The 143,376-nt window shown below is 48.6% G+C and overlaps 3 protein-coding genes across 3 annotated transcripts; 2 read left to right on the top strand and 1 right to left on the bottom strand.

Annotated features, from left to right (window-relative positions):
* Window positions 1-38,151: 38,151 nt before the first annotated feature.
* Window positions 38,152-43,612, top strand: PCBD1 (pterin-4 alpha-carbinolamine dehydratase 1). Its single transcript, XM_054728786.1, has 4 exons — window positions 38,152-38,228; window positions 41,120-41,251; window positions 41,698-41,778; window positions 43,065-43,612. The coding sequence occupies exons 1-4, from the start codon at window positions 38,226-38,228 to the stop codon at window positions 43,161-43,163; spliced, it is 315 nt and encodes a 104-aa protein (XP_054584761.1). The 5' UTR covers window positions 38,152-38,225; the 3' UTR covers window positions 43,164-43,612.
* Window positions 43,613-45,856: 2,244 nt separating this feature from the next.
* Window positions 45,857-104,473, bottom strand: SGPL1 (sphingosine-1-phosphate lyase 1). Its single transcript, XM_028151385.2, has 14 exons — window positions 104,409-104,473; window positions 80,799-80,964; window positions 71,385-71,452; window positions 69,137-69,284; window positions 66,639-66,715; window positions 65,089-65,217; window positions 58,018-58,106; window positions 55,532-55,637; window positions 53,833-53,931; window positions 52,659-52,808; window positions 51,216-51,454; window positions 49,957-50,103; window positions 48,863-48,983; window positions 45,857-48,327 (listed from the first exon to the last, which is right to left on the bottom strand). Exons 1-14 carry the CDS (start codon window positions 104,433-104,435, stop codon window positions 48,187-48,189), a joined length of 1,707 nt encoding a protein of 568 aa, XP_028007186.1. The 5' UTR covers window positions 104,436-104,473; the 3' UTR covers window positions 45,857-48,186.
* Window positions 104,474-128,891: 24,418 nt separating this feature from the next.
* Window positions 128,892-142,418, top strand: TBATA (thymus, brain and testes associated). The gene is made up of 10 exons (XM_054728954.1): window positions 128,892-129,044; window positions 130,791-130,847; window positions 132,122-132,354; window positions 134,247-134,402; window positions 135,246-135,325; window positions 136,577-136,747; window positions 138,930-139,011; window positions 139,846-139,990; window positions 141,535-141,587; window positions 142,225-142,418. The coding sequence occupies exons 2-10, from the start codon at window positions 130,801-130,803 to the stop codon at window positions 142,308-142,310; spliced, it is 1,053 nt and encodes a 350-aa protein (XP_054584929.1). The 5' UTR covers window positions 128,892-129,044; window positions 130,791-130,800; the 3' UTR covers window positions 142,311-142,418.
* Window positions 142,419-143,376: the final 958 nt, after the last annotated feature.

Raw genomic sequence — 143,376 nt, forward strand, 5'->3', positions numbered from 1 at the left:
CTCCTCTCTGGTCGCATGTGGCTCCTGGAGACAGCAGGAGGGGGCAAGCTGCTGGCAGTCAGCTGCTCCGTAAATCTATAGGAGATATTTTTTTATCACTTCCCGACATTCCTCTGTAAAAGCCACTCGGCTGCGTTTACAAATTATAGAATTCGCATGATGTCAGGGACCTGGCTGATGGCCTGGGTGAGCGTCTGGCTGTGCAGCCTCTGGCGGCCGAGTCACGGCGCTCCAGCCTCTGCCTCGTCTACAACCGGGGATGCGGGGGGCTGGGAGGCTATGCGGTCACAGATGGGCACGCCCAGCTCGAGGCCTGGCACCGGGGAGGCCCTCAGGAAAGGGTGGTGGCGTGACATGTACTGGAGCCTGTTGGAGGCCAAGGGTATTGAGAGTAAAGGGTGCACAGCCTAACCTGCACCTCTCTGCCAAGCTGGCACCTCGGAGCCTCAGGGCACCCTCTGGGCCAGAACGCTCTGGAAGCAAGGCCTGGGCACCTGGGGAGGTGATCACCTTCCTCCTCCTCCCTCTTCTCCCCCCTCCTCTCACCCTGCAAGCTTTAGATCCTCCCCCTCATAGAGTTCCTGAGCTCCCCGCACCAGGACAGTTCTGACCCTTAGAAGTTCAAGCCCTCCATGAACGGACCGGTTGAGGGCCCCTGCGTTCTGGGTTAAGAAGGATTCTGAGGCTGCGTCCAGGTGACTAGTGGAGTCTGCCATGGGCCTTGGAGAGAGTGGGGCAGCCCCAAGTACGCCCTCATGCTTTGCCATCCTTTCAAGTTCCGACCCCCTTATCCCATAGATGAGGAAACTGATGTTTAAGGAGGGGGAGGCTTGGGTAGAGGAGGTAAGGTAAGGAAGGGGGGCTGGTATGACTTAACCACCCACTGTGTGCCCCATCCCAGCTGTTTGACACAAGATCTGAGGTGGGAGCCGTCACCCGGCAAGCTGGCGGCACCATGGCTTCCAGGGGCGATGGCACCGGATGCCAGGGTCTCCGAGAGCACAGACCAGATAGATCCTCGGAGCAGAGGGAGCGGAGGCGCAGGGGCAGATGCAGGGGTGAGGCAGAGGCCGCAGGGCCTCTCAGAGGGGTGATCGTTAGGGCTGGACGCTTCCTCGGGCGGGAGTTTCTCCTTCGTCGCCTGGGAAGTAACACCAAGCCGATTACCAGCAGTCCTGGAAGTGCCAACCTTCCGGAACTTTTCCGAGAGCTTTCACATCCGTGGCGTTGTTCCGGCCCCTGGGAGGCCCCAGAAAGGTGGGGCGGGCGGCTGGGCCAGTCCCAATCACAAAGGAGGAAGGTGAGGCTGCGGAGGTGCCCTGGCAGGTCACACGCTCACTCCGTAACTCCTGGCCGACCCCACGGTGCGGATGCCGGTGCCGGAGGCGTCTGCCTCGGGGAGGGAGACGGGAGCACAGACCGTCAGGGGCATTTCCCGAGTTTCTTGGCTTGTTTTCTGGAGAAAGAGCCATCTTGCACTCCTCCTCATCGTCATCTTTACCCCGGCCTCCTCTGTGTGCGCCAGGGGTTTGCACACCCGTCTCACAAGAACCACAGAAGGCGGATCTCATTAGCCCATTATACAGAGGAGGAAGCTGAGGCTCAGAGCAGTTGAGGTTTCAACAAGACAGCATCTCCAAAAGCTTGCTCTCCCAGCGGCCAGCCTCTGCTGCCTCGGCTCTCCTGCCCCCGTGTCAGGCCAAGGAAGTTCCGGCAGAATGTGTGCAGAAACCCCCACCGGGAAGGCCGCGCTCAGTCCCCCTGGCTGAGATGGTTGGGAGAATCCTCTCCCCTAGTTCATCGGAGAAATGGGATCACGGATATGAAACAGACAGACACAGGTAAGCACGCCGATGGTTGGTCACCGCCATGCCGCTGCTGCCGCTGCTGTGGGACGTCACACCAGATGACAAACAGCGTCCTGAGAACCTCCACCGAGCTGTAGCCAAGGCAGGGACGGGGCACCTCGGGACTGGAGGGCTCCAGAGGGCTCCGGAGGCGGGGGATGAAGGGCTATAGAGGTTTTGCATTTTCAGCCAGGAGCCTGTGGGGGTGGAGCGAGAGGGTGGCTCTGGGCTGGGCCAGACCAGGGCTGGATTCCAAGCTTCTCAGGGCAGCGAAGTGGCCCTGCGTCCAAGCCTGGTCCAGCCTGGGAGGGTCCCTCCCCCACACGGCAGCTCCGTGGTCTGGGAACTCAGTCACCCCTTGGGCTTCTATCCAGGGGCCCACCTCTGAGCGGGAGGAGCGCACAGAGAGAGGAAAGCTGCCACAGAGCAGGTGGCCTGGGGTGGTCCCCCTGGGCTGCGTTTCCCCCCCCCCGCGCCCTCGCTTCCCCGCGCTGGCCCACCACACCGTGGGCGCGCCCTAAAAATGACTGCAAGACGGAGCCAATGACTGAATGAACGAAGCGCCCTGGCCTCTCTCTCCTCATCTGTGAAATGGGAGATTCGCCACAACCCCACACGATTGTTGCAAGACTCAGAAGCAACGTACACACAATGCTTCCCACGCAGGGACACCAAGCGCTCATAGCCAGCAGCTTAGTCTGAGGAAAGATCTCTGCCGCTCAGGGGTCACAAGCTAAGTGCCTCTCCATGGTTGGCCTTCGCCCTCCCTCCTGAACAAACCCCAGGTCAGCCCACAGCCCCTGAAACTCACTGTCTGATCGAGTCCAGGGACACGCTCGAGGGTGTGCACACGCGCCCGGACACACACACACACACACACACACACACTTGGCAACAGATGTTACAGAAAATCAGGACGACCTGGATTTGAAAAATTCTGCATATATTTCTGAGTTTTGTTTCAAAAAATGAAGTCACTGTGTGTGACACAAATCAATACTATATAAATGTCTGCCGGCCTGGCCAGCCTTCCGTGCAAAGGAGGTCACAGTGCTGTCAGCCCCCGGCCTGCACCAGCTCCGTCTCACCCACGTCACCACAGCCCCGCCCACCTCAGGGAGACCTGGAGGCCTGGGAACAGGACAGGGCTCTCCGCACTACCTGTGCCCGGTCATTCCTGTGGCCCCGTGAGAGCGGAGCGGAGGCGACAGCTCTGGTCCCTTCCCGAAGCCTCCCTGGCGGGTTCTCTGCATCCTGGAGACCCTGGTGGTGTGGCAGACACGGAGGGCGGGGGTGCCCTCTCCCAGGTCCGGGCCATGCTGGGGGACCAGGGTCTGAGCAGCCCCCTGGGAGCTCCACATGCCAAAGTCCCTTCCATGTGGCCCACCACCCTTCTCTGAACTCGACTTTCCTTTGGCAAACATTCGTCGAGTGTCTGGTCTGTGCCAGGCTGGGTGGGCAGGCACGGGCTGGGAGGGCAGGCACGGGCTGGGAGGGCAGGCACGGGGCTGGGAGGACATGATCGGAGACCTAGCCTCATGGGGTGGGGTGGGGTGGGGTAGGGTGGGGTGAGGTGGGGTGGGTAAGCGAGATGGATGGAGGACTCCAGGTGTCACAGTGGTGGAGGGAGGCAGGGAACAGCCTGTGCAGAGGGCTGGAGGTGGAAGAGAACTAGACACATTCAAGAAAAAGGAGGAAAGTCGTGTGTGGGGTGCAGAGTCAGCCGCAGGCCCCTGCTGGGGGCAGGGGACAAGTCTCACCCAGGTTCCCAGCTTCTGATTCTCCTCATCCCGTCTCTGTCCCCCACAACCACGTATGAAGTTTCTTCTTCACACACGCACCCCTCTTGCAGATCAACTCATGGAAATGGTGGCTGGGGCTGCTCCTGGCCTCACCGCTGGGCAGGGGCAGTGCAATCCTGGGGCCAGTTTAGACTCAGCTGGGACCTCCCCCTGACCCTCCCCGGCTACATCCCCTGCCTGCCCCCAGGTGCTCACAGCAGCCGCAATCAGAGGGCGCCTGCTGATGACTCAAAGCAAACTGCACAAACACAGTGGCCTCTCCAAAGCCATGGGCACTTGTGGTGCGACTAGCAACTGACTGAACTTGGCAGTGGGCACAGAGCTAGGGTGGAGAGTCTGCCGGTGGCTGAGTCACACACCTGTGTTTTACCCTTGAGAAGAGATGAGGCAGGCACTTGACACTCGGGGTTCAGAGCCTAGTAGCCAGAGCTTGCTCCAGACCCAAGCTCTCTGCAGCCTGACCTGCGTCCCCATGGCACCTGCCTCCAGGCAGGCCACTGTCCTCTCTCCGTGTCCCTGGTTGTCCTTGTCCCCATTAGAGCCCGAACTGGGGACTTCATTAATCCTCAACGGCCTGGGGACCTGGGCTGAGACCACCCCGTCCCCTCAGACTCTGGCCCAGGGGAGAGTCACAGTGAGCAGTCCAAAAGGAACTCAAAGGCCACTGCCTCCCGTAAGCAATCCGCCCGCCTCCCGTTGGAAAAAAAAGGCTTGCTTCTCTGATGTGAGAAACAGACAGAGAAAGACAGAAGAAGAGAGAGGCAGGAGAGAGAGAGAGAGAGAGAGAGAGAGAGAGAGAGAGAGAGAGAGAGAGAGAGAGAGAGAAATGTGGTGTCATTGCTCACTACGTGTCTGTATCCCTAAAGGCACCTCATCTGTGCTGCTTTGCCCGGCACCCAGAACAGAGGGTGATCAGAGCAGGGCCAATGAACATTTGTTAAATGAAGGAAGGAGAAAAACCGTGAAGCAAAGAAGGAGGGATAAGAGAAAAACCAAGCAGCAGGTCTAGAGAGGAGCTAAGTGAGTCAGTCAGTCTCTCTCTCTCTCTCTCTCTCTCTCTCTCTCTCTCTCTCCTTCCCTCCCCCCCTTTTTATTTTTTTATCTTTTTGATGGAAGTGGAGGGAGGCTAGGTGCCAGGACATCAGGCATCTCTTGTAAAAGGGGAAAGCGGACACTGAGATCCTTTCTCACCCATGCCCCACCCTCCCAGGCTGCCCCAGCACCCACAACTCTAGCGAAGCTCCGCCCAGCCAGGGAGCCACGCCTGGACTCTTGCTCCTCCTCCCGGCCCTGGCAGCAGAGGGCCGAGGGGCAAGTAGGCCAGGACAGCACCATGGCCCGGTCCTCCCGTGGCTCCGCACTGCTCTTGTGCAGAGAAAACAAAGCATCCACCTGGGCGTGTATGACTTATGGCTTTAATCTCCCTGATAGAAGGCCTTTAAAGATGATTTCAGGGCTGAAAAAAATAGTCCTGGGTAATGAATCACGGCCTTAAGAAGCTGATAAGCAGCAGGGAAGCTGGCAGGGCCCGAGTTCCTGATTTAATTAAAGTCTTACAGATAGTCCCGGAAACAAAAGCCATTGTGGCCATCAAGGTGATAAAAAGACTGCAGGTGCCTAAAGGAGCCCACTGCCTCGTGAATCTTCCCGGTGAAGAGGACAGAGGAGGCCGTGTCCTCAGGCGTCACTGCAGGTGGCCCGGCCTAGCACCTGCTGAGGACCCGGGGGGTCGGGAGGTGTCTCACGGAGACCAAGAGCTAGAGCACACCAGAGCCTGGAGGATGCAAGTGTGCTGGGACAGGGAGTGGAACTCCATCCTTCCATCAGTCACTGCCCCTCTCTGGGACTCCGTTTCCACGTCTGGCACCCAGGGAGCGAGAGATGAGGCCCCTGGATCTCCAGGAGGTGAGGAGCGATGGGTGTTGTCTCCGCCTGGAACGCCCTGTGCTCTGGACCCTGCCCACAGTGCTGGTCTCCCTCAGCCCTTGTTTCTCTGTCTTCCTCCTCCCTGCCCTTCCTGCTCCCACTCATGCACACGACTACCTGGTGAATGGGCAATTGCTGAAACTCTTGGGGATACGGAGTGACCTTGGCACTCTGGGCACCCCTGGTCCAGCAAGGGAACAAGTCAAGTGGATGTATCCGCCAGAATGCACCACGGAGAGCACAGCCTCCGCGCAGGCAGGAGCTGTGCATCCCACCGACTCCGCTGCCAGGTGTGCAAAGGCTCCAGAGAGAAGCCAGGGGGCCGGACCTGGAGGGACAGAGGTAGAGCCCACGGGACTGTGAGGACAGTGGCTGGTGGTCTCTACAACCGCAGAGCCTAGGCAATTCTCAGAGTGAATCAGACAGGCGAGTGGCTGGCTGGCTAGCTGGCTGGACGGACGGATGGATGGACGAACAAGTATCCAGGGGAAATGACTGAGCTGACGCTGGGTCCAGCCCTCAGCCCTGGCAGCCTAGGCCTGCACCTTGTGCTCAGAGCAGATGTGGGAGTGGCTGATCTTATCCCCCATGAGGGCCAGCACCGCAGAGTCGGGATTGCCAGATAAATATGAATTTCCGATTAATTAGGAATAACTTTAGCATAATATATTTTAAATATTGTATTTCTTGCTACGTCTGCACCCCTACACAGGGTGTTCCCTGTGCCCCAGGCCTGACACAGAGCCACCGTGGAGGTCCCCACAGAGGCAGTGTCTAAGGTGAGTCTCTCATTCATGGCCTCGCCTCTGGGCTCTGAGGCCCCTGAAGCCCCAGAAGCCTCTGGCTGGACTGGAGCTGGTGGGAAAGGAGAGAAGACTCCACCAGGAAACTGCAGGCTGCGATGGGGCAGCGCTGAGCCTGGTCCCCACAGGAAAGTCCTCCTGCTCCAGTCTAAGGCTGTGGGCAGGGCTGCTGGGGGCTGGCTGCCACCTAGTGGCCAATGTCAGAATGGCATGCCATGGCACCCAGAGAAGATGGAGCAGGTCAGTGACCCCGCAAAACAGCCTCCTTATGCAAGATTAAGATTGCTACCCACTGGACAGGAAGGGACACTGAAGCTCAAGGTCAAGGTGACCCAAAAACCTAAATGCATATCCAGACCTCAGCACGGGCTTCGCTTAGTCCCTGTTTCCAGGCCGCCCTCCTGTTCATAGCCACTAAGTGGGCCCCCAAGGCCCACGCTGTCATGTCTGTCTCCTGCTCACCAGCCTTTAATGGCTCCCTGTTGCCGGGGAATGAAGCAGTCTCGCTCTGTGCTGCTGCCCAGAGCCCTCTACAACACACCCCAAACTTCGTTTCCCAGACTTTCTCCTGGACCCTCTCTCAACCTACCTCTTCCCTGCCTCCAGGCCCCAAGCTACAAGGCTGCCCCCATCTCCTTGTGGCCCTAGATCCTAAAGCTGAACAGCGCTGCGGAGTAGGCCTTGAACATCTTCTCTGTCTACACTCATGCCCTTCATGAGCTCATTTCATTTCATACCTTTACCTCCCATTTATTCCCTGAATCCAGAGTGGATCCCTCTGGCCCAAGTCCCTGCCCCAAACTCTTAGACCCACAGTGTTTGCCGTCCACCAAAGCCTCACGGGTGACCCAAACCGAAAAGGGTCAGAACTGAGACCCCAGGCCTCCCTCCAAAACCTGTTTGTCCATCGATTTCCCATCTCAGTGGCACCTGCATCTCTCCAGTTGTTCCGGCTAAAATATTTCCCACACACCCCACACCCAATCGGCCAGCAAAACCTCTAGGTGCTGCCTTCAATATCAGCCTGAACTCCCCTCCACCGGTGCCCCCTGGCTCAAGGAGGACCAGCCAGCCATTCATGCCCGTGCCCGAATGCCAGCCATTCACGTTCACCAAGCAAGGGCAGCTGGCCCACTGTCACCCCACCTGGACCACTGACGGGCCTCCTGCTGGCCTCCCCCTTCCACTCTTGCCCTGCAGTCTCGTCTTACACAATCACTCATCCATTCACTCAAGGACAGGCGAGGCCCCCACGGTCATGGAGCTTCCATGGGGGGAGGCGGGTAGAGGAGACACAGTTTATGATTTCACTGGAATCACAACTGCTACTACACAGCAGAAGTGGAGGGAGACACAAAAGCACACAGCAGGTGGGACCAGCGTGGTCTGCGGCACAGAAAGGTCTCCCGTGAGAAAGGGCATTTAATCAGCGCTCTCAAAGACGCGCCTGTATTATCTGGATGAAGAGGGAGGGGTGGCCTGGAGGTGGGGGTGCGGTGGGAGCCAGGAGGAAGTGAGGCAGGGATAGACCCTTCTGGCCTCAAGGCCTCAGGAGGCGGTCAGGGTTTTATTCCAAGGGCCACAGGAGCCCCTGTTGTGGACAGTGGGTGGGGGAATACCAGGTCCTCACCCTTCAGGACCCTAGACCCCTCCATACTGGCTTGTACCCCCATTCCTAATTCTGGCCAAACAGGGGTGATGAGGGATGAGTGAGACACCAAACACAAACCGTAGGTCAGGCTGGTGACTTTAGTGTAAAAATCCTAAAGCCCACGCTTAAATCCGAGGCTCACCCGTCCTGTATCCTTAGTGGGTGTAGAGACCCCTGTGCCAACCCCTGCCAGCCCAGACAACACAAGAGAAGGCCCCTTGATGGCAGTGCTGGCCTTCCCAGAGGCAGTGGTGGATCGAAGGACCACCGTGAGGGAGAGGGCCCATTCTCACATAAACTGGAGTGTTCCGGGCCCGCCCATCCCACAAGGGCACCGAGGGAGTGAGGGAGCAGCCTTCCAGGGGCCTGGGGTTGTGCAGAGGGCGGCAGAGAATGAGGGGAGGCTCCCTGCGGGGGGTGCGGGGAGTGTCTTGCATGCGGAGGGGTGGCAGGAGGAACATTTGTCCGGGTTCCGGAACAGCAAGGTGCATAAGGACAGGGCTGCATCTGCCTGCACTGCCCAGCACCCACCTCAGCAGGGTCTCAGGAGCTAGGGAGGATGATGGTGTGAGTCAGGTTTCATAGTTGGGGGTGGAACACAGGGGGTAGGCCAGATGTGGCCAGATGGGGAAGGGGCTGGGAGTGTCCCTAACTGAGGCTGGAATGGCACTTTGAGGTCAGCACCCGCTGTCTCAGTGGGAACGGGGCAGTGATGACACGGTCGCTGCATCTGCCCGGCTCAGTGTGGCTGCTCCCCAGCAGGCCGAGCAGATCCCTAAGAAATCAGACCCTCGGTCTGGGGAGAGGGGAGGTCACCAGGGGTCAGAAGCAGTGCCCCCTGAGGAGGCAGTAGATGGTGGGCCAAGGGCAGGGGGAGGGCACCTGGCTGGGACTCAGGTGGCATGGAGTCTAGGAAGCACTGGCATCGGAGCTGGGGGCAGGGCTTCTGTCCGGCTCTTCACCTCTCAGTGCCTCGTTGCCTCATCTGCCAGCTGAGTAGATGACCCTCCATCTCCCAAACACGTGGGCGGGTGGGGGTGATGTTGGTAGGCACAGGCTGTGCATGAATGCCAGGCCTCCCTGAGGGGTGGCCTGCGGCTGGGGGTGGAGCCAAGCCTTACACAAGGCCCCTGCCTTTCTTCTGCAGAAAGAATCAGGAAGGACAGGGAGCCCTCCTACTGTCTGGCCTCCTCCCCGGAACTCACAATGACCCATTGTCCCTCACCCGCCCAAGCCAGCCCTGCCTGACCCAAGCAAGAGCTGGTTGGGTCCCTCCTCCCTCCTGAGCCCCTGAGGCTGGCTCTGGACCTCCTGGGACCGTCCAAGGCGCTTGCTCCTAAGGAGCTCCAAGCTCTCTGGTAGCTTCTGCTGTTCTCCTTCATCAGGAGGAACATGGAGGGCCCCTTTCCCACACTGAACAACCAAGAGGGCCCTGGGACCAGAGCTCTGCTCCGTGTCCTTTCTCCAGGGGAGCGACAGGGAGCGCCCCAGGTCCTGCCGATTATCTGGAACAGGTGCCTAGGGTGGCCCAGAACCTACAGGCTATCTCAGAACATTAGATTAATCAGCTCAGCCTAGCCTGGAAGTAGCTCCCAGGCTAGCCCGGAGTCACCCACTAATCCAGAACACACATGTTAGCCACAGACACAAGGCCTCCTGGAACACTTGGTAAGCTCAGAACACCTGTTAGCTCAGGTAACCCAGAATGCAAAGGTCAGTTCAGAACATACAAGTTAGACCAGGTTAATTCATAATCATCGATTTGGTACACCCAGGATAAATGGAAACAAATATATTGGTCCAAAACAATAATTTTTCAAAGATTTTTTAAATCCTCACCCAAGGATATTTTTTCCATTGATTTTCAGACAGAGTGGAAGGGAGGGAGAGAGAGAGAGAGAGAGAGAGAAAGAGAGAGAGAGAGAGAGACTGATTGGTTGCCTCCCCCAGAAGCCCCAACCAGGCCAGGGATCAAACCTGCGACCCTTCAGTCCACAGGCCAACGTTCTAACCTCTGAGCCACTGGCCAGGGCTCAAATTCTTTTAAAGCAGTAGAATCCTCTTCAAATATCATTGCATCCAATGAGCTAGTACTCTGATGTGTACTCTTATCAAGAACCCAACACGTACAACAGATAAGGTGGAGCTGCTGTGGTTGGAGGGGAGGGGGCCCAGGCAGCGTGTGCTGATAAAGGCCCAGCACTCAGCGTCCAGGGAAAGCTCCTCTTTGTGGCATTTGCTGATTTCCGGGTGCAAATACTCCGGGCTGATTTCAGGCTGCCCACCGCCAGTCACTGAACTCGGAGCTGGGAAGAGATGTGCCAGGTGAGCCAGCTCGGCACAGAGCTGCCCATTCGGCGTCTGGGCGCTCTGGGGAAGGCCCTGGGACTCTCAGGCTCTCCGTGCTGGGAGCCCAGGTCGAAGACACGGAGGTCGGCCCAAACCTGGGGCTGACGAGGCAGCTTCAGGCTTCTGAAGCCGGAGGGAGCCCAGGACAATGCTTCCTATCACCGTTGAGCGTGAGGCCAGGGGAGATCTGACCCCAGGACTTGGCCACGTGACTTGAGCAAGTCCTTTCCGCCCTCTGGGTCTCAGCGTCCTCGTCTGTATAATGAGAGACCTGAGGGCTGTGACCTCCAAGGAGCCCGCGCTGACCTCTGGACGTCAGCAAGCTCACGGCTGTCCTTTCCCACTTCCGTCTCCTCTTCAGGCCGGCACCTCTCCCCTGGCACAGCCCAGCGCTGAGTCACTCTTCCTCACCCCTGCACACCTGTCCTGGGCCATCTGGCCTTGAGGGCGTGTCGGAGCTGGTCCCACAGGCCGCCGGCACCTTGGTCAGAGCTGAGCGCTACCTGCAGCGCCGGGCGCCCTGCACAGGCCCCCGAGGGTCATGCCGGTGCCGGAGGAGTAACAGAAAGTGACTCCATTGCAACCAAAAGCCAGCCTGTACTTTTTTTTTTTTTTTTTTTAAATTTAAACAATTTAAATTATAAAAGACTTCGGACACTCAGAAAAGGACATTTGGCTCCCACCTGGACTTTGCAGATGTTCTCATTCAGCAGGTTTCCCCACTGGGACATACCACTCCCTCCTCTCCTCGGGCTCCATGCCCCCTCCCTGGGCCCCTCCTGTTCTCACCCTGGACCCAGTGGGCAGGTGTGACATCGCCCCTCCCCAGCAGAGGCTCCCGGGGGACAGGAGTGGCTTCTCTGCACATCTGCAGTGTGCTCCTGACGCACGCTCACCTGATATCTCACTTCCCCTAGAGCCACCTGGTAAGACACAGGTGAAGGAAGAATTATTCTCCCCATTTCACAGAAGGGGAAACTGAGGCCTAGAGGGTGCGAGCACAGCACACTGGAGACAGGTCAGCGCCAGGCCCAGGTCTGTCCCTGAAGTGAATGTGCTCTTCCCTGTGGTCTCGTGGCGCCCTCTCCCCCTCCCCTCCCCTCCGCTTGTTGGCGGGGTAGGGGGGGGGGGTATTAATCACCAGGCTGTGTCGATGGGTGTAACCTGGGACTCTCCAAGGCAATCGGGCCACGTCTCAACCCCACCTTTGAGAGCTGGTGGAGAACCAGCATCAGGTGAGGTTCAGGGCCACCGAGAGAAAGAGACGACACCGTCGTCCCCAGAGGCTCAGAAAGAAGCCGAATGGCTAAGATAAAAAGGAATAACCAATCCCAATGTGGATGAGAGTGTGGAGCGACCAGACGCCCACACGGCTGGTGGGAGTGTAAGTGGTCAGGCCCCGGGGGAAACTGTTTGGCAGTATTTGCTGAAATGAAACACGTGCCTGGGTTATGATGCAGAAATTCCACTCATGGGTCTTACTTACCCCAAGAGAAATAAAAGCAAATGCCCACTGAAGGTCATGTTCAAAAATGGTCATCGCAGCTTTACTCACAATAGCCAAACACTGAAAGCAACTCTCGTGCCCATCTACTACAGAGAGGGAAATAAATAAGTGACTCATCCAGCCGATGAAATACTACACAGCAACGGAAAAGAAGAAGTTACTCATCCGTGGACGGTGCGGGTGCAGCTCGCAGGCGTGACGCTGCGGGAGGAAAGGCAGCAGGAACGAGGAGATGCCGGGTGCCGCCATGTGCACGGAGCTCAGGGGCAGATGAAGTTAACTTTGGGGATTAACGTCTGACTAGCAGTCACCGCTGGCGAGACTATTGACCGGAAAGGGCACAGAGAGCCTCCTGGGCTGTGTGGTTTGCTCTGTGTCTGGGGTGATGAGGCACTTACACGGGTGGATACGCATGTAGAAATCCACTGAGCGACACGCCTAAGATCTCCGCACTTTATACTGAGAAATACCTCTAATAAAATGGCTTTTAATCCCTCCAGATGGAGAAGGAAGGGGCAGGACAACCTCTTGGAGGCCTTTGCAACATCTCAGGTGAGAGAGAATGAGTAAATGAGCAGAAGACAGGTGGCAGGCGTGGGCTCAGCCAGTCGCGCGGCAGGAGGCCAGAGGAAGATGTCAGCAGCGTGGGCCGGCAGGGGCGGCTCCCGGGAGAGAACGAGGGACGCGGCCGGAGCAGGCAGAGACTCTGAAGCATTCCAAGGTGTCATACCCCTGCTATCCCGTCCCAAAGCCCAAAGCAGCCTCAGAGGGTGAGCGCCTCACCCTGGCAGGTCCAACCAGAACAGTCAGCCCCGTTTGTGGGGCCCTCTGACGTCGGTGGGAGGGGCTTCACAGGAGCTCGCTCATCCAGAGCTATTCTGAAGGAAACCTATTCTTCCCATTTCACAGATGTGCAGACTAAGGCTCAAGGATGCCAATCTGTTACTCTGGCCCGTTAGCTGTCATGATCCACCAGAGGCGGGTGACCATTGGCAGGGACAGTGTGGCAGGGACAGAGCAGGGGTGGAGCGGACGGGGCAGAGTGTGCTGGGAGAAGGGGGCGTGGGAACCTGTTCCTCTCTGGGTTGCCCGGAGTCAGGCACATCCACATTTGGGAACGGGCGGGTTGGATGACAGTAGCAATAACTCCAAACCTGGGTGCAGAGCAGAGGGGCCTTGGAAGGTGCCCAGCCTTGTCCTCAGCCCTCACTCCCCCCACAGTGCCCTCTGAGGGGAGGACTGCTGCCCACTGCACACATGTGGAGACGGATGCTCACGGTGGTCAGCCAGGGAATGGCAAAGGCCCCAGAGTGCAGATCCCAAGCCCAGCCTGTCATACTCGACTCATACACCCCCCAGGGATCCTGGACACTGGAGGGTTGGCACTGCCAGTGGATGGGCAGAGATGACCAAATACGAGTGACTCAGAGAATGGGAGAAAGAAGAGAGGAGATACTAGCAGTCAGCAGCTGTGCATCACTGCAGATTGCCCAGGACCAAACCAGACAGAGTCGGACCTGCATTACCACCAGTTGTCCACCATCCAGAACTGAAATGTCAGTGCTGACATGTACACATAAGGAACTGTTGGACATTGAAATTGGGTCTCAAAAGAACTGTTGGCCCAGAAAGAAACTCACTACAGACCGATTCATTTGCCTGTCACCATAACTATTATTGCTTGTCTCATTTTCGGTTCCTATAAGTGTATTTCTAATAGCACATGATCTCACTCATCTAGGGGAAATGATGAACAACATAGACTGATGAACAAGAACAGACCCAGAAACAAGGAGGCATGGATCAGACTGTCGGGCCTCGAGGGGAGAGTAGGGAAGGGTGGGGATAAAGGGAGAGATCAACCAAAGGACTTGTGTGCAGACATATGAGCCCAACCAGCAGTTAAGGACAACAGGGGGGTGGGGGCATGTGTGGGGAGGGGGGTGGGATGGAAATGGGGGGACGAGGACAAATATGTGATACCTTAATCAATAAAGAAATTAAAAAAAAAAAAAGAGAGAGAGAGGAGAGGCAGGTGGTGCTGAAGTGGGAGACGGAGCAGATGTTCCTGGGCAGCTGTGAACTCACACGACAGACAACAGACGCTGCGGACAAGCTTGTGGGGCGGGGCCCCACTCCCCGCTGCCCCCCTGCATTCCTGTGGTGCCACCTGGGTCCAGGCAGCTAGGAGTGGAAGGGGGGAGTGCCAGCAGAAGGCCAGGCCAGACTCTTCCAGAGAGATTCCCACTCAAACTGTGTGACCTTGGGCCCCTGTTCTCATCTGGGCAATGGGCCTCAAGGATCCCACCAGCTCTGAGCCACCAAGGTATGTCCCCTGCACCCCGCCACTCTGCAGTGCCCCCACGCCCCTCCCCGAGCCTCCTGGCTCCCTGTGGGGAGTGTGGCCAACTCCAAGTGGGCACCTCCAGCTTGGAGACTTCGATTTCCTCTCCAAAGGACAGGGTCCAAGACCGCCTGTGACATCTTTGTCCTCCGGGTCCTCCCCAGGATCCTGGAGGCGAGCTTTGAGCTCTGGGGAAGAGGGAGGTGACTGTGACTGACAAGGGGCTGATTGGTGGTAGGGTGGTGGGGGCAGGGGGAAGCCAAGGAAATCCGTCAGCGTTACTGACGGCTGGGCTCCAGCCAAGCGTTGCCACTGAAGAGCTGTGTGGCCTGCGGCAGGTCACTCGACCTCTATGAGCTGCTCACCTCTGAGGTGGGGACGAGGCTGCGGTCTCTGCAGAGCTGGAGTAAGGACCCTACAGGTGTGGGAATCACACACACCCCGCCCCCAGCTCAGTGCCTAGACTCCGGGGCGTGAGAACAGCACCTCGGGCAGGAGAGGAGCCGATGACCAACTGTGGGGCTAGAAGGGACCTTGGGCAATGCCGAGTCCCGCCCTCACTCGCATCCGGAAAGACCAAGGCACAGAGGCAGCCACACAGCCCTCAGGCTAGGACGGCGTGCAGCCCAGGCCTCCGTGTGCCAGGGCCCGTGCTCCCGTTCAAGGAGGGGGCAGAAAGAGCAGAGGTCGCCTGAAGTCACTCCTCCGCCTCTCATGCAGGCACAGCAAATGCCCGGTCCACGATGGCATCTGGAGATGCCAAGCAAGAGTGGGCAAGCCACGAGCCCCCGGAACTCTGCTCCATCATTAAGGACAAACTAATAGCCTTTCCCTGAGCCCCGGGCGGGGCACCTGCAGGAGGAGGTGCGGCTGAGGTGGGATCCAGGCTGGTGGCGCCGGGGCTCCCTCTGCCCACTGTCCTCTGAGGTCCCCTCTCCCTGGCACAGGCTCCGGGCTTGATTAAGCTGACACTGCCACTTGCAATGTCACCTCTGATAGAGCCCAAGAGGGACGAGGGACGGAAGTCACGGGGACCACGCGTCCCTGAGGCCGGCTGCCCTGAGGTCAGGGCCTCCTGGGTCTTTAATGCTGGCCAGCTGCCCTTCGAGTGCCCGGCCCAGCCCTGCCGCCTCACGCGGAGGAGGGGGCACCGTTTACAGCCCCTGCTTAATTAAATCGATAAACCACCCATGCAAACCTGGCTGAGGGCCCGCTGTTTACGGCGCCCCATGCCGAGGGGACTGAATTAGCAGCTGCAGCAGGACAGGGGGAGGAGGGGGGACAGGGAAGCCAAGCTGGAAGGGCTCAGGAGCAGGGAGAGTGTCCGCCCCGACCCTCCTCTCAACCATCACGGCCCACACCTGCAGCGGCCGCTGCAGCCCTGTCTCACTTTCAGGCTCCCCTTCCCGTCTTCCTGCCACTGTGGCTTGAAACTGAACAAGACCGCATGGCGCCTGCTCCCACTTCGTTAAAGCTGCGCTTACTGCTCCGTCTCTGTCACTCACAGAGCCCCCGAAGCAAGGACAGGTGGCCTTCCAAGTGCCCCAGAGCATCAGGGGGCCTCGCTGGAAACTTCTGAGCCCCAGGCCGGTACCGGCCTTCATGCTGCACAGCCTCCCGCGCCTCGGTCTTGCTTTCCTTCCTCACAAAGTGTCCCACTGCGGGGAGAAGGGTGTGTGCAAGTGCCATGCTGGCCAGGGCCGGCTACCCGAGCAGGAGCCCTGCAGAGTCCCCTTCTTCAGGAGGGCAGGGTCCCCAGGGCGCAGACGAGCAGCCCGGCGCACCCTCTCTTCTGAACCCCCGGGGACCTGCGTCTGAGGAAGCCTGTCCATTAAGGGGGCTGTGTGGTCTGGGCCAGCCCCTGGCTCTTTCGGGGCCTCCTTCCCTCCGTCTGGATCACGAGGGGCTCAGAACCGACCATCTGTGAGTGACCTTCTAGCTCAGCCTCTGTCCCAGGGTCCGTCAGGGAGAACTGCCGCTTCGTCAAGCCTGGGCCTGAGCTGAGAACCCTGTGTTCAGAGCCAGAACCCCTCCAGCCACCACCAACTTGCTGGGTGAGCCCTGAGGTCCAGTTGGGAACCCCAAGTTCCTCCATTTCCCCATCTGTAAAATGGAGATAATGACAGGAGTGGATGCCACGTGTGGGAGGATGGTGCACTAATGAGTGCTCTCGGATCCTCAGATGAGAAACGGGGGAGTCGCTCTGGGATCAGGGGGTACAGGGAGGCAGCCTAGGGACTCCTGAGGCCAGACCAGATGCTGGCCGGCCCCGCGAGTCTAAGATGGGCCTCAGCAACACAGCCACCTCTAGGCCCCAGTGGAGACCTTCCCAGCACTCTCTCCCTCGGGACCTGAGGAAACGCTTCCCCACTTTGGGACCCCCAGCTCCCTCCTCGGTAAAGGACTCTGAAGCCCTGTGACCAGGTTCCCAGCTCCCGGGAAAGTGGCAGCATTTTACTCTCTGCCGCTCCATCTGACGAGGGCTTGTTGAGCCTTCACAGGTGCCTGGTGCTATGAGGGACCCAGAGGAAGCCCGGGCAGGAGGCTATGATGTCAAGAGGCTCTATCTCCCCTGGGTAGAGAAATTAGTAAAGTTTAGCGCACAGACGTTAAGATAAATGGCCACCTGGCCAGACGCCTCGGCAGGAAACACAAACATAAGCACTCCAGTCTCCCATCCCCTAACCCTGGCAGACATCACTAATCAATCATGCAGCTCCTTCCAGCTGCGCCGGATGCAGCTTCACTGATCTTTCTATCACGTGCTCTAGGCAGCCCTCTGGCTGATCTCTGCACTTAGCAAGCAAAATGGGGCTCCCCTGCCCCCAGAGTTCTCAGGGTCATAGCTGGCCCAGCCAAGGAGGCCTCCTGGAGGCAGAAGGCTTCACTCTGGCCTTGAAAGAAGAAAGTGGATGGTTCAAGGGAGAGGAGGAGGTGTCCAGGTGGCAGGAACAGTGTGAGTAGAGATCAGGAGAGGAACGTACATACAGTACATTCAAGGACAACTGGATCAGCTGCCAGAGGGGAGACATGTGCAGGGGAGGAGGAGAAGGCAGAGTGGGAGGTGGGAGGTGGGAGGAGGGAGATGGGGAGGTGGGAGGAGGGAGGTGGGAGGTAGGAGGTGGGAGGTGGGAGGTGGGAGGTGGGAGGTGGGAGGAGGGAGGTGGGAGGGGTGCCCAAAGTCAGAGGCCAGCCCACTCCCTCCTCAGTCCGGTTGATTGGGCCCGAAGCCCCCATGCCTTCTGCACTCACTCCGCAGCCTCGGGAGGCTATGGAAGGGCCGGGGTGAGTGAGGTGGTGCTGGCCATGCCCATCAACCTCCCAAGTGGCGAGGACATCTGCAACCTCATTAAAATGACATGTTGCTGCCCATTCTGAGTTGCAGGGTAGTGCCTGGGATGCACCAACCATCCCTATCAGCCTGGCTTCGTGGGTCCTTTTTAGCCATGTCCAGCCACTGGCCCAGGGGCAGCCCACGCCACAGAGGTGTCCTCCACTCTGCACACCAGGGACCACGTACAGAACAGTCAACTCAGACACCAGTCCTTGCCCAGGCTTCTAGAACCCCAGGATGCAGGGGCACACAGGCCACGGACAGATGCACAACCCAACTCCTTTCCCTTCCCCTGGGCTTCCTCCCTGGAAGGCATCGCTCTACTCATGTTTTCCTTCAGAGCCTGTTTTAGCTTTCACCTCTATCAGGGAGCCCGCCAGGATTTGCCCCCAAGACTAATCAGTTGTACAGAGTGACGGGAGACCTGTTTATAGCTCCGACCTAATGCTGACATGCTGATGGACTCAGGGAAGCCGTCCCTCTACCCGGCCCTGGTTTCTCCTTCTGTCACTAAGGGAGCTGGACAAAGTTCCTCCAGGCCGCCAGCAACAAGAGCTCTCCCATGATTTCCTGGTGACGGAGTCTGGCTGCCTGGCTGGCCCATGGCCACCGGCCATCTGGTGTCCATTCACCTTGTCCTGCTGCCCTCAGAGCCTAGCCCAGGTGCTGACCAGCAACCTGAGGAGGGTCAAAGGCCCAGAACCTCCGACCGCCACAGCTGGAGGAGCCTTCACAGACCACCTGGTCCAAACCTCGCCCGGCGGAGGCCCAAAGCGGGCAATGACTTGCCCAAAGCTGCACAGCGAGCCGCCCCCGGCCCGGCCTCATTCCTTAGTTGGGTCTTGCTTGGCTCAAGAGGACAAAGCTGTGCTTACTGCTCCATCTCCTCGCTCACAGAGAGGCCCTAGGCAAGGTGGGGAGGAGTGTCACTGAACCTGCCTGGGGCTAAGGCAGAAGAAACGGCCCCCATCTGCCCAGAGCCTCCAATTAAGACAAAGGGAAGAGAGTTTAGTGGGAATGAGAGAGCCACAGAGCATCCTCCCCTCCAAGTCTCTCCCCACCATCTCCCCCACCTGTCATTCCATCAGAGTGATTTGGGTTAAAATTGCTCTCTTTAGAGTAAATTCCAAATTAATTTCCTAGCATCTCCTTCTCTGGGAAAGTAGAAGCAGAAATCAAATCAGAGACTCAAAGAGAAACACCCTGACTTCCTTTCGGGGTGCAGAGAACACCTCTTAAAATTCTCTCCCCGCAGGCAGCCCTGTGGCCCCAGATGCTGAAAGCATCAGCCAGGCGAAGACCTTCTCGGCATCACAGCCGCTCTCTCAGGGGCGGAGCTGCCTGACCCTGGAGGCCTCCACGCCAAGGCGGTGAAATGAGGAAGTGGGGGGGGGGGGCATCCCAGAGAGACTCAGACACCTGGCCACTCACCCTCCTCCTCCTTTAGAGCCCAAGGCCTCTGGCCTGAGTGCAAATGCCCTGCCGCCAGGTCCCAGCATTCAGAGCTGTTCTCTGAGGCCAGAGGTCATAGGCGACAGCAGGGCTGGCTCCTCACAGGGGCTGACAGCCCTGCTTGTCAGGAAGCTCAAGGGTCCTCAGCCCCCACGGATCAGGCCACAGCCCACTCCTCAGCTGCTGGCCCTGGGCTGCAGTCACTCAATCAAGGGCCCAGGGGACCTGGCCTCTCTCCCACCCACATTTCCTAAACTTGCTCTCTACCTCCCCCAATTTCTCTCTTTCGTTGTCTCATTCTCGGCAATCTCTCCCTCAAGTCTCTTTCTGTGTCTCTCATCTCCTCTCCTTCAGTCTCTAGCCCTGTGTGTGTGTGTGTGTGTGTGTGTGTGTGTGTGTTCTTCCTCTCATCCCCGCCATGGCCTCCTGCTCCTCTCTCCCTTTCTGCACCCCCAGCCTCCCAGCCCTGCCGAGCTTCCCACCAGGAAGTGAATGCTGAATCCGTTTCTCTGAGCACAGGTGTGAGCTGATGAGAACTGTCACTGTCTCCCCAGCAGAGCCCTCGCCTTTGGCAGTCTTCTCCTGCTGTTTCCCCACATTCATCTCCTGGGTGCCCAGCCCCGAGCCAGACTCTAAGGCAGGGAGAGGCAGGGAGAGGCAGGGAGAGGAGCCCTGATAGTCTTGCGAGCCACTGAGCTCCGTGCTGTCCCAGGCACTTTCCGTGCGTTATCCTGAGTCATCCTCAAATAGGAGGGGTTTTCATTTCCTCATTTTACATTCCAGGAAACTGAGGCACAGAGAGACCACCCCAGCCAGGCTGAAGTTCAAACCAGGTCTGCCTGACTCCAAAACCCACGGGCTTTCTTATCGCCATTTTACTGGGCCCAGAAAGCTGGGCGACTTGGGCTAACGGTGCAGCCAGGACTGGAAGCTCCAGGCCCTGAGGCGCATGTGGACAAGTCCTGAGGCAGGAGGTGCTCACCAGACCACCGCCGCGGGCCACCCTATGCCGGCGCCAGACAGAGGTCGAAGGCGAGTGCTAAGGGAGGTCAGGAGGCCGGCTCGCTTCCGTGGGGTCAGGGAGGCCTTTGCGGAGATGGCTGCCCCCAGGCAGGGGGAGGGCCCCCCAGGCAGGGGGAAGGGAGTGAGTCAAGGTTTGAGGTGGGCCTGTGAGAACCAGGGAGGGTCGGCAGAGCTGGACTGGCCAATTAGGGCCAGGCTGGAAGGCCCCAACAGTGCCAGACAGAGGAGTCTGGGGCCGTGGGCTGGGGAGGAAGTGCGGGGTCCCACAGTGTTTGTTCCCCTGCAGAGCTCAGGGGCCTGGGAGCCACAGCCCTTTGATTTCGTTTCAGGCCCCTGGGAGTCTCCCAGCCGGTTAAGAAGAGCCCAGGACAGCCATCACAAAGCCATGGTCCTGCCTAGCCTGCTTCAGACCTGCTGTGTGACTACAGGCAAGGTGCTTAACCTCTCTGGGCCTCTCAGTAAAGTTAAGTGACAGAGCCTGCTAGTCTCCACAGGCCTCCTGTCCACAAAGGACCACGACGCTCTGAGAGGTGACGACCCCGGTAAATCGGGTGGTGCTCTGGCCAGCAGGAGTCCCAGGCAGGGACCCAGACAAGCACACATTTGCCATCGGAGAGGCTGAGCCAGGCCCAGGCTGAGGATGGACTCGGCTTTCCAAGCGCTTCCCCACGAACCTCCCAATGCTGGACCTGGAGGTGCTGCTGTGCAGTTCCACCCGCCTCTGGGCAGCACCTCCCACCACACACACCTGCCCTGCTCTCTGGAGGCGCCTGGGCCTTGGTCCTCTGAGAAACAGCTCTGAAGGATGAAGAGGAAAGGGAGCAGGAGCAGAGGGGAACACTGGTCTGATCCTGTGAAAGGATAGAAAGGATAAGGGGAGGGGAGGAGGAAGAGGAGGAGGAGGAGGAGGAGGAAAGAGAGGAGGAGGAGGAGGATCCCCAGACTCCTGGTGCAGCTCTGGGAACTTCTCAGCCAGGCTGAGGGGGGAGCCCAACAAAGGCTGCCCTGGGAAGAGTCCCACGTTGGGCAAACGAGGCCTGGCTCCCATATCCCCACTGTGCTCGGCCATTCTCCAGGGGCAGCCTGGGAAGAGGAAGGACTGGGAGCGAATGCCACAGCAGGCCCTGAGGTGCAGCTGCTGGAAGCTGTCATCCAACTGTGTCCTTGGGGCAGCTTCTCTTGAAGGGAGAGCTGAGGTGTGGCCACCATGGTGACCTCTTGGTGCCAGAGTCCTTCGGGGTATTGGTAGACCCACCCCCTACACACACACACACACACACACACACACACACACACACACACACACACGTGCACGCGAACGGGCCCTCCTGGCGCAGCCCCAGAATGCAGCACCCTCATCTCCCCAGGATGGGACGGTGATGCTGGCTCAGAGGCGGGTTTGCTGGCTGGGGCTGGAGCAGCCTTGCCTCAGAGCAGCACCCGGGCTTCCTGGGCCTGCCCTGCCTCAGGTGCCTGCTCCCACAGGTCCCAGCAGGGTCTCTGGTCACCCCCAATCACCTCCAGCTGTGGTGCATCTGCAGCTGGCTTCCTACCAGAGTGGAGATGGGGGTAGGGCAGAGTTGGAGACAGGAGATGAGAGTCTGGTGCCATCATCTCAGAAAGACGTGCAGGTGCCTGAGTTAGGGCAGGTGAGAGAAGTGGGCCAGTTTGAGATCAACTCTGGAGGCAGAGTCAACAGGATGTGGTGACTGCCTGACCAGGAAGAGTGGGAGCATGCAGGACAACTCCCAGGACTCTGGCCTGAGCAACAGGAATCCTGGCTCTCCACTTCCTCCCTGGACATTACTTAACCCCTCGTACCTCAGTTTCCTCATCTCTAAGACAGTGATAATAAGACTACCTGTGTCATAGATCTGTTCTGAGGATTCAACAAGCAAGTATGTGTACACTGATTAGAATGGTGCCTGACACCAAGTGACACAAACTATTATTATCATCATTGTTGTTATGAGGAGGAAATGGACGGTGGACAGATGGATATGTAGGTGGATGAGTGGGTAGGTGGCTGTTTGAATGGATAGGTGGATGAATGGATGGATGGACAAATGGATGAATGGATGGGTGGGTGATATGTGGGTGTGTGGATGGATTGATGGACTGGTGGATGGGTGGGTGAATGAGTGGGTGGGTGGATGGATGGATGGATGGATGGGTGGGTGAATGGATGGGTGGGTGGGTGAAGGATTGATGGACTGTTAAATGGATGGGTGGGTGAATGAGTGGGTGGGTAGGTGGATGGGTGGGTGACTGAGTGGGTGGGTGATATGTGGGTGTGTGAAGGGTTGATGGACTGTTGAGTGGATGGGTGGGTGGATGGATAAAATAGATCATCAGAAACAGTTGGGTCCATGTGCTCAGTTGAGAGCTTGGGAATCTCTCTTCTCCTTTCATCACATGGTCTGCTTTCCTCGCTGTGACCTCTTCCTCAGGCAGGCTCTCCCTGCAGAGGCTAAGACACCATGGCAGCTCCACGCTGATCCCACCAAGAGGAAAGACCTCCTCCCCTAATCCTGCACAAGCCCAGGATGGGCTTCCACTGGCCAGGCCTGGGCACACATCTCTGAAGCCAGTGGGCAGATCAGACTCACTTAAAAATCAGGACCGAGACGAGGTGGGAAGGTGGGGAGGTGGGGAGGTGGGCAGGTGGGGAGGGGGGAGGGGGGAGGGGGGAAGTGGGGAGGGGGGGAGAGGGGTTCAAGGAAAATGCACGTATTGTAGTCAAAGAAGGTAGAAGGGCACAGGCAGGCACGTGCTTCACAGGCTTACACTAGTAGCTGATGGGAGGCGTGGAGGGCACCCACAAGCCTTGTCTAGAAACGGGCAGGAGACCCAGCGGATAAGAAAAGTCACTGCCAGCTGCGGCCACAATGAGTTCACTAGATTAGCCACCAGCAGTCAAGAGACACTGCTCCTGAACTGCCACCGTGGAGGAGAAGCCATTCGGACAGGAGTGTGGGGTGGGGGGTCTAGGAGAGGGCAGCAGCTAGAGAGGGAGGGAGGGACAGGGAGAGAGGAGCCCGAGGCAGGGAAGGAGAGACGCCAGGACAGAGGGTTGTGAGGAGCTGCCACGTGAGCAGGACAGACCAGTGGGCCGGCAGAAAGAAATAAGATAAAGGAAAAGAAGAGGGGAAAAGACACCCACCCCCCCGCCTCCGGCTGGCCACTTGCCCTTCCTCACCTCCCCCAATGCCAAGGCTAAAAATAGGTTGTGGGTGCAGGAAGACAGAATGAGAACGGAGGGGGTAAGGGAGCTGGGGTCTGGGAGGAAAGTCCCCGATGAGGATGCAGTGACAGCCCACCCAGGCAGTAACCCTGGGGCTCAGGACCACCCTTCAACCCAGCCCAGGCCTCACAGGATAATAACCACCCGTGAGTGCTCAGCTGCTCACGGAGCCCAGGGGCTGGGCCCCCAGACCTGTCAGGGTGGGAATTACAACCCCAGTGCACAGATGAGAAAACTGAGGCCCAGAGTCCCCGACAGGCCTACTGAGCCCTGGGTACCACCAGGGGAACTTGAGCACAGGGAGGATGCGTGGTATTCCCAGGCGCACTATTAAAGACACAGGGCACACGGCGTGTCCTCCCTGTGCCAGCACCCAGCATCACGGAGGGCAGGAGGAAAGGGGGTGAGCCAATCAGAGGTGATCCGGCCAGCATCTCATGATGCCGCACTACCTTCCTGCAGGGGCAGCTCTGGTGGGGAAACTGAGGCCTGGAGAGAGCACGCTATCTGCCCACCTGTTCACGTCAGCAACGCAAGTACTAGTGGGTGCTGAGAACCCGGAGCGCTTTCCGTTCCCAGCCCAGCCTCGCCCTAAACCGGCTGGGTGGCCAAGTAGGCCCCCCTCTGGGAGCTTCAGCTCTCTCATCGCCCGGTGCCCTCCTGCCTCCCTCCTGGGCACACCCATGGAGGAACTAATTAGTGGTTGGTTTGCAGAGGCCAAGCCCCACATGAACACACACACAGGGTTATTAGCCCTCGGCGCCCGAGAGGAAGACCAGCGAGGAGCTGCGCCTGAGCTGACAGGGCTGCTTCCCGGCCCGACTTTAGGGTGTCATTACTTTTGCGAGCAGACAGCGTGATTATTGGATGTGGTTAATAACCTCTTACGTTTATAGATGGCCTTGCTTCCAAGGATCTTAACGCTCTTTTACGTTTCGCTTCCCCCTATTGCCGGGAGTTCAATACCACAGCATGGAGAAGCATTGATCGCCATGTTTTTATGAGGCACAGAGAGGTAAGGCCACTTGCCTGGGGCCACACAGCAAATCAGCAATAGAGCCGGAGTCAGTATTCACAGTCTTCTTTGCCCACACATGTTCTAGACACTCACTGGATCTCTCGGCCTCTCTCTGGCCAGCTCAGGGCAGTCCCGCCTCTTACACTCGCCTGGTGTTTGCTTTCTGTCTTGACCCCATTTGATCCAGACAGGGCCGGTTGGATTATTTCCATTGTGCCGGCGAGGACACGGAGGCTCAGAGAAATGAAGTGACTGAAGACCACACAGCAATGGGCAGGGAGAGGACTCGAAGCCAGGGCTCTGGACGCCCCATGCAGGGCTCTAACTCGGGCAGCCGCTGCCCCCATCCACCCCAAGCGGAGCTGCAGAGCACCTACGGGAGAAGGAAGACCCTGGCCTGTCAGTCCTTCCTGCAGGCGGTGGGCTGGGGGACTGAGCCAGGGAGGAGCGGCTGGGGTGGCTATCTCCCTCCCTCCCCTGGCCCATGAGTGGTTTTGAAGGACAGGGTGGCCAGACTGAGTGGAGAGGCCTGATTGGCAGGCCTGATTGATAGCTCCCCTCTCGAGTCTCTATTTCCACAATTGCCATATGAGGATGGGGTTGGGCTAAGTGAGCCTTAGGTCCCCTCTGATTCTGAGGTTGCTGAGGTGTCTAAGAGCCTGAGGTCTGCCAGCAGAGTGCAGCCCACCAGAGCCCCAATGGGATTTGGGGTGAGGGGTGGGAGGTGGGGGCTGCCCTGCCCCGCCCCTCCCATGTCTAGGTGGCCTAGTGCAAAGGGAAGAACCCAGTGGTAAGGCAGGAGACCAGGGCCCTGGCCCTCTGTGCCACAGCTGGCAGCGACCCTGGGTAAGTCCCTCCCCCTGTGATCATCTGTCTCCTCATTGATTGAATAAAGGACTATCCTGACGTCCTACCCTAATGTCCCTTCTGGCCCCAGAGCAGCCACAACCGGAGCTCCTGGGGAGCAGCCCTCACAGTCAGTACAAGCTGGTTTGGGGGGTGCAGGAGTCCCATTCAGATACTGACAGACACTGATCGCCCAGCCTCCCCACACCACTGGTGACAGAGAGACACCCAATAGGCCATCTGCATCTTCCCTCAAAGCCCCTGGGCTCAGAGCTCCAGCCCCGGGTGCCCCTGGGGAGGTTCGGATGGGGAGGGCTAGCTCCCCCCAGGCCTTAGCCCTAGACCATGCTGGCAGCCAAATCCCTGGTTAATGAAGATGGATGGGTTGGCCTGGGATGCAAGGGAGGCAGGGCAGGGCTGAGGGAACTGTTAAGTGGGCGGGGCTGGCGGGAAAGAGTGATTAATTATTGAGAAAGATGAGGAGAGGGAACTAGAACTAATGCGGGGAGGATGATCCAGGGGCTCCTCCGAGAGAGCTGCCCGGGGTACACAGGGCTGCAGCCCCGGAGGGCAGCTGTATAGGGTTTGGGGTGGACTTAGGGGGTGGGGAGCGGGAGTATGTGTGTGTGTGTGTAGGGTGGTGGGGGGTAGAAGGAACAGCAAATCTGATCTCAGCCGAAAAGTCCAGAGCAATGGGGGAATAAAGCCAGCCCATCACCAGCCCCAGCGCCTCAGAGTCTGCCGGGAGTGTGCCCGCCACGTCTCCCCGGAACCTCGCAGCCACTCCATGAGGCAGGTGCTGCCCCCTCATTTTACAGCTGGAGAAACCCCCGGGCCTGAGCCTGACTGTGGGCTCCCTGACTCCCAGGCCAGGAGCCCCCACTGCCTCCCCCAGCTCCCGATGTATAACTTGAGCCAACAGGAGATCTGTGTGCTCACTCCCGGCAACGGGACCCTCCCATGGCTGCTGTCGGGGAAAGGGATGCCCCATGGAGGCGTGGTGACCAAGAGAACTGGCCAGCCCTCTGTCCCCCTTCCTGATGACAGACAGGGGATTCTGGGCGGGGGAGAGGGGAGGGAAGGATGTGAGGAGCGTGACATTTTCCTAAGGGCATATGACAAGGTCAACCAAAAGTGATGTGTCAGCCCAGGCTTGACTAAGTCAGCCCAATCCAGGTTGGATTCTGAACCCAACCAGAGAGATACCCACAGCGAGGCGCTCTCTGCCTTGAAGGCAGGAACCTGCGCGTTGGGCACCCGCCTTGCTCGCTCCCACATTCATACAGAGAACAGGGTGGCCAGTCCACTTGAACCTGGAGGGGCCTGCTTGCACTGGGAGGGAGAGCTGGGCCTCGAATGGTGGGTCTGAGTTGGGGACCAGGAGAGGAAAAGCAGAGAAGGAGGAGACTTGATTGGAATCCTTGGTGTGCTGCTGGCACAGATTAGGAAAGGGGACCCTGCCTACCAACACTGCCTCCACTCCCCACTCGCAACCCATGGGGTCTACCAGGCAGCAAAGCAGGGGTTGGGAAAGCAGACAGCTCCCCAGCACCCCCCACATCTGAGAGGCTCCTGCAACACCCTTGCACCTGAGCCCTCCTCCCCATTCTGTGGCCCAGGCAGTGCTGGGTGGGAGGCAGTGCTGGCCGCGTGAGGTGCCAGGGCTTCGGGAAGGCGCAGGCCTGAGTTTGAATCCCAGCTCTGTGACTTTGTAGCTATATCTCTCCCAGCGATTCAACCTCTGAGCCATAGTCTCCTGTCTGTAAGCCAGAGATAAACAACGCCTCCTTCACAGGGCGTTTGTGAGGGCTAATTAAGACAAGGTGTGTCCTGTCTGGCACCTGGAAAGCTCTGCAGGGCTCCTGCCTCCACAGCTGTGCCTTAGCCAAGTTCAAGTGCTGGTTGCTTTTCTCCCAAATCCTCAGAGAAGTCTCCCAACTGATGCCCCTACTCCAGCCCCCAGCCCCTCCATTTCCTCCTCTACCCTCTGCCAGGGTGGCCTTCTTAAATGCCCACCTGATCCTGGGCATTCCTGGGCTTAAGAACCTGTCCGTCCCAGGGATCACATTAAAGAAGGATTGTTAACTTTGCTCAGGTGTGATCATGGAAATGCAATTGTGTGTTTTTTTAAAGAGTCTCTAACTTTTAGAGATACATCTTAAAATATTTATATATGAACTGATATGTGGTTCGCTTCCAAACAATCTGAGGGTGGGGGAGGGGTCAGGCTGGTGCTGACACAGGCTTGGCAAATTGTTCACGCTGAGCTGGGTGGTAGGTCTGTGAGGGTCATTATAGAGCTCCCTGTGTGTGTGTGTGTGTGTGTGTAATTTTCTATAATGTTTTAAATGTGGAGGGAGCCCGGCTGACATGGCTCAGTAGTTGGGCGTCAACCTATGACCCAGGAGCTCACGGTTAGATTCCTGGTCAGGGCACATGCCCGGGTTGTGGGCTCCATCTCCAGTGTGGGGTATGCAGGAGGCAGCCGGTCAATGATTCTCTCATCATTGATGTTTCTCTCTCTCTCTCCCCATCTCGCTTCCTCTCTGAAATCAATAAAAATATATTTTTTAAAACCTCTAAAAATAATAAAAAAATAAAATGTGGAGGGAGAATGGATGAAAAATTGAAAAATGGGATCATTGTTGGTGAGCACATAGGAATTCATTGTCCTACATACTTTGGTGTATATTTGAAATTTTTCTTAATAAAAAGATTTTTTTTATTTTCTTTTTAGAGAAATTCTGTGTGCTCCTCGAGGTTTGCCCGGAGGGAGCTCCTTAGCAGGACTCCGGGGCCCTGGGTGAGCTGTGCCCACAGCACCCCTGCCCCTCTCTGGGCCCCAGCACCTAAGGCCCTGGGACCCGGGACTGCCCGGCAATCAGACACTCTGTTATGTGTCACTCTCATGCACCAGGTCTGTCCCCTCGGAGTGGCACATCTCCCAGCCCTATTAGCCGAGAAGACAATTTCTCATCTCGCTTTAGCTCAGGAATCGCCTCCTCTGGGAAGCTGCTCTTACTCCTCCTCTGGCCTCCACCCTAACAGAACTGACCACGGCTCCTTGCAGTCCCCACAACCCATGTGGCCCAGGACACGGGCTGCAAGAGGTGTGATTCATTTTAGTGCACCGAGAGCCCAGCACGAAGCCGGAAGCCAGGAAATACCCACTGAGCATTACAAGGTCTCACCTATGCAGAACTTCACCCTGCAACCTAAGTCCCAAAAAATGGGTTTCATTTCCTGAGTTCACTCTGCCCCCTGTTGGTAGAAAGAAACATTGCAGGCTTGTTCGAAAGCAAAACTGGAACCCCTTCTCCACCTCAGTACCAGTCACCCCATCTTCTCCCTCCACCCCTGTCATGAAGCAGAGCTCTGAACGAGGCTCCATGAGGGAAGCTCGTCAAAGAAACATGCGGATCCTGTCACCATCCGCCTCTCCTGCCCCTCCAGGCCCAGCTCTGGCAAGGCTCCCGAGGCAGCCCACCAGGACTCACCTGAGAAACAGGCCACGCCCTCCCTCAGGCCACCTGACCTTGCTCTGGCCCCCTCTCTGCAGGAAGTGCGCATAGTCCCCTACACAGACACCCTGTCTCTGCCTGGCCAACGACCCCGAGGGAATCTTCAAAGCGCACTCCAACCATCCCCTCCACGTGGACCCACCGTCATCTGAAGATCACTCCGTGTCACCCTGCCACCGCCTGACCACGAGCCTCTATGACAGCACCTGTCACCCGCACTGTGGCATCATAATTACAATAATGACAGATGGAGCCACTTTTAAATGGAGCCGGAGCTGCCATGCCAGAGGGACTGCCTTGCACAGCTCAGACCTTTCTCATGCTAAAACAGGGCCACATGGGACTGGGCCTAAACCAACATTGTGTCCCAAACTGTTTGCAGGGACGACAAGAAAACAGGTATCATGGTAACCAGATGACTACCAAACGCAAAACAAAAAGCATCCTTTCCAATTAGCATCACTGCTAGCGGTTCTGCACCAATGGAAACGCCTTCCTGCTACCGGTGTCATCGCTCCCCTCTCCTTGCTCATAGAGGCCACTTGCCTTTAGCTCCTAATCAGACCACTGTTTGGGTTTCTGCCTGAATCAGTGATTCCCAAAGAGCTTTTAAAATAAAATCTCCACTAAAGGCTTGTTGCCGCTCACTGTGAAATGCCTTTCATTTTCGGGTTAACAGATGTGACCATCGCCTTCCCTAGATTAGAGGGTCCTTGAGAGAGGACACTGGTCTTGGGGTGGCAGAGTCCCAGAAAGAACTGGACTTGTGTGTTTGGTTTCTACCTCTGTTCCCAAAAGCTCCCTTCTGTGCCCCTCCAAGGAGGAAACTAGGACTTTCTATTTCCAACGTCTAGACCAGTGATGGCGAACCTCTGACACGCGTGTCAGTGCCATTTCTGATGACACACGCCGCTGAGGCGGCCGCATGCCGAGGATGAAACATTTGTTATTTAAACTATAAATATCGCAAAATAATGTTTTTTTCCTTAAAGTGACACACTACCCGAGTTATGCTCGGTTCTTTGGCGAAGTTTGACACACCAAGCTCAAAAGGTTGCCCATCACTGGTCTAGACCTTTGCTGTCCAATGTGGCAGCCACTCGTCACATGTGGCCCTCAGACAGTTGACCGTGTCTCACCTAGCCCTCACCCATCATCAAGAACTTCTGTGCAGTCCAGCCGGCGTGACTCAGTGATTAAGCGTCGACCTATGAACCAGGAGGTCATAGTTCAAGTCCCCGTCAGGGCACAGGCCTGGGTTTCAGGCTCGATCCCCAGTGTGCGAAGGAGGCAGCCAATCAGCGATTCTCTCTCATCACTGATGTTTCTATCTCTCTCTCCTTCTCTCTTCCTCTCTGAAAATCAATTAAAAATGTTTTTTTTTTTAAAGTACGTCTGTGCAGAAGGCTTGAGCCATCCCAGGATGGAGTGGACTCAAGGGAGTGAGCGCCCTGTGACTGGAGGCATTCAGCCTAGCCCAGGGGACACCTCATCCTGAAAACCAGTGGCCCCTCCGCATGTGCTCAGGACCCTAGGTGGCTCCTACACTGCCTTTCAGGCTTCATTTCATTCAACGACATTTAGTAAGTGGCTGTCTGAGCCAGGCGCCGAGCTGAGGCCCAGGGAGGTGATGGTGACAGACCAACTGTCTCCAGGGGGACAAAATCACTGCCACCATCACCCCCCACCCCAATTGAAAACCACTTCTCTCTATCTTCTAATAGGTGATCTGGATCTCTGTGGGTGGGATTTGTGCTGGGGGTGGAGGAGGGAGCAGCAGCCTCGGAGGGGGGTCTGTGGCCTTGGAAGTGGCTGGAGGTAGCCGGTTTCAGGGTTTCACCACGGGCTCTGCGGCTTCGAGCCCTTGGACAACAGCTGAGAGGGCCCCGGAGGAGCAGCCTCGGTTGCCAGGGGAAGGGGTTCTCCTGTGGGGCCCCTCAGAGAGGGCTGGTGGCTGGAGCATAAGCATCGGCTGCAGAACGCAGCCCAGGACCCAACAAGGTAACGTAAGGACAGCAGACTCCTGGCTCACCGAGAGGGGAAGCCTGTGGCAGCCCCTGGGGTTCACGAACTGCTAGGGAGGGGGTTGGTGCAGGAACCCCCAGAGAATATATCGCCCTTTCAGCCACCGGGGGGAGGGTCTCTACCACACTCTAATTTAGGTTGAGTCTATTTTAGGTGACACTAACTTGCATCCGAAAGGTGTGAAGCATTCATACCTGTAACTCTCATCTCACCATCTCCTTCCTGCCCTCCTGGCACTTGGCCTGTAGAAATCGAACAAGCACAGGTGACAGAGGAAAGGAGGGAAGGCGGGGAGGGAAGTTGCCCTTGATTATCACGCACGTGAGGAGACAGCGTGTGAGAACAGACACAGGACCCAGAACTAAGAACCTGCAGAGCTTTACAACTGGAGGAATCTAAGGACCTTCCGGTCAAAAGCTCTGCCCCACACAGCAGTCCCCGCGGCAGCCCTCCCAGGATCGGTGCATTCAATTCCTGCCACGCGGGTGCGTGGGGCTCCCTGCGCTTGAGGGGGCCCATCCCATGTGGGACAGGCATGGCTGGTTCAAAGTTCTGCTCATCCACGGAAACCATTAGACCAAACAGAAAGTTCATCAGCATGACTGGAGACAAGATAACACCAGCATTCACACCTCTCCCATACACCCTGAAATAGCCAATTAGAAATGTGATGGGGGAAATATTCCATGCACAATGGCCAAGCCGGACGATAAAATACCCAAGAATCAACTTAATGAGAAATGTCCAGACCTTACAGAGGAACACAATGAAACTTTACTGAAGGACATAAAGAAGGCCTGAGTAAATGGGGTGATATATCATGCTCGAGGCTGGGAAGGCTCCATAATATGAAGATGTCAATTCTCCCCAAATTAAATCTATAAATTCAATGCATTCCCAATCAGAATCCTAAGGAGATTTTTATAGAACTTGACAAGCTGATTTCGAAGCTCATCTGAAAGAGTAAACAAGCAAGAATGGCCAAGAACATTTTGAAAAAGAAGAAAAATGAGATGAGACTTGACCTACCAGATATCAAAACACACTGTAAAGCCAGAGTAATTAAAACAGGGTGGGGCTGACTGATCAAAGGGGCAGAACAAAGAGCCCAGAAACCAAGCCACAAGGATTATGGGAACTTGGCCTAATACAGAAGTAGCTCAGATCGGTGGGGGACAGGACTAGCCAAGGTAATAAAAAAAAAAAAATAGTATGAGATGACTGTCTAGCCACTTGGAAAACATATGTTTTAGCGCATATAGTGTCCAAAAGTAAATTCCAGAGAGATCACTAATCTGGACACTTTTTACCAACTGTCAACGTATTAGAAGGCAATCGAGACCAATATCTGTTCCTCTTGGGGTGAGGAAGTCCTTTCTAAGCAAGACATGAAATCCAGAAACCATAAAGGAAAAGGCAGGCAGATCTGACTGTCTAAAAATTTAAATATTTATCTATGTCACTCAGCTAAAAAGCAAATGAGCTTCGAAGAAAATATTCACAACATATATAATAAATGAAGGGCTATTGTCTTACAAATCAACAAGAAAAAGACCATCCTGAGTTAAGAAAAATAAGACAGCAGGCAGGTTAGGGGGGAGGAGGAAAGCCAAGAACGGGTGTTAGTAACGGGCTGTCGCTGAGGGCAAGCAGCTGACCCCCCGGGGACTCCCCAGACGCTGTAGGACACTCCGGAATCGCTCTGTAAGGGGCAAGGAAACAGACATTTACCTCCGAGCCCGGGCCTCCCTGGGTGAGAGTGAGCTACTAACTCCCTCTCACTCTCAGTGTGTCTGGAACAGAGCTGGCTCTCTGGGCAGAGACAGTCCTCAGGCCGAGGGGGGCACCTGTGGGACAAGAAACTGTGCAGGGACCTGCAGCGTGGGGTTGAGAGGACACGGGTGGCACTGCCCGACACTGGACATGGGGCATCTCATCTAGTCCTTACGAAAACCCTTCAAGGCAGCTACCATAGTCCCCATTTTACAGATGAGAACATTGAGGCTCAAAAAGAATAAGTAACGTGCTCAAGATTCCACAATTAGGCGAGTGGGGGAGCCAGACTGCAGAGCAGCTGCCACCACCCCCTTCCTATGGTTGCCTCTGTGTGGTGACTTTGGTGGGTGCAGGGTAAGGTATAGCAGGTGCTTTTTACCTTAACCGCCCAGTCATTTTATCCCTGCTCTTATTGTTGTTGTTGTTATTACCAGCATGTATTGTTTTGATAATTTTTTAAAGGTGGGGGGTTTGTTTATTTTGTTTTGTTTCTTATTTTTTAGATCCTTAACTTAGGATCTGGCAAAAAAAAAAAAAAAGTACTGCATAAATGTCAGAGTCTGAGTTGTCAGGGTCAGACAGAATGTGAATACAGTTTACATGTTGCTCAGAAGCCGGCTCGGCTTCCAAAAAACCAGCCACAAACATAGACTTAGGGAACCTTTGCTGAGGGGGATTACGTGCAGGGCAGAGGACCAGCCCGCCTGGGGGACTCAGAGGTGCCACTTTTCATCCTTCAGAATCAAGGGAAAGAGAGGAGAGAAGTGCTGAGGAAGAGACACACACAGGATGGTCAGGGCCCGGGTGGGGTCGGCCGGAAGGGCTCCCTGGCCAAGCAGTAGGGTAAGCCCCTGTCTTCACTCCATCTTCCCCTCTGTCACACCCTCATGTAGTAAATTGTTGGGCATGTTTGGGGATCAGACTACAGGAAATTGAGTTGGGATCCACTTAATCTGGATTTAGAGGGATACATGAACGGGATTCTCAGTCACGTCCATGTCTAGGTTAGTTATTACTAGCCATTCTGGGGATAGAAATGCATTCCAGAAACATTCCCGCCTCCGCTGTACCCACCCACCCAGCATGTGACATAAAGGCGCAGGCCAGAAGTTGTTAGTGGCATAACGGACGAGAAGCCTGTGGATAACGGACAAGAATCAGGCTCACCGTGTACAGAGCCAGCATCTGTCTGGACAGTTCTTCCGATCATCAGCTGGGTAATGTTTGTAAGCACACAATTTCATTTTTTAACATTTTTTTTGAGAAGCTTTTGAGTGTGGCTTCTGTCACGCAGCATCACGTGCCTGAGACTCGCCCACGCTGCTGCCTGGGTCAGCAGTCTGCTCCTTTGTGCTGCTGACTGGTGCTCCGGGGTCTGAATGGCCCACCTCTGTTCATTCATTCGGCTGCGGAGGGACATTTAGGTGGTTTGCAGATACAGCTGCCATGCACATTGGCATGGAGGTTTTAGCGTATTTCTCTGGAGTGGGATTGCTGAATTACACGGGAGGTGTCTGCGTAACTGCGTTAGAAATTGCCCGATTGTTTTCCGAAGGAGCTGAACCGTTTTGTTTTCCACCAGCGATTAGGGGGGTTCCAGTGACCCCGCATCCTCGTCAGCAAGGGCGTTGCCGGGTGGCACTTTTCCGGTCCTTCCCTGCGCTCCCCTCCCCCTTTGGTAGACAGGCTGCTGTTGTTGCAGCGGAGAGCTAAGTTCCAGCTGCTGCAGGGGTGGGCTCTCTGAGGTCCCCAGTGCTGGAGCTTTTACAGCGTTCCTGCCCATCCAGTGCCCATCCCCACCCACTTCGTAGCCAGACTGGCTGCCTGTGATCTGTCAGTGCGATCTGCCTGTGATGGGGAGCTTCCTGCTCCTCCCCGCGGTAGCGACCGCTAATGGTATTGATATAGGATCCCCATAGAATTGCTCTCTGCACCTCCCCCAGGCAGAGGGATTTTTCCCCTCCTACCGAAATGAAGCCACAATGAGCCTTTATCTAGCCCTGGAAGTGACAGGGTTTGCTGGCCCTCTCCTAGTGGCTCAAGGCTTCTGCTCCTCGTGGGCAGGGGTCTGGGGAGGAGGACGGGGTCTGGCACTGTTCCCACAGCAGCGGCTGACCCATCCCCTCCCGCCCCTACTGGGCTGAGGGCGTCTCACTCCCACCTCTCGCCCTTCCCCGCTCTCCCCCAGCACCCGGTGGAGGCCCATAAGCAAAAGCTGTCAGTGTGTGCACACTCTCCCAGCCACTCCACGCAGGCGGCACACACCTGCTCCCAAGGATTTGTTAACCTGTAGCCGACTTCTTACCCGCTCCTCAGGAGGCCGCGGGTCCCCCTCTCCCTCCCCGAGCCCTGGCACAGGGGAGCCAGTCCCCATCCTCTCTCCCCTGGAGGGGCCGCCTCCCTTCCAATTCAGGCTACTCGGTTGCCAAGTGACCTCCGTGCCTCGGCAAGCTGAAGAGAAGCGATGATTCTGTAGTACATGCCGGCTTTTCTCCTTGTTGGTGAGGGAGCCACACTCCGCGGCTGTCTGCCTCCTGCAACCCTCCCGCTGCGTTTTAGCATCGCCTCCTGCCTCATACCCCACCCCGGCCCAAGCCGACCCTGCGTTTTAGGTTGCTCTTAACACGCCACTTCCAGGTGCCCATTTTTGTTCAGGAATCTATGTGTCCTATCATCGATGCTGCACAACAAAACTGTGGTGTTGATAAAAATGAACCGCTGTTTCTCATAGTTCCATGCGTTGCCCGTCTCTGCCGGGCTATGTTGCCTGGGAAGCCCCAGTCCCTCCACAGGCAGACGCTTAGCGGAAGCCGTGAGGTGACGTCCCGTTTTACTGGAGCCAAACACTGCATACTAACGGGGACCTTTCACATTGGGTCCTAAATTTATCTAACTACAGGGTTAGAAGAAAAGCAAGAACGTTTTGTTGTAAAAGGGGTGGGAGGGGCCTTATCAAATAAGTCTTTAAAAGCACTAAGTTATAGAGGGAAAAGGAGAAATCTTACTACTCCAAAATATAAGATTTCTGCCCACAGGGGCCGGCATAGAAGAAATTAGCATACGAATGGCTGAATGGAAGGAGATAGTTGCAATATCTAAAACTGACAAGCAGTTAATGTCTAGCTATAAACTCCTGCAAATCAACTAAAAAAGGAGCACTATAAATTCTACAAATTTTGCAAAGGATATTAAAAAGCAATTTATAAACGTTAAGTCCCAAATGTTAAGAAGCAATATGAAGAGGTGCTCAGAATCGTTAGTAACTAGAAAAATGCATTTTATACTTATGAACTTGGCAAAGATTAAAAAGCTAGATAGCGCCAAGCGTGAGTATGTGTGTGTGAGGCATGCAGGGAAAAAGGAACCCTCACACTGCAGAGGGATGAGGACTGGCGCAGCCATCTGGATGGCACCTGGAACTACCTATGGGTACCTGCCCCTGGGGGAATTACTGGGTTTACAGGATATGCATGTATAGACGTTGTCTGAGAAACTCCCCACAGGCCTGAGAGCTGTCGAGTTGAGAGAGATGTTCCCTGCAGGATCCCTTTGTTGTTTGGCTGTGTGTGTGTGTGTGTGTGTGTGTGTGTGTGTGTGTGTACTTGGGGAGGTGGTGGTGGTGGCATAGTGGCAGGGAGCTGGAAGCACTCTGAGTGTCCATCACTGGTAGAACAATAAATCATGGTGGATTCTCACCACAGAATCCTAAGTAGCAGTTAGAAACTGCAGATTAACTATACATATAGCAACATAGATGAATATTAATTGTTCACTAACTATTCTGCTTTGAATTATCCTCTATTCTATTCTGTCCACTAACTATTCTGGAATGAGATATGGCATAACAGTACAATTTACAAAAATAAATAAAAAATACATAGAGGTGAAACAACAACATGCTTTTTTGGGGGAAGAACATGTACAGACAAAAATATGTATTACCACATTAGAAAGGTCACTATCGTGAGGACAGAAGTAAAAGTGGAGTATAGGGATAAAGGTTAATCTAAAAAATGTTTTTCCTATTAAAGGACGTATATTACCTGACTTCCAGCTTTACAACGCTACCGTCATCAAGACAGTGTGGTATTAGCATCAGGATGGACATACAGATCAATGGGACAGAATAGAAACTTCCCAAATAAACTCACACATACACGGCCCATTGATTTTCTAAAAACGAGTGTACAAAGGCAATTCAGTGGAGAAGGGAACAATTGAATATCCATATGCATAAAGTTAATTTGGATCCATAACTCAAAGCATATGAAAAATTAACTAAAAATGGATCACAGGCCTAAATGTAAAACAAAAAGAAAAAGAAACAACTATAAAACATAAGAGAAAACATAGGAAGAAAATATAAAAGAAAATCTTTTGTGACCTTGGGTCAGGTAAAGATTTCTTAGTTACAACACCGAAATATCAATCTATAAAAGAAACATTTGAAAAAAAAAAAAAGAAACATTTGATATATTGAATTTCATCAAAATTAAGAACATTTGCTCTTTGAAAGTCCCTATGAGAATGCAGAGAAAATATTTGCAAATCATGTATCTGATAAAGTGCTTGTATCCAAAATAAAGAAGTCTCAAAACCCAGTAAGAAAACAAGCACTAAATTTTTTAAATGGTCAGAAAATTTGAATAGGCAAATAAGCACATGAAAAGATGTTAAGCATCAGCAGTCATTAAGGAAACTCACATTGAAACTACAATGAGCTACCACTACACACCAGTGAGAACGGAATTAAAACGACTGACCATGCCAAGCACTGGTGCATCCGAGGGGCCAGGGATCGGGGACTCTCACCTACCCCTGGTGGGGGTGTGCGGTGGTGCCACCACTTTGCAGTTTCCTAAGAAGTTACACACACACATCTACCATGTGACCTAGCCATCCACTCCTAGGTACTGACCCAAGAAAAATGAAAGCGCCTGTCTGTGGAAAGACTTGTAATCTGAAGTTCACAGCAGCTCAAAAACTGGAAACAACCCGAATGTCCATGAAGGAGCAAATGGCTAACCAAATGGTGACATTTCCAAGACACTATAATACTACAAAATAAACTTCACTTACCCATCAGAGAAAGGAACTATGGACACAACCGCATGGGTGAACCTCAAAAAGGCATTGTACTGAGTGAAGGAAACCAGACACAGAAAGAGGAATACTGTATGATTTCCAAAGACACAGAATTCTAGAAAATGGAGTATAATCCACAGTGAGGGGAGGCAGATCAATGGCTGTCTGAAGAAGGAAGAGGAAGGGCACTTTTAGGGATGATGGATATGTTCATGATCTTGATCGTGATGATGGTTGCATGGAAGCGTACATATGTCAAAACGCCTCAAATTTTACACTTTAAATATGTGCAATTTATTGTAGATCAAAACCATTGTAAATAAGGTGTTTTTAAAAGGTAATCTCCCGCCCAGGGTAAGTGGCACAGCTGGTTAAGTGGCAGAGCAGGATTGGAACGCGTAAGGCTGCCTTTGGAGCCCGCTTACGTAACCCCTGAGCTCCGCATAACAAGTGCACCCAGGAAATTGCTGGAAGGGAGCAGAGACCGCCCGCGCCGGCTGCGGCTGGACAGAGTTAATGATTACGGGAGGCGGCCCCTCCCCGTCTGCACTCCCCGCCCCGGGGCGGCCCCAGCCCGGCCCCGCCCGCCCGACGGCCGCCTGTGCGCCCCGTGCCGCGCTCGCCCTCTCCGCCGCCACCTGCTGCTCGCCCGCGCCCACGCTGCGCCCCGACATGGTGAGGGGGGAATCGCGCGCAGCCGCGATTGGGGCAGCCCCGATAGGAACGGGGCGTGCGTTTAGGGTCCGAAAAGAGGAAGGGGGCCTTAGGGTCCACCCCCCCACCCCCGCCCTAGCCGACTGCGCTGGCAAGGCGGGAGAGGGTGGGTTAGAAAGGTGGGGGAGGGTTCCTCTGAGCCCCTCGCAGGTTAGCACGCTCCTGGTTCGGAGAGTGGGGGGGTCTCTGTCGCGTTCCCACCCTGGTGGTGCCCCTGGGGAAGCTGAGGCCAGGAGAGGGCGGTGGTAGGTCCAGGTAACAGGCAGGCTCGCCCGGGGCTCCCAGGCCTGTGCCCCTCGGCACCACAATACTTCGGGCGGGGCTTAGTGACCTCCCTGGGTACAGTGGGCGGTGGGACTAGGGCCTGGGTAGGGGGGGACAGCACCAGGAGCGCGCCCTTATGGTCCCCGTTGGTGGTATTGGAGGTGGGGATGGGGATGGGGATGTGTCTGTATGTGAGAGTGTGGAGAGTTCCTCTGCCCCCCAGTTTACTGCCCTTCTGGGCACGGGGGCTGGCGAAGCCCGCTGGGCACCCTGTGCTGTCCCTGGCCTCGGACCCAGCCGCTGGTGCCTAGTTTGAGGCCTGCCCAGCAGTGGAACACGATGGCTCAGGATCATCTGCCCTCCGGGCTGAGCTTACCCCCCAGGAGGGTCTCGGGTGTGCTTCAACACCGCCTCCCCCTCTCCCCACCTCAGCTGGAGAGGTGAAGGGAGTCCTGGGGGCGGCCGGGAGAGGAGCCTCTAGACCCGGGAAGCTTTATAAACAGCCCATTTCTGGCCCAAAAGCATTAGGAGCAGTCCAGACCCCAGTGACACCTGAGAGGGCACTTTGAAGGCTATGGCTTGGAGGGAGGGGAGCTGGTGATCGAGCCTGACTGTGAGACAGGGAATGGGTAATCAGTAACCCCTGGGCACACTCCCCCAGAGGCCTGGCCAGGCCTGATTTGGGATTTACTAAGTAAACACGGCCCCTTCCCGCTCTGATCCCAGATTAGAGGGGCTTGTCAGGCCAGCCTCGGGCTGGGAGTCCTGGGGGTTCCAGTGTACTCGAAAGAGACAGGGGGCTCTCCGGGGATTCGCTAGTACCCACCACTCCTTTCAGAGCCAAAGAACTAAACAGTGAGCTCTGATGCCCTGGGTGACATCTGGTCATCCGGTTGCCTGGAAACGTGGAACAGGCTTACCAGCCACGGAGAAAGGCCAGCTCTGGAACAGAGATCTGTGATGCAGATCTCTCCTGCCTTCCCTGGCCTCTGCGGCCTAGCGGGGAGACAGACCAGGTCAGATCAGCCAGAGAGAGCACGTGATTTCAGGAGGGAGAAAAAGACTCACTTTGTCAGAGCGCTTTTTCGATTCTACCCAAACCCAAGGCCCATCATAAGCCTACGTGTCCCAGGAAGTTTCCTTATAAAAATGCAGATGGCATTCCTTTAATAACAGTGGTGTTTACTAACGTGTCCCGTTGACTCTCGCTGATGTGGAGTGGACGAGCTTGTCCCCTTTCACCTGTGAAGCCCAGGGAGATGAGCGCCACGGGCCACCTGGCTGGAGAAAGAACGGCTGGACCAACCCTGCGCACTCCACCCTCGGCTGGCGGTCTGCGGGCCGCCTCGTAAACGCTGCTTTACCCTCCCGCACATGGTCTCCCCGGACCTTGATGCATTTTTAACTTAGCGCTGTATGGTTTCTTAGAGCTGTCCTTGGGGAATCTATTTCAGGAGCCCAATTCTGGGACCCCCTAAGCTCCTAGACCTGGATCCTCCCACAGGATAGAACTGACGTGCCTCCTTCAGTTCTCAGAAGGTTCCGCTCACGGCCTGAACTGTGCCCGTCTGGGCTGCCCAGAGGGCACTTTGCACAATATACAGATGGGGCACTAGGTTTGCCAATTGGCTTTGGCCAAGTTACTTCGACTTTTAACCAAGCTCTGTGGCTCAGGCTTCCCAGCCTGACAGAAAAGAAGGCTGCTGGGAACCAGAGGCGGCCTGGGAGCACCATGGAGGACGTGCACTGTGGCTCAGAGCCGCCTGGAACGTCTGCAGTGCTGGGCCCTTCGCCGGCCCCAGGGACAGAGGCACGGACCCACTGTGAGAACGATGCCTACACTCTCACCGACTCGGGAAGTGCCGTGGCCTTCCCCTTCTGGGCCTCATCTCCTCTTTGGTGCACCTGACAGTGGGTACCCGCAGGGGCATGGAGGCAGGTCCGTAATTGGAAAAGGAAGGTTGGATAGTTGGGTGCTCACTTTCTGTAAGGTTATGTTGTAATACACACACGTGTGGGCTACGTTTTGCTTTTACTCCCTCATTACTGTAAGAGACTTACTCTTTTGGGGGATGGGGAGCGTTTCTTAGTTCGATGTGATTGACATCATATTTTAGGATTTTCTGTCTTTATTTTTTTGGTAATCCTCATTTGAGGATATTTTTCCATTGATTTTTAGAGAGAGTGGAGGGGGGCGGAGCAAGAGAGCAACATTGATGTGAGAGAGACATATTGACTGAGTTGCACGCACCTCAACCAGGACCTGGGATCAAACCTGCAACCCAGGACGTGCCCTTGACCGGGAATTGAACCCACTACACTTTGGCTGGCCAGGGCAGGGTTTCCTGTCCTTTTGAGTGGAATGTAAAATCTAAGGACCTATCAGTGCATGCACCAGGGCCCCACCTCCAGGGCAGGGTGCCACCCTCCCCGCTCCGTGTCTACTGCTTTAGACCAGCTGCCCGTTGACTGCGTCACCTGGGTCCAGAGCTGCCAGTGGAAGCTGGCTCAGTTCCCCCGAAGGTCCGGGCCTCTCCTTTGCCCTAACAAAGACATGCCCTTGGGCCTCTGGTTTTTTCCTCTCCTAGGCTGGCAAAGCACACAGGCTAAGTGCTGAGGAGAGGGACCAGTTGCTGCCAAACCTGAGGGCCGTGGGGTGGAACGAGCTGGAAGGCCGAGATGCCATCTTCAAGCAGTTCCATTTCAAGGACTTCAACCGGGTATGGCACAGGGTGGGACAGAGCTTTCCGAGTCTGGGGCTGATGGGGTCACACTTGTTCTCTTCCTTAAAGTCCTAGACTCTCAGACACTAGCCTAATGCAGATTACTCACAGCATCACCCTGGGGGATGGGAGAGGGCAGACCTGGCTTTTGGACTCCACACCTTGATCTTACATCTGAAGATATTTTAGACAAAAGCTTGGCCGAGACTCACCACCTCTGTGGTGTTTCCACCTTGTTGGTGGTCCTTCTTCCTACTGCAGGGAGACCCCGTTGAGCTCCAGCCTCAGAACCAGTGGCAAGATGCTGGGGAATGATGAAAGCTCGAGGGGATCTCCTCCTAGGAAGCCTGTCCGCCCTCCTGCATCGAGGCCTTACACTGGCCACGGAAGGGTGCCCAGCAGCCTCTCTCGCAAAACCCTAACCTGGGTCTCTTCACTAACAGGCTTTTGGCTTCATGACCAGGGTGGCCCTGCAGGCTGAGAAGCTGGACCACCATCCTGAATGGTTCAACGTGTACAACAAGGTGAGTGATGTGTGCCTGTTGTGCTTGGCGAGGTCAAGTTCTGAGAACTCCACCTCCCTTGGACTTCCCTACGGGCCCTCCTCACCCAGACTGTCCGCTGCTCCTGCTCCATTCATCTCCTTCCCAGACTCGACATCAACACCCCTGGAAAATATCCTCACTACACATTTTAAAGATGCACGTTCAAACACTGTGAGATAACTTGTGGTTCAAGTAGACATCAAGAAGATAAAACCCAAGGAAGGAAAGGCTGTGGGAACCAGTCATATCCATTGCTAGTAGCTCTACATGGCCTAAATCTTTCTGAAGGAATGGAAGAATGAAGTAATAAAATTGAACTAAAAATAGCCATGCACAGCAAACAGATCAGATATTCCCCTGAATGAATTGAAACAGTCATTAAATGCCTGCCAAGTGCCAAGAGCTGTGCTGGATTCTGAAAACATTAAGGCTAAAAGACATGGATAGCGTTTAGTAGGAATTGGGAGTCCTTCCGTTTTTTGTTGTTTTGTCTTTAATCCTCACCCGAGGACATGATTACTGATTTTAGAGAAAGTGATGGGAGAGAGGGAGAGAGAAAAAACTATGTGGGAATAAACATCCATCAGTTGCCTTCCTATATGCACCTAACAGGGGACTGAACCCAAACTAGGTATGTGCCCTGACCAGGAATCGAACCCATAACCTTTTGGGTATGGGATGCTGCTCCAACCAATTGAGCCACACTGGGCAGGGCTCCTCTTTCGTTTTTAGGTAGCTCTCAATGTTTGCAGGTTTCATTTTTAATCTATAGCTGAAGTTGCCATTTTTTGGAGGTGGAATAGAAGACAGTCTTGCACTGTTGTTACAGAAACCAGTCCTGACCGGACAGCAGCCCCCAGGGGAAACAGGCAGACCTCAGAGATGCTGCGGGTTCCGGTCCAGACCACCACCACAAAGCGAGTCACACAGATTTCTTTGTTTCAGTGCATAAGAGTTGTGTTTACGCTCTATTGTCCTCTACTAAGTGTGCAATGGCATTATGTCTAAAAAAGCCAATGTTCATACCTTAATTTAAAAATACTTCATGGCTAAGAAGTGCTATCACCTGAGCCTTTAGCGAGTCGTGGCCTCTTTGCCGGAGGGACATACTCCCTCACCTGGTAAGAAACGCAGCACCAGGGAAGCCAGTGGAACGGTGTGCCTGTGTTCCGGAGCTCAGTGTGGCCGAGCCAACAGCGAGTGACGCCCCGTTCTTCAGTGATGTCCGTGGAATCAGCTGGTCCCAATCTCTGGCTCTGTTTCAGGTCCACATCACCCTGAGCACCCATGAGTGTGCAGGCCTGTCGGAACGGGACATAAACCTGGCCAGCTTCATCGAACAAGTAGCAGTGTCCATGACCTAGACCCTGCCTTGCCTCGCTGAATTCTTCAGGGAAAGGGGTGACTGAACTGGAAATCCAGAGAGAGAGAGAACAGGGGAGCCCCCCAAATGCTGCTGTAGTCAAAACTGCTGTGTCCACCTTGCTGCCTCCATTGAGGGGTGAGTCCTTGCTGTGGGAAGAGATGCCAGCGTCACCGCCAACACCAGGAACTTAGGAGACCTTTTCCCCCCACGCCATGCTCTTCATCTTGGCGCCCTATTAAAGGTGCCCTCATTTGAATTAGATCTTCCCATTCCTTACAGCTTCCCGGCAACAGTAATGACTTTCTTTCCAGGCCGTATCTTGCTCCCTTTCTCATTCATTTCCCTAGAAGCTGTGTCTGAGATAGACGGAATCTTAGAAACCAGAACCTTAATGCCAACCCCCTCCTATGTGATAGAAACACATGCTTTTATGCCTCAAATAAAACTTGTTTCACTTGGCCGCAGGCTCTAGAATCTTCTCTTCCACAGGTCAATCCCAAATTGGAGTCCACAGGCATTGAAAGCACTTCCTGAGTACCACCCTGCCTTCAGGGAGTTCATTCTCCTCCAGGGGAATCTAACAGGAACACAGGCAACTGCTACTAAGCAGGATGAATGAAGCCAACACTGGGTGCAAGGATAGGAACTGAGCTGTGAGAGCAGGACGTGATTAACACGGTGAATCTGGAGCTTTATTTGAGTTGTGCCTCAAAGACCTGAATCCGATTCCTGAGGCAGAGTGGCATCGTGAACGAAGATGAAGATGAGCAGGATGCCTGTAAACACGCATGCCGAGACCTACGCCTAAAAAGGCAGCCTGGGCCATGTTGTCTTCTTGGCCTACAACCTCAGGTGAGGAGATTTCTAATCCTGATGGCTTTCACTTTCCTAGAAACTCAGCCACAGTCTCAAGGCTTGCCTGCTTTTTACTCTGTAAGGGCGACAACAAAAGCCAAGACTTAGAAGATGACAAGCTATTTGCCACCTGGGAGTTAAGAAGCTGATTCTCGGATTGGTCCTCCAACCCAGTAAGCAACTCTAGGGCAAAACACTCTCACTGACGTGGTGGACTGAAGGGGGCGCTGAGCAGTGTCGTCCACTGGGTGTGCATGCCTCATGGCTGTCATTTCATGTTTGCCATTATGCAAGAGTTCTCACCTATGACACCTGACCTGAGGCTGCCTGGGTACTAAGCTGACTTATAGATACTAGGGTCACCTGGAGCAGGCACCTAGCAATGTCACAGTCCAGTCACCCTGGATGAGTTGGCCCTGCAACAAGGCCAGAAGAAGCCGAGGATGGTGGTCGAGAAATAGGCATATTTCATATTGTTGGTAAGAGGGACAAGTAGGCCCTCCTTCCCAGCCTATATGCTAGTAAGGATGATCATTGCCTACGTTAATAACAAGTTCTCAGCAAAGCCTAGTATCAAAACCAACAAGGTACAGACAGTGGTCCCCCATCTGCTCCACTTCTGACGTAAATTTTTCTAAGTGCACTTTGACCTGATGACTGTGGGTTAGGGGACAGAAGCCACATCACACTGTGTTACACCATCTTCTTGCCTCTGCTTACGGCGTGAGTCAAGGGTTGAAAACACCAAATCAGAGGATACTACAGTTGTATGAAGCACATTTATGTGGGACAAAGACACAAACAACACTTTTTTTTTAGAAATAAATGTTTATTCTAAAATTATTCAAACAATTTAAATTATAGGGAATGGGGTTAAAGAGAAGTGATAATAAAGAAAGCACAAGAAAAACTAAAGCAATTAAAACTCCAAATCAAGAAAAGGCCCTCGTACATCTGACCTTTGCTACCCAGGCTATCAAATTAGGTCTCCGCCATTACTTTTGTCACTACTGGGTTGAGCTAGAAGTGGCTCATTGCTACCAAGAACCCACACAGAAGGCAAAGAGGCCCACAGCTGTAAGGAGCAGGTGTAAGCATCCCGACACCATTTCTTAGATGAGCCACATCTCCTATCAAAGCATATGCTGGCCCCTCTTTCTCTAGGGTTTACCCCAAAGCAAGCAGGTGCTCAGGGAACTGAGTCATCTGGCATAAAACTACAGCAAAGGCCACATTGCTCGACTTGATTCTGGCAAAGTCTGAATGGGCTGAAAGCCAGATGAAAAGCTTGGTTACCTGAATGAGCGTCTTTGGAACCTGAATAACCTTCTGAAAAGACTTCTCGCTTCTTAGTCATAATGGAACAAGACACTCAGCAGTTGCGGGTGCAAAGATAATCTGAGGGGTTCCATCAGTTCCCAAACCAAATGCAAAGCTTGAAGTCAGGGTCCGTTGGTTAGATGGAGCTCACTGCCCAGCTGGCTGGACACTAGCCCAGATGGTTCAATCTATCGTTAAGGTATAAGCAGAAGTGGATGATAAAGATGACAGCATAAGGCAGGACCCTAGCCCTGGGGAACTAAAGACCTGAGTTCCAGACCTCTTAAAACAGGTGTGGCCATCACTCCTGGTGGAGTCATGAAAGTGCTGAGAATTGGGCAGGAGTGCTGCTCACCCACTCATGTCTATTTGTCCTACTATCAGTAGTCACAGACAACCATTGCACCACAAGGGGGCGATCTCTCACCAGCAGCAGGTTCAAGAGCTGCCAATATCCCATCTGGGATGATGTGCAGACACCTAAATAAACAAATTAATGCAACCATCCACAACAAATAAGATTTGGAACGTTTATTTAATTGCTTTTTAAGATATTATTGCTGCAATTAGGAAGAGAACATTGCGGGAAGGAGGAGGTTAAAGACAGAAAAGATTTAAAGGAGCAAGTACCATTTTCAAAGTATAAAACTGGTAATTAAGTGACACGGCAGTATAGTCACATGACTATTGACTTCTAATACAGAAACAAGACAGTACAGTTTTTGCAGAAGCCAGTGGACATCTGCTAACAACATGATATCGTTAAGACATTCTGCCCACCTCTGCCAGACGGGGTGCTACTACAAGCAGATACACACAGAATGGAAAGCCCACAAATGTTAACTCAAACTAAGGCTCGTAAACATAAAGTGGCTACAGTAGGTCCCTTTGAAAAACAGTCCCACAACCCTCACCCCAGCCCAACCCCTGCAGCAATGTTATCACAGCACAGGGGACGGTCCTGGGGGGACAGTGGAAGCAGAAAACACTCTGTAGGGTGCATGCTTCTCCATTTTAGCAGCCGACAAACCACAGTGGTGCCTGCTGGGTAGGGCTGGGTCCCTGGACTTCCTCCAACATAATGAATGCACTGGAGACACAAAAGACAATTCACCCACAGCTCCGACCACTCCTCCTCTCAGGAGATGCCCACCAGTTCAGCAACTGGAGGGAACATAACTTCCATGTCTGAAGGACCTCAGCCTCTCCCTGTCACACACACAGCAACCACTCTTGGAACCCACAATGGACAGGATGAAACACACACACACACACACACACACACACACACACACACACACACACACACCCTGCAGCGACATGGCCAGTCACAGTTTTGTGTAGAAAGTACAGTGCAGAAGAACATTTCAGACAAAAGTGGTGAGGAGCTTGGGGGAATGGTCATGTTGGCTCCCTGGCAGCATACCCAGTGAGAGGGGCGAGAGGATACCAGCCTGAAGTGGCTGAGTCTTCAGGAGTCCCTGAGAAGGGGAACGGACAGAGGAGTTTCTCCCAACCCAAACAAAACCTCAAAGACTGATCCCCACCCCCGGGCCTGGGTCAGGAATAGCCACCACTGCCCCCCGCTGAGGAAAAGGCACACACAGTATGTGTCATTAGGGTAGGACAGTGGCTCAGGCGAGATCCAGGCAGGCCCCATGCAGGGCAGAAAAGGTAGAAAGTGGGCACAGAGTTTGGCCCTGGCCCTGCACCATCCTGAGCAACTAGTCTTAAGAAGAAACCCCAGGCCCTAGGCTACAACCGACACTGTCCTGTTTCCCAAATGTCTCATCCTAGCCAGGGCTGAGAAGTGTCCAGTACCTGAGGCTGAACTGCCATAGTACCTTTGGGAGCTGAATAGAGAGGAAGGAGGCTGGAAGAACACACTACTGGAGCAAAAAATTTTTCCTGCCTTGGGGACTTGCTCATGCCCTCCTTGTACCAACTAGGGTTAATCAAGGCAACTTGTGAAGGTGCTATGAGCAAACATATTCTCATACATGATGGCTTAAAGCAGTGGGGGAGGGGAGGACTACAATGAACTTCAGTGACATATTTGAATTTGGGTGCTCATCCTACCCTGATACTCAGGCAGCAATAGGCCAGAAAGTCCTAGATTCTCTGGGAATTAGTCCCTTCCTAGTTCAAGAACAAACCAGTGGGGGCACAATTGCAAATACGAATCTGCAAAGATGGTGGAAACCAAATATCAAAGGGGACCACACACTAGAAGAGGCCCATGTACCACCCTACACGCCGCCTTGGTAGACTGACCACTCCAATCCTGCATATTAACAATGGCCTGGTCAACCATGTCTTGGGAAAATAAAACAAGTTGCAGTAAAAGTAACTCTAGAAGAGACAACTAACCCACTCAAAGGGCAGGGCTGAAAGAGCCTCCTGCTTAGAGTTACCAAACACCCACCCGGGAAAACTTCTGTTACATGAATGCTTCCTATTTGACTAAACCAATCTGCCTGAGACGACAAAGGAAACCTACTTCTATCTCAAACTGCACCCCAGCTTCCCTAAGGAATCAGGACAGGTCAGAGCTGCCACACCATGATTAAGTGAAGATAAAAGCTAGAAAGATTAGAGAAGGAAATGGTTAAAACAATTCCTAGTGTAATATTTAGAACAAGGGCAAAATAATTACGTAATGGAATCCTTCGGGGTCTTCATATGAAAAACCACAAAAGGATGATGAAAGGAGGAACTCGAATCCTGAGGATCAAGCTGTCTCGTGGTCTGTCTCGTTGTGCTCTATGGAGCAAGACCAGATGTTGAAACTCCGTGTGGCCTGTTCCACACCCCGAGAACCTTCTGAAGGCCAGAAGCCCTCGGGCTCAGCGGGGCTTTGGAGAGCCATTCATCTGGCTGCCCTGAGGTACAGTGTCTGTGCTGAAAAGGCTGTCCAGGAAGATCGAGGACAATTCCGTTACCTGGTTCCTGTCGACAGCGGTCTGGGCCATGCCATAGACCGCACCCTGCAAATCCAGTCACAGAACTGCTGTTAGTGATGAGGGACCAGGAACGGCTGTGCTCCTCCTCCCCCATCCTTGCCTTGCATGTGCCCTCCTCTCCCCAACTCCACCCCAAACCCAGGCTCCATTCTATCAGAAAGATAGCTGGCTCGGTAAATTTTCCCAGGTACTTGCCAGTCGTCTGCCTTTCTGCCCAAAGGAACTATCCTGTGGGATTTTATGTAGAAAATTCAAGAGAAAATTGGTTTATTGACTCTCCTGTGTCAAATTTTTCTTTGCAAATGAACACTACCACCACCTGCCTTTGCATACAGCACTTACAAATTTACAGGTTTCCTTATACACAGTAGGTCTCATTCAAAATTAAAAAACCCTGGGAATGGACAAGGCAGAAATCATCGGCTACAGTGAAATAAGGAAACAGTTTTATGAATAAGAGGCAGAGGCAGGAACAGACTCGAGGTCACCTGGTTCTTCGAACCTCCTCCCCTGAACACCTAAACTTCAACAGAGAAGGTAAAACCCCAAGTGCTCCTACCATTCCTGTGGTCTTTGCTTTAGGATTCTTCATGATTTGAGTGACAGATTCTCGGATGTCCTTTAGAAACTGGATGGCTACTCGCTTCCGGGTGTGTACTAACGTGACGCAGAAATGAATACTATGAGAGAAGAAAGAGACAGAGAGATGAACCTTAGGAAAAAAAAAAAAAACATTTGAAGTTCTAAAATAAAGCAGCCCCAAATACAGGAATTTATTGGTTGCTCCTTCACGTTATTTGTGACAAGTGTAGTCATCCACACTGCCCCCAGGGCTGGGAATCAGGGCTCCCAAGTCCATGGCTTGTCAAGCACGGGCTGGCAGTGGCAGGAGGGCTTCTCGGCCTCATCGAGAACCTTCCGGACAGATGGATACAGCGGTTGCGCTGTCCCACCCCTCCCCTCAAAAACTGTCCACCACTAGTTCTTCAGCCATGTGGCCTTTATCTGTATCTTAGATGATAAACCCTCCTGGGGACAGGGCCATAGGCTGGGTCTTAAAAGATGTCAGGGTAAAGAAGCAGCTCTAAGCCCCCTGGAGGGCGTCTATGGTACAGAGGGATTGTAAAGAGGAAAAAGCAGAGTCCAAATGGGGCTGGCAATGGTGCGAACGTGAAAGGATCAGGAGTACGAGGAGGACACTGAAGAGCCCTGTTCTGCTGGGGTGGAGTGTTGAGGAAAAGGCAGCGTGGAAGGTTAGGTTAGAACAGCGTGCTGAAGAAGCAGGAGCAGGCCTGAATGACTAGAAGCTCTCTGGGAGGTTGTGAGCTAAGTATTACTCAGGTACAAGTTGGTTTATAAGAGCAATATGAAGACCGTGTACAAGACGATCTGAGAGTACAGAAAGAGAGTGGGGGTTGGAGTCTTATGACAGACCCCTGATCTCAAGAGGCTGCCACCTAACTGCCTGAGTTTAAAGATAATGGTCTTGTTCTGATACTGAATTATTCCAGGTGACAGGACAGAAATGCTAGATACTACCGTTGCCACTAGTGCGGGGCCCTAGCCGCCCATCTCTATTTCAGATCACCTTGCTACCCAAGTTCTTCAAAAGCCACAGAGCAAAGGAAGGGAAAGGGGCTTCTTCAAGTTTACCTGGACGGGAACTGCAGATGGTTCAAGTTCCACCCCTTAGCAGTCATCAGATTAGACAGTCGGTAGATGTCAAAATCATGGGAGCCCAGAGCAATGACTGACAACTGAGGATCCCCAAAAACAAAGATGCCTTTGATGTTTTCCAGTCTTAAAGCAAACAAGAAAAGGAACAAAAAGAAAATTCAGCCACATATGGTCCTCTGGTCATCATCTCTTTAATCACCCAACGTTTCCCTTACAACCTAACCTTTTGGGCTTTGGTTTTCTCATCTTGTAAAATAAGGTATCTAGACTGAGATCAGTAATTCCTAAGCATTACAAATAGTCAAAGGCCCAAACCATATCTAGACCCAATGAATCAGAATCATTGGCTCCTAACCTGTCTGCCCAAGTCTCAAATTATGACATCACCCCCAGGGACATCTGAGGAATAAGAGAGACACTTTTTAAAAATACTGAAAAAAATAATCCCTTCATCCCTCAATTTTAAAAAGTCACATATATAGTCCCTAAAGAAAGAACTAGTACAGTTCTCAACAGACGGGGATATCAGAATCATATGTGGGCCTTTTTCAAATGAGACATCTCCACTGGCCACTTTTATTCACCCTCAAGATTCTGAAAAAACCTCCCCAACCCTGGTGACACAGAGACAGGCACTATGGGAACAGATATGCTCAAAAGAGCACACAGCTTAGTTCTAGCCTTAGCTTAACCCAAGATTTCACCGCCGCCCCTTCCCCATTCCTTCTCCAGTTCTTTTCTTATCCCAGTGATTCTCCAAGTGTGATTCCTAGACCAGCAGCATCAGCATCCACTGGGAACTTCCTAGAAATGCAAATGCTCAGGCCATTCCAGATCTAATGAGTTAGAATTCTAGGAGCAGGGCCCAGGAATCTGCATTTTAATAAGCCCTCCAGGTGATTAAGACGCATCCTCAAATTTCAGAACTACTGTCTTGTCTCAGTCATTAAACTGTCCCTCAGTACTTGGTAAGAACTGCCCGTGGTTAAGACATCCAGACATCCTTGGAAACAAGATGGCCTACATGAAGCCCTGATCTGACATTCCAAGTCACAGCAGAGCAAGGGAGCGTTATCCTCCAGGCCAGCACCACACTCCTAAGCTGCCGTCCTAAACCCTTGGTCTCTCAGGAGACAACGAATGGGCTGGGGCTACAGGTGTTTGGCCGGGCAGATGCCGTGAGCACACTAGCAGACAAAGCAAGAGACAAGGCAGAATCCCAATCTTCCACATACTCTGACTTGAGGAAGCGAGAAGTTTTGATGATCTGTTTGGTAGCTTCAACATAGCCGCTCTCACCAAAGTACATCAAGGCAGCCCAGCAGGCTGCACTAATGCCACCAGGCCGTGAGCCCGCGATGGTTGGGGAAGCGTAGATGCCACCCTGCCAGTCTGGATCAACGAAGAACTGATAGCTTCTGTACTTCTTGTCACTGTATAACACCACGGAAGAGCCTTTGGGGGCGTAGCCATACTGAGGGGGAGAAGCAGACAGGTGACTGTACAGTTCTATTCGGCAGACCTGCCCTGGCACGCTGATCATGGAAAATTTTCCCTCACGTTCTCTATGATGCTTCTCACTCACGTTAAAAATCCAAACGTACAATGTTAACGGGTAGAGAAAACTGAAGGGATGGAGTTGAAACTATTTTAGGGATGAGGAATCCGAGGCCCAGGAGGAGCAGTGTCTTGTCCTGCTAATCAGTTTACTTCCCCTTTCCCGCCCAGCACGTGGTTTTCCTTATTTAAAACATTATTCCAGGGCAGTATGTCAGGATGAAAGCAAATATAAAGTGCCACTGGAAGCCAGGAACTCAAGTCAACTGCAATCACGACCTGACTCCCTTCTCATCCTTGTTTACTTATTAGTACACTTCCTTTCTACTAAGAGCTTCATGGTGTTCAGAATCAAGAAGCTACTTCATCCAGTTTTATAATAAACTGATCTAGATTTTGTCTCAGCCCATGAGGTGGGGGCAGGAATAGACATTTCAAACATAACAAGCCAAACATTCCTGAGCACATTAAGTTCTTCCCTTTTTCCAAAGGACTCTTCCATCAGGTGCAGGAACCCAGCAGCATGGGAGCTGCAGCATTTACATACCTCCCTCAGGAAGCCCAATTCAACCTCCCTCCATCCTCCCCCCAGATTATCTCAAGGTTGTCTCAAGGCTCAGGGAACTCTTTTTTTTTTTCTTTTTTTTAAATATATTTTTATTGATTTCAGAGAGGAAGTGAGAGGAAGAGATAGAAACATCAATGGTGAGAGGGAATCATTGATTAGCTGCCTCCAGTACTTTGGACGGAGCCTGCAACCCAGGCATGTGCCCTTGATCAGAATCGAACCTGGGACCCTTCAGTTCACAAGCTGACATTCTATCCACTGAGCCAAACCAGCTAGGGTGGGAACTAACTCTTAAAAGGGCCACTACACTAACATGTCCCAGTTATAGAAATTCTCTCAGCCATAAGACACAAAGATAACGGGTTCCTTTCCACTACTGCTTGTCATCTCTACCACTATACCTTGTCACCTGAATCAACTGCCCTGGTGAAAGCAAAGAGCCAGATTTCATTTTACATTTTGGGAAAAGCTAATGCTTTAACCAATTTATTTTGTTGATTATAGTCAACCAACTGTCTCCTCTGACTAACATTTGGTTCCTTCCGTAGCTCACCTTATGGGTATCCGCTGAAATGCTGGTCACACCTTTCACCCGGAAATCAAATGGTTGCTCCAGTGGGTATCCTGCTTTCTCCATAAAGACGATGAGAAAGCCCCCCAGACAAGCATCTACATGAAGAGGTATTTTGTATTTGACAGCCAGCTAGTTCCAAAAAAACAAAGACCATAAGAGAATTTCATTTACAGCCCTGTAACAAAAACTTTGCAAGACATGGGTGGAAAAGTAGGCTGTAATCATAAGGACATTACATACTACTAGTGGCCCGGTGCACAAAATTCATGCACGCAGGGATCCCTCAACCTGTGCCCTCTTGTAGTCTGGGAGCCCTTGGGGGATATCTGACTGACGGCTTAGGCCTGCTCCCTGTGGAGAGGACCTAAGCCGTCAGTTGGACATCCTTAGCACTGCCACACCACTCACCAGCTGAGAACCTGGCTTCTGGCTGAGCAGCACTCCCCCTGTAGTGCACTGACCACCAGGGGGCAGCTCCTGCGTTGAGCATCTGCCTGGTGGTCAGTGCACATCATAGCGACCAGTTGTTCTGCTGTTTGCTCGATTTGCATATTAGCCTTTTATTATATAGGATATCTTCCATGTTTTAAAAAGCCAGCTACTTTTTGACATTCCCAATAAAAAAAGTTCATCTTTCAAATGTATTTAGCCTTCAAAATAATTCATCTGAAATGTGGTGTTTATTTTATATTTAAATATGCAGGGCCTCAAATTCACTGCAAAATCATGCAGAAAATGAGCAGCACTCCGATTCCGGCTGCCTCTGGAGTGGGTCAAAGGTCCTTCTTGTTAACTGCCCAGCAGGGAAGGAGGGAGGGTGTGTTATGGAGCAGCAGATTGAATACCACTCTCTGGTAGGCATGCTCCTAAATGCAGATCATTTCCTGATCTGAATTGAAATGTTAGTCCTACTTCCAAATATCCCATTTAAACAAAGGCTTCTTCCTTCTATTCTCCTCCCCCACAGCAGAAGCCAGTAACCTTCAGAGGCTCCAAACAGAGCTGCAGAGTTTACCACAGAGCTGATGAGAGCTATTCACCACCCATGTGCTAAAATCTAAACTCAAAATCACTTCTATTTGCCAAATACTGTACCATGAGATTCTATTTTAAAATCTGTTTCACTGCCTAATGGTCCCTTTTTCTCACATACCTTGGCCACTTCAGGAACAGGGTCTATCACACCGTGAGGGAACTGTGGGGTAGAACAGACAAGCATGGCAGTGTTCCTGGAGATGGCTCTTCTCATTGCCTAGGAGTTACACGTGGGAAGGAAAATGAGCATCCACATCTCAGTTACTCTCCTATTCCCCTAACAAGATTAATCTAGTCTACGCACTTCAGTTCCACTACTGCCCCCTCCATCACTTCTCCAACCTTGGCGAAGCCCGCCACCCACCATGGTAGCAGAATACAAACAAGGCCAGATGGGTCCATTGGGAGAAAAGAGAGCACAATACAAAAACAGCAAAATCACTGAGGGGAAAGAATTCTGGGCTAAGAGGTAAAAGAGCAGCCAACTAGCAGTGAAACCTGGTGTAAACTACTTCACTCCACCGAGTCTGTTTCCTCATCTGTGAACTGCAATAATACTAACAGCTTCTACGACCTCCCTGAGCTGTCCTAGGCTCCAATGCAATTCCAATAGCATTCTGAATACTGGAAAGTTCTATACAAATGCAAGGCATAAAATTAATCATGAAAGGAATATTATTCAGCCTTAAAAAGAAAGAAATCCTGCCATTTGTGACCACATGGATGAACCTGGAGGACACTACACTAACTTAAATAAGCCAGGGACAGAAAGACAATATTGCATGATCTCACTTAGAGCTAAAAACCTGAACGTGTAGAAGCAGAGAGTAGAAAGGGGTTGGAGTGGAGGAATGGGGAGATGCTGGTCAAGGGGTACCAAGCTTCAATTACACAAATACATTCTGAAGATAAAATGTATTGCCATGTGACTACTAAACAAGTTTTGTTAATACTGCATTGTATACTTGAAATTTAATTAGAGATCTACAGGGCAGTCTCAAGTATTTCAACCATGAAAAAAAAGAAAAAAAAAGAAAAATGTTAACTATGTGAGGTAATGAAAATGTTAAAAGCTTGATTCTGTTGACTACTTCACAATGTATACTTACATCAAAACATTAAGTTGTACTCCTTAAACATACATAATTTTTAGTTTGTCCATTAATTGTACACTAATGCCTCAATAAAGATGAGGGGGATAATGCTAATGCTAATAAATTGGAATAGTTTACTTATGGAAAAAAATCATTATGTTGGCAATGGTGCTCATTCAGGCCAATCAAAACCACAGTGACACCTGGCTGGTTCTGTACGTCCTGTATACCAAAAGGTTCAATCCCCAGTCAGGGCATATCTCTTCTCTCTCTTCTCTCTCTTTTCTCTCCTCTCCTCTCCTCTCCTCTTCTCTCTCTCTCCTCTCTCTCTCTCTCTCTCTCTCTCTCTCTCTCTCTCTCTCTCTCTCTCAATAAAAACATATCCTCCAGTGAGGATTTTTTTTTAATTATTAAAAAAACATACAAACCACAGTGCGAGTCTTAGAGCAAGTTAGGACATGCTTATTTCACAAACAGAAAAGAGAAAGAGGCAGTGCTGAAGCAAACCCTGGTCTTTAAAGTTAGGAACAAGCGGCTGAATCTGTGAAAAGACTGAAGCTGTGATCAATCAGCACAGCCAGTGGAAGATTTTGCAACTCCGGCCACTACAATCAAAGACATTTTGAGCCTATCTGCATGTGACACTGGAAAAAAACAGTCAGTTGGGTACACTTCCTGCTTCTCACAGCCCAAGGCAGACAATGGCCCTTCAGAGGAACTCACCCGAACATCCACCTCCATCATTTTGTTTAGTGGAACCCGTACAATCTTCATCCCAAAATAATGGGCTGCCTTGTCAAATGCAGCATGGGCACTCTGGGGGGCCACACTAAAAGACAGGGAAGAAGAGAATAATGAAATTCAGTTCAAAATGAGGTTCAAAAGAGCACAGTTAGCAGCTAATCTAAAGTATCAAGAGTAAACTTCTGATTACTTTTCCTCAAAAATTTTAAAGTGTTTATATTTACTTTTAAGCACAAAAAGATATTCTAAGGAACCTTCTCCCTACTATGTAGGAAATCATTTTGGCAACAGGAATAACTTGGAAGTAATCCCACATCGAAGGATCCAAAATATAAATTAGGGCTGACAGGTAAAAGAACAGGAAATTTGGATCAAATTAACATGAAGTAGTTGCCTATCCAAAGACAGGCACATCAGAGGAGAGCAAGCTTCCTGACACGGTACATGTTCAGGCAGAAAACGCAAGATTGCTTGGCAGGGCTGTTAAAGCAGCATCAGATCAAAGGTCCCCTCTGTCTTTGAAAGACCACGATCCTTTAAGAAGCTATAATCCCCATTTGCACTGCACACTTGGAAGTAGCATTTCAAATAGTATTAAAAAAGGAAACTGAGTCATAGTTAAGTATTTGCTTTCAGACTTCCCTCAATGGTTCCACTCTTAAAATTAACCTGCTCCCTTTAATGGAGAAAAATCTCTCCTATTAAGTACCAAGCACCAAAGATTTATGCTTGAAGAAAGATGGTAGCCTGATTTATTCTGTTAGGCTTAAGTAGGAATCACAGCATGAAATCATGCACAACCAAGGCCTTAATCACTGACACTTGTGGGAAAAACATTAACCCAAATAATGTATAAACACACTGTACAAGGAGAGGGTCTACAGGAAAAAATAATGCAACCAAATATCAAAACTATGGGGTGGGCCCGAGCCAGTCTGGCTCAGTGGATAGAGTGTCAGCCTGCGGACTGAAGGGCCCCAGGTTTGATTCTGGTCAAGGGCACGTGCTGGGTTGCAGGCTCGATCCATGGTAGGGGGTGTGCAGGAAGCAGCTAATCAATGCTTCTCTCTCATCGTTGATGTTTATGTTTCTATCTCTCTCTCCCTCTCCCTCCCTGTCTGAAATCAATACAAATATATTGCAAAACAAAACAAAACCAAAAACTATGGGGTGGCAATATGGGTAAACCTTAAAAAGATTTTAAAATTTTCTATCCCATAAAACTACCCTTAGCTTGAAATTTTTTCTTTAAATATATTTTTATTAATTTCAGAGAGGAAGGGAGAGGGAGAGATAGAAACCTCAATGATGAGAGAAAATCATTGATCGGCTGTCTCCTGCACAACCCCTACTGGGGATTGAGCCCGCAACCTAGGCATGTGTCCTGACCAAGAATCGAACAGATGACCTCCTGGTTCCTGGGTCGATGCTCAACCATTGAGCAACGCCGGCCAAGCTAGCTTGAAATTTTCTTAGGGGAACCCCAAAGCAGCCTGTAATATAACTTTCAGTGAACTAAGATAAACAGAGAGTGTTCCTTAGGCTCCAAATAATTTATAATAAACTAGCGTTCCCATTGCAGGAAAAATCCTGCAATAGGGTTTCCTGCTGCACTCTACCCGGCCCCGCCTCCGCTCCTCCCTTGTCCCCCGGCCCACCTTCTCCGCCAGCCCGCCCTGCTCTCCTTCCTTCTCCCCCAGCCCCGCCTCCGCTCCTCCCTTCTCCTCCCCCGGGCTTGCTTGCTTCTCCGCAGCTTTGCTCCCTTCAGCATCTCTTGGCTTCTTTCTAAGCTGTCTTGATATGCAAATTAGCCGCCATCTTTGTTAGGGGTAATTTGCATACCTGTCCTGATTGGCTGGTGGGCGTGGCTTGGCTGGTGGGCGTGGCTTGGGCATAGCAAAGGTGTGGTCAATTTGCATATTTGTCTATTATTAGGTAGGATATCACAGAATTCAAAGATATAGTCTGGTCACTTTGTCACTTAGAAAAAGGATCTCATTTTTGCTTGAAGTATATATACCAGGGGTCCTCAAACTTTTTAAACAGGGGGCCACAGTTCACTGTCCCTCAGATGGTTGGAGGGCCGGACTATAGTTTAAAAAAAACTATGAACAAATTCCTATGCACACTGCACATATCTTATTTTGAAGTAACAAAAAAACAAAACAGCAAAAACACCCGCATGTGGCCCGCAGGCCGTAGTTTGAGGACGCCTGATATATACCATGTATAAAGGAGAGGTGGGGGTCAGAGTGGAGGGGATGATTTTGAAAATTAACTGGCTGATCCACTTAGGATTTTGGTGAATGTGAAGAGATAGGAGTCAAGGACACAGGCTAGGAGGAAAGAGGACTAGAATTGCCAAAGGAAGAGAAGAAGCTGAAAACAGTCAGGGTGTTTCATACAGCAGCATTCCAGACAAATCTCAGCAGGGGTGGATAAATGACACTGCCACACATACATACATTTCTGGAGTTCTGATCCCGTTCTCTAAGGCCAGGTCCCGATAAGCTTTGCAGGCCATCAGTATGCTTTCTGTACCCCCAGAGGTCACCTGTGAAAAAGGAGAGATGTCATCTGTGGAGGGAAGTTAGGGATACTTATCAGCCTACCCTGATTTTGATGGTGGCTGGTACAGGGCAGACACTGCTATGTCTTCCAGAAGGGAAACTTGGCTTTGTTTACTAAGCCCACGCTGGGTTCAGGAGAAGAGTAAAAACACGAACTAAGATGAGCAGAAGCTCCATGCTGTCTGGACAACTTGCACATCTGCCCAGATCTGTGCACAATCCATTTCCTCATTAATTCCTCCAATTGCAGATAGGACAGGGCATTTTACACCATTCAAAAGCATCAGGATTGACTTTGATTTAAATTTTCAATGACCACTGAAACCTGAAATTGTGAGGTTACAGTTCTAGTAAACTATGCAATACATTAGAAGACCAAGAACAGATAATTAGGCACTCTAAAATGAAGTTCTGGTTTTTTACAAGTTTGAAAGAAAAAGAAGCCTCTACTTAGAGTTTGTTATCTGAAATCAAAACAAAAATCCTAATGTTTCTCAATGAAATAAAATTTTTTCCTGAATCGAGGTCTAGCAACTCTGATATAGGCAACAAAAAGACTCAGCAGTCATTTCATTCATCTTATAGACCCCAAGGGACTACAATCTCAAAGGGTGAGGACCAATCTGTTCAGGACAATATTCCTAGCACCAAGCCTCGTAGCAGACACCTAACAGACCCTCAATTAACATTTCTTAATTGTTTGACTCTCAGTAAGCCATGACTAACACAGGCATATCATACCCACCTGGCTATCTTTCGATAACATCTAAGAATTAATAACTTTAAAACAAGCCGAAAAAGAAAAGCCATAGCACTGAGCTAGGTGGATATTTTCTTAAATTTATCATTTCCAAAGACTCACATGATCTTATATAGCTTTTTCATTATATAGGTGAGAAAACTGAGCTGCTGAGAGACTAAAGTGATGTACCCAATGTCATCCATTAGCATCTGTTGATAAGAAGTAAAACTTCCTATGTTTTTGTATTTAGTGTAGCTAAATATGAGACAGAATGAGAGATGGTAATTACTGAAGCTTCCTAAAATAATATCCACATATAGGACAAAAGTAGCATTCGATACCAAATCCCAGTAGTCAGGAGTTATATGGGAGATTAGCTGAGAAAAGTTAAGTCATTTTTGATTCAGGAAGTCTTCATGAAACATGTGACAATCATCCACAAAGTAATGCACTGAACGTGGGCATAGCACACTTGTGTGTAGGTCTCTGCACTTCAATGCTGGAGAAGACGAAAGTGCTTACACTGAGGTCAGCTCTGCACATCAGCAGCATGTCCTGTGCTCCAGCTAAAACCTCAGAATGTCACATGAGAAGTCAAACCAGCTGTGAAGCAAGTCGGAAAAGGACCAGCAAAGTCAGTCTCCAGGGAGTCCATCTCTTACTAAGGTCAAGTAATGACATACGCAAAAATACTTCCAAACCCTAGTTACTCACTTCACATGTCCTATATTTAGTTCAACCGTTAAGCAAATCAACATCGATATTTGTTAAGGAAATATCAGTGTATTTTTTTACTATTAAAGCTGGGATACCTCAATTCTATTTCTAATTCTTATTTCTGATCCCAAAATTCTGTTTAAAGATTCTCCCATTTCCCTCCTCCCCCTGCACTCAAAGGGAAATGAAAATTTAGCTGTGAAGTAAGAAGGCAGAGGCTTCAATAACTACTTGTTATGTTAGTCAGCTTCTTTTAACATTTATAGTAACTCTCACTCTAACATATGAAATGTGTGTCAAAAACAAGAGTAGGACATGACCTGTTTGGAAATTTTTCTTTTAGGTGATGTTTGATCCTACTGACACTTGCAAAAGCCAGGACCAGTTTCCTTGGCAACCCAATTTCTTTTGGTTATATAGTCCCCTCTCATCCATTTTGAGGCAAATGAAGTTAATAAAAGGAAAAAAGGTGAAGGCTAAAAAACAAAGAACAAGAAGTGTAATACCTTAAATGGGAATAGTCTAAAGACAGCCCAACCCTTAAGGCTTTGTCTTCATGTTCCCCACCTTTGAACTTTCTTCACCGAAAGCAGCTCCTCAAGAGAGAGATAGAGCCAGAGACTGAGAACTCGAAGGATCCCAGAGATTTCTAAAGTCTAAGCTTTAGAAGAGACTAGGGATCTTAGACTTCATCCTTCTCCTGAACCCTGACACATCCACTAAAGAAAATCATAACGGGAGAGACATGGCTTAGTTGTACCTATGCAAAAGCAAAGTACAAATACCCTAGTGCTGGACTTCTGGAAGACTGAAACTATCTCACGGACTTCCTCCCAATACCTATAAGAATAAAGAAAAACAGTAGTGACAACGTGTAATAAGAACCAAAGGAGGAATGAGATATAATCTGATGCAATAAACTTCCAACACTAGCAATAAAAAGAAGAAACAAGTTTCCAATCCATAGCAGAGAGCAAAACACAGTTCATAATCCCTCTTCTAAGCCCTGGAAATTATCCAGGCAACTTAGCAAAATCCTGACCATTCTTATTAATACCCCTAATCTTCGGAGAAGCAAATGGAAGGGGTTCCTTATCTTCTCTCCTGCTCTTCAGAGTGGATCAGAGTGGTAAACACGGCAGCTAGGGAGAAAGAGCAAAATGGGGAGAGAACATCTGGACTGATTCTTTGAAGTGGAGACTACAGAAATACCAGATGGGTTAAAGAAGTAATCAAAGCCCAAAGGGTATTATTATTCCCTTCCAACTAGGCAGAGTGAACTCCGGTACAGTTAACTTTTAACAATCTCTCAGAAGGTAAGACCTAGATATATTGAAATACAGGTGTAACAAAGCTTTAGCTGAGTCCTGCCTCAACCAAATGCTCTCAGACAAGAAATCACCCACCATGCATCAGAACAAATAGAATGTCCAGAGACAGCCACCTAAGCATGAGCCAAGACAAAAGAAAATGGCATGGTAACGATGCAAACATATACAAAGAAAAAAGTAGCGTGCAAAATAAAAGCCCAGCTCCAAAGGCAACCACCTAAGGAACAGAAGGAAATTCCTCATGACTGTTTCTCATTATAGGACAATATCATAAGGTCATGATTCTAGAAAAGTGTTGAAAAGCTGGACACTGAAACAACAAAATGAGACTGCAAACTTTAAAAAAACAAAGTACCAAACAGCACCGATACAGAACTAGAAACAGAAAGGAACAGAATAAACACTGCTAAGAATAAAAAGACTGACTTAGAGGAAAGGTTTAAGGTAAATTTAGTGAACCCAGATAAATAAGACAGAGACTGAAAGATCAATGTCACTCCACACTTGGAGAATTGTGTCTATCTGGCTGTCGTAGATAACCAAAAAGCGTTCAGAGAAGAATGACAGGGATGGGTGGCAATCTGTTTGGAAATCGTATTCCCTAAGGAACAGCTGATTAACCTAGGAAAAACAGGGAAGAGATTCAGGGGTAAAGAGGCTTCCAAGTACACAAAGGTCTCTCACATGGGAAAAAACACACAGAACAATCATGGGACTTCTATTTCCAGCAATACAGATTATATACCTTGGACAACGCTCCTACCTGAAGCTAAAAAACCTGGTAAGCCCTAACCGGTTTGACTCAGTGGTTAGATTGTCGGCCCCTGGACTAAACGGTCATGGGTTCGATTCTGGTCAAGGTCACGTACCTCATTTGCAGACTCAATCCCCAGCCAACTCAGGGTGCATTCGGGAGGTAATCAATCAATGTGTCTCACATCAATGTTTCCCTCTTTGTCTCTCCCCTCCCTTCCACTCTCTCTAAAAACATCAATGGAAAAAATATCCCCAGGTGAGGATTAATTTTTTTAAAAAACCTGATAAAACATTACTTTTTTTTTTTATATCCCCCACTGAGCTAACGTAAAGGAATATCTGAAACTGCAAACAAAACAAAATCAAGAATCCTACAAAATAAGTGAGTGCCAAAGCTGGCTTTACCTCTGAGGGTGGCTGCCAATCCCAAGAGACCTTAAACTCCCGCGCCCATTCAAGAACATGAGATAAATTTAGGACCTGCCCAATGTAAGAAGGCTAATGGGAGATGGCTGGAAAAAAATGGAATTACACCCACAATCTGAGGGGTACAAGGAAAAAATCCCACTGGTACAGAAGAGGACATCAAGAAAAATTGCTTTTCTCAACCCTGTTGCTCAGGAAAGAAGAATAAGGATTTCTAAAGCATGTATAACAAGGCAGCTTTTATGTGAGTTTGTGGTCTGAACTCAACTACCTCTGTAGTGCAAAACTATAAGCTGTGAACTGGACTAAAATTGGTTCCAATGTGGTAGTACTTCCCAGCAACTGACAGAAGTAATTACAAACCTTTTTTGGAAGAATTTAACTTCAATCTAGGCCTTAAAGTTAAGTTCCCAGGAAAATGAATGGTTTATAGTAAAAAAATAAATAAATACAACTATAAGGATGCAAGACAACACAAGTGAAACCAGCAGAAACAGAAAGGCCATGAACAATGGAACTGTCAGAAGAGAATATAAAATAATTACGTGCAACATATTTAAATAAACTATAAGCCAAGGGGCAATAAAGAACCACCAAACAGATTTAAAAACAAAAGAAGAGCTCAGCCCACGTGGCTCAGCTGGTAAGCGCTGTCCTGTGCACCAAGGGTTCCTGGTTTGATTCCTGGTTAGGGCACCATTCCTGATCGAGGCATGTACTAAAGGCAACAGATCAAAATCAATCTCTCTCTCTCTCTCTCTCTCTCTCTCTCTCTCTCTCTCACCCCTTCCTCTCTCTAAGCATGTCCTCTGTTGAGGATTAAATGAATGAATGAACGAACGAATGAACCAAATAGAATTCTCAAGAATGAAAAATACAGTAAACAAAATTTAAAAACCCAATGGAAGACTAAAATGTAGATTAGACACAACTAGAAAGGGAATTAATAAAATCCCTGTACTGATCACACAACTCCAACAATTATCAGCTCATTGCCAGTCTTTTCATCTACCCCCAACTGCCCCAGGCATTGTTGTTATTGAGAAAATCAGTTGTTCTAATAGTTATACCTTTACAGGTAGTTTTGCTTTGTGTGTTTTTTTCCTGGCTGCTTTAAACCCTGTTTTAGCCTTTCTCACTCTAACCTTCATGTTTCTTAACTTCACTTTTGTACTTTCTATTTATTTGTCTCTCTGGATTCTTTTTCTAGTTGTTTTAAAATCTGTCTTGTTCCATAAATTTTACTTAGAAACCATGTAAATATTTTACAGAGTTATAAATGAACCAGGGTTCCTTGGACAAATGGCTGACCCCGGGTCTAGAGCAGAAATGTACAGGATGACCATGGAATAATAAAAATATTTTGTCAAAAAAAAAAAAGGGAAGAATGGAAGCTTTACTAGTAAAAGACTATGTGAGTCATGCAGAAGGACCCAGGAACCAAAATTAGAAAGCTCCCACAAGCCAAAAATGGAGCAATCTGGGCATCAATTTGAGGAACAACTATAATGGACTGAAGCATACATAATTTCCTTATCCACCCTACTGTTGATAGACATCTGATTTATTTCCAGTTTTTAGCTAACACGAACAATGCTGCTATGAATATATATCTATGCTAATACACAAATGCTTTTCTAGGATATATCCTGAGTTGGAGAATTTCAGGGTCATAAGACTTCTATCTTCAACTTTACTGGGTAAGGTCAAACTGTTTTGTGTTTGTTTAACCTTTGGTCTCTTAAAAGAAATTGTCTGATGGCACAGGAGAATACTACATACTATAAGTATATCGTCATCTCCCCTCTAAGTCACGCTGTTCATCAAATGCCATAAGAGAACCCATTATTGGTCCATTTTGTAACCATTTTAGAATTATTTTGGGGAAATGAATGCCATGAATACCAGTTCTGTTACCTACTGAATATTTGAACATGTTGATTACCATGGTGCCAACATAATAATAAAACAATACATCTTACTGGAAAAACACAAAAAGTATTGAAAGTTATTGTCTTTGGATGGGCCCTTCGATAATTAAATCTGCAGACTTTATAATGATTACAAAGTATCTGATAGGGTGAGCACCTCTACGTTACCACTGCAGCACACTGGGTTAAATCTAACGCTATCCTGCATAAACTGAGATTTCATTTTTTCTAGGAAGACAGTATCAGTTTGTAGTAACAAATCTAAACAGAAGTTTATCAATCACAGTTTAGGAAAACTAACAAATGTTATTGAAAAGAATAGTTGAAACATCTGTGTCTTCAATATAAATGATACCTCTTCCTTTATTCCTAAACCAACTAAATGAGATGCGATTTATAGCAAAATCAGCAAGTAAGCTGCCAGCTCAAGTAAAATGAAAAAGTATAAAAATAAGTCACCACGACATGGTTCAGCAAATTATATAAGAAAGTGGATAGGAAGGTGGGTGGATGAAAGAAAGGAAGAGAAAGAAGGAAGCAGAGAGCAGATAGGGCAAAATATATTTAGTGAATCCAGGGTGTTCTTTAAACTATTCTGGCAACTTTATGTAAATGTAAAGTTTTTCAAAGTACAAAATTGAAGAGAAAGATTATCTACAAGAATATATGCCAAAATGTTGATACTTTATGAATTACAGAACTACAAGCAGTATTTTTTTAATATATTTTTATTGACTTCAGAGAGGGAGGGAGAGGGAGAGAGATAGAAACATCAATGATGAGAGAGAATCATTGATTGGCTGCCTCCTGCACGCCCCCTACTGGGGATCAAGCCCGCAACCCAGGCACGTGCCCCTGACTGGAATGGGACCGGGGACCCTTCAGTCCTCAGGCCAATGCTCTATCCACTGAGCAAAACTGGCTAGTGCTACAAACAGTATTTTTAAATTACTGTTAATCTGGATCTTTCTACAATAATCACATATCATCTATGTAATAAAAAAAGTAAAATGTTCTAATTTTCCTATTTTAAGCTAAAAAAATACTGGATGCATATACTTACACATCCACAGGAATCCGGTCCCCCATTGAAAAGGGAACAAGCTATCCTCACAATCTCTGCTTCTATCTTCCGTAGTCCTGGGAAGATATCTGGATGCAGGGGATTACTCCATGCAAAATCTCCATAAGCCTGCAAAGGAATGCAAGCAGATATGAAGCAAGACAATTAAGCTGTACAGGACAAACAATCATACACTAAACCAAAATTTCTAGGTATTAGGCACAACATTAGACACTGGAAAACGGTAGACTATGTTCCCCAACCTAAAGAAGATCAAAATACAGTGGAGGAGACACACATGCAAATAAATTATTTTACAATGTGGTAGGAGAAGAAGTATAAATGTGGTTAAAAGCACAGACTACAATGCCAAGCAGACTCAGTTTGAAGATTAAGCTTCACCTGTCACTTCTAGCTGTGTAATCTCAGGAAAAATAACCTCTGAGGCTCAGTTTTCTCATATGCTAAAAGGGGTAATTAAGGTACTGATCTGATAGGGTTCTGGCGATAAGCAAATAACTAACATAACACATGCAAAGCACTTAGTAGAGTGTCTGGCACAAAGCAGCGATTGTTTTAAGTGCAATGCCAGATGTGTGTGTGTGAGGGTAAGGGGCCTTAAAGAGGGAATAATGAGCATCCTGAGTGGTCTGGAGGTGTCTGCTGAGTGGAACCTTGAGAGAAATAGGAATTCATCATTTACAACAGGTGGAGTGAAGGAGAGAAAGGCAAACAACATAAGAGCAAGGTGTACTCTGTAAAAAGAAAAGGCACCAGCTAGTGTTTACATGGGAAAGTAATAGGAGGGTTTGCCAAAAGTAGGTGGGAGCTGGCTCATGAGGGACTTGGTATTTTCTGCCTCATAAGCAGCTTGTATTGTATCCTGTAGACGATAGGAAGCCACGGAAGGATTTTTAAACACAGAAATAAGATTGGAGCATTATGTCAAGATACAGCTGAGCAAAACCTATATTTAGTATGGTATAAGCAGTTTCATGATTATAATAATCAAACACAAATATCTCAGAGACCATCAGTCAATGCCGATTTTATATGGCAAAGTGGGATTTCAAAATTAAATCTGACTAGAAATGGAAGATGCTAAAGGCAATTCTAAAGTCAACAAAAAATGAGAAGTATTTTCATTATAAGTGAAACCACACTCATTCTCAGATCATCTGATTTGAGAGTCGGGTAGTATCGGAAATTATAACCAAGTTTCTCTCCCTTGTCTCTTCTTATCAAACAAAATGTGTCTTAATATTAATAATCTCAAACTCTGGGAATATCTTCCCTGTTAATCTGCCTTCTACACAGGGTGTCAATAAAGCCTGCAAACATAAACAATATTTTACTTTATTACAGACTAAAGATATCTTTAACAATATTATACATGTTCACCTGTTGGGTGAAGAGAAACTTTCTAAACTTTAGTTTTATTTTAACAATAAACTTTTCTTAAGTAATATTTAAATTACAAAGTAGATACCAATGAGGTACTATAAACTGGCACAGACCACACGCACTCCCCTCGAGTCCTGGGCATTCACCTTCACGAGGAGCTCAGTGAGCTTCTCCTCCCCACTGTACACCGCTCCGGAGGCTCGCCCTTCTTGCCACAAGACATCTGCAGAGAAAAGTTAACATCACTGGGTCAGTAAGCAGAAACTTTTAGAAGGACAGGTAGGGTCTAAAAAGAAGAAATGCTAAGGAAGTCCTTTGAGTACAAAAGAAAAAAAATTTTTTGAGTGGAAATCCAAAGGTGTCTTTATATTACATCAAGAAAGAAAAAATCCATTACAGCTACCACAGCAAAATAAAGATCATCAATTAGTATCAACATATGAAAAAGATACCCATAGCACCTAGTACAGTAAAGTCCAATAAGCATGCTGACCTCTTCCCCAACTGCCTTCTAACAGCAGAAACATTTTCCTCCATCTATATATCATTCTATGTTCTCTACAGGGCTTAGCTTGACCTTTGTCAGCAATGCTTCCTTCTTCCCGCCCTTCCTATCTAGTCCTAGGAAGTGTGGGAACTGTTATGAGCAGAGGTGGCAGAGAAGTGAAATTTCAGTACACAGTCAGGACGGCTGGAGTCAGGGAATTGAATCATGACTACACCAGCCACAATGAGACATCTTAGTCTCAGGGGCCCCTCCATCAGACAAGAGTTTGGAAACCCACACAGAATTAGCCACCTGCTTCCAGCAACATCTGCTGCTACATCCAGGATCAGAACAGACAACACTGGGGTAAAGCTCACCGGAAAGATTCCTGACCAGAACATAAGGCCCAACTTTCCATCTCCTGCCTGAGGATCCACATTACATACTCTACATTATACCAACAAATGTGTCTCAGGTCCTTTTGCTACAATATGGCGGTGGCCTATTGAAATTGAGTAGTGAGAAAGCTATTACAAAAACACATTAATTATAGACTATAGTCATGGGCTCCACAAAACAAAGATCTTCAGCTCCAACAAGAGAGCAGAGGACTGAGTAGTGACTATCCAGACTAATCCCTCAATCTCACCAACCTGCCAAACTCTGGTTTGCTGCCAGCTTGACTTCCCTCTGTCCTTAGAGGACCCTGCTCTGTACCAGGTGTATGTTCAGACCAGAGGCTACCAGACTTTCAAAATCAGGATACATGGTTTCATTTCCTGTTTTTTTACTGCTGCTACAGAGTATACCAATGGATGGTGACTTAAAAGTGGAAGGGAAGGCAGCAGCCAGATCTCATAATCACAGAAACCCTTAATATACAGGTCTCAGAGTGCTATTCCTGCTTTATATTATCTATAAACCATGGACTGTACCTAGTTTTGTACCAGCTGATGTCAAAAGCTCAACACATTGCATTTAACATTTTTAAATGTATTTTTTATTTTTTAAGTGTATTTGTATTGATTTCAGAGAGGAAGGGAGAGGAAGAGAGATAGAAACATTAATAATGAGAATCATTGATTGGCTGCCTCCTGCATGCCCCCTACTGGGGATCAAGCCCATAAAGCGGGCATGTGCCCTTGACCAGAATCAAACCTGGGACCTTTCAGTCCACAGGCCAACATGCTCTATCCACTGAGCCAAACTGGCTAGGGCTAAAACGTATTTTTTAAATGCAACATGGTATCCTGGGCTGGATCCTAGAACATAAAAAAGGACATTAGTGGAAAAACTGGTGAAATCAGAAGAGAATTTGTAGTTCAGTTAACAGAACTGTAGCAATGTTAATTTTTTAGCTTTGACACATGTTATTTTAATTGTTAAAATCAGGAGAAGCTGGATAAGGGAGAGATGGGAAATCTCTGTATTATCTTTGCAAATTTTCTATAAATTATGCCAAACTAAAATCCTACTTTTAAAAAGTATTCATAATATGACTTTAATGTGTAACAAACATGCATTTGTGTTAATAATTAACATTTATTGAGCACTTACTACATACCAGATATTATACATTTACATGTATGATCTCATTCAATCTCTATAATCATCCTTTCAAATAAGTATTATTATTCCCATTGCAGAGAGACAGAAGTTGAAGCATAGAGAAATTAAGTAACTCACCCATTTTTATTACACATATTATCTTTTCAAAGAACAAATATATCTGTTTTTCTCAGGCTTACAAAAGGAAATGAAACCAAGTTCCACTGTCTCTGAGATTTGTTTGTTTTATGGATGAAGGATGAATCTAAATATAAATTTTAAAATATGAAAGTCAACGTTTGAGACAGGCCCTTCTGAGCATTTACATATCTGGATGAACCATTCTTTTTTTTTCCTTTTCTTGCACATGTGAGAGAGAGGGTGAGACTGAGTGTGTGTCTGAGAGAGAGAGAGAGAGAGGGTGAGACTGGATGTGTGTGTGTGTGTGTGTGTGTGTGTGTGTGTGAGAGAGAGAGAGAGAGAGAGAGAGAGAGAGAGAGAGAGAGAGAGAGAGAACGAACCCAGGATGAATTGTTCTTAACTTCACAAACATTAACTGACCGCCAGCCAGGTTACTGAAGTAGATAGCATGCATGTGCAGAGTCATACCCATAGAGCTGTACTCCTTGAGCTTCTCCAGAACTGCAGACGAGCTCAGACCTTGAGGGGGCAGAACCTTCACATACTCCTTGTCCACTTGCAGAAATGACAGGTTCTTGCTAATATCATCCTTGACCTTGTTCAACTCATCTTGGATCTTCAAAGGTAAGAAAGACAAAGTTAACAAGGAAATGGAAGAATACAGTATAGAGAAGAACCAGTTGCGACACTAAGTCAACTGCCAAAGGCTGGGAACCACACAAATACTACAGAAAAAGGGGGGTATTTTTTTCTTAAAGAGACATGATGACAATTTGTGCAACTATTTTCTGGCATGTGCAACACTTTCTTAGAAATCTGAAAAGTTGACTTTCTCTCTGAAGGTCAAAGATGCACCTGAATGCCACCCCCCACCCCACCCCCATCCCGTGCCTTTCCTCTGCCATGTCAACATCACCACTGCTTTACTTGGTTTGCATTTGCTAATGTCAGCACTTCTTTGAGGGCAACATTTGGACCTTGTTCCTGCCCTGAGCAGCTAATGTGTCTGCTAAAGAAACAAAGGTAGAGCCACAAACAGTCACCAGAAAACAGGCCACACAGCAGTAAAATGGATCCTGGTGCTTGTCCAAGTGATGAACTCCTTCAAAAGACAGGTACAGAGCACAGGAGGCACCTGGAGGCCCTGCACAACTCCCCCCATAGAAGCTCAAGCCCCCCTGGGAAGTGCCAGGAAGACAGCATTCTATCCACTCAGGCTGGCCACAGCTTGTAACCGAAGTGCTCACTCAAAATAAATAACTTCTTGTCTCTGAGCCTCAAAATTTGCTTCTAAAATATGAAAGGTGATTAACCATATAGTTTCTAAGCCCCTTCCAATTCTGTTAGTTCATAAATCTAAGAATAGGTTCTGAAACCCTAGCATTGTCTCAAAATCTAAAATTGAAACAGAAAAAACATGAAGAAAAATAAGGGCAGAAAAAATATAGGGACTGAAAAGGGGAAATGCTATTATCCTTAATGAGCCAGTCTGTCCATTATATCTTCCCCCTTTCCTTGACTCTTTATTCTATAAGAACCAAAGCAGATTTAATTTGGGGGCTTAATATAATTTGAAGTAAAATAAAAGCCTACGTATCTACCCTCATGCCCTATCTCCACCCCAGTTATTACTTCTACTTCCCCACAGGAAATGAACTTGATAATACATAGTTTGTGAGTGTTTATATAGTGCTCTGAATGGATTTCAGTTAAAGGCTAAAGATAACTGACACCTTTGCTGGTCTGGCCAGAAAAGGGAATTGAAAGCCAAAAATAAAAGAAAGATTGAGGAGGAGCTGAGGTGAAAGGCAGGATACTGGAGGAGATGAAGACATCAAGAACTCATTTGCTTCCTTAAAGCTTGCAATGGGGCCTGCCCTGTTTATCTTCATCTGTGATAAAAAGGAAGGGTACAGAGGTGACTATTTTATACTCAGTGAGGGTGAGGGCAGAGAAAATACAGTAAAGGGAACATACTAGGCTATGGATAGGTACAAAGAGCAAGAGAATAGCTCTGTTATCTAAATTTCTAAACCTGGGATCAGCAAACTACAACCCAAATCTGGCCTACGCCTATTTTTGTAAAGAAAATTCCCTGGAATACGGCCAGGTTCATTCTTCTACCGATGATACTGTTGCTGCATTCCCTCTGCAAGGGCAGAGTTGAGGAGTTGTGACAGACATAGTATGGCCTACAAAGCCTAAAATGTCTCATATCCAGCCCTTTACAGAAAGTTTGCCAACCTTGATCTAAACCACATAAGTACTCAACCCCCACATAAATAACTAAAATCAGCCCAGCCAAATATTGCTCCAGAGCATCATGTGACTTCTATAAAGTTTTCTAATTTCAAATTCTTGATAGACATCTCCTTTCTCCTTTAGTCACATATATTGCAGAAAAGATTAAGTAAGGTTTCTCAATCTTGGAGATTCTGACATGTTGAGCCAATAATCCTCTGCTGTGTGCAGGGGTGGTCCTGTGCATTGTATGAGGAAGTTTAGCAGCAACCCTGGCCACTATCCACTAAATGCCAACAGCATTCCTCTCCAGTTGTAATAACCAAAAATGCCTCCAATCATTATCAAATGTTCCTTGGAGGTGGAGGACAAAAACACACCTCCCCCTTGAGAATACCAGGTTCAACAAGTAAATAGAAAGAGGTATGACCATAGAGGTGGGTAGGGGAGGAAGATCTATACAGATCCCACTTACCTTGCGACCAATAATAGGCATCTTCCTGATGAGCTTAAAGCATTTCTTTTTAAACCTTGACCATAAACCTAAAAGAAATAAATGGTTCTATTATCCATGGATATAACATGCTAGTCATAGTGCACGAACTATTCAGGTATGTTCTCTGCAACCCCATTTGCCCTCAGGTCACAAAGGTAGAGTTTCAAAAAAAACTTTTAATTTTTTAAGTAATATGATTACATGGCTCAAAAAGTAAAATAAATAAATAAATATATGCACACAGAGTTAAAAGTTTCTCAACTACCCCCAGACCACGTAAATACTGCTACTAGTTTCTAAAATACCCTTCTAGAATTTCTTTATGCATATATAAGCAACAATAAAGATCTATCCTTATTTATCTCTATTTTTACACAAAAGGTAGCATATTCTAGCACTGTACTAGAATTTCTTCTACTTAGAAATATTTTCTTAAAGATTGGTGCTTCAGCCTAGCCGGTGTGGCTCAGTGGTTGAGCATCAACCTATGAATCAGGAGGTCAGGACACATCTCCAGTCAGGGCACATTCCCAATAGTGGGTGTGCAGGAGGCAGCCAATCAATGATTTTCTCTTTCATCATTGATGTTTCTCTCTCTCCCTATTATCTTCCTCTCTGAAATTAATAAAAATATTTTTTCCTAAAAGATTGGTGCTACCTCACTCATTTTTTTATAGCTGTAGAGTATTTCATTATATCTATTACCATAATTTACTTAACCTGCCCCTTCTTGATGGACACTTAGGTTGTTTCTAGTATTTGCTATTACAAACCATGCTAAAATAACTTTATAACACATACCATACTCCATACATACAAGAATACCTACAGGATAAATTCCCAGAAACAGGACTGCTTGGTCAAATGACATACATATGTATTCCAGAATTTTCTACCTTCTCAAGGTTTATAGAGGTCCAACATTTCTCTTCCCTCCCTGAAAACAAATGACCAATGCTTGCTTTTTTTCAGGATCTAGACTACAGTCTCTCATTCAACATATATCCTAACAACATTTTCTGGACCTAAAAAGGCCTTCAGTATCATTACATCAATCAGACTCCATTCTGTTGGCCAGTACATAGGGCAAATATAGAATTCTGATCCTGTTAATGACAATAATTATAAATACATGGCATCGAAATAGACTATTCTACCTTTAATGAATTCACATTCAGTATATCTAATTGACTCTGACAACAAGATTTTGAGGTTGGCAACAATGGGTGAAAGCATTAATAACTAGCTCAAGGCCACAGATCAAATCAGTGGTGGAGCAGGGATTTAAGTGAAGTCTTTGTTTTTCTAGTCCGAGACTCCCAGGACTCTCTGCTGCTTCAAATGCACAACAGAAATGTTCAGTTACCCCAAATGTGTATAAGGAATCTATACCAAGCTTTCATACAGGGCATGAATTGAACATGAACTTTTATAGCATTGCTAGGAGATCTGGGCATTCCAACTTCTCTGGCCACAAGGAGTGTGCTCTCAACAACAGAATGTGTGAGTGTACCTTCTTTTGCTAGTCATTATATAAAGTCTTGCATCTTGCTGTCTTTGCTTAGGTTGCATCCCTGTCTTTCCACCTCGCCCTATGGTTAACTCTATAAATGTCTGGGACAAAAGCAGGTAGTTAAGACACAGACTGAATAAGAAGACAAAAGGACTGAAACCTCTTATCTGTAGTTATTTTTGTTTACATTTTGAAGTATTTCCTTTTAGTCCCATGTTCTACACATTGTAATATATAACTGAGATCTTATTGTATGTACAATATTGTATACTCTTCTCACTTAAAGCATTTTTGACATTAATAAAAATAGTCCATCAAATGAGTATAACTTAGTATTGGATATTTAAACTGTTTGTTATTTGACTATAGTTGACCCTTGAACAACATAGGTTTGAACTGAATGGGTCCGCTTATATGCAGATTTTTAAAAATAAATATATAACACATTGTATCCCCAGATTTCAAATCTGCTGTGAATCATAAACAGTACTTTTGATCACAGTTGGGAAATCTGCAGCTGAGGAGGACCAACTACATGCACTGTTCTAGCCCAGTGGTCAGCAAACTGCAGCTCGCAAGCCATATGCGGCTCTTTGGCCCCTTGAGTTTTTAGCAAAGGCCAGCTTAGGAGTACCCTAATCCTATCTAATAAAAGAGTAATATGCAAATTGACCATCACTCCAACACACAAGATGGCTGCCCACATGTGGACACAAGATGGCTGCCACAAGATGGCAAGCAGGGGAGGGCAGTTGGGAGGGACTGAGGCCTGCAGGGGAGGGCAGTTGGGGGGGACCAGGCCTGCAAGGGAGGGCAGTTGGAGGGGACCAGGCCTTCAGGGAGAGCAGTTAGGGGTGACCAGGCTGGCAGAGGAGGGCAGTTAGGGGTGACCAGGCCTGCAGGGAAGGGCAGTTGCGGGGGGAGGACCTAGGCCTGCAGGGGAGGGCAGTTGGGGGGGGGGAGGCCTGTAGGGGAGGGCAGTTAGCGGGGGACCAGGCCTGCAGGGGAGGGCAGTTGGGGGGGACCAGGCCTGCAGGGGAGGGCAGTTTGGGGGAACCCAGGCCTGCAGGGGAGGGCAGTTGGGGGGGACCAGGCCTGCAGGGGAGGGCAGTTGGGGGAGACCAGGCCGGCAGGGGAGGGAAGTTGGGGGGGACCAGACCGGCAGGGAAGGGCAGTTAGAGGCAATCGGACTGGCAGGGGAGCAGTTAGGCATCAATCAGGCTGGCAGGCAGAAGTGGTTAGGGGCAATCAGGAAGGCAGGCAGGCGAGCAGTTGGGAGCCAGCAGTCCTGGATTGTGAGAGGGATGTCTGACTGCCCGTTTAGGCCCAATCCTACTGGGATCAGGCCTAAACGGGCAGTCGGACATCCCTTGAGGGGTCCCAGATTGGAGAGGGTGCAGGCTGGGCTGAGGGACACACACCCCGTGTACGAATTTTGTGCACCGGGCCTCTAGTTAAGTTAATAACAATGTACCTACCTATATAGTTTAAGTTTAAAAAATTTGGCTCTCAAAAGAAATTTCAATCGTTGTACTGTTGGTATTTGGCTCTGTTGACTAATGAGTTTGCCGACCACTGTTCTAGGCCATCTATAATAATAAAAGCATAATATGCAAATTGACCAAATGGCCGAACAGTGAAACGACCATAAGGACGACCTTCTAGACAAAGCCGGGGGAGGGGGGGCCAAGGCAGCCAAAGGGGCTGAGGCAGCCGGGGCTGGCGAAGACCTACTCTTGTACAATTTTGTGCACTGAGGCTCTAGTCCTATATAATAAAGAGCTAATATGCTAATTAGACTGGACGGCAGAATGACCTTCAGGAACAACCTTCTGGAATGACCAGTGGGCGGGGCCGTGAGGCAGCCGTGGCCGCAAGATAGCCGGGCTGTGAGGGTCGAGGCAGCAGGGGCTGCAAGGGCCGAGCCCCTTGCTCACGAATTTTGTGCATCGGGCCTCTAGTTTTATATAAGGGACTTGAGCATTCACTAATTCTGGTATCCATGGGGAGTTCTGGAACTAAGTGCCTGAAGATCGTGAGGGACTGTAGTTAAGTTTCGGGGGAATCAAAAGTTATACATGGGCCCTAACTAGTGTGCTTACTGGTTAGAGCGTTGGCCTGCTCAATGAAGGGTCTCGGGTTCGATTCCTGATCAAGGGCATGTATTTGGATTGCAGGTTTGATCAAAGTGTCTCTCTCTCTCTGTCTCTCACCCCCTCCCACTCATCCCTCCCTCCCTTCCACGCTCTCTAAAAAGCAATGGAAATAATATCCTCAGGTGAGGATTAACAAAAGAAAAATGTTATACATGGATTTTCAACTGTGCAGGAGTCGGTCCCCCTAATCCCATGTTGTTCAAGGGTCAACTGTACCTCTAGCCATGTTAAAGCTGTAAAGATTCAGAACCACTTTCTTATTTAATAAATGAAGTAATTAATGAGGTGGAAAGAGGTTCAAAAATTAGCAAACTGATTCAGGTGTCCAAAAGTTCAGTAATGTGACTAGGTAGAGGAGAAAGACTAGACTAATCTGGTGAGAGGTGGAATAAAATGGTACAGGGTAAAAAGAACAGAATACAGGATGGAGACATTAAAATGAGAAGACCACGTGGTCACCACCTAAAAAGATGATCTCAAAAGTAAAAGTCCCCAGAAATACAGAAAGAAAAGTAATTAGAATACGTTAAGGTAATAAAATAGAAAATGTCAGTGTAAGAAAATCAATGTATGGCTCTTCACAGTTTACAAATTCTTTCCACACAAATTATGCCCCTCAATCTTCATATTACCCTATGATTAGGTAAGGCAGGTATTATTATGCTCAATTTATTGTGGGGAAACAGGCTAAGAGAACTTAAGGGTGTTGTCAGGGCTAGAAACTGGAAGAGTTGATCACACCCTCCTACCACATAAATGGTTTCTGTTGATGAACTACCGACAATCAGTTAAAGCAGCATCAAGTGGTAAGAATTTGAGCAGATAATGACGCAGCATAAAGAAGGAAGAGAGAACACCTTAGAGAGCTGCTACCCCTTGCCCATCCTCCCACCCGGTTCCTGCTGCTGCTGCTGCTGCTTGTTCTTATCTACCCTGGCATCCAATCTGTGTTCTAGAATTACCCTTTCCTTCAGAAAAGTATTCAGAGTTTCAATATTAGCAAAGTTTATCATTAGTCCAGACTTTAGACGCCTCTAGAGCAATATACTAAAAATAACTTGATTGTTCAGTGATATGTGGAATACTTCTCTACATGAGCAAGTTTCTGAAAAAAATATGGCATTGCTATCAAAATGATCTCCAATGTCTGGAGGGAAGACAAATATTTTTATGTGTCTAAAATTCAAGTTGGCAGTTACAAAACAAGAAGTGTGCTGTGTGTATACATATGCATAAAACTATGAAACTGCCAACATTTTTGACCTACAGAAACTACATTTTGTATGAATATATAACTTAGACACATAAACAGTGGTTAGATCTAGGTAGCAAGATTTTAATTTTGTTATGATGGTTTACCTATGTCTGATTTTCTACAATGAACATATACTACTTCTGTAATAATAAAAAATAGGTTATTAAAAATAAAACAACTGAAATGGCTTGAATTGAGCTCACAAAGATCTAGGTGGCACTCTGCTACTATGAATTTTCTCATGGAATGCTTCGAGCCCAGCATATTCTTTTTGGAACACTAAAGGAAGGAAGTACCAGGACCTAGGATGCTCTGCTTCTACCAGTTAAGCAAATTGTACATGAGCACTGTGGGCCGCAGAATTAGAAACAGAAGTAACACCTAAAAAGTTAATACTAATTATAAAGCAAAGGAATACAAATCTCTAACCTTAGTCTGTTTTTACAAATGCACCACCTTAAAAGGAAAAGTATATAGAATAGTGGCTGTCAAGAGCTGGGGAGAGGAGGGAATGGGGAGCAATTGTTTAATGGGGACAGAGTTTCCATTTAGGATAATGAAAAAGCTCTAAAGAGGGATGGTAGTGATGGTTGCACAACATTGTGAATGTAATACCCCTGAAATGTACATTTTTAAAATGGGGAAAATGGAAAATGTTATTTTATGTATCTATATCTTATTATCTATAATAATAAAAGCATAATATGCTAATTAGACTGGACAGCCAAATGACCTTCCGGACGTCCTTCTGGATGACCTTCCGGATGAAGCTGGGACTGCGAGGGCCAAGCCCCTTGCACGAATTTCGTGCATCAGGCCTCTAGTCTATATATATAAAAGCCTAAGCAACAGGTCGAACGGCTGATGCTATGATGCGCACTGACCACCAGGGGGCAGACGCTCAACACAGGAGCTGTCGAGCGACAGCAACTTTGCAGAGTACCCTCTTGCACTCCGGGACCCCTTGGGGGATGTCAGACTGCCAGTTTCAGCCCGATCTCCGCAGGCCAGGCCGAGGGACCCCACCGGTGCACTGAGCCTCTAGTAATAAAAGAAAATAGAAGAACCCTAGCCAGTTGCTCAGTGGTAAGAGCACCGGCCCTCAGACTGAAGTGTTGCTGGTTCGATTACAGGTCAAGGACACGAACCTCATTGTAGGCTTAATCCTGGCCCCGGTCAGGGCATATGCAGGAGGCAACCAATTGATGTTTCTCTTTCACATCAATGTTTCTTTCTCTGTCTCTCCTCCTCTCTTCCACTCTCTCTGAAAATCAATGGGAAAAATAACTTTGGGTGAGGATTTAAAAAAAGAAAGATGGAAGGGAGGGAGGGAGGGAGGGAGACAGAGAGGGAGGGAAATACATTTATTGCGAAGGAAGGAAAGAAGGAAGGAAGGAAGGAAGGAAGGAAGGAAGGAAGGAAGGAAGGAAGGAAGGAAGGAAGGAAGGAAGGAAGGAAGGAAGGACATTTATTGTTACTCCTAAAAGTCCTATGGAAAAGGTCACTTCACCTGGAAGGACAAGCTGGTGGGTACCACTGAATCAAAGGCTTCCGGAGTTCATGGATTAGTAGAATTAATATTATTAAAATGTCCATACTACCCAAAGCAATCTATACATTTGATGCAATCCTTACCAAAATACCAATGACATATTTCACAGATCTAGAACAAATACTCCAAAAATTTATATAGAACCAAAAAAGACCCCAAATAGCTGTAGCAATCTTGAGAAATAAGAACAAAGTTGGAGGAATCACAATACCAGATTTCAAGTTATACTACAAAGCCACTGTAATCAAAACAGCCTGGTACTAGCACAAGAATAGGCACAAAGATCAATGAAACAGAACAGAGAACCCAGAAATTGACTTAAGCCATTACGCTCAATTAATATTTGACAGAGGAGGCAAGAGCATGCAATGAAGTAAAGACAGTCTCTTCAATAAATGGTACTGGGATAATTTGACAGGTTCTTGCAAAAAAATGAAACTACACCACCAACTTACACCATACACAATAATAAATTCAAAATGGATAAGACTTAAATGTAAGTCATAAAACCATAAAACTCCTAGAAGAAACCATAGACGCAAAATATCAGACATCTCATGGAGAATTTTCACCAAAATATCACCTAGGACAAGAAAAACAAAGGGAAAAAAAACAAATGGGATTACCTCAAACTAAAAAGCTTCTACACAGCAAAAGAAACCAGCAACAAAATGAAAAGGGAATCCACTGTATGGGAGAATATATTTGCCAATGATATATCTGATAAGGGTTTAATTTCCAAAATATATAAAGTACTCATACAACTCAACAAAAGGAAGATAACCCAATTAAAAAATGGGCAGAAGACCTGAATAGACGTTTCTCCAAAGAGCACAGACATGCAGATGGCCAAGAGATATATAAAAAATTGCTCAAAGTCACTAATCATTAGAGAGATGCAAATTAAAACAACAATGAGGTACCATCTCACACATGCCAGAATGGCTAACATCAGTAAATCAACAAACAACAAGTACTGGGTAGGATGAGAAGACAAAGGAACCCTAGTACACTGTTGGTGGGAATGCAGACTGGTACACCCACTATGGAAAACAGTGTGGAGTTTCCTCAAAAAATTAAAAAATGGAACTGCCATTTGACCCAGTGATCCCACTGCTAGAAATATATCCTAGGAAACCAGAAACACCAATCAGAAAGAATATATGCACCCCTATGTTCACAGCAGCGTTATTTACAATAGCTAAGATTTGGAAGCAGCCCAAGTGCCCATCAGTAGATGATTTAAAAACTGTGGTACAGGGTGATGGGGAGATATGGGGGAAAAAAGGAGAAACAATTGTAATAATCTGAACAATAAAGATTTATTTAAAAAAAAAACACTGTGGTACATTCACACCATGGATTATTATGCAGCTGTAAAAAATAAGGATCTCTTACCTTTTGAGACAGCATGGAGGGACCTGGAGAATATTATGCTTAAGCAAAATAAGCCAGTCAGAGAAAGACAAGTATCACATGATCTCAGTTACATGTGAAATCTAATGAACAAAATAAACTGATGAAAAGAAAAGATCCAGAGACATTGAAACATACAACAGTCTGACATATTTCAAAGGGTGTGGAGGAGGGAGGAGGAAAGCAGGAAGAGATGAACCAATGAACTTATATGCATATATACATAGCCCATGGACAGACAATAGTGTGGGTAGGTGTTCTGTAGCACTCCCTGCACCCCTTTCCTACCCTTATTAGGGCATCCCAGTTAATTTCCTTGGGATAAGAAACCATTAACATTGAAGGAATTTTAGACATTTCTCATATGTCCACAACTATTTTTTTCCTGATCACATTTGTTTGAAGGGGCTCTTTAACTATTTTTTCTGCTTTTCTTTCTCTTCCCCCAGGAAAATTAAATTAGAAGCTAGACTGTTTTATTTCTATCATGCAAATAGCCATTGAGCCATTCTAGTAACATTGCATAGTAAAATTAGTTCACTCCAGCTTTAAAAACCCAGTTCTCAGTTTCTGTTCCTAGTGTTTGCAAGATTTTCTCAAACTCTGACAACTTAGACAGACTAACCCTGTTAGTGCCTGTACTTGTGCTAGTGCCAGGCTGTATCTGCTCTGTGGTTTGGAAATGGACGCAGTCCTTGTCTTTCTGCTCGGGCTTATTCCTTTCTGGGAACTTTTTTTTTTTTAAAGTTTATCTTTATTGTTGAAAGTATTACAGATGTTCCCCTTTTTACCCCCCATGAATCCCCTCACCCATCTCCCTTCCCCTCCCCAGGGGTGGGGAGGGTAAGCAGGACCTTAGTAAGGATGTAGGATTTACAAACTGGTTGCTAAAAAACTTCTCATCTTCTACACTCTAGAGAAGTGGCTTCCTCTTCCCCATATCAATTAGCTCCCTGAGGCACTACCCAGGAAGCTCAAAGTGCACTGTCTCCAGATATCAGAAGGTCAACTCCAAGAGTCAGGGCCCTCTATCACTTATTTAGATCTCCCCAGAGCCTAGCATAGTGCCTGGTACACGGCAGACACTGAAATGACCATTGCATGAGTTCTGTTCCAATTTCACCTAATCTTGAAAGGATGGCCTAAAATTAAAGCAATGATTCCTACTTTGGGAGATCCAGGTGGCACAATTACGTTCTAGACAAGAAACTAAAACTGAAGAAGATTTAAGCCGCACTCAAGATATCTGTGATCCTTACAATGACTAATTTCTTAGGAGTTTTTATGTAAGTTGCAAATTCAGAAAAATCAACGTTAGTAATAGTTACACAAGATTCCTATTATAATGAGACTTTGCCAGTCAGAAGACAATGCCCCACTTCCCATTAAATTTTAAAAATCAGAACAAAACTAAAAGGCAAGAAATCAGCCTAATCATCAGTATGAGTTTCAAAGCTAGTGAACCTCCACTATTCCTTTACAGAGAGGACAGTATACTTACTCTCCGGTTGGAAGACAAACTCATATACCCAGACTATCAGCAGGGTCCACACGACACTCCATGCAATTAGTTGCCAGGGCTCATATTTGGTGCAATGACCATTTACGTAATTCTTGGCCTTTGTGGAATATACTTCCAAAATCTCGAAGTAGGGCTCAAAGGCCTTCTAGAAATACAAGAGAAAAAAACATTACATTCAGAGAGAGAAAAGAAAAGTCTGTTCTTAGTTTATTCTTCAACTCTCATCTTTCAAGGGCAAGGACATTCATAATCTGGCCCTACCCCAGCAATAATCTTATCACCCAAAGCTCCTGCTCCTTTCACTCCAGTGAACACTGCCCCTCTACAAGTCCTGTGGACTTTGACAAGATTTCTGATCTTCTAACTATTCTGTAAAATAATAGGATAAGCTAGATCATCATTTCAGCTCTAAAGCTTCAGTATGAAGTAAAGCTACAGTATTCACTGTCCCACTTAACTCAAACATTCATTCTCAATATGGATATCTTTCTCTTCTTCTCTCCCACCTTCTGTCCAGGATTTGGCAGACTGTTTCTGCAAAAGGCCAGAATAAGTACTATGGGCGTCGCCGGCCAAAAAGTGTCTGTTATAGCTACACAGCTCTGCTGTTGTAGCACAAATGCCGACAGACAGTGGGTACACAAAAGAACATGGCTGTGTTCCAACAATATTTAATTACAGATGCTAAAATCTGAATTTCATATCATTATTCATAGCACCAAATATTCTCTTTATAAAAACAATTTTGAAATATCATTCTTTGCTCATAGGCTGTACAAAAATGGACAGCAGGTTTGATGTGGCCCATAGACCATAGACTGCAATCTCTGCTCTAAGGCTCTATTTGACTAAAACTTTGGGAGCCAGGGACATATCTTATCACTATGTGCATCACTCACAAATAAAAAAAAAGTACTCTCATCTGAAAATTTACCAGAATATCCTATTCATGAGAATATATCTCTCTTTAAATTCTCAAGTACTCATTTGTGCCTCTACACCAGGAGTGGGGAACGTCAATCATTTGGTCTGGCCCTGCCAAGGCCTTAGGGGTGAGTTAATTACATGTTTGACCAAATATAGCAGGCTAATTTTTAAATTGATAATTTTGTATGGCCTGCAAATCCTATATAATAAAGAGGTAATATGCAAATTGTCCCTCATGCCCTCACAAGATGGCTGCCTACAACTAGGCCAGTAGGGGGGTTAGTGAGGGACGACCAAACAACTGAACAGCAGGCTGCGTGGGGCAACCAGGCCGGCAGGGAGGGACAGTTGGAGGCGACCAGGCCAGCAGGGGGGGCAGTTGGGGGCGATCAGGCTGACGGGGGGAGGGGGGGGACAGTAAGAGGCAACCAGGCCAGCAGGGGGGGTGGCAGTTAGGGGGCAACCAGGCCAGCAGGGGGAGCAGTTGGGGGCAATTAGGCTGGCAGGGGCAGCAGTGAGGGGTGACTAGGCCAGCAGGGGGCGGGGGGCAGTTAGGGGTGACCAGGCCAGCAGGGGGGCGGGCAGTTAGGGGCAACCAGGCAGGCAGGCAAGTAAGTAATTAGGAGCCAGCGGTCCAGGATTGTGAGAGGGATGTCCCCCAAGGGGTCCCGGATTGAAGAGGGTACAGGCTGGGCTGAGGGGACCTTGCATGAAGTTCATGTACAGGGCCTCTAGTGATGTTATAAATATCCAAATAACCCTTGGCAGAATAAAGGTTCCCCATCCCAGTTCTACACAGAGCTTATCACAAATCACCTTGCAGTCTACTCATCTGTTTCTTATCTCCCTGACTACATGGTTAGTCCTTGAAGATAAGTCTTAGTCATATTTACAAGCCCCTGTGTGCCCTATACAAAGTAAGTTAATCTGACAGTTTGTTATTCATTCACTTACTCAACATTTATTAAGCATCTCCAATGTTTAAGGTGTTAAGCTGGGGGAGTGCTTAGGTAAATATCACAGGTGCCTGCCCTTACTGAGCTTATACTCTAATGGAAGAGATCTGTATGTGTAAATATACATGCATACACATACATGCATACACAAGTGCACACATATATAAACAAATAATTAAAACTCTTCAGCATAGCCCAGCTGGCGTGGCTCAGTGGTTGAGGGTCAACTGATTCCCAGTCAGGGCATATGCCCAGGTTGTGGGCTCGATCCCTAGTGTGGCAGCCAATCTGTGATTCTCTGTCATCACTGATCTCTCTCTCTCTCTCTCTCTCTCTGCCTCTCCCTTCCTCTCTGAAATCAATAAAAAATAAATTTAAAAGAAACAAACTCTTCAGCATAAACACTATAAAAAGGATGCAAGTGAGGTGCTAAGAGAGACCACTGAGGAAGGCCTATCTAACTCTACCTAAGAGGAGATGAGGAAGATATGACAGAAGATAAAATCTAACCAGGTTAAAAAGGTAAAATAATGATCAAAGAAAATTATCCAGGCAAAAAAAAAAAAGTTAAAAAAATAAAAGCTATACAAAGAAGAGAGAAAAGTAGCTGCAAATGCATAAAAGGAATCTGGGAATAGCAAAAAGTTTATGTGTTAGGAGGGTAAGCTAGATGAGGGCAGGGATCTTATCTGTCTTATTGGGTACTAAATCCCCAACATATAGAGTGCCCAGCACACAATTTGTACTGAATAGAAACTAGAACAGTGGCTGACAGTAAATGAGTAAATATGTCAATTAGAGCACTGAGGCAGAAGTACACGAAGTCCAGATTACCAATGATCCTAAAAAAAAAAAAAAAAGCATGGAAAGTGGGAATATAAATAGATAGGCACTTTTTGTAAAGTGATTTGCCAGTGTCAACATTACATTCATTTTGACCCAGAAATCCCACTTTTTGGCATCTTGCACATATTTATGAACACTCACTTCAGTATTCTCTGTAACAAAGGGAAAAGTATAAATAACAAAAATGTCCATTCATAAGGAATGGCTAAATAAACTATAATAAACACTTTTTTTAATCCTCACCTGAGGCTGTATTTTTTACTGAGTTTAAAGAGGAAAGGGGCGAGAGACAGGAGAGACAGAGAGAAAGAGAAACATCGATGTAAGAGAAACATTGACCAGTTGACTCCCGTATGCACCCCAATGGGGGATCAAACCCACAACCTAGGTATATGCCCTGACCAGGAATCAAACCCACAACCTTCTGGTGTAGGGATGATGCTCCAACCAAGTGAGCCACCTGGCCAGAACTATAACACACACATTTTAATGCAGCATTAAAAAGATCTGAAATGAACTACATGGAAAAATTTCCAGAATATAATGTTGAGTAAAAATAAAGCAAATTGTAAACCATCAAAAACAAAAACAAAAGTCATGGGTTGTTAAATCAGGAAAGTAATTTAAAAAAAAAAAAGATAACTGATTGAGAGCTAAAAAGAAGGAGGACAGAGATTAGAAACGAAAATTTTAGTTTAGAGGGATTATTGAAACAGTCCAGGAGAAAAATAAACTGGGCTTGACCTTAAGCAGTAAAACATTGGGGACAAAAAACAGTATGAATTTGAGAAACATTTTTGGTAGTGAAGCAAACAGGGTTTGATAACTTATTAGACATAGAAAGTACGGACTGGAAAGAGTACAAATAATTCCAAGTTCAAGTTTGAGAAACTGAGTAAAAGAACAGGAGGGAAGCAGAAGAAGGTAGAAGAGATTTTGAGGAAAAGATAATGATATTTCCTGTTTCTACACACAAACCTATATAATAAAGAGGTAATATGCAAATTGACCATCACGCCCTTGCATAAGATGGCCGCCCCCATGTGGTCACAAGATGGACACCACAAGATGGCCGGCAGGGGAGGGCAGTTGTGGGCGATCAGGCCAGCAGGGGAGGGCAATTAGGGGTGACCGGGCCAGCAGGAGAGGGCAGTGGGGGTGACCAGGCCAGCAGGAGAGGGCAGTTGGGGGCAACCAGGCCAGCAGGGGAAGGCAGTTAGGGGCAACCAGGCCAGCAGGGGAGGGCAGTTAGGGGTGACTAGGCCAGCAGGAGAGGGCAGTTGGGGGCAACCGGGCTGGCAGGCGGAGGGCAGTTGGGGGCAATTGGGCCGGCAGGGGAGGGCAGTTGGGGGCAATCGGGGTGGCAGGGGAGCAGTTAGGCATCAATTAGGCTAGCAGGGGAGTGGTTAGGGGGTGATCAGGCTGGCAGGCAGAAGCGGTTAGGGGCAATCAGGCAGGCAGACAGGCGAGCGGTTGGGAGCCAGCAGTCCCGGATTGTGAGAGGGATGTCCCAGATTGGAGAGGGTGCAGGCTTGGACTGAGGGACACCACCACCCCCACACACACACAGTGCACAAATTTCGTGCACCGGGCCTCTAGTATTCTAATAAGTGCATGAAAGCTTAGAAGGAGATAGTGCTCAACAAATGTTTATTGAAAACATTTATACCCTTAGCAATTAGGCTGCAGTGTAAGGTAATTAACTTTAGGCAAGTACTGGGTTCCCTAGAGGGCTATCCATGGAAACATGGCTTATCTACAACCTCCTCTTAAGTTCTCGGTGACCATTCCCCAGAGCCCACTGTTACTATCAACAACCTCAATCCTGTACACCAGTGGCAGTGGCAGTGGCAGTCAAGACCTGAGCAAAGACCAGAGGAGTCCATCATCATCAAACATGTCAACCAGCTTGGCTCAGTGGATAGAGCATCGGCCTGCGGACTCAAGGGTCCCAGGTTCGATTCTGGTCAAGGGCATGTACCTTGGTTGCAGGCACATCCCCAGTAGGGGGTGTGCAGGAGGCGGCTGATCGATGTTTCTCTCTCATCGATGTTTCTGACTCTCAATCCCTCCCCCTTCCTCTCTGTAAAAAATCAATAAAATATCTATTTTTTAAAAAAAATTTTTTTTTTAAAAAGAATCTTGTGGTGAAAAAGCTGTGATCAACCCAAGTGGTTTAACAGTGTGGATGAAGGGGACTCTGGAAGAACAATCATTCAAATCAGATTTTCCTCTGATGATATAGTTCCCAATTTACCTAGAAAACAGAGGTTATTGCCAATGTCAAAAGATGACTGTAGATATTATCAACTCTTCACAGCACTGAACAATAAAGCAATATAACTAATATTAGGGAGAGGTCAAAGAATCAGCAAATGGAAACTAATTTAATTTTTTAAGCCTATTGAGATATGAAGGCATTCCTTGCTAAAATCTGTAAAATTATATTTGGCAAGAATATATTTTTCTTGGTAATTACTACAAGAATACAATGGGAGTCCTTGAATTCAAAGTCTATAAGAGGAGATATAGTTCTAATTTCTCTTACTCCAAAGACAGAATGATACTGTACTTAGATGGATCCTAACAAGCTTTTTGAGCATGAACTAGTTGGTCACAGAAATTACATCTCCTGGCCTCATTCCAAGATCCTTCTTGGTTACTACAAACAACCTCGGCTCAGTCCCCAATTAATTGAAGCACCTCATAGCACTGACATGTCATTGCATTATAGGGCTCTGTGGGGTAATGTATGCTCTCTCCTTGGAGAAAAAGAATGAGGCAGTTCCTTGGGGCCTTGCAAACAGCACAAACCCCAGGATGGGTCCTGATGCAATACTCCAGCCATCTGGGAAGCAACAACCTACTAGTAAATGTTGAAGGGACCTTTGGAGATCAAACAGAGACCCCAACGTGAAACAGCATGCCTAAGCTTATATAGACAGGCTATATCAGAGCACAGACTAGGAACCCAGGCCTCCACTCATTCCTCAGTACTCTTCCAAGTCTTTATTTTCAGTGTTCATAGGCAGAAAACACATTATGATCCAGTGCCACCCGAAGAGTTTTCTTCGCACAATGTATGTTCTCGTGTAACTCCTAGCAAATTATTTCAACAATCTGTGTCTCCAATTCTTTATCTAAAAGGAACACAAAATAATCATCTCAAAATAAATTGTATCTGGATATGTATCTGTGAATGTGTGGGTGTGTTATCTCCAGTCCTTAACAGGACAGTAGTTTGGGTAAAATTTTCCCACATAAGGCATTCTTTCCTTTCATACTTTGTTATAAAATTGGAAATATATTCCTCTAGAGAGAAAAAAATACTTTGCTCAATGGGAATATATAAAGTGACAGTAAAGAATACCATAAATCTTTTGAAAGTATATTATTATTAAAGGAAAAAAAATAGATAAACCTTAGTAGTATGAAGATTCAAAATGTTAACTACTTTTAAGAAGCTACTGTCAAATAAACCAGCCTTTCTCTTCTTATTCTAATGATTTAGGTGATGCCTAAATAGACATCAAAATAGTACTCAATAATCCTAATCATTATTAGACAGCTGCTAGAATTTATGGGAGTGTAGTATCCTGCTATTCCCAAACATAATGAACTCCTTCAGCACCCAAATCACTTCAAAGCAGCAAGACACTTCCATGAATGTAACACGATAGTGGAAGTCCACAAGTTCTGCAAATCTGGGGCGTTACTTGTGAGATCCATGAGTTTCAAACTTTTCCAACAGTCCCACAGAAACACATTTTACAACACAATCTAGTACACACAGCAACAAAAAGATAGAAAACTAAACCAAAAATTTCCAAAATAATACCTAACACCTTATTACTTGTGATGCACTCACATTTCTATTTCTTCCTTCTTTTTTTAAATGCTTGACCCCACTAAATCGATTCTATGTTCCTCTAAATCAGTGGTTCTCAACCTTCCTAATGCCGCGACCCTTTAATACAGTTCCTCATGTTGTGGTGACCCCCAACCATAAAATTATTTTCGTTGCTACTTCATAACTATAATTTTGCTACTGTTATGAATCGTAATGTAAATATCTGTGTTTTCCCATGGTCTTAGGCGACCCTGCTAGCGGTTCTTAACCTGTGGGTCATGACCCACAGGTTGAGAGCCGCTGCTGTAGAGCCTAACTCCATCGGAAACACAAATATTTACATTACGATTCATAACAGTAGCAAAATTACAGTTATTAAGTAGCAATGAAAATAATTTTATGGTTGGGGGTCACCACAACATGAGGAACTGTATTAAAGGGTCGCGGCATTAGGAAGGTTGAGAACCACTGCTCTAAATAAATCATGGCCTTCAGGTTTGAAACTAGTGCCCTAGAGTGATTTTACTCCTGGCTTCCTTAAATTTGGAACATGGTTATATAAGGCAGTGAAGAGAATGAACACTAACATGATTTTCCACTCTCCACAATCTCAATACTTTTTATATTTGTAATTAATTCTCTTAACATTTTTGTGAGGCCAGGATTATGATGTGATGAAGTAACTAAGTCAATGGAGATTCAGAATTCTTCAGTCATAAGTTATTTTCCTATTGGTAGCCACGGTTATCCCCAATAATGTTAATTAATCTCTTTTAGACCCTAAATCACTCCAAGAGAACAAGATTCTATAAGCAAACTTCCCATACTGGCACCACCCGCATCCCTTTTCTCCCAAGAAAAACTTCTTTGAGAACTAGTACTGTATTTGACCAACTGCCAGTTAGACAGTGATTTTTCCCCATTCAATTTCTTAATTACCAATTTATACCAGAAGAAAGATTCTACAAATGAGAATCATTAAAATATATTTCCAGGCCCACACTGATGGTGCTTCTTTCCTTGGAGCTAATACAAATCGTAGCAATCCCTGTTCAAGAGGGGCTAACCATCTGCATTTGTCTTATTTAAGGACAATGGCATCTCCACTCAGGCAGTCCCTAGAACTGCCTACCACACCATCCTATGAGACCTGCCCCACAATGCTGCCACAGCTACAGAGATGCCTACTGCGTAAGGGTTTCCATCTATTCAACAATTATTCCTGAGTGCCCACCACCTGCATGGCACTATTTTACAGGGATGAGAGTTCAACAGTTTGCTTCACTTAAAACTTTCTCTTCCCTTTAAAACTCAAAGATTAGGTGGCCACCTGATTACAGAGGGAAGAGAACTAATTAAGAAAGAGAAGGCCAAAAGCCCGAGACAAACATATACAGGAAAGGGTGAAGCACTTAAAAGCATTACTTATTCGTAGAGGATACATGGTAATATTTATACAACTTAAAATTTTTAAACATCTTTCATATTATCTTATTTGTACTTTATAACCTCATGAGGTTCTTAGGTTAAGAATGAAGAATTTCACTTTATGGGTGGGGAAAATAAGAAAGGTTAAGTGACTTGCTCTATGGCAAACTCAGTAGTAAATAGCAGAGTCAGAGCTAAAACCCAGGACTTCACACTTCAAGTTGAATCCCAAACTTCTGGAACCATTGCTCAGGACTTCAAAACACTATAAACATCAAAACCTAACTGGAGGAATATGGCCTAAAAGAAGAGTGCCAAAGAGCTGTAAAGCCAAGCAGAGGAACCAACAAGACATTCCAATGTACTTTCTCCTTCTTGTTCCTCTCAATTAAAAAATCAAGCTAAACTTTAAAGAAAAATATTGCCGCTGTCATGATCTACTCTACTGATAATTTCTGAACTGACAGAGACACACATTCCTTGCCAAAGAAAAGGTAGTAATTTTCTCAGCTGAGTATTACACAGAACAAAGCCTTCTAATGATGTCTGGTCAAAACTAAAGTGCACACAAATTAGTTTCCTTTGGCTCTAATAACAACCTGTACCTTTCAAACTTCCTGCTTTGTCCAAATACAGACTGCTGACCACAACACAGACCGGGCTTCCAAGTGTCACTCACTAGAGGAAAAATTCAAAACAGTAATGCCTAATACTATCACTGTAGTATCACTGTAAATCAGGATTCAGGGAAAGCTACTTCCTTACAAAAGGTTCGTCTTCTTACACAGCACAACATGTTTTCTGCATTTGTAATATGCCAAATATCCATATGCCACAATTCAGGTTATTTCTCAAGAGTCAATCAGGGCCAAACTGCATGAGCCAACTGCATGGCGTTAATATGTCCTAGAAGGAAAGCACTCTACCCTGGTGTGGGAGAATAACCAAATGATTATTTTAATATCTGAACTCGCTTATGGTACCAGGTCTGATAAGAATATAAACAAGACAGAGGACCTAATTTTTTTTTTTTTTTTTTTAACAGAGAGGAAAGGAGAGGGATAGTCAGAAACATCGATGAGAGAGAAATATCAAACAGCTGCCTCCTGCCCACCTCCCACTGGGTATGTGCCGCAACCAAGGTACATGCCCTTGACCGGAATCAAACCTGGGACCCTTCAGTCCGCAGGCCCATGCTCTATCCACTGAGCCAAACAGGTTAGGGCAAGGACCTAATTTTTATATCTCCTACACCACCTAGAATAGCATCTTCCACATGGTAGGAACTCAACATTTATTCAACTAAAGTGAAATACTGCATATACTTATGACAATTCGTTTCCTAAGATCCTAGGAAGATCCTACCACCTCCTCTCCCACATTTCTCCCAGTGGTGATGGCTTGACCCAGAAAAGAATGGCTGGTTATTTGTAACCACACTCTGCACACAGTGGCACCCTTCTAACGAGCACACAAGACACATCATGTCATAGGCCATCAGAGCTAAATTAAAAGGGAGGTTAAAGATCAGTTCATGATCCACTCTCCATCCTTCACAGATGAAGACACAGAGGCCCAAATGTCACACAGCTCACAGCCAGGACTCAAACCTTCTGGCTCAAAATACATTGTTTTTTTCCACTACATTTTCCACAGCCCAGGTTTCCAGAGCCAAACTATCAGTGGCACAAACTACCAGAAAACCAACAGGTTCAAAATAGACAGTTCTCATAGTTACAACATCTAGCTTATTCCAGGAACTAAATTAAGAGCCACAGCTTTACTACTCTCCCAACTAAGACAGACAACACTGCCAAGTGATCTGAACATTGTCCTACAAACATTGAGTGCTTTTGGAGTGTGAACAGCTATCAATGGCTTTCTCAAAACTCACTCTTCTCTCAACTAGAGACTTACACTATTACCTGCTTCCAAAAAAAAAAAAAAAAAGACTGAAAGGAATCAGTTTGAAAAGTACTTCAGGAGAGTTATCTTCAAAATCATAAAATGTTGCTATTTGAAGGAAGCTTAGAGACCATCTAACCGAGGGGTCCTCAAACTTTTTAAACAGGGAGCCAGCTCACTGTTCCTCAGACCGTTGGAGGGCCGGACTATAATTTAAAAAAAAAACTATGAACAAATTCCTATGCACACTGCTAAGTCGGCTGTTAAGCAGGACAGGCAGCGGCGGCAAAAACACCCAGCGGGCCGGATAAATGTCCTCGGCGGGCCGCATGTGGCCCGCAGGCCGTAGTTTGAGGACCCCTGATCTAACCCAATCCTTTTCAATGATGAAGAAATTGAGGCTCAAAGACTAATACTACAGTGTGCCTTCCCTGGGGTCAATACAGAGGCCCCATCAGAATCTAACTTCTTGGTCGAGACTCTTTCCACTAGTGAAGAACATTAAAACCAGAGAAGTGCATCAAAATCATCCAACGAGCTTTTCTGAGAATATCCCACCCGATGGTTCAGTAAGTATAGAGTGGAGCCCAGAAAAAATGTATTTTGTAAAACCTCCCCCATGATTCTGATGGGCACTCTTGGTTAAAAACAGTTTCTCTACACAGTAACTTGTCCCCTTCCCTCCCCATCCCCTTTTTTTATAAAATAATTACCCAATAGGTAACATATTACTGAGACCCAATCACCAAACTTAGGGGATACAAAGACATCACCAAGTTTTCCTAGAACTGTTAAAGCCAGGTCCCAGCCACATGAATCAACTCATTCATTGTTCCTTCCTAATATTTATTCTTTGGACAGATACTAATGAAAATCAAAATCTTCCACCCTACAATGCTGCAGAGAAGAAAGGATTTGTTTTCCTCCTCCCTCCACTTTCTTAACCTCTAACACACTGCACAATTCAACCCTCAATAGCTTTTCCAGAAGAGCCAGAAATCCGAGTTTTAAAGCAGGAATGGGCTGTTGAGGAAAAGAAAAACCTGTTTTACCCAGTTCACCCACTACCTAATATCTTAAGATCAAAAGATAATTTAAAGACTGAGACTGGGTGAGGGAGTGAAGTTAAAATATATAAGATATCCAAAGAGTTAATTATTTATTCTTTACTTCTGCCCTAAAAACACAGATTTAATATCACATCCTAAAGAACTTCAAAGTACAAGGTAAACAGATAAGAAAACACTATTGTCTTTAGAGCCCCAAAGGGCATTAAAGTTCATCAGCAAAAATAGATCACAAGCCCAAATGGAAAACTCCCGAGTCACTGAAGAAATTAAGAATTAAGCAGCAAAACTAGACAGCCTTCCAACCAACCACTAGTGACTGTGGCAGAAATGTCTCAATAGCATTTCTTAGGAGGTAAAGAGTAAACCATAAACTTCCCCCAAAATTCCACTATGTGAGTCAAGAGACCTAGTATCTGAGAAGTTCCTCTCAAAAAGCTTAACGGTCCATGTGCTCCCCTTAAGCCATGCCTCAAGACAAAGACAGACATGCTCAGTACTATTCCACAAACGTGTGTAAGTCTAATTGCTCCATACTTGGCACTGGAGTACTCAGGCAAAGCACCTTACCGTCACTGTGATACAATCTTGTCTTCCGAAATGAAACAGACATGCAATATGCTCTAGTCATTAGGGTGCACTCATGGAAAATCAAAGCTTCTGAGCTCATAAAAGCTGATAGCCCTAAACACTGCCAAATGGTCATTTAAAATGTTGTATTTATTTACTTGTGGTGAGGACAGGGCACCAACTGAAGACAGATGCTGACTTTTTCAACTAATGATTTTGAGCACCTCTCTTCTCAAATACATCAAGAAAGATACTACAGGGAACTTCAACTAGTAGAGAAGACTGAAATGTATAAAATTAAGTTCAATAAGGAGAGGAGCAGGCTAGGGGTTGTAGAGGTAAGAGCAATTATGGGTTTTCTTGGTAAATACTTTCTCAGCATAAGGCAAGTAGGTAAGATGTGGGGGGGAAGTACATGAAAACCTGAACATACAAGGCTGCTATGAATTTGCCATGAAGTCCCAGTCTCTTCCAGTAAGTAGCTAAATGACTTATTACAAATAGGCACAGAAGTTACCTTTCAAAGGACAAAAGGAGCCCATTATCCTCTGAAGACTAGAAATGAGAACTCCTTGGATAATAAGGTCTAGTGGAAATAATCCCATATTCTTCACACATAAAGGAGAAGTCTTGACTTCCCTAAGCTATCACAATGGGAGAAGTAGTCATGGTGCTTTTCCCTTCCCAAACTTATCTCAATAGGATTATCTACTTTTGTCACTGAGTCAGGATACCTAGACTTCCCAAATTATAAGTATTTATAGAAATCTCTTCAATAGTCATGCTGCTATTAGAGATGAGAAATACTGCATATATGCTGAAAAGTGTAATCTAAGTAAGTTACAAAGGCTACTTCTTGGGAGATTTCTAACATGTAATCCTGTTCAAAAGAATAAACTTCAGACCTATCCCTGGGTCTCTGACTCTTTGGGAAGTCTGCCTTCAAAACCTAGTCAAAAAAGGAGCTACTTTTTAAAACTGAAGACTAAATTTAAAATTATGATTTGGAAGAGTTTCAGACTTTCTGATAACCTATTGCAAGTGCAGGAGAAAATGTGTACTTCCAATAGAAAATTAGGCATTTGCCAGGACATCCCTCGAGGTATCTGATTATGATTACGTGGAAGTTATTTTATAATGTAGACAAATTGATAATGTAGATAAATACAATGTAAATGATTGAAAGCAATGCAAACTAGCCCTGGCCCGTTTGGCTCAGTGGATAGAGCATCGGCCTGCGGACCAAAAGGGTCCCAGGTTCGATTCCGGTCAAGGGCACATACCTTGGTTGCAGGATTCTCCCCGGCCAGGGCCCTGGTTGGGACTCATGCAGGAGGCAACCAATAGATGTGTTTCTCTCACATAGATGTTTCTCTTGCTTTCCCTCTCTCTTCTACTCTCCCTAAAAATCAATGGAAAAGTATCCTCAGGTGAGGATTAACAACAACAAAAAGAAAGCAATGCAAACAAATCTTCATCTATAAACAGGCAATCTGCCATGTCTGGTAAAAGTTCAAATGACTTCCCTCTCCACTGTGGAAGAAACTAATTTTGCCTCCATTTCATATTCATTTTAATATTCTTGATCTATAAATATGTCTGTTTTCATTTGAATTATAACATCTGCCTGAATTCTTCATTCTAAGTAAAATAAAATACTTAATGTGTATTCATTTTCTATCTGTTTGAGTATAATGATTTTACCTTTTTTTGAAAATTCTCAGTCCCCTAAACTCCCCCACCAAAAAAAAAAAAAAAAAGCTTCATGTATATATTATGATCATGCTACAACATGGATGAACCTTGAAAACATTATAAGTGGGAAAAGCCAATCACAAAAAAGTAAGCCTTTTTAACTTACTTAGGTTAACTTTTTAGCATATATTCTGAATATGTGATTTCTATAAAATCTTGAAAATAATTATAAAGGGTTCAAGATATCCTGAAGGCCAGTCATTTGGGTTCATAGTCCCCATAACAACCCCTTCTTTAAAATGAATCCTAGAAGTAGCCTTAAGATGACAAACTATTCTATTATACGGAAAGTTAACTTAAGATGAGACCCATGTTCCCTGTGAGAACAAAACAGAAACACTATTGGATATAGATAGCCATTATTTAAAACTCTCCAGGAAAAGCCTTATAACTACAATAAAAAGTAATGAAGTTATGATCATGCTACAACATGGATGAACCTTGAAAACATTTTAAGTGGGAAAAGCCAATCACAAAAATGACATATTCTATGACTTCATATATATGAAACATTCTGAATAAGGAGATCTATAGACAAAAAAATCATTTGATGTGTGCCTAGGGCTAAGGGATTAGGAGGACATAAGTGACTGCTAAAAAATATGGTGTTTCTTCTAAAAACTTTTTAAATTTGATTGTGGTGACAGTTGTACAACTCTGTGGATATACTAAAAACCACTGAATTTTATATTTTTAAAAAGAAAGCATTATGATGGAGCAATTCGATTAGGGTCAACTAAGACCAACCAACTAGGATTTTGTATGGATTCACAGGCTTTAAAAAAAAAGGGGCGGGGGGGGGGGGGGGGGGGAGCCTTTCTGAAAAAAAGTTTCCAAATGGGCCAAAGACCGTAGAAACTGCAATTCCAGAAATAGAAAGTAACATTTTGGACTTCAAATAAAAGGAAACAAAAGTATCTGATAATAGTTTAGAAATGTATAGAGCAATTATATATAACCTAGACAAAGAGGATCATTACTGTTAAAAGTATACATTTTAAAGATTCCATATACAGAATTACTAAGTGCAAAAATTGTGAAACTTTTAAAAAACACTATTTTTCCTTTGGCAATTCATAAACACATACTCCAGCTACTACCCAGGATATGTGAAAACAACAGCTATCTCTGAGTACTGTCCTGAGCCGACACCCCATCACTATTCGTGTGGACTCTTTGAGTTGTGTTCTACAGGCACCTGGGGTGTCCTAGAAAGTCTGGACTAGTAATCTAAGTCTTCAATTCTAATTTTACCTCTCACTTAGAAGCTGTGTGACCTTTGGTACATTATTAAATGTCTATGCAACTAGATTTTGCTCATCTGCCAAAATAGATGCTGTTGTTATAACTCAATGAAAAGTTCACAAGAAAGAAAAAAGATACCACCATCAACTCATAGGGTTGTAGTGAATATTAAATGAGGTAAAGGTAATAATAACTGCAGATAAGAAACACTAAATATTTAATGAATCTGAATTCTCTGATGATAAGCATTTCCTTTCCTCTTCAGTAACCAGCAAGGGAAACAACCTTCACAAAGGTCCCAAAGTCAAGAAGGTAGAGCTGGTAGATATTGTCAACAGTTTGACTTATGACTATGCTGTATTTCCTTACATATGATGGTAATGAAATGCATGTTAATAGTGAACTACTCCTGAGTTTTTAAGACAGATGTTAAGCCAACTCTTTGCCTTCACCAACCTAACTCAATCATAAGGTTGCAAGTGACCTTTTGCCTACCTACAAAATGGGATGATATACTTACCTACTTACATTTACAGATCAGAAACCTGATTTCAGTCATCCAGTAGATTGCTGTTCACTGCTATAGCGATGACTCTTGGGAAAGATTTTAAAATCATAAGATTGGCAAAAAGGGATTCAGATTTCTAACATGTAATCCTAGGCTTTCTTCCATCCTTGCTGCAATACGGCTAGACAAGGAGGTCTACCATGACATTCTCATATTTGTCTGAGATTCCTTCCTATTACAGTCCTTCCAAACAGGATTTTGTATTTGTCTCAAAGACTTGGTACCATTAAGACTGAAAGTCAAGATAGGACTGATATATTCCTTTGGGAAAAAGCCTCCAGAAAACAAGGTCTCCCCAATACTGAGCGCAGAATACAAATATACCAGAATAGCTACTTAGATTCCAAAGATTTCCAGAGGACTATGATTTTGGTCTCAGAATTAACTGCTATAAACGGTGTTTTACAAATCTAAACTCTGCCCTTAACAGAGCCCTTTTAATGCTCAAAAAAGAACCAGGGCTGCTTTGTTTCCATCAAATGTTTATTAATTCTTATAGACCACAGTAACAAGAATGCAGAAGGCTTTTACTCTCTAGGAAAATTACAGGGGGGAAAGGGCATTTCACATTTTAAAAGTGCCTATACTACTTCAGGAAAGAATTCTCAATGCTCTCTCTAATGTTTAGTGTGCAGAAATTTAAGATTTGTTGCCCAAATCTCAATCCAAAATTTATATATTAAGAAAATCATGTAAGAATGTAAACTGGCACAACCACTGTGGAAACCTGTTGGGCAGTATACCTATGACCCAGAAATCTATTTATTTTTACCAAAAGACATGTTCAAGAATGCATCAGCATACCACTGGCCAGTGGCTCAGTGGTCGAGTGTCAGCCTATACACTGAAGGGTCACAGTTTGATTCCTGGTCAAGGGCATCAGCCTATACACTGAAGGGTCACAGTTTGATTCCTGGTCAAGGGCATGTACCTGGATTGCTGATTCGTTCCCTGGTCGCTTTGGGACAGCTGTGGGAGACAACCAATGTCTCTCTCACATCGATGTTTCTCTCTCTCCTGCTCTCCCTCTCTCTTTTTCTGTGTATCTCTCTCTCACCCCCTTCTACTCTCTATAAAAAAAAAAAAATCAATAGGAAAAATATCCTTGGGTGAGGATTAACATACATATGCATATGCATCAGTGTCACTCATAATAGCCAAACACTAGAAACATAAATGTTCACGAACTATAGAATAAAGAAATTAAGATGTCTTATATACTGTAAAACTACATTGCAGTAATTTTAAAACTATTGCTACATAAGAGCATGGCTGAATCTCACAGACAAAATGTTAAGCAAAAAGGACATTCACAAAAATATACCTATTGTATGTTTCCATTTATGAAAAGTTCAAAAATCAGCAAAACTAACCATAGTGAGGATGATAACCTTTGGTGGGTTGTCAACTGAGCAGGCTATGAGGGGTTTCCTGGGATGCTGGATATTTTTCAGTCTTGATCTGGGCAGTGAGAACAGTGTATACACGTGCAAATATTTACTGATCTGTACAATTAAGATTTGTGCCCTTTACTATATGAAAGTTATGCCTCAAAAAAGAAAATGCTACACTCTTTTTTTAATTAAAAATGATTTATTCAATTCATGGGAGAGTAAGACACATAAATAACAGTTCACCTGAATAGGCTAGAACTGTCCTGCAGTTTCTGCCTGTACAAAAGGCAAGTCATTCATTCATCAACATTTACAGTTTGTCTATTTCAGGACAAAAAGCTCGTTTAGTTATATTACATTAAGTCAAAGAGCATCATTAGATAAAAAAACACTTGCTAGGTAAGATGTAACGATTTCAAACTTGTATGAAGCTAGTAACAAAATATATACAATAAAATTTTTGTAGAACTACAAGAAGTAGATAAATAATTGATGAGGCATAAGACTTGAAGAGGACCCACAAATCCAGAAATCCAAATAGTTAATATTTAAAAGGACACATTAGTAATCAGGGAAATGCATATGGAAGTCAATCAGATTTAATTCCTACCAAATTGGCAAAATATGTAAAGCCCTATAAATATCAGGTTTGTCAAGCTGTATAGGAATAAGAACTCCAATATGCTATTGCTAGGACTATAAGTTATATCAATCACTTTAGAAAAGTTTGGCATTATCTAGTGAAGTTAAGGATATACATTTCTTACAATCCAATAATTCTACTCCAAGAATTAATCCCAGAAAAGGTCTGTGATCACTTGCCATATACAAAAAAAGTTCATAATTGGCAATGTTCAAAAAAGCCCCAAATTGGAACAATCAAGATATCTATTATCAGTGAAATGGAGAAATAAACTGTGGTCGTCATAGAGTGAAATACTATACAGCAATGAAAATGAATGAACTAAACTACATGCAACAACATATATGTATCTCACAAATACTGAACACAGGAAAATGAAGAATACATTTATGCCCTAACTGGTTTGGTTCAGTGGATAGAGCGTCAGCCTGTGGACTGAAGGGTCCCGGGTTCGATTCCAGTCAAGGGCACTTGCCCAGGCTGTGGGCTCGATCCCCAGTAGGGGGCGTGCAGGAGGCAGCCAATCAATGATTCTCTCTCATCATTGCTGTTTCCATCTCTCTCTCCCTCTCCCTTCCTCTCTGAAATCAATAAAAATATATTTTAAAAAAATAATAATAAAATAAATACATTTATATCAAGTTGAAAAATAAAACTAAACTTAGGGTTGCATACATAGGCGGTAACAGATGTAAAGAAGAAAAGAAAAAAAAAAAAAAAAAAAAACACAGCAAGGGAATAATTATTCCCCAAATCAGGATAGTAGTTATCCCTAGAGGGGAAGGAAGGATAGGGCATGTGGGATTGGGGGTAAATATTCTAGTTTTTAACTTGGGTGGTAGAGAGATTATTATCTTCTTTATTATTCTTTAAAATGTAGATATGTGCTTCATACACTTTCTGTATGAATAATAAATTTCACATGAAAACATTTTAGTTAAAAGTGGGACAAGGCCTTCTTTCCTCTTCTTGCTGAACGAAGCAGAAACCTGATAGCTTGAGCTTAAAGCAGCTAGCCTGGACCAGGAGGAGATGCACTGTAAGTGACAGAATTTCCTCAAAGACCTAGGAATGGCCATATCCATCAGGAACTAACTACTCTGGATTTCTCTTACTTTAGAGAAAAATATTCCTACTTTTTAAAGATATCTATTACTTTAGATTTTTCTTTTATACACAGCCAAACTAATACATTCAGTGATCTGGACAAATAAACTCTTTCCAACAATTAAAGCTGTCCCACAATGGAAAGAACTCTCTGAGAAAGTATTCCGCACCCACTCCTGGCAGGGCACTGGAGAAGGGATTCCTACACAGTAAGAGAAGCTGGACTGCAGGATTCCTAAAGGTCTGTCCAGCAATGAAGAGTCTGAGGCTACTACTGGAATAAGTAGCCCTGGGTTTGCCAAAGCTGTGGCAACACTTTGCCTCTGAATCTGTCCTTCTGTTATCAGCGAGAACATTCCTTTTCTATAATATTCCAGACTCTGCTCAGATACTGCCTTCTAGCTGTGCCTTCCGGAGCTAATGTGACCTTGCTTCTAGCATGCTGGGTAACCTCCCTTTGCTCTCCAGATGCTCCTGCTCCAGCTCCGCTATGTGTGTGCCTTACAGGGCTGCCCTGTGTGAACTGAATCACCCAGGTTCTCTTACTCTCTGGTTTCCAATCGAGTTTGACCAAGGAGGGTCTCTGGCAGGAGTTCAGAGGGCAGGAAATGAAAGAGTTTGAGGTATTTATTCCTCTTAATTCCCTCCTGCTAGGCCACTGGTTGGCAGTGGCTACATTCCTACCGGTTACCTTCTCCTTCAGCTGAGCTCTCTCAAGGTTTCAGAAAGAAACTATTCCCCTTCCTGGCTCCTTCAGGACTAAGCAATAATGGCTCTCACCCTGAGTTGTTTCATCATCCCTGTTGGTCTTCTTTACCTGCCCAGCTCTGTAAATAGTCCCTTCATCTCCTCAATCACAATTGGGAGTGTGCCAAGAGATAACTGATACACCCAACAAACTACTTCTGCCTTCCCAAGGGCTCCTATTGCCCCTTAACAAATAGCGTGGTTTCTCTCTCAGTAATAGGGTTTTGTATGTTTCCACACATGAACTGATTCACTACAAATCAATTCCCTATGGAAATTTCTTAATCCCAGGCTGATTCTCAATTCTGCCACCAATGTGTACAAACTTTATGTAATACTAGATTGGACAAAGACTAATTAAGAAGGTAAATGTTACTAAAAATTCCTGACACATACTGCAAAGCTAAGTCAAATACTGGGATTTGAGGGTTTCTCTATAACTCCCCCTTCCTTTAGACTAAAGGCTGCAGAAATTATCATACTTGTTATTATAGTGTTGCTTTATTTTAAACATTCAAACAATGCCAAATACAGTGCTCATTCTACAATGGCTACTCAAATTATCAACAAAATTTTGAATAACATACCAATCCCAATGAATCTCCCCTTTCTTCTAGACAATCCTACAAATATGACACCGGATTAGAAATGAGCGTTTTGTGTTGATCTTTCAAGTTATTGCTTAAATCCCAATTGAGATTCAGAAAGAAAGCATCCCTGAAAAAGATCCAAGGGTTAAAGATAAAGCTCTAAGATCTGGAAAGATTCTATTTTTGAACCTGGAAAAATAAAACTAAGACAGGCTTACAGTTTTGTAAAAAAAAAAAGTGCTGCAGCCCTGGCCAGGTTGCTCAGTTGGTTGGAATGTTGTCCCATAAACCAGAGGGTTCTGGGTTCGATTCTCCACTGGGATGCCTAGGCAACTGATCAATGTTTCTCTCTCACATCAATGTTTCTCTCTCTCTCCTCTCTCCTCTCTCTCTCCCTCCCTCCCTCCTTTCCTCTCTCTCTAAAAATCAATAAACATATCCTCAGATGAGGATAAAATAAACAAATACTTTCTTTTAAGAAAGTGCTGCAGAAATATTGCAAAGGAAAGCATTTCTTAAGAATGTGCCTCTGGCCCTGGCCGGTGTTGCTCAGTGGATAGAGCGTCAGCCCTCCCACGGAAGGGTCTCAGGTTCAATACTCAAAGGCACGTACCTGGGTTATAGGTTCAATCCCCGCCCCAATCGGGGCACATGGAGGCAACCAATTGATACATCTCTCTCACATCGATGTTTCTCTCCTCCCCTTCCCTCCCTCTCTTCCACTGTCTCTAAAAATCAATAGGGGGGGAAAGAACAAAGAATATTCCTCTGCTGCAGAAGACCATGCTGTACACTCTCCAATATATATTCCAAAGCAGCAGGGCTTGATCCCATGGGCAAAATAACCCCAAGTAACAGTATAACAGACCCATTATACACACACAAAAACTCATTCTGCCTGGAATGACCCACATTAATGCCTGGGCTGCAAATACTGTTAAGAACCCTAGACCAGAATTTCCACAACCTGGGCACTGCTGACATTTTAGGCCAGATAATTCTTGGTTGTGGGAAACTGTGTGCATAGTAGGGTTTTTAATTGCATCCCTGACTCGAGCACTTCTCAAGTGTGACAATCAAAAATGTTTCCAGACCCTGCCAAATGATCTGGAGGGCAAAATCACCCTGGGTTGAGAACCTCAGCCCTAGACAAATAATTTTCACTCAAACCCAACCAGCACTACCATGGAACAAATGGTAACCTTGATTTAACCATCTGGACAGGAAAAGAGAAAAGCCACCTAAGGAGTAGGCTGAGCTGCTTCTTAAAAGTATTTGGCAACTTGTAACCCTAGCTTAGGGAGAAGGAGAATAGGGATGAAAAGAATGGTTGCCAAAGTGAAGAAAGATTGCTAAAAATTGCCTGACTTGAATTCCCTCTGAAAGTATCACAATTCTCAGATGAATACTACTCACTCATTTCATTCTCTGAGACATAGGTGGACAGTAGTACAGCCCATGACATATTATATAGGAGCAAATGGAAAAAGGCAAGCAAACGACCCTACCCAAATGAGGGCAAAATTAAGAACTGACAGCCCAAGCTTCTTATTCTAGAATACAAAGTTTGCCTTATGTAGACTCCAGTTGATCTTCAAGTTTTATTACCATAGCATACTGTCCACATATGTGGTTTTTAATCTCATCAAACCCAATGACCTCCTTTTATAACAAATATTTTATAATGTCCCTTTATTATTCTAAAATGAAACTCAAAGATTATAACATTATACTTATAGGCATAACTTTTTAAATTTCAACAGAATGCCTCAACTGAAATGTAAAAGAAAACCAACAGGAATATTTGTATAATAAAACACATATTTTCAGACAAGACTATTCTAGAAGACACACTAGGTAAAATGTAGCTTCACCACTTCACTGCTGATAGCCTAGCTAAGTCTGGTGTTTCACCTGTAAAAGGAAGATGCCAGCATATTTTCCAAAGGGATTTTGTGAACATTAAATGAATATGTAGAGTATCTATTTCTGCACATAACATGGAATACGTGCTCAATCAATATTAGCTGGTAGACTTACATTACTATTCCCGAATCCACCCTGTATTATGTTTTAGCTTCTGCCCATCTTATTCCCCCAGAAGAAAAGATCGATGACTGACTATCCACTTACCAGAGATTCTAAAAAAGGATTCATGCACAACATAAGAAGTTGCATCATATGACTTCTATGGTTGTTTCTGAGTTTCTACAATATGCTGTCCTGCACTGAGGTTTACTTTTTATTACCTGGGATCCTTTCTTCCCAGTTAGAGGGCCAAGAATATGTCTTACACATCATACAAAGTAGCTAAAGAAACACCTTGAACTCAGATCATGGCAGTTTAGTGACCCCCATTGAAAACCCACCCTGGTTCTTTACATTTTAGCTTCAAATAGCACAGTTTAGACAAGGAAAAAATGACTTTTCCAGTGAAAGCTCCTCAACCGACATGTATGGTGTCTTAGGAAAATGATGAACCTCAAAGACCTGTTGTTATCCATGTGAATTCCTTACACCAACAAGCAAAGCAACACCCCTAAACATTCTAGATTATCAACTGAGGAAGTGAGAAGTAATGGCAACAGCCACAGAAATACTTCAAAACAAAACAAATTCCAAAGCTAATATTCTGAATAAAAGCACTCACTGCTCAGACTTTTAAAGGGAACACAAAGGCCCAAGAAGTAATAAGCGCATCTCTGGGCAAGGGAATATATCCTACTTACACATAGAAATCTTAACTTATATAAACACACTGAGGAAAAACAGAAATTGCCAACTGTTAAAAATCATTCTCCATTAACCCTCCAAGGTGCTAACAGATAGCACCTCCAAGGTGCTATCCCTGAGTAGTGGAATTTGGGGGGGAGGGGGTGCTTCTTTTTGCTTATTTATAATAGTTTCTATTTTTTCTAACATATTGTTTATATAAAAGTATTTGAAATTATAATCAGACTATTTATTATCTACTGACAATCCATAAGATTTGAGGCAAGAGCAGGATCTGTAGATAAACCAAGTATTTATCTCTCTAAAATCATCTTTGTTCCCAATCGCAAACCAGAACTTCGTTTCCCTATGTCCTGCCGACCTTACAGGTTTTGCCACTACAGCAAGTCAGCAACAGGTCTGAGAAAACCTCACTATTACTTTTTGCCCATTTCCCAGTGACAGCCACCACCTCCCTGGGATGGTAAGACGAAGAGAGGGAAAGGAATTGCTTCTAAATCCATGATTTTGCACAGAGACATCAAACTCAGTGAGTTAACTTGTTAAACATTAAATGCAGACATTTTTCCTATGTAGCTATTTGAAAGTTCTGGGTTCCCACAATTCTCCCCTAAAGAGCCTCTATGGAATCATAACTGTCTCAAGAATAAAACGTCATTTTGGTGAACCCTCATGTGGCAATGCTAGTCTCCTTGTTTGGTGAGAAAACAGCACAGGAAGAGCTCAGGAGGAGAGGAAAATGCAGCCTCTTCCACAGCAGGTATACACCTCAGCCCAACAAAACACTTAAATTCAAACTGATTCAATTCAACAAGCATTTTGTTAAGCACTTACTACTGCGGAGCACCATGGCAGGTGTTTATTCATTTCCATAAAAATAAGACGTTTCAGCCTTCTGAGGAATCATAACTGTAGTACGGGAGACCATCACTTCTAAACTAATATATGACAGACCCAGACAAAATGTAACAGAAGTTTTAAAATTGCTCTAGTAATATGGGAAGGGAATGATTAAAATCAACTACAAGAATTTTGAAAAAAAAGATTCTGCTTCATGTATATTAAATATGTACTCATATATTTAATTCAGTTACTTATCCACCTTCATCATGAAGCCCAAACTAAAGGTGGCAGAAATGCTCAGCTACCAAAAGCAAGCACCAGAGGTGAAATCTCCATACTCAGATCCCTTGGACTAAAAATAAAACTTAAGGGACAAGTGCCTTGTAACAAGGAGGATGTTCGGGGAAACACTCACCAACATGAAAACGTCCGCACTGGGCATCTTCCTCTTCCAGCCCCGCTCTCAGCGCCTCTCCTCTGCAAAAGGGAACCAGGTCTGTTTACTTCTAAAGCTTTTAACTATCGCGTCGACCCGCCTAGATTAGCCAGAGCAGTCAAGAAATGGTTCTCTCCCTCCTTTGAGAGCTCGGATTTCACTCCCAGATATCACACTCCACCCCCAGCACCCCAAACCAGCGAATCAGAACCTCGCTGGCGCTAGGCTTCCCTCCGACAGCCGACCAGACTCCCAACCCAGCCTCCCACAAAGCAATGCCCCCAGGTAGGTACCAGGGGCACCGCCCAGCCCGCCCCCAACCCAGGCCCGGAACCCAGAAGCCCGGCCCATTCAACCTAACCCCGCGGGGAATCGGACGCTAAAGGCAGCCCAGCCCCAGGGTCCAGCCTCCACGGGGCTCTCCCTTTGAGAAACAGGCCGGCCTCGCTCTCCTCATCCCTCCCTCCCCAGAACTCTTTCCTCCCGTGCAGGGGAGCAAATCGCGCCCGCCCCAACCCACTCCTACCCCTCTCGGCCCTGGCGCCCTCTCCCACCCACTCGCAAACCTGCCCTCACTCGGGTCCAGACTCGGGGGTCGGCGTCACCCCCTTCCGCCCGAACCCGAGCCCGCCCTCATCGGCTAGCCCCTCAGTCCCCACGGGCCCTCCCTCCTCTCCGTACCCCTCCTACCCAAAACCCCCCAAGTCTGGACCCTACTCTCTCCTCCCCGGCCGGGACCCGCCTCCCACTCAGTCCCTCTCCCCCTACCCGCATCCGAAGCCCACCTCCCCGAACCGGACTCACCTCCTTCCTCCGGCGCCGCGGCGGCCTCTCTCCCTCCTCAGCCCGGAACCAGCTTCCCGGCTTCTTCCCTCGGACACGGGCGCCCACCGGGGTCCTCTTCGCCGCGGGACAGACTTGTGAGAGGCGAAGCTCGAGCTCCCCCTGCCGCCGCCGCCGCCGCCGCCGAGATTAGAGGGCCGGCCGGCCGCCCCGCCCCGCCCGGAAGTGGCTCCTCGGCCGGGCGTGCGCGGCCCCGCTGCCCCCGCGCGCACGCCTCCCCGGGGACCCACGGCGCGTGCGCGGCGCCTGCTGACCTGGCCGCCGGCCGCCGGGCTCGCGTGCGAAGGTTGAACCTCCCTCTCCGGTCACCAGCGTCTCCCTCTGGCCACATGTGGTCACTTGGAGCCCTCGAGAGAGTTGGCCTGTAGAGCACGACAAACTGACCTAAATAAACGACCCAAATGGGGCCCTGGAGGAGGCCTTGGAATTGGCCCCTGTCTTTTACCTGAGGGCCTCCGTCAGGGTCAGTGATAAAGGGACATGAAAACTCCCTTAATGGAATTCCCATCCTCATCATCCCCTGCCCCACGGAAATAGAGGACAGAGACTACAAGTTGTGGAGGAGGAAGGAGTTTGGCTTTACCCTCAAGGTTCTTTCTGCAAATACACACGAGACAGAGTAGCAAGAGAAAATGACCAGATTTAATTGCGTTCAGATGTGGGGAACCCCGCATGAGACCCCCAGGTACATGAGAGGTTCAGGGACAGAAACGGAAAATGAGGTACAGATGTGACCTTCTGAGCTAAGGGTAAAAGTAAGGCACCTTGGGGCTTCAGAAGGTAATTGCAGGGAGAGCACATGCTCAGTAATAAATAGGTCATAAAAAGTGATTTCTGGTGATAACCCTTATCATGGGCCAGGCCCCCTAATTTAAATTCTTCTAAATATTAAAGGGGGGGTGGGAGAAGGGACATGTTTCTCTTGAGCCTACGGGTCTGGGTTGCTTTTAGCGCAAAATAATCCTCCTACCACAAGCACGTCTTGGGGTGACTCTTCTGAACCCCCTCCCCCCCCCCCCACACACACACAAGCTGTTGGGCAAAAATGCTACCATTACTACTTTATTTTTGTGAGCATTGTTGGGAACCATCTAATATTTAAGTGAAAGTGCCCATCAGGATCACAAAGGTCACGCTTCATTTCCAAACAAAATTTAAAATAAGTTTTTCATGACTTGCCCATGTTGTCATGATAGTAATTCAGCAGAGGCAGAAGGCAGCATAGTTACATGTAACTGGTCAGTGATCTACATACTGTATTTTTTCAAGAGATTTTTTTTTAATGATACCAAGAAGGAATCTTGAAATCTTAATAAAAATGACACTAACAAGGGCACCAATTCCATCCCTTTGCAAAATGTCCTGACACTAATTTAGGGTGTCACCATCACGATTACCATTATCCTTATCAAGGATGAAATTCCTTGTTATCACAGTTTCCCTTCCCTGCACATCCCCTCAGTACTTTCCAATTTCCCAGCCAGAATGTTTAAAACCCCAAAGGAGTCAAGCAGTTTATCTCTGGGTGTCCTCACCCTCACCCCCACACCATCAAAAGTCTCAGACATCTCTATCATCCAGAGCCCCTGAATCAGGCTCTGACCTTCCATGTTCTTATTCCTCTTGCTGCCGTTCCTCCATAGACACGCATTCTCAGTGTTGAAGGGTCAGGAAATGTTCTGGGGCCTCCTGCCAATGCTTATTCATCAAGAGTTGCTTTGAGATTCCAGGCATGACCCCCCTCCCCACCCCCAACCATCTCCCACTGTTTTATTCCTTTTTCAGACCCTGGGACCTGCTCTCCCTAATCTCCTTCCTGGCTGCTACCTCCCACCCTCTAATCTAGAATCTCTGTGCCAGCTGACTGGAGGACAGGGTCCACCTCTGATTCCTCCCTGCACCTCTGCAGCCCGGCTACTGCTCCTAACACTGGGTAGGCAGTCTGTTGATTCTTTCCAGATGAACAAACCAAGTCAGCTATACTGACTAATCCTTGCTGTTATGGACGGAATGTTTGTCTCCCTCAAAAATTCATATGTTGAGGCCCTAACCCCCAATGTGATAGTGGGGCCTTTGGGAAATAGAGTTAAATGAGGTTATGAAGATAGTGCTCTCATTAAGGAATTATTGTCCTTACAAATAAAAGGAAGAGACAGCAGAGTGTTCTCTCTCTATCTCACCCTACACACACACACACACACACACACACACACACACACACACACGCACACACACGAGGTCATGTGAACACAATGAAATGATAGCCCTTTTCAAGCTAGGAAGAGGGCCCTTACCAAAACCAAATCTTCCAGCACTTTGATCTTGTATTTATCAGCCTGCAGAATTGTGATAAATAATTGTTGTTTGAGCTACTCAGTCTATGGTATTTCATTATAGCAGCCCAAGCTGACTAAGACACTTATTTTGCCAAGAACTATGCTAGGCACCTTTACATCTACGTCCCTATATATGTCCTAACCGCCCAGATCAGGTGACTCTCATCATCACTCAACATGTAAACAAGGCACTAAGGCCCAGAGAAGGTGCTGGCAAATGATCATCCCAAAGACACACAGTAGGAAGGGGCAGGGTTTGGATGGAAAAATAAGAATTCAGATTTTGTTCAGAGGACCTAAAATGTGCTTGTTGGTTAATTAGAATCAATGTTAAAAACAGAGGGGCCTTCACCTATTTGCCAGCTCAGCCAGCCACATAGTATAGGCATAAAGAAACTGTGGCCCAGAAGGGAACATGACTGCTGGCAGCAGAGCCCAGAGGCCATGTGTGTATGCATGCATGCATGTGTGCACACGTGTATGTTATCAGGGCACTCTGCTCCTCAAGCCAACACTCCCTCTGATGGCAGAATAACATCAGGAGTTATAAGAGAAGCAGCCAGAACAAGGGATTCATAAGGGCTGAGGGGGAAACTTCAGCCTTCCCAGGGGAATCACGTTGTACCAAAATGGAACAAAATCCCCACTGACTATGTCTTAGTGTCCTAGCTGCATTGGTGAGCCCTTGGGAGAAAGCAAGAGAGAAGAGAGCAAAGGGGATATAAATAAAAGAGAATTATAATTCAGAGAAAAGAGGATGTGAAAAAGCAAGAAGTGTTGACTAAGGAGGGGGCACATGTCAGACATCCTTCCTCTCTCACCTCCGGCACTCACACAGTAGGGGCCTCGGGAGGCCTATGAAGAAGGGGCCTAGCTGGCTGAAGGGAGGCAGAGGTGGGGCTGCCTGGGGCTTCCATACAGAATGTCCTTTCCCAGTGAGCAGCCTGGCATCACCTAGGAGCTTGTTAGAAATGCAGGGTCTCGGAGCCCCACTCCGTACCTACTGAGTCTGAATCACATTTTAACAAGATCCCCAGATGCTATATATGCCCGTTAAAGTCTGACAAGTACTTCCCTGGACACCCTGCTTGCAGGGAAAGCGCTGTGTTTTTATGAAGATTGCGTGTTTATTTGAGATGATTTAAGTCGGCTGATGACGAAAAAGCATGGGGCGTGAGGAGGAGAACTAATGCCCCCCAAGTTGGCCTTTGGTGTCATCATGGTGTCTTTCAGGGTAAAAGGTTGGGAGGGGTTGGAAATGCCTATGGGAACCGGTGAGGGACTTAAATCCCTATTGAAGACAGAGGGCTTAGGGTGGAGGGGGATGTGGAAGATGGTCTTGGATTTTCCCCCCCACGTGGTTTCTTTAATTTAGCCTGAAAGTTCTCACAGCAGTACTTGTATCTACCAATTGGTCAAATAATTCATGTCAGCAATTCTGGTTCTGCTTAAAATGGCAGTTCTCCGGGGCCTAGTTAGTGACATCCCTCCCCCCACCCTACCCTCCACATGCATGAGCACATATGCCCCCACTCTAAAAAGCCAGAGCACACTACCCATGCTTCCATTCCCATCCCTGACATCCTTCACGCAACTGAGAACCTCCGTGGAAGCTCAGCTCAAGGCAGGACTGTGGGCAGCTCTTAGCGGGTTAGCAGCTTCTCAACCCCTCCTAGAAAGGAATGGCCCACAGGAAAGTCCCCTTCAGGACTCACGGAGGCTAGAATGTTCTGCCCAAAGGGTCAGGAAACCAGCCAGTAGAAGCAGGCTGGGTTGATCACAATAGACGGCCACCGGGGAAAGGAGAAGCTAAGGACCAGCGAGATGCGGGAGCACCCACAGCAAGGAGTGTGTGCCTAGAGGTTGCCACCTGGGATGAACAGAAAGGTGCAAGTAAGTCACAGAGGTGCGTGTCCCAGGTGCCAACTCGGTCAAAAGCCAGAAAGGCCAAGACCTCAGGGAATCAAGGGTTATTTCCCAAGGAAGCCCCACCTTTCCCAGGGAAGCCCCCCTATTGCTCTCCAGGCTGTACAGTCACTCCTAGCAAAGATCAAAAGCAGAGCCACCACTTATCAAAAACCAAATAGATACAGGGGTTTGGGGCAGACGGAAACTCACTAGGGCCCCGAAATGACAAAGCAGCTTTGAAGGCAGGTAAACAGGCTTCCACCCTGAGAACACGGTGTAACCTCAGGCAAGTAGTTTAATTCTCAGAGCCTGGGCTTCCTCTGTTGTGAAATAAGTGCTAACAGCATTTACCCTAGGACCTTGGCGGCATTTGCAGGATATGGATACGTGTACACAACACAGGTCCTGACAGGCATTCAAGAACTCCTACTCGAACCCCCTCCTCACATGTCTAAGGTGAGTTCAGATAAGACACCAAGCTGGGCTCTGTGACCTACTCACCCAAGCCCAGCCCTCTCTCCTTGTTGCTCTAGGTCTGGTTTCATTCCCCATCGGGGTCTGATTCTGACAAGTTAATTCATCCTTCCAGCCAGTCCCCTTCTCCAACAAAGGCACCCTAAGCCTTTTTGAGGCTTACCTGAGAGCTACAGGTCTCCTGGTTTCCTGCAAGGTTTGGTGTTTGTAGATCAATAAAGTCCCAAACCAATTGGACTCAACACTCCATTATGGCAGTTACAAAATATATTTCTTATAAATAGGGAATGTACTACTTACACATATAATTCTTTACAAGGTAATAGAATGTCTAACTTTAAAAGTGAAAGCCAGGATAATAAAATCATACATGAAGTTGGAAAAATGCATGGAGTTACAATGGATAAGAAATCTACTTCTGGTGTGTAAACTGAAATGGAGTTTTCAGCTCATGTAACTATGAACTGACCTTTCACCTACATGAATGTTCTGGCAGGATGTTCAGAAGACGTGCAGGATCCAGGACAATTCTTCATTGTGAGGGCCTGTCCTTGTGATGTCTGCATTACAAGACATCTAGCCAGCATCACTGAGTGCCAAAGGAACTACCCCCTTCGTTTTCACAACTAAAACTTAGCACTTTTTCAGGATGCCTCCTAGGGAGCTGAACTGCCCCACTGAGACCTGCTCTTGTGGACTGATGATAGGAATGCACTCTATCACAAGACTCATTTACTACCCGTAGCTGACTATCTCTCAAGCTGGAAGGGACTTAAGCATCATCCAAGCCCATGCTTCCCATTTAGCACTGAGCATCAGAATCTCCAAGGACCTGTTCCAAGTCCACGTGTCAGGGCTCTCCTGCAGACCTAATGAATGAGGAGTGGAACCCACACATCTGTATTTGGAGCACCCCAAGATAAGATAAGCTGCTGAATTCCATATCCATTCTCATTAGTTTCTATGCTTTAGTCCCACATAGTATAGCCTGAACCAGGCATTCCTGACATTCCAGCCCCAGAAGCCCAGGCCCAGAAAACATAGTGAAACCTACGGGTTCTTGTGCCGGCTTTGGGACTCATGTGCTCGGTGGCTTTGGATGCACTCTTTGCCCTCTCTGGGTTTCAATTTCCTCGCCTCAAAATTGGGTAGAGAAGGGAAGCTGCTCTCCAGCTCTATCGATTTAGAATTCTCTATGACCCCCTTGGGTTGTACCTCCCAGAAGCCTCTGCTTGGACACCCCACCTTTTTGTCCACAGGTTCCCAGGAAGGGCCCTCAATCATGCGATTATTTGGTTGGAGAAAGTGTCATCCTGGTTCTGTTTGGAAGATGAGTAATGTTGCTAGAATGCCCTGGGAGGTCAGGCCCCCTGGCTCCCTCTCCCACTAGTGTTGACACAGATGGGATGCAATAAGGAGGCATAACGTAATATAAGTCCTGAGTAAACAGAGGACCAAGGGGGTAATTATGAACATTGGCCCATGGCTACGCCTTGTCTGGCCCTGCAGAACTGGTTTCCCGGGCTGATGCTCCGAGGGGCTGAGCATTGGACAGCTGAGCACACCTTTATCCTGAGCTCAGAGGTCAGGGTAGGAGAAGAAGGCATCCATCTCTACAAGGGGATGAATACCTTTTATGTCCTTAAAATGTAATTAATGGAATTTTCTCTAGAAGGTTTTAAAAGAACGAACTCCATGCCCACAGAGATTGACCTAGGCAGAGGAATCAAGGAGAGTGTGAGAGCACAGGATGTGCTCAGGAGTTAACCAGGAAGAGAGGGGCAAGAAGAGTGTTTGGACTGAGAGAACTGTATATGCTAAGGCCCGCAGGAAGGCCAGTGCGGCCTGAAAGATGAAAGTAAGGGGGAGGGGAGGGATAAACTGGTGTGCTGATCAGTAGAGACAAATTGTAGGACAGGTGTGCAAATGCACACGCCTTCAGGGGCCCACCCAAGTAATCATTTGGGAATGTAAGCCTCAGGCTCACTCATTCATCCATCCATTCAACTATTAAATGCTAGATTGCAATATCCTGGGAGGGGGATGTATCATTGTGCAAACGAGATTCCTGATCTCATACAATTTACATTCTAATGGAAGGAGACAGACAAATAAACATATCAATTAAACTGTGTGGAAAGTTAGAAGGTGCCAAGGGCTATAGAAGAAGAAGAAGCAAAGTTGAGTATGAGAAAGTGTGGGGCCTCGGGCAGAATGTCTTGGGTGCTGCAATTTTGAATAGAATTTAAATGATAGGGTAGGCTCCACATTTCAATTTCCCAAACGAAGTCCAAAATCCAGACTATTTGGTAAAAATCTCTCAATCTTGAAATTGTGATGGAGCCTGCCAGAGTTAGGGATTATTTTCATTCTCTTTGCTCGGACTACGTTAGTTCTTCATGTTAAACAATGGGAATAGAACCCAGTGAAAGGGTTTGTCACTGCCCCATAGACAAAACCTTCAAATATTAACACTTACAGCCACCTGCAGGGAGCTCTTTCTTTCATATACCCAAGCTGGTCAGAATTCCTATTTTCTGCAGGCAGACACAGAGGTACTACCCACAGTCCTTGCTTGCCCAAGCTCTGTTCGGAAGATAAGGCTATTGCTTCAGGGAGGAACGAAGCTCTCCCTGGATCAGAAATGATGCAGAAGGCTGACACCCAGTCATACCTGATCTCCTCTGGGCACTGGGAGTCAGAGGCAACATGCAATGATCGCTCTTTATTCTTAATTTGCAATAGGAAACAGCAAGCCAGCATAATTTCTGACAAAAAGAACCAAAAAATGTATAATCATGTTTTTCATGTGGCAGTCTGCATAATTTATCTTGTGACTCTGATGTAACTTGCTGAATCACCCCCCTCTTTGTTAATTCCATCTTTTTCCCACCAAGATGGGGGATGGGAATCTCTACTTGTATAATAATTGTCAAGAGATCTTAAAGGTCATAAAGGGGAATCTGACTAAGGTACTCCCAGAACTTTGGGCAACTCATTCAGTTGTTTTGAAGTTTCATTTTTTAATTGCAATATACCATATTTATGGACAAGTCTACCGATCAAAGAGTGGGCTTGATGAATATTCACGGAGTGAACATCAGTGTTCAGCACCCAAAAATCAGAATCCCAGTTCACTTGTGTGTTTTTTAATTAATTTTTTATTGATTGCTTTTTTTTTTTTTTTTTTTTGAGAGCGATCTAATTGTTGTTCCACTTATTTACACATTCAGTGGTTGCTTCTTGTATGTGCCCTGGGAATTGGTGTATACACCGCAACTTTGGTGTATAAGGAAGATGCTCTAACCCAACTGAACTACCTGGCCAGGGCTCAATTGCTTTTTAAATAAATGCAACTGAGGGCTGGATGCAGATGATAAGCCTCCTGCCTGAGTCCTCAGGGCCTTGTAGGAATATAGTACTTTGATCTTTATCCAAAGAACAGCAAGCAGCCATTGTGGTCTTTCTTATCCAGGGGCCACTACTACATTTGTGCTTTATTTTTTTTTTTATTTTTTATTTATTTTTTTTTTTAATTTCTTTATTGATTAAGGTGTCACATATTTGTCCTCATCCCCCCATTCCCATCCCACCCCTCTCCCCACGCATGCCCCAATCCCCTGTTGAACTTAACCGTTGGATAGGCTTATATGCATGCATACAGGTCCTTTGGTTGAACTCTCCCCCTCCCCCCACCCTCCCCCTACCCTCCCCTATCCTCCCTCTGAGGCCCGATAGTCCGATCGATGCCTCCTTGCTTCTGGTTCTGTTCTTGTTCCTCTGTCTATGTTGTTCACCATTTCCCCTAGATGAGCGAGATCATATGTCACTAGATATATACTAATAAGAACTGAATGTGAGACGAGCAATAATAGTTATGCTGACAGGCAAATGAATCAATCTGTAGCGAGCTTCCCCCTGGACCAACAGTTCTTTTGAGACCCAATTTCAATGTCCAGTAGTTCCTTATGTGTACATGTCAGCACTGACCCCTCAGCTCTGGATGGTGCACAAATGGTGGTAATGGAGGTCCGACTCCCTCTGGTTTGGTCTCGGCCGAACACAGGGGCACGGCGTCACCCAGACTAAGGGGCACGTGGCCTCACCCCTACCCAAGGGGCGCGTGGTCTCACCCGGGCCTGGGACCCAGCCTCACCCGGATGGATCCAGGGGCGCACGGCCTCACCCGGACCCAGGATCTGGCTTCACCCGTACCCAGGGACGCTTGGCCTCTCCCAGACCCAGGGGCACGTGGCCTCACCCGGGCCTAGGTGCACGAGGCCTCACCCGGAACCAGGGACACATGGTCTCACCCGGACCCAGGGATGCTTGGCCTCTCCCAGACCCAGGGCCACTTGGGCTCACCCGGGCCTAGGTGCACGAGGCCTCACCCGGATCCAGGGACACATGGTCTCACCCGGACCGAGGGACGCTTGGCCTCTCCCAGACCCAGGGCCACTTGGGCTCACCCGGGCCTAGGTGCACGAGGCCTCATCCGGATCCAGGGACACATGGTCGCACCCGGACCCAGTGACGCTTGGCCTCTCCCAGACCCAGGGCCACTTGGGCTCACCCGGGCCTAGGTGCACGCGGCCTCACCCGGATCCAGGGACACATGGTCTCACCCGGACCCAGGGATGCTTGGCCTCTCCCAGACCCAGGGCCACTTGGGCTCACCTGGGCCTAGGTGCACGAGGCCTCACCCGGATCCAGGGACACATGGTCTCACCCGGACCCAGGGATGCTTGGCCTCTCCCAGACCCAGGGCCACTTGGGCTCACCCGGGCCTAGGTGCACGATGCCTCATCCGGATCCAGGGACACATGGTCGCATCCGGACCCAGGGACGCTTGGCCTCTCCCAGACCCAGGGCCACTTGGGCTCACCCGGGCCTAGGTGCACGCGGCCTCACCCGGATCCAGGGACACATGGTCTCACCCGGACCCAGGGACGCTTGGCCTCTCCCAGACCCAGGGCCACTTGGGCTCACCCGGGCCTAGGTGTACGATGCCTCACCCGGATCCAGGGACACATGGTCTCACCCGGACCGAGGGACGTTTGGCCTCTCCCAGACCCAGGGCCACTTGGGCTCACCCGGGCCTAGGTGCACGAGGCCTCATCCGGATCCAGGGACACATGGTCGCACCCGGACCCAGGGACGCTTGGCCTCTCCCAGACCCAGGGCCACTTGGGCTCACCCGGGCCTAGGTGCACGCGGCCTCACCCGGATCCAGGGACACATGGTCGCACCCGGACCCAGGGACGCTTGGCCTCTCCCAGACCCAGGGCCACTTGGGCTCACCCGGGCCTAGGTGCACGAGGCCTCACCCGGATCCAGGGACACATGGTCTCACCCGGACCCAGGGACGCTTGGCCTCTCCCAGACCCAGGGCCACTTGGGCTCACCCGGGCCTAGGTGTACGATGCCTCATCCGGATCCAGGGACACATGGTCGCACCCGGACCCAGGGACGCTTGGCCTCTCCCAGACCCAGGGCCACTTGGGCTCACCCGGGCCTAGGTGCACGCGGCCTCACCCGGATCCAGGGACACATGGTCTCACCCGGACCCAGGGATGCTTGGCCTCTCCCAGACCCAGGGCCACTTGGGCTCACCCGGGCCTAGGTGCACTAGGCCTCACCCGGATCCAGGGACACATGGTCTCACCCGGACCCAGGGACGCTTGGCCTCTCCCAGACCCAGGGCCACTTGGGCTCACCCCGGCCTAGGTGTACGATGCCTCATCCGGATCCAGGGACACATGGTCGCACCCGGACCCAGGGACGCTTGGCCTCTCCCAGACCCAGGGCCACTTGGGCTCACCCGGGCCTAGGTGCACGCGGCCTCACCCGGATCCAGGGACACATGGTCGCGCCCGGACCCAGGGACGCTTGGCCTCTCCCAGACCCAGGGCCACTTGGGCTCACCCGGGCCTAGGTGCACACGGCCTCACCCGGATCCAGGGACACATGGTCTCGCCCGGACCCAGGGATGTTTGGCCTCTCCCAGACCCAGGGCCACTTGGGCTCACCCGGGCCTAGGTGCACGAGGCCTCACCCGGATCCAGGGACACATGGTCTCACCCGGACCCAGGGACGCTTGGCCTCTTCCAGACCCAGGGCCACTTGGGCTCACCCGGGCCTAGGTGCACGAGGCCTCACCCGGATCCAGGGACACATGGTCTCACCCGGACCCAGGGACGCTTGGCCTCTCCCAGACCCAGGGGCACGTGGCCTCACCCGGGCCTAGGTGCACGAGGCCTCATCCGGCTCCAGGGACACATGGTCGCACCCGGACCCAGGGACGCTTGGCCTCTCCCAGACCCAGGGCCACTTGGGCTCACCCGGGTCTAGGTGCACGCGGCCTCACCCGGATCCAGGGACACATGGTCTCACCCGGACCCAGGGACGCTTGGCCTCTCAGACCCCGGGGCACGTGACCTCACCCATGGCTAGGTGCATGAGGTCTCACCCGGATCCAGGGACACACGGTCTCACCCGGACCCAGGGACACCTGGCCTCCCCCAGACCCAGGGGCACGTGGCCTCACCCGGGCCTAGGTGCACGAGGCCTCACCCGGATCCAGGGACACACGGTCTCACCCGGACCCAGGGACGCCTGGCCTCCCCCAGACCCAGGGGCACGTGGCCTCACCCGGGCCTAGGCGCACGAGGCCTCACCTGGATCCAGGGACACACGGTCTCACCCGGACCCAGGGACGCCTGGCCTCCCTCAGACCCAGGGGCACGCGGCCCCACCCGGGCCTAGGTGCACGAGGCCCCACCCGTATCCAGGGACACATGGTCTCGCCCGGACCTAGGGGTGCGTGGCTTCTCTCAGACCCAGGGGCACGTGGCCTCACCTGGACCTAGGTGCACGAAGCCACCCGGACCCAGGGGCGCGTTACCTCTCTCAGACCCCTGGTCGCGTGGTCTCACCCGGATCCAGGGGCTCACGGCCTCACCTGTACTCGGGACCCAGCCTTACCCGGATCCAGGGGCCCACGGCCTCACCCGGACCCAGGGTTCAGATTCGCCCGGACCCAGGGGCACATGGCCTCACCCGAACCCGGAATCCAGCTTCACCTGGACCCAGGGGCGCGTGGCCTCACCCAAACCCAGGGGCGTGAGGCCTCACCTAGACCCAGAGGCGTGTGACCACATCTGAGCCCAGAGGCTCGCAGGCTCGCCTGGACTCGGGTCTCAGCGGGGTTTCGTCTTCTTGATCCCAATTCCTGTTGGTCAATTCCCTCTCAGCAATTCCTTCGGTCATTTTCTCAGAGCTCCAGGGCGGCTGCCGCAGAACTCGTTGGGCGGCGGGCTCGGCAAGGCTCCGGTGTGCCCGGTGCCCGGCGGTGGGCTGGTCCGGTGTCGTTGCGTCGGCCCTTTCGTCTGCAACGGTGGCCAGTCGCTGAGCGTGCGCACCTGGCCACTTCGGGGCATTGAGATTCTTGAAGGACTCGGAGGTCAGCAAGCACGGAGTCTCCCACCCCATGTCTCCCAGGGGCTCGTCTGTCCGTGCTCGGCAGCGAGTGGAGCCGTCCCCTCAGCCGGAGACCGCCGGGGGAACTGCGCCGAGCACGTTCCTGGCCACCATTGTGTCGCCTGAGCCATAGTTCTTAAAGTGTGGACTTTGGGTCACCGGCATCAGCATCATCCTGCGTACCCCTCTCTTTTATTCTAGTTGTAGAGCATCTGCTCAGCCAGCCCCCCGGTCTTTCTGGCTGGTGTCTGCTCTGCTCTCCCGTCGTAGTCTCAATATTGTTGTGGTAGGCAACGATCAGGCTGCCGCCCTATGTCTCCATCTTGGTCCTCCTTTGTACAGTTAAGTCTTGATTGTTGTTGGTGTCACTTGGAGGAATTGTCCTCCAGGCCAATTGGCCGTGAGGACCCTCTTTGTCCATATAGGAAGAGTTGCTGTGCAGGAGACATGTTTGTGGGCCGGGTCTTGATGCAGCAATGCCTTGGCGCTCACTGAGTCTGCCTCTAGAATGCCTCCCTTATGCAAGTGATTGAAATCTGGTGTCATCTCCCACCAACCACTAGATGCCCTCGTTTCCGGGTCTCCAATGCAGTGTGGGTCAGCCACTACCTGAGGCACTCAGCAGGAAAAAGCTTCTGCTCAGCTTGGCTGGGGCGGAGCTACAGGGTGGAGCCTACAACCTTGGCTTCCTGTCAGCCCCGCCCTATGAGGCTCCTGTGTCTGTGTCCCTCTGTATTCCTTGCAAACACCTCTGAGAGAAACGCGCCCTGGAGTTTCGCCCACTGCCAAACAGTCCAGTCCTTCCCCTAATGAATCTGGACTCCCAGATTCTCGCCTGGAACTGGGTTTCAGTGCAGTTGGAACTGGATCTCAGCGCAGTCTGGCGTCCCTGTCTCCTTCCCAGCAGGGCCACCCAGTGGCGCAGGCAAAAGTCCGTCCTCTGCGCACCTTCCAGTGCGCGCGTCTGGAGCCGCCGCTTCTCTGTGCCTCCGCCACCACAGCCCAAATTCATTCCCCCAGCGTGCGCCTGGCTTCCCAGGGTTTCGCCCGGAACTGGGGTTCAGTGCAGTCGGAACTGGGGTTCAGCACGGTCCTGAGCTTATGTCTCCTTCCTGCTAGGGCAGTTCAGTGGCGCAGGCAACAGTCCGTCCTTTGCGCCCCTTCCTGTGCGCGCCTCTGGAGCTCTGCCTTCCCCCGCTCCTCTGTGCCTGCGCCCCACAGCCCAGATTCATTCCCCCAGCCTGCGCCTGGCTTCCCAGGGTTTCGCCCGGAACTGGGGTTCAGTGCAGTCGGAACTGGGGTTCAGCACGGTCCTGAGCTTATGTCTCCTTCCCGCTAGGGCAGTTCAGTGGCGCAGGCAACAGTCCGTCCTTTGCGCCCCTTCCCGTGCGCGCCTCTGGAGCTCTGCCTTCCCCCGCTCCTCTGTGCCTGCGCCCCACAGCCCAGATTCATTCCCCCAGCCTGCGCCTGGCTTCCCAGGGTTTCGCCCGGAACTGGCGCTCAGTGCAGTCGGAGCCGGCGCTTAGCGCACTCCGGAGCCTTTATCTCCTTCCTGCCAGTGAACGCCGGCCAGGCCGTCAGCCGCCCCTTCCTCTCCGGCTCCATCCTCCCCGCAGGCGCGCGTGCTCGTGTCTCCGCCAGTTTCTCCATACCTCAGGCTTTTACGGCTCCCCCGATTGTCCCCGTGGCCTTCTCCTTCCCCCCAGCTGTGGGCATTTCAGTCCGCCAGCTCTCCTGTGGTTCTGGACGATGTCCGTTCTGTCCTCTAGTTGTGCCTTTGAAATTGTTGTGCCCGGCTGCAGGTTAGGTGTTTCACCTATGCCGCCATCTTGGTTTCCCACATTTGTGCTTTAAAACAATCCCTCTCTATAGTATGGAGAATGGCTGGGAGAAAATCCAAATGGGCAGAGTAGTTACAAGGCTTTTACTTTCATCTGAGATAACAGATTAAAACAAGATTCCCAGAACCACCCTGTGCCTTGGCTCACAGGATTCCAGGTAAGCCTTCAAACTAGGAGCCTCACGGAAGAAGTCACATTTGTAGCTCAACCTTTAACTTGTTACAGTAGGATTGTGGTGCCTCTCCCATAACCATGGGATTCTTTCTGACTTGATTTCCCCCCACGTATAGCTGATTGCATTACTAATCAATAGGGTGGTTGCCTATGTGCTGATGCTATTTCTATCTACCCTCCTATTAGGGGTTGAATTGTGTCCCCCAACAATTCATCTGTTGAAGTGCTAACCCCCAGTACCTCAGAATGTGCCCTTACTTGGAAATGGGGTCACTGAAGATATGACCCATTCAAACATCTAACTCAACACTCCCTGGTTAATTAGTTAAGATGAGGTCATAGGGTAGACTCCTAACCCCATATATCTAGTATCTTCAAAAAAGGAGAAATTTGGGCTCAGACACACAGAGAGGATGCCACACAAGAGCGAAAGCAGAGATTGGAGTGACGCTTTTATAGCCAAAGAATATCAAAGATGGCCAAAACCACCAGCGAGGGGCGTGGCATGGACAGAATCTCCCTCTTAGGCCTCAAAGGATCCAGTCCTGCCAGCACCTTGATTTCAGACTTCTAGTCTCCAATACTAGTACATTTCTGTTGTTCAAGCCACTCAATTTATGTTACTTTATTACAACAGCCCTAGAAACGAATACACCTAGATCCCCAAACCAGCCCTAAACTTCAGTAGTTTGATGAGGGAGGAGTGAGAAGAGCAGGGTGACATGACCATTCCTGAGCCTCATGTCCCCTCTGAGCATTCAAATGTCAGAGTAGTAGTTGGGGTGGGAGAGCCTCCAGAATCCATGGGGTCCACTGCCAACTGGCTTCCTGGTGGGTGAAAACAGCCTGAAGCTAGTCCATGTGGATCTGTTTGAGGGGACTGCTCCATTCAGTTTTGAGGTAAAAACCAACATCTGCCACTTAGAGACAGATGTTTCAGGGGGCACTGAAGAGGAACCACTCACTCAGACATCTTTTAAATGCTTACTCTTACTATCCACTTTCCACGTAATTCAAGTATTTCAAATCTTTAAACCATTTCCACTGGCTACGCATTCAAACATCTAACTCAACACTCCCTGGTTAATGCATTATGTTAGAGTCAATTAAGCTCATTTCATTTGAATATTCCTATAAGTCCCTTCAATACACAAATCATTCCAGTCCTATTAAGCAAGTTGTTTATAGCTAGTAAGGCCTACTCCTGACCCCAGTTATCCCCCTCCAGGGAAGCCTTACAAAGTTTCTAGTTGGGAATAGAAGGACCCAAAGAGATTGCTCGATGTTGTCTCAGGACACAATCTCACAACCATAAACAAGTCAAATTCAAGGCCTAGTGGCAGACAATTCGCTATATGATATAGGACATGCATGAATAAGGATCTTCAGAGATTGTCTGGGCTGTACCACAGGCAATGTGGAAAGTACTTACCTGCTAAGTCTTCCATAAATGATAACCCATAGCACCAATCACCTAACAATAGAGGTACTGCTCTATGAATTAGGTTATATATGGAGAAGATGACCTCGAAGGGAAGACACCACACAAAGCCTAGTTAACTGTTCTTCTTGAACTTGGCCCACAGGCCTCTTATGATCAGTGATCGTATCATTTATTTTTCAATCTGGGACTTTTTTTTAGAGCAAGGGAAAGAGTGAGAGAGATAGAAACATCAATGATGAGGGAGAATCATTCATGGGCTATCTTTTTTTTTTAATTTAATAAATCTTTATTGTTCAGATTACAATTGTTTCTCCTTTTCCCCCCCCATATCTCCCCACCACCCGGTTCCCACCCCCCTTCTGCTCTTACCTCCCCCCCCCGCTGTCCTCATCCATGTGTGTATGATTTTTGTCCAATCTCTTCCCGTACCCCCCACACAGACACCCCTTTCCCCCTGAGAATTATCAATCCACTCCCATTCTATGCCTCTGATTCTATTATGTTCACCAGTTTATTCTGTTCCTCAGATTTTTAATTCACTTGACTTTTAGATTCACTTGTTGATAGATATGTATTTATTGTTCATAATTTTTATCCTTCTTCTTCTTCCTCCTCCTCTTAAAGAATACCTTTCAGCATTTCATATAATACTAGTTTGGTGGTGATGAACTCCTTTAGCTTTTTCTTATCTATGAAGCTCTTTATCTGCCCTTCAATTCTGAATGATAACTTTGCTGAGTAGAGTAGTCTTGGTTGTAGGTTCTTGCTGTTCATCATTTTGAATATTTCTTGCCACTCCCTCTGGCCTGCATAGTTTCTGTTGACAAATTAGCTGATAATCATATGGGTGCTCCCTTGTAGGTAACTAACTGTTTTTCTCTTGCTGCTTGTAAAATTCTCTCTTTGTCTTTTGCCCTTGGCATTTTAATTATGATGTGTCTTGGTGTGGTCCTCTTTGGATTCCTTTTGTTTGGGGTTCTGTGTGCTTCCTGGACTTGTAAGTCTATTTCTTTCATCAGGTGGGGGAAGTTTTCGTTCATTATTTCTTCAAATAGGTTTTCAGCGTCTTGCTCTCTCTCTTCTTCTGGTACCCCCATAATTCTGATGTTGGTACGCTTGAAGTTGTCCCAGAGGCTTCTTACACTATCTTCAACTTTCTGAATTCTCTTCTCTTCTTGCTTCTCTGGAGGAGTGTCCTTTGCCTCTTTGTATTCCAAATCTTTGAGTTGATTCTTACGATCCTCTAGTCTGCTGTTGGGTCTCTGTATAATATTTTTTATTTCAGTCAGTGTATGTTTCATTTCTAGTTGGTCCTTTTTCATATCCTCGAGGGTCTCATTAAATTTGTCGGCCTTTTCCATGAAATTCTTGAAAAACCTTATAACTGTGGTTTTGAACTCTATGTCCATTCGTTTGTTCTCCTCCATTTCTTTAGTTTCGGATCTGTTTCCTTGCCTCCTCATTTTCACTGCTTCCCTGTGTTGGTAGGGTAGCTTTGTGTACTAGGTGTCCTATTGGTTCAACGGGTCAGCCTCCCAGTTACCTGAGGTAGACACTCTTGGTGTACCCTTGTGTACTGTGTGTCCCCCAGCAGGAGCTACAGCAAGAACTAGTTTTCTCCTCCTTTGCTTGGGCGGTTTCGGAGCAGTCTGACTGGAGCTGCAGTTAATTTGGTTAAGCTGCCACAGAACAGGCCATTTATATGCAAAAGCCTCTGTGTGGAGCCTGGGCTGGTTTGTAGAATGTGCGGGGCGGGGTCTCAGGGCGTCACTAGGCTGGGGCATGGCAAACAGCGATGGCTGCTGTGAGCCCTCTCTGCCTTTCTGCGTTTCCAAGTCCCTGCGTTCCACGCTCTAGCGCAGTAAACACTGATTGCTCGGCGCACCTCTGCAAAAAAGTCACTCTCACTTTCCGACCTGATGGCCGAGAGTCCAGCTTCTCCCTGTAGGCGTCTGGGTCCCCCGCGTGTCCCCAGAAACTGGATTTCAGAGTGATCGGGAGCTTGTCTCCCTGAGGGTTGAAGAAAAGCCACGCACCCAGTCACCCGCCAACAACCTGCTTCTCGCGCCTCCGTACCTCAGCTCTCCAGCGTTTGCGCTCCTTTCTCTCCTTAGTTGTAAATCTGCCACTCAGCCAGCTTTCCCGTGGTTCTGGGTGGTAGACGTTTTGTCTTTTAGTTGTATTTTTGAAATTGTTGTGCAAGGCAGCAGTTCAGTTGTTTAACTTTGCCACCATCTTGGTTCCTTCTCCTCATGGGCTATCTTCTGCATGCCCGTTCCTGGGGATAGAGCCTACAAACCAGGCATGTGCCCTGACAGGGAATCACACTGTGACTTCCTGGTTCATGGGTTGACACTCAACCACTGAGCCACAACATTTGGGCTGGGACACTTTTGAGACTGAGGATATAATAAGTTTTCTGGGACAAGAGGCATAAATGGAACTGTTCTGGTCTCCCTAGCCATATGGAACTACTTAAGTTCCCATAACATGCCATGGGCTGTTATGATCCCACACTTTTGTATATCCTTTTCCTTCTCGGACCATCCTCTCCTACCTGGTATATTTAGAACACATTATATAGCCCACTCCTTTATGGATCCTTTCCCAAGACTCCTAGATGGGCTAGGGGTCTTCTTTCCATGTGTCTCCACTGTTCCTAGCACTGATGACATTCTAGCTCCCCACAAGACCAGTAACCTCTTGAGGATGGATATTAGGTTTTTTTAATCTTTGTGTTCATGTTATAGATACTCAACAAGTATGTATCTAATCAATTAGCTTGTGATTAGCTTGGAGAAGAGGTGGGTGTGAGAACTAACTTCAAATGTCTAAAGGGTTGTCATCACAAAGAGGGCCTAGGCTGCCTTATGTAGAACAAGAATGCTCATTGGAAGCCTCAAGGAGCTATATTTCAGCTACATATTTAAGAAGAACTTTCTAACCAACAAGACTATACATAAAACAGGCAGCAGAGAGCTCTTTGCCACTAGAGCTGTCCTGTTGACTAGCATACACTTGGTAAGAATTTGAGGCAAGGATTCAGGCATGTAGTGGGTGAGTGGCCTGGATAACTACGGTAAGACTCTGTGATTCATTCATTCATTCATTCATTCATTCAATGAGTGTTTACTAGGCACCAGACATTGCACCAGGTGCTCCATGAATTAGCACAAAACAACCATGCCCATGTACCCACCGCACAAAGCAAGGCTTTATGCTTGGTAATGAATGAGACAGATGCAGCCTCTGACCTCTTGGACTTACAGGCTTGCAGAAGAGATACATGTAATTCTAAGAATTATTGGGTATTAAAGAGAATGTGAGAGGATAACTTGGGGTGGAGATAAGAAAAGAGACATTTACAGTAGGTTGGAAAGGCATGACTGTAGGAAGCTTGTTTGGTTCCATGACCTTAGACCTTTCTGGAAAACTCAGGCTTCTTTTCTCTTATCTGATGCCTGCTCTTCCAGTTGGGCAACCTGCTTAGACCAGTCTATACCTGCCAGCTCCAGAGCTGTGAGTCTTTCTCAGATGACAGGTAACCAGGTAACTTTGACCATTCTAGGGGTGACCACATGGGGTCTTTAGTGACTTTCCTTCTTCCCCTCTTCTCTGAAAGACCATCAGAAGACGAATCACACAGACTTTGGGACAATAGAAGGACAAGCAATGCCATGGTAGGTGTACTCAGGAGTTTGGCAGAGACTCAAACTCTCAGAGCACCAACCCTTATCAAAGCACCCAACAATACTGGCCACAATTCAGAACTCCGTGTATGAAGTACAAAAGACAGCAGGTGAGCCAAGAGACATGTGATCACAGGATTTCCTCCTTTACACTGATGGCAAACAGCACCAAGATAATACAGAGACCATTCAAGATATGTTTTCTTGATATTGATAAACAAGTAAAAAATATATACCTTGCATTGAACCTCCACTATGGGCCAGGCACTGTGCTAGATGATTGCATATGCATTATCATATTTAAGCCTCAAACATCCAGCCCCTGCCTCTCTCCACCTTCATCTGCCACAAGGAGAACAGATTTATTATTCCTATTTTACAGATGAGAAAACGGACGCTTAGAAGTTATAATAACTTACCTAGGGTCATGTATCTAAAGAAAAGCAAGCCTGCGTGTCTTCAGAGCCTGTGCTCTGGCCTCTATTCTGGAACCTTTCATGGGATTAAATGAAATCCCAACAAAGAAAAGTGGTAAAAATTAGCTACCCTCTCTGAACACCAAAGGTAGGTGAGGAAGCCCTCAGCATTTAGCAGGAGAGGAATGTACTAGTAAAACTTGAGTTCAAAGCATAGGCAAAGTCAAAGGAAAAACAATTAAGGAGAAAAAAAACACTTTGTATTACTCATATTACAAAAGGATAACCTAATATATAATTCATATGCCCATATAATAATGACTAAAAAGCAAATAGAAAAAATGGACAAAAGATATGGACAGAGATCCTAAGAAATATATACAAACAGCAGTTAAATATATGAAAAGATGTTCAATCTCACTCACTAAAGAAATGCAAATTAAAGCTAAACAAAGGTAGCATTTATCTCCTATAAACTTTGGAGGTTGAATCAATCAACCTATGGCCAATGGTTTAATCCATTATCTATGTAATGAAGCCTCCATAAAAACCCAACGGGACGGGGTTTGGAGAGCCTCCAGATGTATTTAAAATGACAGTTATTAAGAGACTATAGTATTGGTGAATGCTTCCACGTGCTGGGAGAGGGGTGCCCCTCCGTGCCACAGGGACAGAAGCTCCTGCGCTCAGGACCTTTCTGGACCTTGCCCTGTGTACCTTTTCATCTGACTTTTCATCTGTATCCTTAATTGATAGCCTTTCTAATAACCTGGCAAACATAAGCAACTGTCTCTCTGAACTTTGTGAGCCATTCTAGCAAGTTATCAAGCCCAAGGAAGTGATCATGGGAACCCAATTTATAGCTGGTCAGTGAGAAGTACAGGTAACAACCTGAACTTACAACTGGTGTTTGAAATGGGGGCAGCCTAATGGGACTGGGCCCTTCACCTGAGGGGTCTAATGCTATCTCTAGGTAGTATCAGAATTGAGTTAAACTTGTAGAACACCCAGCTGGTGTCTGCTGAGATGGAGACTTGCTGGATGTGGGAAAAACTATATATTTGGTGTCAGAGAGTGGGGGAGAAAATGAGTTTTCTCCTGACAAAGCGTTAGATATTGAAGTATGGTAGCAACCATACTTAGGTAAAAACTGAATAATGAATCTAAGGTTTAGATTCATTCCCAAAAGACCAGTAGGGAATGAAATAAGGCTTTAAGGACATTCATACATTCATCTCAGGTAAAAATTGCTGTTTAAATTTTAACCCTGCTCTTTTGGTGCTTGCACGCACTTACTTGCTTAAACAATAGGGTAGTTACCTCAGCCCCCAGATTGAGACCTGGAAACTCATATTAATCCATCCCACATCACAAAGGTAATTTTCCTGTGCCTGTGGACCAGAACCACAGGAGACTGATTCCCACTGACTCAGTGGCTCCAGGAGTTGACTACCTTTAGAGATTATTAACCCTGCTCAGTTCTGCTTTTTGTACAATCTGCTTTCGCAAGGGAGGTCCGCATTCCAATGTCTAAAATTCTTGTGGTTTAGACCAGTGATGGCGAACCTATGACACACGTGTCAGCACTGACACGTGTAGCCATTTCTGATGACACGCGGCCGCATGCCGAGGATGAAACATTTGCTGCTCCTGAGGATGAAACATTTGCGACTAGAGTCTTGGAGTTAGTTTTTTCCTCAAAGTGACACACTACCCGAGTTATGCTCAGTTTTTTGGCGAAGTTTGACACACCAAGCTCAAAAGGTTGCCCATCACTGGTTTAGACCTTTAAAAGGACTGCCTACACCTGGGATGATGTGGTCGTGAGGGTGGCCACCTGCGTGTGGTGCCCTCGCGGCCGTCCTGGCCAGTTCAATAAATCCTTGCCTGCTTTTTTAATCAATTAGCAGCCTCCCGTGGTCTTATTTTTGACTCCAGGGTTCGACCCCACAACAGATATCAGGCTGTATTTAAAACGACAGTTATTAAGAGACTGTAGCATTAGTGGGGTGGTAAACAAAGAGCATTGGGAAAGCAGAGAGTCCAGAAACAGGCCCCTGGCTATAGGGACGCCTGAATTTCGATAGGGATGATACTGCAGAAAGACAGGATCTGAACCATGTTTTTAATAATGGTATTGGATCAAAAGGATATTTTTATGAAAAAGAAATATGGCTCTTGACCCCTATCTTACATCATACACTAAAATCAAACCCAGATTGATATCGAAATGTAAGAGGTAAAACAATAAATCTTCTAAAAAAGAATAGGAGAACCGTGGGTGGGCAAAGATCTCTGAAATAGGACACACACACCACTAATCTTGAAGGATGAGATTAATAAATGGGGCTATGTAAAAGTTAGGAATTTCTCTCTGTGGTAGGCAGTTAGACAGACATGAGCAGAGCAAGGTCAATGGGCCAGGTACAGAAAGCCACCAGGGCGGAAAGCCCAGGGTGCCTAGAAAATGTCAAAACTGGGAAAACAAGGACCTCGCCCCCAGGGTAACCTTTCCTCCCTAGCATATCGCTTGGTCATGGGAGTTAGACCTCCTGACCTTTCATATCACTGGTCATGCAGTTGGGACCCTTCCCTCATTTCCCAGATTTCCTTCCCTGGCATGTTGCTAGTCATGTGGGTTAGACCCGCTTGGGGGGGGGGGGGGGGGGGGGGGGGGGGCGATGAACAAGAGGATGAGAGAATAGCCCTTAAGCATGAAGCCCCAGGACAATAAAATTCTGACCAGCATCAAATACATCAAGGCCTCAGTTGTAGCTCCAGGCTCAGAAAAGCAGCAAAACCAGACAAGCAACCATGGCTGACCTCAGGACCAGCTGCATTGACTAATGACCCCCTGCCCTGGTACTGACCAATCAGTAGAGACCACAGCCCTAGAAGGACTCACCTGGAAAGCTGATGAATATTCTAATGGGATTCTCCCCTGAGACCTCCAGATAAACACCCTCATAACGAGGACCCAGTGTGGCTCTCTGTAGGGAGCACACCAGTGTCTTTCCCCACCCCTTTCCCTCTGTCTATTTTCTTTGCCTCTCTCTTTCTCCTAAGCCCATTTCTTCTACCTCTGTGACTTTCTGAATAAACGTTCTCTTATAGTTTGAGTCTTGGCTCTGAATTCTTTCTTAACCAGAACTCAAGTACCGAGGTTGCTGAACCGAGGGCTGGTCTGACCCCACCTGTCTAACATTCGGTGCTGTTCTCACCGCTCCCAACATCATCTCCGTCAAAAGACTACTTGCATTTCAGAGATACAGAATTTGAGGCTCAGAGATATCAAGTACATTGTCTCTCAGCTGTGTCGGCTGGATGTGGGGGCTCCCCAAGTGAGTGCAAAGCAACAGGGAGGGGCTGGTCAGGAGGGAAGAAAGCCCTCTCTTCTTTCAAACATATTGTCATTTATCATAACAGTCAGCAGGAGTCCCAGAAGCTCGGAAGAGGGATACTCTGGGTCAAGTCTCTCCATCTAAGGGACATCAACCCCCAGAAACGGGATGCAGAGAGGCAGATCCCTCCATGGTGGCATCTGACAAAGCTGGGACCCAGCCTGACCAACTCTCTTTGCCAGTTTTTCCCTCTCTGCCTGCTGGTCGCTGGCTGAAACCAGCCCCTGCCTCTCATTCTCTCCTTTGGTCCCCATTGAAAGCACTGAATAGGAGGTGGAGAGGGAGCTTGGAGGGAGAGTGGGTCTTCAGTGGGTAGGAGGAGCCAGCTGGGTGGGGGTGAGGAGAGGGGTGCTGGGGAGTGGTTCTGGAGTTGTGGGGAAGGGGTAACCTAGCAACCACTGCCTTATGCAGTCACAAAGCAGACAGTCTTGTCCACAGAACCCCAAACCTTCCCTTTGTCCTCTTGCTCCTTCCTGCTCAGGGAATAGGGGCTTCTCTCCCACCTGCTATAGTGAGTTTGCCTCGGTGAGTCCAGGGACCTTTCCAGGGGAGGAAATGGACTTAAGCCGGTATGGGGCCCAGGAGAAAGGAAGTTCTGTCTAGGATTGAAGTGAGTGTTCAGACTCTTTGTGCCTGGCTGGCTGTGGGCCCAGCGGGGAGGGGAGTGGGGGAAAAGGCAGGCGGAACCTCTCTACAGCAGCTGGGGGTGTGACCCTTTAGGGTCTTATAAAATTGGTTTAATGGATCACGCCTAACATTTACAAGAAGCAAACAAGTAGGATGAAAATATCAGTGAGCATCCTATGTAGCAGGGTAAGGATTGCTTCCGTTTCACATACACACAAGCATGTGCACACGTATGTGAATGGAGTGGTGATGTATAAATTAAGTTTTCTTACCATGGTCACAGTCAGGAGCATTTGAAAGTCTCTGTTTTAACGACTACCTTTTCCTGCTGGCAGGTGCATTGGGGGCTTCCAAATGCCCTGTTCTCCAGCCTGCAGCCTCTAAGTGCTCTAGAGCGCAGCCCCTGTGCCCCACCGCCCCCCTGTCCAAAGCTTCCTTCAAAGGAAGCTCTGTCAACTGTTTTTCTTTTTCTGTTGTTGTTGTTATTCTGTTTTTTTTTGTGTGTGTTTCGTGTGTTTTTTGGTATGTTTTTTGTTTTGTTTTTATTTGTTTTGTTTCTGTGGGGTGTTTTTTTTTTTTTTTAATGGTTTTGTTGATTTCAGAGAGAGGAAGAGAAAAGGAGAGAGGGATAGAAACACCAATGATGAGGAGATTCATTGATAGGCTGTTTCCTGCACGCCCCCTATGAAGGATTCAGCCTGCAACCTGGGCATGTGCCCTGACCAGGAGTCAAACTGTGACCTCCTGGTTCACAGGTCAATGCTCAACCAGAGTCACACTGGCCGGGCTGTTTGTTTTTTCTTTTTAGAGAAAAGATCAAGAGTCTTTGAGTCAGGTTGCCTGGTTTCTTGCCGTGTGACCTCAAGGTCTCTCCCCTTCCCTGATCTCAGGCAATACTACATCCTCTTCCATCTGAACTTGATGAAAGGCTGTCCCTGGAGGGGTCTCTGGGGTCCCTTGCAGATTCTGTAATTATGGGGGTTAATTCTCAAAATGCACTGTTTCCTTTTCTAACTCCAATCCTGACGCCTAAATCCCGCCCCCCCCCCTTCCCGCAACATTTTGGCTATATGAATATGTGTATACATTCAGGTCCATAGATTTAGATCAATTACCATTCTTGGCTTTGACACCTATCACCTTTCATCCATGTCAATTAGTTTATTTAATAATATAATGGACACTCATAAGTGCACCTCCCAAACCAAGAACGAGAATATCACCACTAACACATCTTATGTGTTCTTTTCCCCACCCTCCCCACCTGCTCTCAGAAATAGCCACCACCTGAATTCTATGTTTACCATTTCCTTGCTTGTCTTTTATTGTTTCATCACATATTTATGATACTTTTACTTGCTTTTGAACTTTATTTTTTTTTATAAGGATCTCAGGCTACATGGTCTTTTGCCACTTGCTTTCCTCATCTTAGCGTTAAAGTTGCAAGACTCATCTATGTAGCTGTGTGTAGCTGTGGTTCATCCATTTCAATTACAACGTAATGCTCATTGTCAGAAGGTACCACAGCTTACTTATGCACTCTTCTGCCATTGGACATTTGCATTGTCCCCAGTTTTTACTAATCTGAACCATGTTAGTGTGACTAACGTTCCATTTTGCAAGATACTGCCGATGCTTTTCTCCCAAAGTGTCTGTTCCAGTTTATATCCCCGCTGCCAGTCTATAGGATGTTCTGATACATCTTCAACATGGATCTTTGTTCTGTTAGAAACCGTACAATGTCTGCGGAGGTGAAGACCCAGCCAGATGAAGAACCCCTGGCGAGGTGAGGCCCCAAATGCCTACCCTGCTGACCGAGGAGGTGGTGGGGACACAGGGGGCCTCAGGGGAACTCAACAGACTGGGAGTCCAAGAAAGGCAGTCTTTCCTCACCTTCCACTGCCATCAACTAGGCCTTGATTGGATTCTCAGGCCTGAGGTACCACAGGTCGCAGGCGGGAACCCTCTCTGGATGGGGAGAGGATGTGATGGCAGGGGCCAGGAGCACTGAGCACAGAAATTCCAGGGATTTTCAGGTGGTGACTTTCTCTGTTAGTTGGGGTTTGGGGTGGCCAGCTAACTATGACTTTCAGAGAAGGTTTGCTTTATTTCTTTAAGTCCCAGATCTCTTAGAGGCGAACCGAGGATGGAACAGGAAACTCAGGGGCCTGGTCAGCGAAATCCTCAGAGGGTCCAGAACACCTTTCTTAGCATATCCAGAGTCCATCTGTACCACAGAGGGGCTCCCTCCAGCCAGGGTCACCGGGAGAAGGGAAAGCCAGGCACCAAGCACCAGCCCACCGTTGGATCCTTGCTGGACGGACTTCGACCTCTTCCTCCAGGGGCAGAAGCACAGCATCCTCGAGAGGGAAGGGGTGCAGGGTGGAGGACAGAGAACCTGAGACGGTTTGTCTCCAGTGAAGCGAAGCAAGAGCTTGAAGCTTCCCTGCAGCGTCGCAGCCCTGAGAGCTGCCGCGTCAGCTGGGCGTCTCCTGGGAGGGTCGCATGGGGAAAGGGCTTGCTGGTGTAATCTGGCCTTGGGGACAGCTTTGACCCGAAATGCTGTGTCTGGGCCAAAACTGCCCCTGATGGCGTGGGGGAGGGTGACAGCCTGGAGCTGGCTTCTCCTGGGCAGCCAAGAGTTTGGCTTGGGGAGAGGCCCTTGCTGGGGCCAGCCCTCTGGCTCTGGAGGTGTATATAATGTATCTTCGCTCCAATCCAGGCATTTGGATGACTGGTGGGTCTATAGCTTCTCTTTCTGGCTGTAGAAATGGTCTGTGAAAGAAAGCTGGGGTCCTGGGGAATTCTATCTGAGTTTTCTCAGATGGATCCCAGCTCCCTACTAAGGCACCTGAGGAAGACAGATGCCTCCCTGGGACTGGATGGTCCCAGTCGGGAGAAGGCCCTGTGGGAGGCCCAGCTTGGAGGCCAGGGGGTGGCAGAGAAACCCTGGAAACCACATTTCAGAGTATCTCAGGAACGGACTCTGAAAAGCCCTGAGCTGGGGCAGACACTGTTGCCAGGAGGCCTCATTAGCTTCTCCTTGACCTTCTTCTTCAGTCCAAAGGCTGAGCCAAAGGCTGAGAAGTCAGAGCACAAGCCAAGAAGCCACGGGGTCGAAGGGCCACCGAAAGAACCTGTGGTCCCAGGGGTCGTGGATTTCAAGGTGGTCCGAGAGGAATTGAGGACCGCCAAGCCTGAAACCCCTGGCACCTACCACTTCGGCCGCCTCAGCCACAACTCCTTCTTCTCCCGGCATCACCCCCACCCCCATCGTGTGACCCACATCAAAGGTAGGGTTGGGGTAGGCCAGGGCCTGGTGGGCAGTGGAGGAGGGGCGCTCTTAAAGCCTGGAAAGGGAGGATCCAGCCTCTATTTCTAGGGTGAGGCCCAGAGAAGAAGGGGACGTAGCCAGGGTCACAGAGCTGCTTGGCCACTTGCAAGCACTTGACCAAGTCACGAGTTTCCTTGGGGGGCAGGCGCCAAGGGCAGGCTACATGTCCCTACAGTGTTTCCCTTGCGGGTCCTCCTGCCTTACAAATCAGAGAACGGGGTGAATGTTCTGCCTCAGGGCTGCACTCGGTTCGCAAACACAGGCCATGTCATCCCTCAAGTATCTACTGAGTGTGAGCTGTGTCTGAGTCAGGCACTTTTTTGGACCCTGGGAATATGACAGTGACCAAGACAGTCCCTGTCCTCATGGAGCTGACTCTCTGGTGGGAAAGAATAGGAAACAGATGAGGTGTCAGAGCGTGGGAAGTGCCAAGGCTACAGAGGGAAGACATGACCAAGAAGCATGACTTTTGAGCAAAGAACTAAAAGAAGAGAGAGCATGAATCAATCATGTGGATATGGAGGATGGAGGGAGGACGTCCTGGGCTGAGGGAACAGCAAGTTCAAAGGCCCAGCAGCAAGGAGGCCAATGTGGCTGGAGCCGAGTGAGGAGAGAGAGGAGATGCAGCAGAGAGGCAGTGGGGGCCCAGGTCATGTGGGCCTTGGAGGTCACTGAGCCATCTCACTGAGCCAGATGAGAACCACTGGAGAGCTGAGAGCAAACAAGTATCAGGAGTGATCTACTGGCCTCTGTCTGGATGGTGGCTTGGACCAGGGAGGTAGAGGTGGAAGAGTTAGTGGTCCGGCTCCAGAGATATGCAGAAGGTAAAGCCAACAGGATTTGCTGATTGACTAGAACTAGAGTGTGAGAGGAAGAGGGGGATCAATGTTGACTCCTGGGTTTTGGGCTGGAGTAACTGGAAAACTGGGACAAAAAGACTTCAGAGGGCACCAGTGGAGGATAGGAGACGAGTCAAGAGTTTGGTCTAGGACCGAGAGATGCAAAATGTGAGATCCTTTTGGACACCCAGGTGGAGGCACAGAGGGGGCAGTTGGGTCGGAGTTCAGGGGAGAAATGCAAACACGAGAGGATTCAGGTGCGGATGGTGTTTGAAGTGGCGCCTTGATGGGATCATCCAGGACACTGTGTAGATACAAGAGATGAGAACCTAGGGACAGAGTCCCAGGGACCCAAGGCTCAGAGGCTGTGAGGAGTACGCAGCAGAGGAAATGAGGAGTGGCTGGCGAGCTAGGACGAACCAGGACAGTGAGGGGTCCAAAAGGAAAGTGTTTGGGGAAGGAGATAGTGAGCAACCATTCTGTCCTATTCAGGCTGGTCCTCAGAGCGTAACTGTCTAGTAGTAACAATATCACACAGACCTTAGGCCGAAGGGTCCTCATGTGTAAACTGCCTGCCACCACCTCCAGGCTGCCCGGCACTCGGCCCTGCACAGGCTGACAGATGGCGAGACGTTTCATCCAGGGAGTCTAGCTAAACCTCACTCCCTGTGGTTTGAGCCCAGGTCCCTCTCCACACCCAGGTGTCCCTCTTGAGGCTGCTTACCTCTCTCTGCTCACACCTGCAGTCAGTGCTGTCATAGAAAGCCAAAAGGACCTCAGGATGAGGGTCGCAGGGCCCTGACTTGCTGCGTGACCCTGAGCCCATCCCTTCGCTGTCCATTCTAAGTGTCCCAGGGGTAAGGTCTGGGTGGCTGCAGAGGCCTTTCACGCTCTAATGACCTACGGGCTCTGGATACTGGAAAAAGGGGGGCCAGTGCTCTACCTGCCCAGCCTCCTGGAGCTATTGGGGTCCACCCAGCCACCCCTTCCCACAGCCTCTGTCCCTTCACAGATTTCACCGGGAAACCTGTCTGTGTCGTCAAGGACAAATTCTCTCTGGCTTCCTTGCCTCAAACTGCACGCCTCTCTCCCTCTCTGATGGGGATGCCTACCCTCTTTGTCCCCGTTGGAGACCCACAGTCCAATCGGGACCCCCGGCTTTCTTCAGGTGGGTACTGGGGCCAGACCCTCTACCTTGGGGTTACACCTCTCTCCAAGGGCTGTCCCGCTTGGGTGGGTGCCTGAGAAGGAAATGGGATCTGGTCAGGTACCCCATTTTCCCCTCATTTCCTCCAGCTTTGGCATCTGCATTATTTGCCACCCCCGAGATCTCAGAAATGTGCCCCTGCTTGGATTTGAGGTATTTGAAGAGTAACCACAAGCAGAGGACAAGCAGATTTGGGCAAGTCATGTGACTTCAGGCTGTAGAGGAATCATATTGGAAATAATTAGCACTTGTACTCAGGCACCAGCCATCAGAACAGGCGGCCATACCCAGCACCCCGGCCCACGCTCTGAGGCCTCTGCTCTGCCGGGCTGTGCCCTTTCTGTTAGGGGTGCGGGGCAGGGGCTGGGACAGCCTGCAGGGCAGAGGTTTGGAAGGCTTGCTCGGTGCTCTGTACCGCCCTCTGCAGGAGCAGTTCCATATTTTAGTAACTGGCACTGCATATCAACTGAATCTCAATCTTGGCTTCAGTTTCTTAAAAGAGACAAAGCTGGATTAAACCACTTGTATTTTGGCACAAATATCCAAATACGGTCCAGTGTCTCCCATAAAATCACAGGCTAGGACATTAAGGGCCCCCTCCACACCCACCGTCCCACCCACCAATGGTGTGATTCCTAATCCTTCCCCAAGGGCACCATCTCCCCTCCCCTTTAAGATGCAGATGGAAGGCTGGGAGGAAAGGAGGCTCTTCCACCCACAGCATCCCCAACACCTGGTGCCACAGGGAGGGTGAGGAGGAGGGGCCCAGACAGCAGGTGCCAGGATCTTGTCCCCTCCTCCCAGAGGCCTGGAAGAAGGAGTTGAAGAACCTGGCCTCCCAGGTGGTCATCTTCACCAAGGAGAATGAGCCGAAGAACAAAGAGGTGGGTGCAGAGCAAAGGCGCTCTGGGAAGAGCTGAAATGGAACCATCCCTTTGTACGAAAATCCTTCCCAAGTCCGGTCACGCTGACCGGCAGGAGAGCAAGTGCTCATGGAGGTGCTGCTGTCCGCACTGAGGAGGAGGAGCCAACAAGTACCAACCCACGGGCTGCAGTGAGGGCTCCGAGGATCAGAGATCACACCCAAGTGGAGAAATCCAAGAAGGGTTCCTAGTTCAGAGGTGGACGGGGAGGCATCCTAGTGGAGACACGCAGCGCAAAAGCTCAGAAGCCGGGAACACAGGACCCCTCTAGAGAGCGAGGAGCTGAAGTGCAGGGCCCCATGGGCAGCAGTGGAGGAGCAGGTGGGAAGGGGCCGACTTAGAAGGTGGGCAAGACCAGCTTGCTCTAATTTAGAACTTAGTGCAGTGTCTAATCTCATAAGGAATGGAGAGTCACTGAAGGTTTTCAGACAGTATTGGGGTGGTCTCGTGGGTGCTATTTGCTGACCAGTAAAGACAAGTGGGAGGCAGCTTGACGGTAGTGGCAATGGGTCCTAGGACAGGCCTGGCCCTTTGTGGATGAGTCTCATTCTGCGCTTGTGCTGGGCAGCAGAATTCTCATCCCTGCTCTGCAGCTAGCTCACCGCAGCTCTCGGGGCAACGGTCTGGGTCTCAGGTTCCTCTTCTTTAAAAGGGGAAGAAGGATGCGACCAGTCTTAATTGAAGTTGCAGGGTCTAGAGGCCCCAGGCCTTGTGCCCATTGGCCTGGCTTAGGAGGGTTTCCCGGGGCTAAGAAAGGATGCCAGCTGTGTGAGACACACCTGGGGGCAACTGAGCTAGGAATTAAGGTAGGTGTGTATGTTGGGGCGGGGGGCGGGGGGGGGAGGCTTGGCAAAGAATACTGTTTTCAAATCTCTGGTGAGCCTGGGGGAGAGATAGCAAGGAGGACTTGCCCAGGACCATGGTGAGTGAGGAGGGGTCGGGGGAGGAGGTAGGAGGCCAGCATTCACTGGCCTGGTCTACATCCTAGGTCCCTGCTAAATGCTGTAATGCTGAGGTTCCAGGAGGGGAGCTGATGGACACCCTGGAAATGTGAACCAGCCTCCTTCTAGTCTCTTCTCTTCCTTCTGTCTCCTATCTATCTATCTATCTATCTATCTATCTATCTATCATCTATCATCTATCTATTCTCTCGCTCCCCCCTCCCCCCGCTTCGCCTCCCACCTCCCAAGTCTCTGACCACTTTTCTTCCAGGAGGAGGTGCCTCAGCGGGAGCAGGGTGCAAAGTACTCTTCAGAGACTGGGAGGCTCATCCCTGCTTCCTCCCAAGCCCTTAGCAGCCGCCACTCCCGCCAGAGCCGAGGGAGCCACCCTTCAAGCAGAGATGGCATCCAGGCCTACGTCCTGCAGGATCAGGAGCTGCTGGTGAGCCCCTGGGGAGGCCGGGGGCTGGGGCCCTAGAGCGGCCCTATCTGCGGGCAGAGAACAGGGTGGTATACCCCCAGGCTCACCGATCCCAACTAGGACTCTCACAAGCTGCTGGATGGAGTGGCCTCTCCCGGGGCTACTTGCACCTGAGACTGTAAGACTCAGAAACCACAGCCCTGGGAGCCAGGAGCCTGGATTCGAATCCCTCATGCTTCCAGGGTTCTGTGTAAGCTTTGTCCTCTTTGTTAAGTCCTTTCCTCTCAAGGGCCTTTGGTTCCATGATCCAGTCAAACTGGGAGCATAAACATGTCACCACTCAAGTCTGTCCCAGCGTTGGCACTTGGCACGTTACGGAAGGGAGCTGCAGTGGTGGGATGAGATGCATGGAGAGGAAGGTCCCACCTAGTGTGTCCTCAGACCGCACCCCGGGGTGGGGCACCCTGCAGCCTGCAAGGCCGGTCCCAGCCTATCTCCCCTGAGAGGTGTCTGCTCTGTGCTGGGACAAGGCACGAAGCCACCCACCTCCACATTCAAGCCTCCCATCAAGGTCTGACACAAGTCCACGATGGTGCTAGTGGGTTAAGGCAGTGAAAGTCCCTGTTAAGCCCTAGCTGGTTTGGCTCAGTGGATAGAGAATCGGCCTGCGGACCGAAGGGTCCCGGGTTCGATTCCAGTCAAGGGCATGTACCTCGGTTGCAGGCTCCTCCTCAGCCCAGGCCCTGGTGGGGTCTCATGCAGGAGGCAACCAATCGATGTGTTTCTCACTGATGTTTCTCTCTGTCTTTCCCTCTCTCTTCCACTCTCTCCAAAAATCAATGGAAAAATATCCTCGGGTAAGGATTAAAAAAAGAAAGAAAGCCCCTGTTAAAATGCACGCACCTTCTCCAGGCAAGGCCAGACAATGAGCCAGCATCTTGACACCATCCCTGAGACCAGTGCTTTCAAAACAGTCAGCCCAGTGAAGTGAACAGAGCAGACAGGGCCCGGGATCCCCACTTCACAGGTGGGGAGGCTGAGGCCCTGCCAGGTGCCATTCTGTGACCCAGGGCCCCAGAGAGAGAGCAGCGTAGCTGGGACTAGAGCAAGTACTTTCTCCACCGTAGGGCGGCCTCACCTTGCCTGGAAGTAGGTTCTCGGGTTCCCTGGGGAGGGTGCAAAGGGCAGGTAAGTTGGAAGTGGTGAATTGAGAAGGACCCTGGGGCAGAGTGGGGCTGGGGTCACCGTATGGGGTGGGGACCAGGGGGCAAGGGTGGACACCCTAGCAGGCACAGGCCTGGGGAGAGGTGAGCCCACGTTCCCCTCTGACCGCCACTGGTTCAGGTGGGCTCTCCTGAAAGAGGGAACCCCACTTTCCTAGGATGCCAGGTGCTCCACCCCCCATCGCAGCCTCAACCTCCAGCCAGCCATAGCCACAGCGGCCACCAGCACCCCTGCCTACAGAGCCCCCGTAGCGTATACGCGGCAGAGCTGGATCTTTTCCGAACGATCCTTGTCTGGAGAGCGCAGAGGAGAAAGGGCCCTGAAGCAGCAAAGGTGGCCGCGGCTGAGGACACGGCTGCGGGCAAAGCGGGGAAGGAGCTCCGAACCGTGCAGTTTGCAGAACCCGCTGGCCCCGGCCCTCAGGCCGCCCACTGGGAGCAACCCGCCTCTTTGCTAGCATCTCCACACTCTGAATTTGGGAACTTCAGGGTGGGGAGGCTCATGGGGACCCTGAAATTCCCCCACCAAGGACTCGGGCATTTGGGACTCGGTGCGTCTCTGAGGAGCTGAGTGTCCAGCTCTGACTTGGCCTTCCCAGGGAGGGACTCTGGGGTACATCCCGCCCAGGCAGGGCTCAGAGATGAGGGCCCACATACCTGACTCTGAGGGTTAGTGCTGCCTCAGTCTCCCTGCTGGGCGCCCCCTCTCTCATAGCTCAGACTGCTTACCTGCTCAGTGAGGAGGCTGAGAGCCTTTCTCCAGGGCCCTTGGGAGAGGCAGCCCTCTGTAGCCAGCAAATCCCACGCAGCAGGGGCGGGGGTGGGGGTGGGGGTGGGGAGGGGGCGGGGGGCAAGGACCATTGCAGGGACCAGTTCAGCCAAGCACGTGGCTCTGGGAGCCCACTTCAGGGCAGGCACCTGTGCTGCTGGCCGGAAGGTGCCGTCCACACACTGACCCAGGCCTGTCCTCCTGCCCACAGATCTTGGAGCTCCTCTGTCAGATCCTGCAAACAGATTCATTGAGTGCTATCCAGTTCTGGCTCCTCTACTCTCCTCCCAAGGGTGAGGCACAGCCCCAGGCCCGGGGCCTCCTCCTTGTGGAGGCTGCTGAGGGCCTTGACCTCTGCTTCAGCAGGACTCAGAGGTCACGCGGCTCCCACCCTGCCTCCTGCCGGAGCCTTTCTCCTCTTTGGAGCCCCACGCTATCTTTTCCCAGCTGGACTTCGCTGCTCCCTCCTCCCCATTCCTCAGCAGGATTCCCATGACCCTGTTCCTCAGAAGGGACCCCTCCTCCCCGCTGACTGTGGGCCTCGGCACCCGGGAGGGCGAGTCCAAAGCCCAGACTTAGCAGACACAGCCCCCTTCACCCACCACTGTGGGAAACGCACACACACACAGATGCAAATACACGCACATAAGAACACACATGAACATGAACATATGAATGGACATATATGTAAGCACTGGGACAGGGAACAGAGGGTATGTCTAACAGGGATGGTGAGAAGTGATGAGAGCCAGAGATTGGAGAAGGCTTCCTGATGGGGAGATGGAGAAGGCTTCCTGATGGGGAGAGTGAAGGGTGGGGGAGAGGGGGCAGGTGCCCTATAGGGTTCCCAGAGTGGGCCAAGGGGTGTTGTGGGCAGGTAGGCCAAGACCACAGTACACACGAGGGAGGTGCAGAAGGGCTGGGCGCACAGCACACTCAGGGTCCAGGGAGAAGGGGGACCTGCCCATGGGGCCCTGTGGGCAGAATATGAGATGGCTGAGAAAGCTGCCTTGGGCCAGGGGTGGGCAGAAGAGCTGGAGGCCCTGCTCCCTGCATGTCCTGTCTAGCGACAGGACAGGACGGGGCTGGAGTCATGCCCCTGAGGACTCCGCTTCCTGTGCTTACAGAGAAAGAGTTGGCTCTGGGGCTCCTGCAGACAGCAGTGGCTCAGCTCCTTCCCCAAGGTCTAGTCTCCATCCCAACAGAAAAACTTCTAAACCAGCTCCAGGATGTCCAGGAACCACCTCAAGAGAGGCAGCAGTCAAACTACAGGTGGGCGTCACCCCTCCCACCTGCCCCTCTGTTCCCAGAACTGCTCCCTCATGTTCAGCACCTGTCCTTCCAGGTGAGGCTAGTGGGGTGCAGAGAAGGGAGCCTGGCACTGGCCGGAGCCGGGCTGGCAGCCTGTCCTGGAGGAAGGGGTCAGCCCCTGCCATGGGACCCTCCAGGCTCTTTGTGGTGCTCAGAGGCCCCCTCTGCCAGACCAGACTCAGCTGCCAGCCGTGGGGTACCTGGGGGGGACCTGTGTCAGCGGTAGCAAGACAGGGCTGGAGGAGCCGCAGCTAGCCCTCCTGGGGCTCTCTGGGAAGGCACAGTAGAGCAGGAATGCTAACACAGGCAGGCGGCAGTGCCTTTATGTCGGTATTAAGCACCCTCGGTGGCTGGAGAGAAAGAAATTAATTCCACGTTGGGGAAAGGGAGGGTAAGAAAGGCCTCACAAAGCAGGTGAGTAGGGCCTGACAGTCAGCACTGGAACCTGCAGTATTGAACACCCATTATATCTCCCTGACATCGCTGGTGCGCTACATATTTCTAGTCCACGCAACCACCCGTGGAGGCCCTATGACCTCCATTCTACCCAGAGGAAACTGAGGCTCAGAAAGAATTGAATGACCCATAGTCACCTGGCCGGCCGGCAGCAGAGCTGGGACCAGACTTGGGCTCGCCTGCCTTACAGGCCCAGCAGTGCTCAGATTCACAGCGGAGCTTGTTACGAGTGAAAACTCCTGGAGTCTGACACACAGGTGGGGGGGCGGTGGGGGCGCACAGGGTAACATCACCCAAGTGTTCCTGATAGAACTTGGAGAGCACTGCTGGGTGAACAGGATCTGAACAGGCCGAGCAGAGGGTGGGAAGTGCCAGGAATGGAAGTCAGGGAGGTGCACACTTTCGGGGATGCTGAGTTCTGGGGTGGTTGGAGCGCGGTGGGCTTGTGCTCACTCAGGTTTGTTACAGGTGTGGGCGCTCGCTCTGGCCCTGCACGTGGTTTTCTTTGCCACTCTGGGGCGGGGCCAGGGGAGGCCCAGGAGAAAGGCAGGCTTCACTGTGATCTTGGTCAAGACAACTCCCATCTCTGAACCTCAGTTTTACCTCTCAAAAGCCCCTCTCCCCGAGTGTAGGGAGGAAAATTACATCAGGCGCATAAAAAGTCGATACAAGATAATACAAGAGCATTATTCACGCTTGTAAATACTTCATCAGGGAAGCAGGCGCTCATCTCCTCCATTCCCAGGGGGAGGCTTCCAGTCTGCGAGGAAACAAGAGGCCAAGAAAGGGCCTGGGGGGCGGTGGGGGGCGTGTAGTGGCTTCCCTCACAGCTCCCGGGACAGGAGGGCTTTGGGTCCCTGTGGCCACAACAGGCAATGGGTTCACAGTGGTCAGGGTCTTGCTTGGGTGGTGCTTGCTGGTTCTCAGGGAGGATTGGCTCCTGCCTCTTCCTGGAGCACCTTCCTCACCTCCTCGCCCACCCCGCTGCCCGGCTATGGTGCGGTCCATTCTGACCTTCCCAGACCTCCTTTCCTCTGTGTTGGTTATAGCCAATCCCCAAAGAAGTCAAAGACACCGCCTCTACCAAAGAGCGAGAAACCAGGTAAGATTCCACACGGCAGATCCCTGCAGGCTCACTGAGGCCCACCCTCGCTGGATTCCTTGGGGGATTTAAGGCTCCTGGGAGATAGGTCTCTGCCCAAGGAAGCTGCTCATTTCACCCATTCATTCATTCATTCATTCATTCATCCATTCAACAGAAACTCATTTAGTGCCTATGTGCCAGGCTCTAGGGATCATGGGGAATCTTGACGACGGCGGGCGGAGGTGGGGTTTTGGGGGAGACGAGGGAATAGGCTGCGACAGTCACTCTGGTGCCTGAGACCAAGGCAGGGGAGGAGAGCGGGGAGTGGGAGGGGAGAAAAGACAGGTGTCTCCCTGTACTATATTCTCCCTCACTAGACTGCAAAGGGTCCTGGGTGGCTGGTGGAGGGTCTGCATAGAGGAGGCACTTCATTGATATTTGTTCCCCGAGTGTAGGGAGGCTCCGAGCTCCTCCTAGTCACCGCAGGGGCCAGAGCAGAAGCTGGGTTGACTGGCCCTCGTGCATCTCCCTCTGCTCTCGCACCTCTGCCTGGGGCCTTGTGGGGAGAGGGGCCCACCCAAGTCTCCTGGGCAGCTCCCAGGTAGGGCCTGGCCCCTCCTTCCTCTCCTGCTGGCTGTGTCTCCCCTTCTCCCAGAGTACATCGGAAAAGCACAAGTTCTCCGGGTGCATCCAAGCCAGAGCACAGAAGAGAAAGTGGCAAAGCCAACGGCAGAGTACTGAGGAGCTGGCGCCGCCTTACCCACCCTGCTCAAGAGCCAGCCCTGAGCTCAAGCTTTGCCCACCCTGCTCCAGAGCCAGCCCAGAGTTCAAGCTTGTGCCTGCCTCCTCAACGGCGATACGTTCTTTCCTATCACATAGAGCCCATTAAAATACCACCTTCCCTTTAAGAGGACAGTTCCACTCTCCTATCAGCAGTAGGTCTGTGCGTGGGGTATTTATTCCCGGAGAAGGGGTGAGCTGCAGGGTACTACCCCGCTCCCTTGGAGAATGCTCGAGTGCCACTGCCAGCATGGGGCTTACCCGGTTCTTTCATGTCCCAGGGAACTGAAGGGCAGATCGTGGCTAAGACGGCCTGAGAAAAAAGCTCTGCCTCTCTCTGAACCAAGACACACAAGGCTCGGGGTAGATTAGAGCAGACGTCAGGCATCCACAGGCCTCCTTAAAATAATCATGGATACCAGTTATTGAATTCCTACCAGGCATTGGGGCAGGGGCTTCAGTAATAGTTAATGAACACTGTTAACTGACCCAAAAGAGTCAGGCAGCTTTGGCTAGCTATAAATGACACCAATTTACTCAAGGGTCTTAGGTTTTGCAAGCTGGAAACACAACTAGGCAATACCCAGCGTGTTCCAAAGGAGAAAGAAAAGCTGGGGTTTTTCTTAATAGTAAACAATACATCCAGGTCTGCGTTCTTTGCCCCGAGTTTGGCCAGGATGGTGGTTGTCTGATGTCTGGTGGTCTAGACAATGGCACAGTTGCTTCTTGAGGTAATTCAAATGGTTAACTGAAGGTTTGATGCATGGCCAGGCATTAACGCACAACACACTGGCGCCCATCCAGGTATTGACGCAGGACTGGAAAGTTCAAAACTTTTAAGTTCCCAGCGTCAGTCAGAACAAGAGTAATTGTCTCCTTGTGCCTCAGCCTACTTAATTTTAATAATTTAGCAGCTTGGCTGTAATGACTCCATTTTACTTCTTCACTCTATTCCTCAAACACTATGTGAATTGTTCTACATACTTTATATGGAGTACTGTATTTATTCTCCCAAAAGCTCTATGAG

Source organism: Eptesicus fuscus, chromosome 17, assembly GCF_027574615.1.
Source record: "Eptesicus fuscus isolate TK198812 chromosome 17, DD_ASM_mEF_20220401, whole genome shotgun sequence".
In the NCBI taxonomy this organism is placed as follows: Eukaryota; Metazoa; Chordata; class Mammalia; order Chiroptera; family Vespertilionidae; genus Eptesicus; species Eptesicus fuscus.

Bases quoted from the DNA above. Each gene is read 5' to 3' on its own strand.
- PCBD1 (XM_054728786.1), top strand. The intron at 41,252-41,697 runs GTATGGCACAGG...CTTCACTAACAG, and splicing joins ATTTCAAGGACTTCAACCGG to GCTTTTGGCTTCATGACCAG. The intron at 41,779-43,064 runs GTGAGTGATGTG...GCTCTGTTTCAG, and splicing joins GGTTCAACGTGTACAACAAG to GTCCACATCACCCTGAGCAC.
- SGPL1 (XM_028151385.2), bottom strand. From the start codon at position 104,435: ATGCCCAGTGCGGACGTTTTCATGTTG. The intron at 53,932-55,531 runs GTGAGTTCCTCT...TGTAACTCCTAG, and splicing joins TGATGGAGGTGGATGTTCGG to GCAATGAGAAGAGCCATCTC. The intron at 51,455-52,658 runs GTGAGCTACGGA...TCTCCCCCTCAG, and splicing joins TTTCAGCGGATACCCATAAG to TATGGCTACGCCCCCAAAGG.
- TBATA (XM_054728954.1), top strand. From the start codon at position 130,801: ATGTCTGCGGAGGTGAAGACCCAGCCAGATGAAGAACCCCTGGCGAG. The intron at 132,355-134,246 runs GTAGGGTTGGGG...GTCCCTTCACAG, and splicing joins TCGTGTGACCCACATCAAAG to ATTTCACCGGGAAACCTGTC. The intron at 135,326-136,576 runs GTGGGTGCAGAG...CTTTTCTTCCAG, and splicing joins ATGAGCCGAAGAACAAAGAG to GAGGAGGTGCCTCAGCGGGA.